The sequence below is a fragment of the Armigeres subalbatus genome, chromosome 1 (genome assembly GCF_024139115.2).
Source record: "Armigeres subalbatus isolate Guangzhou_Male chromosome 1, GZ_Asu_2, whole genome shotgun sequence".
In the NCBI taxonomy this organism is placed as follows: Eukaryota; Metazoa; Arthropoda; class Insecta; order Diptera; family Culicidae; genus Armigeres; species Armigeres subalbatus.
The window spans coordinates 19,247,426-19,375,992 of record NC_085139.1 but is presented as its reverse complement, the minus strand read 5'-3'; the positions used below and the strand labels follow the sequence as shown (position 1 = coordinate 19,375,992).

General features: G+C 41.3%; 2 protein-coding genes and 1 long non-coding RNA gene across 4 annotated transcripts; all 3 read left to right on the top strand.

The window, feature by feature from the left end:
* The first annotated feature begins 7,405 nt into the window (after window positions 1-7,405).
* Window positions 7,406-34,873, top strand: LOC134222500 (uncharacterized). Of its 2 annotated transcripts, XM_062701649.1 has the most exons (7): window positions 7,406-7,743; window positions 7,868-8,059; window positions 8,964-9,239; window positions 23,514-23,714; window positions 24,445-24,645; window positions 33,111-33,404; window positions 34,335-34,873. In XM_062701649.1, exons 1-7 carry the CDS (start codon window positions 7,651-7,653, stop codon window positions 34,398-34,400), a joined length of 1,323 nt encoding a protein of 440 aa, XP_062557633.1. In that variant the 5' UTR covers window positions 7,406-7,650; the 3' UTR covers window positions 34,401-34,873. The 2 variants fall into 2 exon arrangements, with proteins under 2 accessions (XP_062557633.1, XP_062557638.1); XM_062701654.1 differs by lacking the exon at window positions 23,514-23,714 and having other exon boundaries at window positions 7,411-7,743.
* A 19,209-nt stretch (window positions 34,874-54,082) lies between these two features.
* Window positions 54,083-54,631, top strand: LOC134208161 (uncharacterized). The gene is made up of 3 exons (XR_009978524.1): window positions 54,083-54,245; window positions 54,333-54,409; window positions 54,494-54,631. It is a non-coding gene; the product is annotated as an uncharacterized LOC134208161 (long non-coding RNA).
* A 5,782-nt stretch (window positions 54,632-60,413) lies between these two features.
* On the top strand, window positions 60,414-63,530 carry LOC134206005 (uncharacterized). Its single transcript, XM_062681696.1, has 4 exons — window positions 60,414-61,277; window positions 61,565-61,708; window positions 61,767-62,085; window positions 62,371-63,530. The coding sequence occupies exons 1-4, from the start codon at window positions 60,414-60,416 to the stop codon at window positions 63,528-63,530; spliced, it is 2,487 nt and encodes an 828-aa protein (XP_062537680.1).
* The last annotated feature ends 65,037 nt before the right edge of the window (window positions 63,531-128,567 follow it).

Here is a 128,567-nt window from a genome sequence, read left to right as displayed (position 1 = left end):
AAAACACCAAAACTGTACATTGAACATTTAACTGAGGGTAAATCCAGGTGAGGCATCACCTTTTTAAAAATCGATATTTCTTCAAAATAATCCGATAAATGAAACTCTACTTGTTGTTATTGATAGTTTAAGGAAACATAGTGTAGAAGACTTTTAAAAGACAAAAAGTCGGTTACATAAATGCTAGAAAAAAAGTCAATTTCGGGTGCGATGCCACACCACTGGGACTTGGGAGAGACGCCACACATGGGAAATGTTTGAGAAATGCGGTTAATTAATATGCTCATAGCAATGAATGAGCATTTTATATGCTTTTCGAATAAAAACAAAATATTTCAACCAAACACCAAACAAATTCATCGTTTACTGGTTAAGAGCCCGTGCGCGGCGTACGAATGGATTTTGTTCGAGTTTGTCGAATCAATATCAATACAATATCAAATCAGTTACATACCCTAAACTCCTTCTTTTCTACTTTAATATTATTCACCCCAATCTTCAAATAATTATAAAAAAACAATTTCAGCTCCTAAACACCCATTACCACTATGGAAAATCTTTTGTATAATTCCAACGCGAATCGAATTCAGATATACAATATAAGTCGCGTGACCCCTTGTTAGATCAAATACTGTTATACTATCTTCTGACGTTTCGATGTTCCGTATAAAAAATAAAAAGTGTTATAAGGGTACAACTTTTGCTACCCGAGTTACACATATGTTATGTGATGTAGTGCTATGGAAGAAGAAGCTTGCGATGCACTTACGAGATTGACTGATTCACCGAAACCAAGTGCTAAACTGTTAGCAAGTTTTTAATAGTAAATATTATCATACATAGATATTGTAACACACTAGAGTCGGTTTTTACGCGGAAGATATGAGCCGCGTAAATTAAAACAACGTAAAAAACCGCGTAAATCCCAAAGTATGTCTGAAAAATGCGGAAATCCAGAAACCCGCGTGAATGAAAAATCGCATTAAAATGATTCCTGTAAAAATGACCGCGTAACAAACGACTTCAGTGTACATCGGGTATGAAGCGTTGACTCTTCCTTGATCGAATGGTCCAAGAAAATTGAAAATCCATCGAGAAACGGCTGAGATATTAACGTTCAAAGTCTATCATATTTTCGTGACGATTTTCAATTTTTTGCAATCGTAAAGTGTACCCCAATATAGAAAAGACAGACGTAGTTCTACGTCAAAAAGAGTGGATAACGCTGAACGAAATCAATAAACCTTCCGCGGAAAAATATAAAAATTACGTTTCGTTTCGTAAAATCAATCTCGAATTGTTTTGAAGTAACGGATTTTTTTTTATATTTCGTTTCGTTTTGTTTCGCCAGGAAACATTGTTTTATCGCATACCCTTAACCTGGACCAACGTGCAGTGGCAATTTTTGATGATGCTAGCGCTGAATCAGCATGGGATGAAGGTAAAATTGCAAATTATTTCAAATGATCAGTACAAAGGATATGACAAACAAGCTGAAACTTCTGTTCTTAGATCTTAAAGTCCAGGCTGCATTTCTGTTGGTTATCGAGGAAGGACGTGATCACGTCCGTATGTCCGTTATCATATCATTATCATCGCTTAAAAGGCCGGGACGACAGTCACCACCTTCAAAGTGCTCGTTCTCAGTAAAGCGTTGACCAAATTTCATAACCCCGGACTTTTCTCAAAGGGGATTGGTAGGGCTTTCTTTTCACGTCCCGCCAGACCCCTCAACGCGTTCACGAATTTCAAAAATGTCTGTGTTTTTTTCTTTATGTTTTGCAACGATGGCCAAATTTCTTCAGTAATCAAGTACAATAAAGTTCTAAAGAAGATACATGACATATATCAAGTAGAAGTGATTTTGAACATTTCCAAGTTATCTATATTACTGTAATTACCGATATTGAAAGCCATATTCCTGATCTAAGAGTTGCGGTCATATTTTTTAAAATCTGATCACGAAATAAACCAATTTGTGCCAGACAGGAGGGAAAAATGCCACAAAAAATTAAGACATATATGTAATCAATTCTATGTGTTGAAGGTACTATTTTGGAACATTCCATTCCATCCAAAATATCCGTGAGTTCAGGTATTGAATTCTACCATAGAAGCAAAACGTAATGTGCGCATAAAAATACTCAGAGTACATTCCACTGAGTTCAAAGATGTCAAATGTCTCATGGGAAATATTTATGCGTGCCCCATTGTGACATTCTATTGTGCGCGAAATGTACTAAAGTTTGGCTCGTAAGACCTACGCAACAACAGCAAAATATTTTCAGCAGCTTTCAAAACCTTTCCCAACAGAAACTTGGATACTTGCCAAGAAATCTTATACCAATCTATCTGCAATTTCAATACACTGATGGCCTTCAAAACGTTCTTGAGTTCAGGTGGTCAGATCTGCAATCAAGTAGAAGTGCAATGGTTGTTCCAAATCAAGCTCAGGTTTCGGATGGCCTTCAGTGTATTGAAATGCAGGAAGATCTGTATACCGTTTCTTGACAGGTATCCAAAGATCTGTTGGGATGAGACTTGACTTTTTTCGGGATTTTTTACGCAGGTCGCTTTTCGCGTAACTTTTTTACGCGTATTTTGGGATTTACGCGGGTTTTTAAGACGAATTTTCACAAAAAATTGCGCGTTAGTCATTTCTTACGCGGATTTCAAGCGGTTTTCAAAAAAAAGTCTTTTTCAAAGAAAAGTGAAATGTGAATAAATGAGATGTTAGAGGTGAAAGGTGAGAATTGAGAAGTGTGAAGTGAAAAATAATATTTAAGAGATGAGAAGTGATAAGTGAGAAATGAGAAGTAATATGTGAGAAGCCAGAAGGGAGAAGTGAGGAGTGTGAAGTGAGAAGCGAGAAGGGAGAAATGAGAAGTGACAAGTGAGAGGCGAAAAAGTGAATAGTGGAAAGTTAGTAATACGATAAAGACGTGAGAAGGGAGAAGTTAAAAGCGAGAAGTGACAAGTGAGAAGCGGGAAGTGAGAAATGAAAAGCGACTAGTGAGAAATGAAATTGAGAATTGAGAAGTAAGAAATGAGAAATTAGATACGATAAATGAGATGTGAGAAGTGCCCAAGCAGCACAAATTGTCTCACTACTGAACATTTCACTGTGTTGCAACTATTCGGAAATAAACAATCTTTGCGTATGTGCCATTAAATATAACTCTCTTGCAATCTAAAAAGCGCAAGAGGTGGAGCCTAAAGTAAAGTAAGTAAAGTAAAATTCCAATAATGTTGCAAAATACTACAGCGGAAATAAAATAAAATAGAAATATAAAACTGGATTCGATTTATGGATCTTGTGATTGATAGTCCTTCACTCTACCACAGCACCATTCGACACTTCGAAGGGACTGCATGTTGACTCAGCATAAAAACCATACGATTTGAAGTTTTGTACTCGGGTTTTTTTACTTGATTGCACCATCATCGGAAAAAAAAAAGTGAGTTGTCCAAACGTTGAACGATGCTAAATTAAACATGAAGACACATTCAACTTATCTGCAACTTAATTTGAACAAACAATTCAATTTTGAAAATCGCATTGAAGTTACATGGTAAAAAATATGCAACTTAATGATTTTGTTTCGTGTTTGCAACGTGAAGTGCAGTATTCTTTGTTTGTTTGTTTCCAAATGTCAAACACGTACTGCATTGCAATTTTAATGAAACATTGATCACAATTCAAACGTTTTTGACATCTTGATGCAACTTTTTCGTGCTTTGATGTTTTTCTAATGCCTTTAATGAAACTGAATAGAAACAAGCTGCTTTTAGGAAAATGTTGCGTATGCTACTTGAGTGAGAAGTGAGAAGCGAGAAGAGAGAAGTTAGAAGTACGAAGTGAGAAATGAGAAGTGTGAAGTAGGTAGTGTTAAGTGAGAAGTGAGGAGTAAGAAGTAAATAGTGAGAAGTAAGAACTAAGAAGTGAGATACGAGAGGCGTGAAGCAAGAAAGGAGAAGTAAAAAGTGAAGAATGCAAAGTAAGATGTGCCAGTGAGAAGTGAAAAGTGCGAAGTGAGAATTAGGAAGGGAGAAATGAGAAGTGAAGTGTGAAGTAAGGAATGATATGCGAGTAGTGAGAAGTAAAAAGTGAGCAGTGGAAAGTGATTTTTGAAAAGTGAAAAATGAGAAGTGAGATGTGAGAATTCAGAAGTGAGAAGTGATATGTGAGAAGTAAGAAACAAGAAGGGCGAAGTGAAAAAATAGAAATGAGTAATAAGAAGTGAGGAGTAAGAAGTGGGAAGTGGAATGCGAGAAGTGAGAAGTAAGCATAGAGAAGTGAATTGTGAGAAGTGAGGGAAGTTCTATGTGAAAAGTGAGTCCTGAAGAATAGTTACAGAGTAGTCTTTCAAAATGCTTGAATAGGGCTCAAATTTGAAGAGAGGCACAGTTTCTTGGCGTAGCTATTTCATCCGCTCGAGCATATCGCTAGAAGATCGGCTGGAAAGCAGGATAACGCGATCAGAGATACTTACGTTTTGAGAATATCTTGTGTTATTTGAAGTACAATTTAAAGTGGACTGAGGTCCGTTGTATCGCAAATTCTGCTTGAATTTTTTATTAAATCTACTACTACGGCTGGAGATTTTTGTCGTCTTGTGGCGACCGTCCAAGGCTTCGTCGTGGTGAGAGCCACGAATCTCGTTCAAGATCATGTAGACCCGCCTCAAGTAGGTAGTTAAACGGAGTGTGTGAAGTCGTTCAAACCATCGTATCGAAGAATCTCCCATTGGTCGTCCATTGCCGAAGGTAAGGTCTCTCCCCGTCAATTTCTGTGGACCAGAGCTATCCGAGAGCGCGTGTCGTCCATTGCACGCAGTGAACCCGATCGGAACCGAAAGATAGAGGTTTCGCCGATCCCCGCTCGGTGGAACGGAAAGGTACGCGAATCCGGGTCGATTTGGGTACGTGTGCCTCTATCCGTAAGTGAGGATCGCCCCGGGGACATTATTGGCATTTTTACGCCGCCATTGCTCTCGCGGAACAAAACGGAAGCTTCCGTTCCAGCCGCCACTACCTCCGCATCTCTAGTTCGGTCATCTGTACGTTGCGCGCCAAATCGCAGCGTGGACATTCCGGTGGCAGCCATCGCATCACCGCCATCAACGAGGTTTTCTCGAGCCAGAAGCTGCCAGATTCGTCGAAGTTCGTCGGGCCCCATCGATCATCAAAAACCTGCGCAGGTACGTGTTAGAGCTTAGTTACATGGCCATGTTCGCTCTTAGTTTCAATTTCCGTTGAAAAACGTCCAGCACGAATAGACTATTCTAGAAGTAAAGTGATGGTGATTTAGCTTAATTACGTTGTCCGTCAGTTTCTTAAATAAACGACTCATTAATTTCGGGAGCCAAACACGTTATTTCTTGATTGTATAGAAACTTGTTGCGGTCCCTAAGGTCTTGCGGTGAATGAATGGGAGGAGATTTAGCGTTTGCGTTTGAGAGATTTTGCCAATTTCGCTTGATAACCGTTCTAGGGTTTTCCCTGGTTTTCCCAAACAGTCTCAAAACGTCGGGCAAATAAAACGAGACCGGTGGTCTCTCGTTGATAATGGAGCTAAAGCCGCCGGTTAATTAAACTCGGTAAACGTGAACGGTTGACGATTGTGGTTGACGAATTCGTGTACTTGGGCTCACTGGTGAACGCCGATAACGATACCAGCAGAGAAATTCGGAGGCGCATAGTGGCTGGAAATCGTACGTACTTTGGACTCCGCAAGACGCTCCGATCGAATAGAGTTCGTCGCCGTACCAAACTGACTATCTACAAAACGCTTATAAGACCGGTAGTTCTCTACGAACACGAGACCTGGACGATGCTCGTGGAGGACCAACGCGCACTGGGAGTTTTTGAAAGGAAAGTGTTGCGTACCATCTATGGTGGGGTGCAGATGGCGGACGGTACGTGGAGGAGGCGAATTAACCACGAGTTGCATCAGCTGTTGGGAGAACCATCCATCGTTCGCACCGCGAAAATCGGAAAACTGCGGTGTGCCGGGCACGTTGCCAGAATGCCGGACAGTAATCCGGTGAAAATGGTTCTCGAGAACGATCCCACGGGAACAAGAAGGCGAGGTGCACAGCGGGCTAGGTAGATCGATCAGGTGGAGGACGATTTGCGGACCCTCCGCAGACTGCGTGGTTGGCGAAGTGTAGCCATGGACCGAGCTGAATGGAGAAGTCTTTTATGTGCAGCACAGGCCACTCCGGCCTTAGTCTGATAATAAATAAATAAAAAAATAAACGTGAACGGTTATAAAGTGAGATGTGGAAAGTGAGAGCCGAGAAATGAGAAGCGACAAGTGAGAAGTGAAATTTAGAAACGAGACGTGAGAAGTTAGATACGAGAAGAGGAATGTAAGATGTGAGAAGTGAGAAACGAGAAGTGATATGTGAGAGTGGAAAAGTGAAAAGCGACAAATGAGAAGTCAGATTGAAGGTGAGAAATTCAATACGAGAAGTGTGATGTAAGATGTTGGAAGTGAGAAGTAAGAAGCAAAAAGTGAATAATGAGAAGTGAGGTGTGAGCTGTGAGAAATGAGATGTGAGAAGTGAGGTGTAAGAAATAAAAACCAATTTATTAGACGTGAAAAGTGAGAAGCCACATGACAAGAGTTAGCGAGTTAGGGAGAAACGAGGAGTGTGAAGTGAGAAGTGAGAAGTGAAAAGTAAGAAGGGAGAAGTGCGGTCTGCTCGCTATACATGTAATACTCAAATTACCACCACGTCACTTCAATTACTGCATTCAAGGAGCCATCGAAGGGATTCAAAAATCACACAAGAGTCTCGGTTTTCCTTCGACTACCACCTTCCACGACGACGATTTCCTTCCAACTTCGCAGAAGATTTCCTTCCAACTTTCCGAGGCAGTAGCTTTCGGCTTGTGTTTATGTCTCATGTTCTTATAGTTTGCCATTTTTACAACACCATTATTGGGAAGCTATCAAAATGATATAACCACGATTCGCAAATCACCCAAAGCAATCGAACGATCACGGATGAATCAGCAGAAACGAAGCAACGTATGAAGCTGCATGTTATCGACCTCCAAACCCAGTGAACCCTCTACGCCTCAGTCCACGCTGCGAGTTATCTCTACCTGCAATGGAAAGCCGCACCACACCAACATCATACCGATTGGCGCCTCCACATGACGGACTGACGCATGGTTAACTCCAAACAACCGCCGACGAAGAGCTCAGAAAGTGTAAACAAAAACAAAACGCGTAAAAACCGAACATAATTCCATTAACCAAAAACCGTGACGTCACGGATGACGATCATCACCAGTTCCACTTTGGGGTACCGATCGCACGCGGCGCAGGTTAATCACTTCGGAAAGCTTCCCCGATCCGACTCGGATCGGAGCGCGAGGAAGTCAGCCCTACTAGTCGCTTCATCGTCCGCAAAGCTGCAGTCTCGCACCGTCGGTCATACTAATCGCAGGTCGAAACTTGCACTCAGTGTTGCTCTCGTAAGGGAAATCAATCGATCGAGTTTAGGAGTTTTAAGTGGAGTGAACGCGTACCTGAAGTGTTTCGGCGGCTTCGGAGAAACCTGTTGCACTAAAAACGGAGTGCAGCGCCAAGGAAAGGTCGAAAGTTGTTGAATTGCAACTCTTACGTATTTGGAAATGAAGCGGTTGATCTTGCTTCTGGCAGTGGCAGCGCTGGTCGGTTACGGCCATGCCCAGGGCAATCGAAAGTGCGCAGCGAATGGCGAATATGTAATTTAATGTTTTCTGTTTTGGCTTGACTGTTGGCACCTTATGGGGTGGTTCTGCACCGCCGGAGCTTGTAGCATTGAGAAGTGAAACCTTTCTATTATTATTATTTATGTACACCTTGCAGTGTTTGACCCATTCCGAGTGCTGTTCTGGTAGCTGTTTGAGTTTTTCCTACAAATGCGTCCCAGTGCCGCCGAGCGCCAGCGTCGGATCCACGTTCGTCCCAGTTCCCATTGAGACGGATAACCGATTCGGTGGATCGGTCGATAGTGGAACCAGCATTACGCAGAAAACTTGTGCCAAAAATGGTGAATATGTAAGTTTCTTCGGGTTTATGGGGGAGTTATCCAACCGCTTTGCACCGTCTGCTTTGTGAGTGATCTACGGAAGGGGAACAGGCCGGTGTTGAATCATTTCATTTGAACGCAGTCGACCGAACGCCGGCCGTGTCGAGCGGGATAACAACCGTACCTGGTTGGTGATGATCCATATCCACTTTGTGCGATCGATCGTTTGTTTTGACAAACAAACATCCATTCAGGCAGTGGGTTTTATTGAATGGAAGTACATGTGTCCAAAATATGTGTACCTGTGTATCCGATGTAGATCGCTTTCAAGGCTGTAGCTGCGTTTTGTTGTTCGCACGGTTCAGTGAGTAGTTGAAGAGTTTGTAATGTGTTCTACCTGTGAGGCAGTTTTCGTTGGTTAGCATAAGATTCTTTCTCCTAATCGATTTCAATAAGTGTACATTTTAATTAACAATCTAGTCACACCAAAGACGTTCATTTAGAGTTTCGTTTCACTTTGAATCCATGCTCTTTTATGTTGGATCTAGAACCCTCCAATTGTTAAAACAAACAATTATTTTGCAGTAGAATGTGCAATTAGTGATAAACGATTTTTACTAGCCGTTTTAGATTCACCCTAGGCTCAAAATGTATTTCAAAACAGAATAAGGTCGATCACATGATTTATTTCCATCAATATTTGCCAGAGCGTTGTAGCTTAAGCAAGGTAATATTTTCCTGCCGATTGAAATTGAGAGCATTTAATGCATAATGGGAATAAGAACAAATATTTATTGCGGTCAAGACGATAACCTCGCTTCGTTTGTTTGGAATTCTTATCACCGGCCCTTCCGAATGCCGGCTCAAAATTCAATTATCACCGCTTTGACGAACTCTCCCCGTTTCTCTCCACTCAATCTCCACCCCCTGAAGTGTCTCACCCATGCCGAATGTTGTTCGGGAAGTTGTTTGAGCTTCTCGTACAAGTGCGTTCCGACCCAACCGGGAACGTCCAGCGTCCAACAGCAGCCAAAGCCCCAGCCCCAGCAACCGGTGCGGCCGCAAACGCAATCCCCGCCAGGTACTACCAGTTCCGTAGACTCGAGCATCGATTTGGGCAACCGCGTCGGCGAAGGTGACCAAGGTACGACGGCGGTCACGGCTGGGACCACCGCCGGGCCGGCTAAATGTGCCGCTGTCGGAGAATATGTAAGTTGGCGGGTAACTTTTCTTTTCGGGTAGATTAGTGCATGCCGCGTGTCTTCTGCGTAGTGTAAATAGCTCTGATAGTGTGTCTTTCCTGTTTCCAAATACCAAAGTAGTGGTTGTGTAAATAGAAACTTTATCAACGGCTTTTGACCTATTTTTGCTGCAGGGGATTTATTCGATTGAACGTTTTCGATAATGGCAGTAAAACAAACACAACTGTGGCCTGTCCGCTCTCTGTATTCTGTTGTTGTGCTTACTATTTAGCTTCTACTAGAGTCTTTTCTCTAAAAATATATTAAGGTTTGTTTTTCTATGATACTAATTAATACGTAAGTTAATCCTAATATTATATTATTTGATATTACATGATATCATACATTTTCCATACATGTACATGATGCTTTTTTATTCGTTGTCATTAGATAGGAATTTTCACATTAATAAAATTAAAAAAAATGGGGATCAGTAATAGTTAGAGAATGTAAAAATGTAAAGTTTTAATTTTAACCATCGCCATGGAACGAGAATCATGTTTTCTGGTATCATGCGTCTCCATCGCAATTTTTTTCATAGAAAATACACTCATCGAAAATCATAAATCGAAACATACCCAAAATATTAAATGCATTTGACTTTTTTAATTTAAAGAGATCGCACTGTTCTTTGTACACAGAAGAATGAGTTGTTGTTCTCTGCGCAAACTTTCCACAAAAAGTTGAAAAATAAACAGTTTTTGAAATACGATTCCCTGCGCCGCAATCCAATACATGTTCAATTCATTGTATAGACGTATACGGTAGACAACCGGTTGAAGTATGCACAGGACAATGGGCTTTGCAGGAGAGGAATAACATAGAAGAATAAGTTGCCGGAATTCAAGACCGTGTGTGACCGAAGGATGTCAGTACCGCCATCATCCGCTGCTGCATTCTAATCGTCCCAGTGTTAGCGAACGTTCCAATTAGGGTTTGTCATCCATTCACAACCATATACATCGGCAGTATAAGCAATCTCTACTGTTTCTCATTATTCCTGTTATCATATCAGGTCCGCGAGCAACGGTTGAAACGTATGCCTTCCTGGATGACGGTTCAGATCTATCACTGGGAAAAGATGGTTGGAACAAACCGCTCTGCTCAAAGTGGACAGGGAACGTCACTAGAGTTGAACCTGAATCGAGACAAGTACGAATCATGATAAAGGGACCTGTCAGTAGGCAACAGTTCTCACTCAAGGACATTCGCACAGTGAAGGAACTCACGCCTCGAATTGTCCCAACGGTATCGGTCGGACGGTCTTTGATAGACGTTAACAACGCAAACCTCACAGTCCCGCTGCAAGTAAGAGAGGGTAGAAAAGACGATCCTATCGCAGTGAAAACCAGACTTGGATGGTGCATCTTAGTAGCACACGCAACATCTTCCTAAAAGCACCTTGTTTTTATTCAGTTTCATTAAAGGCATTGGAAAAACATCAAACCACGAAAAAGTTGCATCAAGATGTCAAAAACGTTCGAATTGAGATCAATGTTTTATTAAATTTGCAATGCAGTACGTGTTTGACATTTGAAAAAAAAAACAAACAAAGAATACTGCACTTTATGTTGCAAACACGAAACAAAATCATTAAGTTGCATATTTTTTACCATGAAACTTCGATGCGTCTTTCAAAATTTAATTGTTTGTTTAAATTAAGTTGCATAAAAGTTGAATGTGTCTTCATGTTTAATTTTGCATCGTTCAACGCTTCGACAACTCACATTTTTTCCTGTGATGGTGCAATCAAGTAACAGGAAACTCGAGTACAAAACTTCATAATCGTATGGTTTTTATTGTGAGTCAACATGCAGAATCTTCGAAGTGTTGAATGGTGTTGTGGTAGAGTGAAGGACTATCAATCACAAGATCCATAAATCGACTCCAGTTTTATATTTTTATTTTATTTTTTTCCGCTGAAGAATTTTGCAACATTATTGCAATTCTACTGCAATCGAAGGATGTTTCCGTAGGCTCCACCTCTTGCGCTTTTTAGATTTCAAGAGAGTTATAGGGTAAAGTGCCCAATAGTGGACCCCCAACCAATAGTGGACCCTCCAGCCATTTTTTCATTATTACAGCACAATGTAAACATTTTGCTATGAAATTCCATCGGGAGAACCTACCTTACAGTCCTATGATTTTATTACATGCATTGGAAATACCATGGAAAGTAAAATTAGATGATTTTTTACAATTCTATAAATAATAAACACAAGAGTGTCCACTATAGGAATATGTTGGGGGGTCCATAATAAGGAAGAAGAACGTCCCGAAACGGGACATGAAAATCAAATGAAGTGTCGACAATAGGGAAGCAATTTCCTATTATGGACCCCCAGGGAGTCTACTATAGGGCGAATTCAGTTAGACTTTAAAATGTTAATTTCAACGAATAACGTCGTGTATTTGGGCGTTTTATGTATGTATCGTGAAGAGGAGATGCAGAGCTTGTTGTTAGATATCAAGCAGAATAAATATGTTGAAAATTTATACTCCTTATGACAGGAAGAGCAAAATTCCGCTACTAGGGGGTCCACTATTGGGCATTTTACCCTATTTGATAGCACATACGCAAAGATTGTTTCTTTCCGAATAGTTGCAACCAGTACTGGAAAAGGTCGTGATCATCATAAGACAGAGAGCAAAGTGCCTTTCTCTATTTCAGGCGACCAAATGAAAGAATCGTGGGTTCTTTGTTCAATTTCGCATGAAAGGCAGTCATGAAAGAATGTTGTGCTTTATTTTAAAATTAATATTTCTAAATTATTTAAATAGATATATGCGAAGAATAGTGATTAGCCGATAAATTAATCATATTCCTTCAATTCACCAGGTTGAAAGTGGTAATAAACACAAAAATAAGCAGATATTGCACATTTTCATGCACTGTCACGGAACAAATATTTTTTGAGATTTTTGTAGCATGCCATTCATCCAACGCGTTTCTACAGGTAATGAAAGGGGCAGATATGTAAACATCGCGTGACATCTCTCATTGAAAATGAGAAATTCCAGTACTGGTTGCAACACAGTGAAATGTTCAGTAGTGAAACAATTTGTGCTGCTTGGGTTTGGCTGCTGCGGGATGAAAGCTACTTATACGTTGAATTAACATGCCTGTGAATGTTCCAGTGACCGCGAGCTGCATAATGCATTGAAAGAGTATTTCACAATAGAGGATAAGGGAGTGAAGCCATTGGTACAGCTAGATTCCGTGGAAGACAAACGCGCCAAGATCATAATGAGGCAGATGACTATTCGGGTTGGCGAGCGGTTTGAAACGGGGCTTCTGTGGAAATACGATCAAGTTGAGCTTCCTGACAGTTATAACATGGCAGTCCCATGATCCTCAGTTGGCTACGAATCTGAGCAAGCAAATAGACGAGAACCGTCAAAAGAGCTATGCAGATCGAGCGACACCGGAAGAATTGGAACGGGCAGACCCAAAACGGGTGTGGTACCTACCATTGGGAGCAGTAATAAACCTAAGAAAACCAGGCAATTTTAGGCTTATATGGGACGCAGCTGCTGGGGTAGATGGCATTTCCATCAATTCCATGCTACCCAAAGTTCCCGATCAGCTAACGTCTCTTCCTGCAGTTGTGTCGCGTTTCAGCGAATATCAAGGAAATGTTCCATCAACTGCTGATTCGCCATTCCCAACGCTTCCTATACCGAAGTAATCCATCAAAGCCCTTCGACATCTACCTTATGAACGTAGCAACCTTCGGGTCCACATGTTCTCCGGCTCCGGCACAGTATGTTAAAAACAAGAATGCCGAAGAATTCTCTGTTCTATTCGGTCTGCTTCCAAAGATCAGACACTTGCGTATCCCACGATGCTATTTTAAGAAAGCGACTGCTCAGACTTACGAGCAACTTCAACTTCACATTTTTGTTGACGCTAATGAGTCCGCTTTCTCTGCCGTTGCGTACTTCAGAATCATTAACACAGATGGCGACGAAGAATGCTCAATCGTTGCTGCAAAAACGAAGGTGGCTCCGTTGAAGCCCCTTTCCATTCCCCGATTGGAATTACAAGCAGCTGTTTTGGGCAGCCGTTTGCTGTCATTCGTGCAGGAGAGTCATAGTGTTAAAGTAAAGCAACGGTTTTTGTGGAATGACTCCGCAGCAGTATTGGCCTGGTTACGGGCCGATCAACGTCGGTATAAACAGTACATAGCGTGTCGCATTGGCGAGCTATTATCAACGACGGATGTAGCAGAATGACGATGGGTACACAGTAGACTGGTCCAGGAAACAAAATGTTGTCGAATTCTACGGGGCACCCCCCAGGATTGTGCTTTTGTGTGAGAAAACCAATCTCTGAAAATTTCAGCTCAATCGCTTGTTCGATAAGCTGGCGCAATTGATTTGAAGTTTTCAGAGGTTGGAATTCGACAACTTTTTTTTCTACCCATACAAGGCTGGGCCACTCTAGTACCCAGCAAAATCAATCCTGCAGACGCTGCTACGAAGTGGAGTACAAATCCGTGCCCAAGTGTTAACGATGAGTGGTTCAAAGATCCAAAATTCCTGCGCCTCCCTGAGAACATTTGGCCGCAACAAGTAAAATGCTCAGCTCAACCTGAGGAAGAGCTTCGGTTAAGCTTCGTGATCCAAGGAGGCACAATTTTGCTGCAATCATTTTTGTCTGACTTGTGCTGCTCGATACGAAAAAAAAACTTTGCACTCTTTTTTCTCAAAGCTAAGTTTTTGTCCCTTACACCTCTTTCCGTTTGACCCCCTCAAATTAGAATAGGTGTGTTTCATTTTGAATTTCTCACTTTTCACTGCGAAAAGTGAGAAGTTCGAAATGAGAAATGAGAAATGGGAAGTGAGAAGCAGGACGTCTCACGCTGCTCACTCCACATTTCTTACTTCTTCTGTCTGGGAGAAGTAAGAAGTGTGAAGTGAGAAATGAGAAATGAGGAGTGTGTTACACCCTCCGGGTTCAAGAAAACGATCTCAAGTGGGTAGGTGAACGAACTCAAAATCTAGTTTTCTCCCACAACAACAAACCTCTTCCTGCTCTCTACCTCTATAGGCAAGCGGACAATTGGTAAGGAACGGTAATATGATCTATGCAAGACGATGACGAAACAGGGACTTCAATACAAAGACTTCGTTACAGCAATGATATTCAATCTTTCACAATTATACAATCATACACAAATTTCATATGCGATGGAGAAAAAAACATCTTCCTTCATTCCTTTTTGCTCTTGTTGTGGCCGTCCCGCACAAAACGAAACGCGTTCGCCGCATCCTAGGTCGATCGCGTTCGCATCATCCACCCTTTTAGGCCCGTCGGAATTACCCACGGCAACATTCCCCCACCCGTAAACCCTGTGGCGGCTCTCAGCTGCGCATGGTTTACTCATAACTAATCACGCTAGCCTTCGGCTCGTCGTAGCTCCGCTACATACTGATGTGCTACTGGACATCCATCAACCAAATGCCATCATCATTCTCCCACTGCTTTGTCAGGCACCTTCCTTGTACAGGCTGAAGGCCCTGTCGCATGATGCATTGAACTTTCTGCGACTCCGCCGCGATCTTCTGCTCTTCGAGCTCTCCATTTCAATACGACTCCGCCGCAATCTTTTGCTCTCCGAGCAGTCTCACCTTTGCTACGCTCTTACTGCTTCGGATGGGGGCCATGTACCGTCCATCCTAGTTGACATCGAACCGCTGCGGGTTCTCCAGGTTCTCCTATTCTGGACTCGAGCGGAGCGATCAGGTGTAAATTATCGATTCCTATTAACAACAGCGGTGCTGCTTTTCTGTAGCTAAGAATTTCCACCTCCTCCAAGTGAGGGAAATCTGAATAATTTTTTGCATGTACCTGTTGGGAAGGGAGATACAACTTCTTCACTGTTCGAGCATCTACAAGGTCTACAAGAACCTTGGCTGCAAACCTGGATCTTGATGACTTTCGACTGTCTTTCGTTTTGATGTACTCCGTTCGTCCAGCACATTTGCAGTGGTTGAATTGGTCCATCAGCCTTCAATATTTTGGCCAGCTTGTAATGTTTAAGCGTCACAGCCGAACCTTCATCAATCATAGCTAGAGTTTGCACCCGTATGCTTCCATTTGTCAATGTTACCGGTACCATCCTAAACAGAACTGTCGAATTCAGCCGCCGATGACTATTGCATTGAACTTCCAATGGGGTATTATCATGCATAGCTCCACTATGCAATAGAGATTTGTGAAACTCCGGACACCCTTCTACCAAGCAGCGCTACCTTATTCGACAAGGCAGATCTCCATGGTCGTACATGCAGCACGGACACAAATTCAACCGCTCCACAGTTTTCCACAAATCTTCTACACCTTGCTTCAAGAAAACTTGGCAGTGTCGTCCAAAGTGACCTACGTTTTGGCACATAGAACATTTGACTTCACGGTATTGCGGTTGGTTTGAGGGCTCTGAATTCATCACAACTCTTGGACTATGCTTGTCACTTGGCGACCCTCCGTTCGTTGCTTGAACGAATACTTTCGTTCACGGTTGCTCTCGTTTCTTGCTCTTCTCGTTTGCTTCCACCTTCTCGAAGGTTGCTTCCAGAGCCTTTTAGACGAGACTTTCCATAAAAGCTCCGAATGTTTCCAAATCGACCGACCGGGCGCGTCGCTTGTATTCTACCTACTCCATAGCATAGTACGAAGGCAGCTTCTGAACTAAATTCTGCATCAGAATCGGGTTCTTCAGATGGTCAGTCAGTCCTGCTGCTTTAAGGTGTTGCGTAAACTCTTCTACTGCGCTTCCGAACTCTATTACAGACTCCAAGCTCTCCGCGTTGGGTCCTTCTAATTCTTGGATCCGGTTTGCCAGCCTTGTCGACAAGATTTCTGGATTCCCGAATCTCCTCCGCAACTTCTCAACTATCAGCGGAACGTTCTCTGGCAATAGAAGACGATTTCGAACCGTATCCAAAGCTCTGCCGGTCAAAGCCTCTTGCAGTCGCACCAAATTCTCAGCATTGGTGAAGCCACATGACTTGTTCGCCTGCTCGTACGCGCTGATGAAAATTGGCCACTCCTCGGCGGCACCGTTGAATTTGGGCAAATTTCTCGGAAACACCTGCCTCGAACCAATCTGTAGACGCGATGGTCCTGTCTCCGCCGCTTTCCCTTTTGTAGAGACTCTATCCGGAGCGACATCGAACTCATCATCCGAAGAAGGAGCAACAACTTCCCTTTCGAACGATGGCCGGGGAAGTGTGACCTCGGGTATTCCAGCATAACATCTGTCCGTACCCCGCTTTACCTCTGCATTGCGTGGATTCGATGGCTTCACGTTGCTCTGAAGCTTTCTCGGAAACAGATCTTCCAGTTCACCTTCTGCCACATCAGCCTTCACGCCATCCCCTAATTCCGGAAAATCGTCAGCATCGAGCACGAAATCCCCATCGCCCCCGTCCAGATCGATGATTATCTTCAGAGCTGATCTTCTCTCTAACATCTTCTTCCGGCGGGCTATTCTCTTCCGCTCTAACTACAAGATCCTTCGCTGATTCTCCTCTTCAAGTTCCTCCAGTCGGTTCCACTCTTCGAGTTCTCTGAGTTCTCTCAAAGCGCGGGTCCGCGTCGACTCCGCCGACGGAACACTAACACCTTTCTTTAAGCACCCACGAACGCGACTGGTATTCTTGACCGGAACAGACTCGGCACGTTTCACGCGGTTACAATACCGACCGATCATGTCCGACAACGCATGCAACAAATCATAGTGATCTTCCTTCGCGACGACTTTGCCATAGCTTACGTGCTTCTTGCCTATCTCTGCCTGTCCCTGATCTCCTACTTCTGTCGAATCTTCAACGTCATCGACGTCTTCTACATCATTGTCCTGCGCTAGTTCCCTCCCTCGTCATATGTCCTTTAGTCAACTTCATCTTTCCCGACTTACCAATCTCCGTCTTATTACCTTCATACCGGCCAGAATGTTTGAAAACCACTGGAGAGATGGCTGTGCTGCCTGGGGCACCCAACGAGGCTCAGATGGATCGATCTTCTCCCAGACAGACCATCTCGGCGACGCTTTCATCGACGCCTACGCACTCAAAGTGGTACCATTCTCATTACTTCTCACACTGGACGCTAGTATCGAAATCCTCTCTTTCATCACAGCACGGGTATTTGTAGGACATAATAGTAGATTTTGAGCTATGTTACACCCTCCGGGTGCAAGAAAACGATCTCAAGTGGGTAGGTGAACGAACTCAAAATCTAGTTTTCTCCCACAACAACAAACCTCTTCCTGCTCTCTACCTCTATAGGCAAGCGGACGATTGGTAAGGAACGGTAATATGATCTATGCAAGACGATGACGAAACAGGGACTTCAATACAAAGACTTCGTTACAGCAATGATATTCAATCTTTCACAATTATACAATCATACACAAATTTCATATGCGATGGAGAAAAAAACATCTTCCTTCATTCCTTTTTGCTCTTGTTGTGGCCGTCCCGCACTGTATGTGCTGCGGCGACGCTAAACGACAACAAAACGAAACGCGTTCGCCGCATCCTAGGCCTAGGTCGGTCGCGTTCGCATCATCCACCCTTTCAGGCCCGTCGGAATTATCCACGGCAACAGAGTGATAAGTGAATAGTGGGACGTCTTATTTTAAACTCCTCACTTCTCAATTATTATTATTCACCAAACGACATTTTTTGGCCACATGACCCGTTAAATTAACAATATTTTCGAACGTAAGATCCTTGGCCTATAGGCCGAACGGCTATTAGGTGGTATGATCATAAGGCTGAACGGCCATTAGGTCGAATGCGAAGTGGGTATATCCCGTTAGGCATAAGTACGTTAGGCATAATGGACGTTAGGCATAAAATGACCCGAAGAACAGCCTATGACATTAAGAAGGCAGAATAATGCCAAACGTTCATTATGCCTAACGTACATTATGCCTAACGTCCTTATGCCTAACGTATGTATGCCTAACGTCGCGGACCCATACGAAGTGAAAGGTGGGGAATGAGAAGTGAGAAGACAGTTCTTCCTTTTTATTCTTTCTTACTTCTTTTGTCTTTCTTCCTTCCTTCTTCAATTTTTTTTCATTTTTCTCCCTTTCTCCTTCCCGACTTTTGATCTATTACCGTTTAACTCCACTTTAATAAACCATCGTTGAAAACTGGGATGCACGACCGCCCAAAGTCTCTTGGAAGCCTCGGACCCTGCCTTCACAGTCGAGCCATGCAAGTCAACGATCTACAGCCGCCCCGGGCCTGGGTTTGGGTGCGGTGAAGAGGTCTTCCAAAATCCAAATTCGGGCAAGTACATTCTTTTCTCGAACTTTTCGTGTCTTGAAACATCACATCACTCTTCTTTACACAACGGAGCGGTAAAGTTTCTCGACAGCTATAGCTCAGCAGCACTAGTTCAAGTTAATTCCATCGCCAACGAGAATAATCGTTGTCTTGACCTCTGTTTCATTAGCGATCAAAGCACAGCTATATCTTCATCGATTGCACCTGCGCCACTAGTCAAGTGCCACACATCACCCGTCGCTGCACATCATGGTAAACCGCGATTTGAAGCATGATTTCAACGACTCTCATGAATCCATATCCTACAAATTTTGGCAAAGCCAACCATCGTAATATCGCTGAGCTACTGTTTTCTATCGATTGGCATAACATTCTGGATCTAGAAGATGTGAATATCGCAGCGCAAACATTTTCCAACGTCTTTGCGTATGTCATTGATTACCACGTGCCGAAGAAAGTCTGTCGTAAGGTAGTCAGTCCTTCGTGGTACTCGAGCTCGAGCGACGTTTGAAAAGTACTAAAAGAGCTGCTTTGAGACAGTTCACCAAGCATCGTTCGGTCTCATTTCGGAACCATTTTGTTAGGCTCAACTATGAGTACAAGCGAGCCAGTAAGGAATGTTACTTTCAACATCAGCTTAATATCCAACGCATCCTCAAGTCGCATCCTAAACGCTTCTGGCAATATGTCAACGAGCAACGCAAGGAATCTGGATATAACCGATAGCATGGTCCAACGTGCACAGACGGATGTGATCTACACGAGCCTGGGCGCTGCATTCGATAAAGTGAACCACTTTATTTGCTGTCTAAGATGGTTTCGTTCATACCTCACACACCGTATGACTGTGGTTGTAATCGGAGATTGCCAGGCACCCAGTTTTATTTCAACATCAGGGTAGCCACTTGGGTCCGTTCCTGTTTCTACTGTCCTTCTGTCTTATTCTTTCTGTCTTCAACTTTCTTCCTTCTTTATTCATCCTTTTTTTTCTTTTCCTTATTTCTGATTTATCCTTCTTTCTTCCTTTTCCATTCTACTTTCTTCTTTTATCCTTCTTTCTTCTTTTTTATTTCCTCTTCCTTCTATCTTCTTCCTTCTTCCTTCTTCTTTTTTCTTCATTATTCTTTCTTCCTTCCTTCTTACTCCTTCTTCCTTCACCCTACTTCCTTCTTCTTTCCTTCTTCATCCTTATTCCTTCATCCTTCATCCTTGTTCCTTTTTCCTTCTTCCTCCCTCCTCCCTCTTTCTTCCTTCTTCCTTTTTCCTTCTTTCTTTTTCCTTCTTCCTTCTGCCTTCTTCCTTCTTCTTTTTTCCTCCTTCTTCCTTCCTTCTTCCTTCTTCCTTTTTCCTTCTTCCTTCTTCCTTCTTCTTTCTTCCTTCTTCCTTTTTCCTTCTTTCTTCTTTCTTCTTCCTTCTTCCTTTTTCCTACTTCCTACTTTTGTCTTAATTCTTCTTTCTTTCTTCTTCTTCCTTCCTTCATCCTTCTTCCTTTTTCCTTCTTCTTATTTCCTTCCTCCTTTTTTCTTTCTCCTTCCTTCTTCTTTCTTCCTTGTTCCTTCTTTCTTCTCCTTTCTCCTATCTTCCATCACTTTCCTTTTTTATCCATCTTCCTTCTCCCTTGTCTCTTTCTCTTCCTTCTTCTTTTTTCCTTCATCCTTCTTCTTCTTTTTTTCCTTCTTCTTTCTTCCTCTTTTCTTCTTCTTTTTTCCTTCTGCCTTTTAGCTTTTCATTCTTCCTTGTTCCCTTTTCCTTCTTTTTTCTTTCTACATTCTTCCTCCCTCGCTTTTCCTTCTTCCTTCTACCTTTCTCCTTCTTTCTTTTTTTATCTACTTTTTTCCTTCTTCTTTCTTCCTTTTCCCTTTTTGCTTCACTCATCTTTCTTTTCACTTTTAACTTGTCACTTTTCATGTCTCACTTCCCCCTTCCTCACTTTTCTCTTCTTATATATCACTTCTCATCTCTCGTTTCTTACTTCGCACTTCTCATTACTTACTTGTCATGCTTCATTTATCTTTTCTTATTTCTTATATCTCACTTCTCAACTCTCACTTATCACTTTTCACTTTCCATTTCAAACCCATTCCTAACTTACTTCACTACTTACTTCTCACATTTACTTCTCATTTTTCCCTGTTTTATTTCACTTCTCACTCTTCACTTGCCACTCCTCACTTCTCACTACTAACAACTCATTTCTCACTTATCAATCCCACTTCTCTATTTTCACTACATGCCACTTCTGAAGTCTCGCTTCTTACTTGTTATTCGGCCCAACGACCCAATAACCCTGCAGAGATTGAATCCAAAAAAAATTGAAAAAATCTCGCACTTTTCATTTATTTATACATATACGATATGTAGCATACCGCGAGAGACTTTTTTCGCAAGCTGTCATGATAAAGAACTGATTCGGGAGGCTATACCTCATGATAAACTTCTTTGAAAAAGCTCCAAATGCGGGGAGCACTCTTTCTGATGATGCATTTCAACTTGTTTTACACAAGTGTGCGGCTCCAACACAAAATGAGCGAGAATGAGCGATTCTGTTTTTTTTTTGCACTTGTATACAAGTTTGATAAATTTGTTATCATGGCTTGTTATGATTCGGAACAGTTTTTGCCTTTCTTTTATCGTTGTTTGTTATCTATTGAGAGCGATTTCTGCAAACCCTGCCAAAAACTAATCCTTTGGACCTAATCAGATTTTGGACTTTGGATTTTGGACTTTGAACTTTTTAAGCAAAATCAAGTGTAAACAAGTTTTTTGAAAATAGTTTTTACGTGTCGTCTATTTTAGTTGAATTTAATATTTGTAGTTTTTGACGTTTTTTTTTTCTTTTTAAGTGAAATAATGTTCAAATTCAAATTAAATTCGATTCGTGTCAACGAGAAAGCAATTCGTCGACATGGTTTGTGTCTCGACTAAATGTTGTGTTGTTTGAGTACTATGACGACATCCAATTCAATATGGCAACGATACTTTGTAATGTTCTATGTAATAAAGTTAGCTCGATGTTTCCGAAGGCGCGAACTCTATGTCGCCATTTGAAATTTAAATTGGCGCAATTGCTAAATAATGGGTTAATTGTTGTAGAAGGTTTCTTGTTCAAGAACAAACTCAAACTCGGTCATTTCGCTTCCATAACGGCTGGCAGTTAAAAGTTTTGCGAGTTTAAGAGTTTTATTTAGAGAATTTGAGTAAAGTTTAGTTCGTCGAGGTAATTAAAGTGATTGGATTGATTTTGTACGTGATTGTAGTTAGTTTTTTCGTTCGTTCTGTAGATTTTATTCTGTTGTCGGTGTAGCCGACAGTATAGTATAGTGTACCAAAAAAGGTAATTTTTTGTCGAACTACTCGTTGTATGTTTAAATGTTAATTTATGTTTCGCGTTGGATTTCCAGCGCGTGGCGCTTTTTTTGGTAACGGCTGGAATTTCGGAGTCGACCCGGAGTCGACGAAAAGGGTTTACGGCATTTCCGCCGTTTTATCGTTTGGAGGAGTTTTCTGTGGAGTCCGTGCGCTCGTCAAGGCCCGCCCTTCGGGGTAGCGAAACAGAGTGTGGTGAAGTTTCGTCAAAAAGAGAAGCGAAAAATGAACCGTCGATCGCCAATCAATCGACGGTGGTCCAAAACGTTACGAGCCCTACTTGGCTCGAACCATTAACGAGGCAACGGTTGACGACGTCAAAAGAAATATTCAGGAGGTGGCCAAATTGGAGCAGCACTTGGTGCAAAACAATATTTCAAGTTTCAGCCAGCGACCGTTCGAGTGACCCCTGAGGAGAGAAGTCGAGTGTTAGTCGGGCAAAAGAACTCCACCGGTGGTCTTCCGGATCCCGGAAGTGGCGCTTAAGCCACCGGTTAATCATAAACCTCGAGCTGAAGCTACGAACGGTTACAATACCAAACTACCATTTTGGTCATGCGACATTTTCCGCCAAATGACTTCTTCAGCAAATGATCAATTCGGCCGAACGCCATTGTCGGCCGCATGTCAATTTCGGTTTAATGACTCAGACTGAAAAAGCCAACATCCGAGTATTTTTATCAGTGCAAAGAGAAGCCATCCTCGTTTAGATCACATGACAGCATTTGAGTCGCAACAGCGCAACAGATCCTAACAATGAAACTAAATAAATCTTTGGACTCATTGAATTGCAAATTTAATCGGAAAGCATTGCCGGTATTCGATATTATGCAGGTTTTTTTATTGCGATCAGTTTGCATGCGATTTATCAGTCCAAACAAAAGCCCGTCACTCAAAACCTCCGTGCAGTAAGCCCAACGGTGACGTCTGGGAAAAGTTGTATCCATGCGTTTCCGGCTTCACGTATGTATGGCAGCAAAAATGTGCAGTCTTTGCGTGAGCGCCGGTTAACAAAAGCAACTTTGACCATGCGTGCGTATTCAAGCGCATTGATGACACGCTACGGTCTGGAGTCTTCCAGCTGGTGGAATACGACAAAGGAATGATCTGATCTGATTCTACAACACTATGCTGCTATGCTACAGGTTTAACGAGGTACTAAAGGCAAAATTACCCAAATGTCATACACCTTTGTGTACTCTCTGCCCTCTAGACTTTGGAAAGACAGCCTTCCAACTTCTTCCAATATTTGTTTTAGTGTTCGTATTTGTTGATTCAATGTTAAGAAGACCAATGGCGACGCAGTCTAGGGATTATTTTGCTTTGTACTATATGGTAAAGCGATTCGAGTAATAACAATTTTATAATCTTCTTGAGTTCTGGGACGAGCTGTCAGACATACTTACGACTCTAATTAATTACAAGTAGTTTTATTTCTAAACCTTATCCCGAATAATTATTACCCATCTTTTACTTCTAATATCATGTGAAAAAGCAAAACAAGAACCTAATCAAACGAGCTACCCACAAAAAAAAATCACAACAACAAAAAACCTCCCTCGTCCAACAGTGCCTCACCTCGTGGGAATGCTGCTCTCGATCGTGTCTCAGCTACTCGTACAAATGTGTGAACAACTACCCACTGCAAACATCCGGTGGTCTGCTGCCGGCCCCACCTGCTCCCGTGTTCACCGCTGGACTGGCGAACCGTTTCGACGGCTCCAGCGACACATCCCCGCCGCCGAAGAAATGTGCCGCCGTTGGCGAATACGTAATTAACTTAATAAGGCATCCGTTTCATTAGGAAGACGAATTCGATGTGCGCACGTCAAACTATTTTTTATTCACATGAGCAAAATGTATACGCTTCGTAATGAAGCTAAAAAAAATCGTTGTATTCAAATGAACGTAAAATTCCCATGAACATATTTAGAGCGACATGACCACATTTATAAAACTATATTATGATTGCTTTGAAGAGTTATGAATTTGACCCTTTTTGGATATTTCATTGGAATATTAAAATTTGAATATTGGAATTTTAAGATGTAAATTAAAACAAAACATTTCATTTTAAAATTATTAGAGAAGCACTTGAACACGTTTATTTCTATTATAAGCAGAAGGTTCTCTAAGATTAAATTAGGAACCACGTGTCTGGAAAGGAAAATATTATTAACAACAGTTTCTTTTTTGATAAAAAATAAATAAACGTGCTCAAGACGTCTGCCACTTCATTCATTGGAATTTTATGATTTTTCGTCCATTCCTGCATGGAAACTAATTTTGGGATAAAATCATCATTATTTCGTATTGTTTTATTTGCTGCACCTCCATTCTCATCCAATCTCGTTAGAACTTCCAGTCACGACCGGCCAGCCAGCGGTTGGCCTTTAGACGCGCTAATAACTCATTAACATTTCGCTCTGCCTCTTTGTGCGCTTGTTTTCGTTTCATGTAATCGGTGCATCCACGCCACCCTCCCCCCACACACACGCCAGTGTCTGACTGCGGCCGACTGTTGCTCCCGGAGCTGTCTCAGCTTCTCGTACAAGTGCGTCCAGAACTACGACCTGGGCACGCAGCAGCTGCTGCCGTCGGGAATCCCAGTGCAGCTACCGTCGTCCTCGATCAACGCCATTGAGACGGCCAACCGTTTCGGAGGCGGAGGTGAGCGACAATGTCGCGCTAATGGACACGCCGTAAGTTTGCTTTTAGATAAGAATTGAAATTAGTTGTTTGGATGTTGTTTGATTGACGCAGTGAAGATGGATTCTGGGAATCGATTATTGCGGGTTTATGGTTACCGGTAATGTATGTAGCGCCGAAGTGTTGTACGGGGCCAAGCAAAGTATATTAAGTTTCAATGTCAAACATCGATTTCGAAACGTTAGCCAAAGAGTTCAGTACACCAAGACTACATTGTCACAAATGTGAAGCCAATTTTTCAAATGCTGTACATCCAGGTTTTTTTTACACGGTTTGGATTTGGTCGTTTAAGACCTTCAGGGTCGATTAAGCAATGAGTTAACCCCATGAAAAAATTCACAAAAAATCAAAGAAAATTCAGGAGGTATTTAAAAAGCTGCGAAAGTTTAGGTTAACCGAGAAATTAATGAATTCCAACCGCGTAAAAACCGCGTGGGGCCCTCTTTAGGTGCCCGCCAGAGTAAACGCGACGAGCGATGCGACGCGACGCGACTCACGTAAAAGAATAACAATCATTATCAACAGGCTGTCAAATTGCACTGTCGCGTCGCGTCGCATCGCACGTCGCGTTTACTCTGGCTTCACCCTTAGCCGTGCGGTAAGACGCGCGGCTACAAAGCAAGACCATGCTGAGGGTGGCTGGGTTCGATTCCCGGTGTCGGTCTAGGCAATTTTCGGATTGGAAATTGTCTCGACTTCCCTGGGCATAAAAGTATCATCGTGTTAGCCTCATGATATACGAATGCAAAAATGGTAACCTGGCTTAGAAACCACGCCGTTAATAACTGTGGAAGTGCTTAATGAACTCTAAGCTGCGAGGCGGCTCTGTCCCAGTGTGGGGATGTAATGCCAATAAGAAGAAGAAGAAGAAGAACCGCGTAAAAAAATCTGGGTGTATAAAGGTACACATTTCAACAAAGAAGAAACCGGTAACAACAGGAACCATTTTTTTGTCTTTTCGTATTCAAAAACCCGACGAAGTATTGCAATCAATCATGCAAACGATTCCAAATACCGCATGTATGTTTGTACAAGCGATTCGCCGAATTATGATGCACTGCTGGGTTCATTATCAGATAAATTATCAGATTAGAAAATAATCTGGAACAGGCGAAACCGTTGATACTTCATTGTGATTTAAATGTTGCTTCAGAACTTATCAGACCTTGCACACATTTGCCTTCTGGCGTCCTCCATTTACAGTGCAGTAGCCTGAGGTAGTTATTGAAATCAAATTCAATATCGACCTATTTCTCAAGTTGTGAAGCATCGTGATGAAGTTGGCGAGCATTTTAAATTTTGAAATGCAGAGAATGCTGAATAAATAAATAAATAAATTGTATGCGAAAATTGGAAGAAATTAATGGATAAAAACTCCGAAGAAATTATTCAAGATTTTGGTTGAACGTTTGTAAGAATTCAGGGAAGAACTCTTGAAGGAACTTTCCGAGGAATTCTAGGGAAACTTCCCTAGAATTCCTGGAGGACCATCCTGAAAAAATCCTGGAGGAACTCCCGGATAACTTTAGGTGCAATTCCTGGAGGAACTTCCGGAGGAATTCCTGGAGGAACTTCCGGAGGAACTTCCGGAGGAATTCACGGAGGAGCTACCGGTGGAATTCCTGGAGGAACTTCGAGAGAAATTCCTGAAGGAACTACTGGTGAAATTCCTGAAGAAACTTCCAGAGGAGTTTCTGGAGGAACTTCCGAAAGAACTTCCGGAGGAGTTCCAAAAGCATCGCTTACTGACGATGATGCTAATAGATCTCACATAAGCTGTGTACATGTTCGTTGGTCGCTAGAAGCGATTTTCTAACATCGCTGTTCAAGGGCAAATTTGAATATAGTTTTCGTTTTATACATCTCCTCATTTCCATATTATATTATGTATGCGGTTTTGTTAGTCTTCTATTTATATTTAGGAATCGTTCAAAAATGGCATCGTTGCCTTGGCGAAAGGGGGTGGGGGTGTCGTTGGTTGAATAATCTTAAATGTATTTAACGTCATATTTAAGTCGGCCTTGAGAATTATTGGCTTAATTTTCAAAATGTTCGTGTACATTTCACTCCGAAATCGAACCTTTTATAGAAGTCTTGGAGATCCATGATGTTATATACCAACCCGAGCAGTTAGTCATAACAATTATATCAATATGTGTTACAAATAACAATACTTGAAATAATTTTGTTATAAATTCTTTGTCAAAAATGAATGAAAGAAAATTTCACGATCGTCATAACTTGATTATAACATAATGTATTATGCTTATTTTACAGAAAAACAAAATTGCCAACATTTTTGGTAGATAGGAATTGGAAAAAAAACGAAGTTACCACCTTCAGTATATCTTGATTTAATCGAGAAATTAATGGATGAAAACTCCGAAGAAATTATTCAAGATTTTGGTTGAACGTTTGTAAGAATTCAGGGAAGAACTCTTGAAGGAACTTTCCGAGGAATTCTAGGGAAACTTCCCTAGAATTCCTGAAGGACCATCCTGAAAAAATCCTGGAGGAACTCCCGGATAACTCTAGGTGGAATTCCTGAAGGAACTTCCGGAGGAATTCCTGGAGGAACTTCCGGAGGAATTCCTGGAGGAACTTCCGGAGGAATTCACGGAGGAGCTACCGGTGGAATTCCTGGAGGAACTTCGAGAGAAATTCCTGGAGGAACTACCAGAGGAATTCCTGAAGGAACTACTGGTGAAATTCCTGAAGAAACTTCCAGAGGAGTTTCTGGAGGAACTTCCGAAAGAACTTCCGGAGGAGTTCCTGGAGGAACTTCCGGAGGAGTTCCTGGAGGAACTTCCGGAGGAGTTCCTGGAGGAACTTCCGGAGGAGTTCCTGGAGGAACTCCCGGAGGAGTTCCTGGAGGAACTCCCGGAGGAGTTCCTGGAGGAACTCCCGGAGGAGTTCCTGGAGGAACTCCCGGAGGAGTTCCTGGAGGAACTCCCGGAGGAGTTCCTGGAGGAACTTCCGGAGGAGTTCCTGGAGGAACTTCCGGAGGAGTTCCTGGAGGAACTTCCGGAGGAGTTCCTGGAGGAACTTCCGGAGAAGTTCCTGGAGGAACTTCCGGAGGAGTTCCTGGAGGAACTTCCGGAGGAGTTCCTGGAGGAACTTCCGGAGGAGTTCCTGGAGGAACTTCCGGAGGAGTTCCTGGGGGAACTTCCGGAGGAGTTCCTGGAGGAACTTCCGGAGGAGTTCCTGGAGGAACTTCCGGAGGAGTTCCTGGAGGAACTTCCGGAGGAGTTCCTGGAGGAACTTCCGGAGGAGTTCCTGGAGGAACTTCCGGAGGAGTTCCTGGAGGAACTTCCGGAGGAGTTCCTGGAGGAACTTCCTGAGGAGTTCCTGGAAGAACTTCCGGAGGAGTTCCTGGAGGAACTTCCGGAGGAGTTCCTGGAGGAACTTCCGGAGGAGTTCCTGGAGGAACTTCCGGAGGAGTTCCTGGAGGAACTTCCGGAGGAGTTCCTGGAGGAACTTCCGGAGGAGTTCCTGGAGGAACTTCCGGAGGAGTTCCTGGAGGAACTTCCGGAGGAGTTCCTGGAGGAACTTCCGGAGGAGTTCCTGGAGGAACTTCCGGAGTAGTTCCTGGAGGAACTTCCGGAGGAGTTCCTGGAGGAACTTCCGGAGGAGTTCCTGGAGGATCTTCCGGAGGAGTTTCTGAAGGAACTTCCGGAGGAGTTTCTGGAGGAACTTCCGGAGGAATTCCTGGAGGAACTTCCGGGGGAATTCCTGGAGGAACTTCCGGAGGAATTCCTGGAGGAATTTCCGGAGGAACTTCCGGAGGAATTCCTGGAGGAACTTCCGGAGGAATTCCTGGAGGAACTTCCGGAGGAATTCCTGGAGGAACTTCCGGAGGAATTCCTGGAGGAACTTCCGGAGGAATTCCTGGAGGAACTTCCGGAGGAATTCCTGGAGGAACTTCCGGAGGAATTCCTGGAGGAACTTCCGGAGGAATTCCTGGAGGAACTTGCGGAGGAATTCCTGGAGGAACTTCCGGAGGAATTCCTGGAGGAAATTCTGGAGGAATTCGTGGAGGAACTCCGGGGAAAATCCTGGAGAAATTTCCGGAGGAATTCCTGGAAAAACTTCCGGAGGAATTCCTGGAGAAACTTCAGGAGGAATTCCTGGAGAAACTTCAGGAGGAATTCCTGGAGGAACTTCTGGAGGAATCCTTGGAGCAACTTACGGAGGTATTCGAGGAAGAACTTCCGGGGGAATTCCTGGAGAAACTTTAGGAGGAATTCCTGGAGAAACTTCAGGAGGAATTCCTGCAGGAACTTCCGGAGGAATTCCTGGAGGAACTTCCGGAGGAATTCCTGGAGGAACTTCCGGAGGAATTCCTGGAGGAACTTCCGGAGGAATTCCTGGAGGAACTTCCGGAGGAATTCCTGGAGGAACTTCCGGAGGAATTCCTGGAGGAACTTCCGGAGGAATTCCTGGAGGAACTTCCGGAGGAATTCCTGGAGGAACTTCCGGAGGAATTCCTGGAGGAACTTCCGGAGGAATTCCTGGAGGAACTTCCGGAGGAATTCCTGGAGGAACTTCCGGAGGAATTCCTGGAGGAACTTCCGGAGGAATTCCTGGAGGAACTTCCGGAGGAATTCCTGGAGGAACTTCCGGAGGAATTCCTGGAGGAACTTCCGGAGGAATTCCTGGAGGAACTTCCGGAGGAATTCCTGGAGGAACTTCCGGAGGAATTCCTGGAGGAACTTCCGGAGGAATTCCTGGAGGAACTTCCGGGGGAATTCCTGGAGGAACTTCCGGAGGAATTCCTGGAGGAACTTCCGGAGGAACTTCCGGAGGAACTTCCGGAGGAACTTCCGGAGGAACTTCCGGAGGAACTTTCGGAGGAACTTCCGGAGGAACTTCCGGAGGAATTCCTGGAGGAACTTCCGGGGGAATTCCTGGAGGAACTTCCGGAGGAACTTCCGGAGGAACTTCCGGAGGAACTTTCGGAGGAACTTCCGGAGGAACTTCCGGAGGAACTTCCGGAGGAACTTACGGAGGAACTTCCGGAGGAACTTCCGGAGGAACTTCCGGAGGAACTTCCGGAGGAACTTCCGGAGGAACTTCCGGAGGAACTTCCGGAGGAACTTCCGGAGGAACTTCCGGGGGAATTCCTGGAGGAACTTCCGGAGGAATTCCTGGAGGAACTTCCGGAGGAATTCCTGGAGGAACTTCCGGAGGAATTCCTGGAGGAACTTCCGGAGGAATTCCTGGAGGAACTTCCGGAGGAATTCCTGGAGGAACTTCCGGAGGAATTCCTGGAGGAACTTCGGAGGAATTCCTGGAGGAACTTCCGGAGGAATTCCTGGAGGAGGAACTTCGGAGGAATTCCTGGAGGAACTTCCGGAGGAATTCCTGGAGGAACTTCCGGAGGAATTCCTGGAGGAACTTCGGAGGAATTCCTGGAGGAACTTCCGGAGGAATTCCTGGAGGAACTTCCGGAGGAATTCCTGGAGGAACTTCGGAGGAATTCCTGAGGAACTTCGGAGGAACTTCCGGAGGAATTCCTGGAGGAACTTCCGGAGGAATTCCTGGAGGAACTTCCGGAGGAATTCCTGGAGGAACTTCGGAGAAATTCCTGGAGGAACTTCCGGAGGAAGTCCTGGAGGAACTTCCGGAGGAATTCCTGGAGGAACTTCCGGAGGAATTCCTGGAGGAACTTCCGGAGGAATTCCTGGAGGAACTTCCGGAGGAATTCCTGGAGGAACTTCCGGAGGAATTCCTGGAGGAACTTCCGGAGGAATTCCTGGAGGAACTTCCGGAGGAATTCCTGGAGGATCTTCCGGAGGAATTCCTGGAGGAACTTCCGGAGGAATTCCTGGAGGAACTTCCGGAGGAATTCCTGGAGGAACTTCCGGAGGAATTCCTGGAGGAACTTCCGGAAGATTTCCAGGAGGAACTTCCGGAGGAATTCCTGGAGGAACTTCCGGAGGAATTCCTGGAGGAACTTCTGGAGGAATTCCTGGAGGAACTTCCGGAGGAATTCCTGGAGGAACTTCCGGAACTTCCAGAGGAATTCCTGGAGGAACTTCCGGAGGAATTCCTGGAGGAACTTCCGGAGGAATTCCTGGAGGAACTTCCGGAGGAATTCCTGGAGGAACTTCCGGAGGAATTCCTGGAGGAACTTCCGGAGGAATTCCTGGAGGAACTTCCGGAGGAATTCCTGGAGGAACTTCCGGAGGAATTCCTGGAGGAACTTCCGGAGGAATTCCTGGAGGAACTTCCGGAGCAATTCCTGGAGGAACTTCCGGAGGAATTCCTGGAGGAACTTCCGGAGGAATTCCTGGAGGAACTTCCGGAGGAATTCCTGGAGGAACATCCGGAGGAATTCCTGGAGGAACATCCGGAGGAATTCCTGGAGGAACATCCGGAGGAATTCCTGGAGAAACTTCCGGAGGAATTCCTGGAGAAACTTCCGGAGGAATTCCTGGAGGAACTTCCGGAGGAATTCCTGGAGGAACTTACGGAGGAATTCCTGGAGGAACTTCCGGAGGAATTCCTGGAGGAACTACCGGAGGAGTTCCTGGAGGAACCTCCGGAGGAACTACCGGACGAATTTCTGCAAGAAATTCCGAGACAAATTAGGAAAATATCTAATTCATAAAATTGACTGACCCACGCCGCCGTGCCGCCGTCGCTGAGCACCAAGGCGTGACGCCGCTGGTTGGAAGTGATTTATCACGCCGCTGCCGATAAAATTTCAATCGGCGCTCAGGTCTACTTTGTACAGTTAGAATTGAAACGTGAGATATGAGAAGTGAGAAGAAATAAACGACACGTCTCACTTCTCAAATCTTACTCATAATTTCTCACTACTTATTTCTCATATCTCATTTCGCACTTCTTCGTTTTTGCAGTGGGAAGTGAAAAGAGATAAATAAGACGTCTCATCACTCACTCCTCATCACAACTGTGAAATGTTAATGACGAGTTAGTTAGTAATGAGAGGCTTCACTATCTCTTCGTTTCATAATTTTCACATTTTACAGTGGTTCTTTTTACCAAAACGACCATTAAGTCCAAACGGCATTTTCGTGTGAATGTTCTGTTCGGCCACATGACCTATTCGGTTAAATGACCATTCCAAATAACATATTCGGCCAAATGACTTACTCAGCCACATGACCTATTCGGCCAAATGAAATATTCGGTCACATGACCTATTCGGCCAAACGACTTTCGGCTTAATGGTCTGTTCGGCCAAGTAGAATACTCGGCCAAACATCCTGCCGGATCGGGAGCGAACACCATATTTGCAGGGTTGCTGTCCGGAATTCTTGCAACATACCCTGGACGCTGTGTTTGCCATAAACCTGGGCGAGCTTGTTGTTGTTGAGACCCTTGACCAACTTGAGACCAACTCCTTCAATTTCCGGAGGACCATTCTGCCAAAATTTTGGTGGACCATGGTGCACAATTTTGCTCCTCGCTGTCCCTCGCTGGCACTCGTAAGATGATCAGCTGCTCCTAACATGGATAAGAGTCACTCGGTCAAATTTGTAACCCTGAAAAGGAGCAATCATCCACCCCTTCCCCCCTTCATTGACAGCATACGATCTTAGATCCCGCCGAATTTCCCTAGGAATAGGAGTTGCTGAGTATTACCCTCTTACTTACCCCATCGCGAAATGGGGTGTCTTTTATTCCTTCAGGTACGAGTACCAATGGTACGCATTACCGGAAGAGCATGTGTGGACCAAATGATGCTCCATATTGCCATCCCGGGCAGAAATCATGAACAGAATAACAAAACATGATATGGACTTGATTGATATAAGAGATAAAAGAACAGGCAACAATATCAAAAATTTGCACTGAAATATCATTTCAATATCAAGATATGCTATGGATAAGAACAAACTAATGGCACTTGATATTGATCACTTATTACAAATAACATATCTTGATATCCTTATGATATTTTAGTGCAAAATATTGATATTGTCGTCTGATCTTTTATCTCTTATATCAATCATGTCCATATCTCATTTTGCTATCTTATCAACATTTCATATTATTGAGCTATTTGCGTCTACTCGGGATGAAGTAGGTCTACGAATTCCAAGTGTCCCTAAAATTCTGTCAGACGCACAGCACTGGAAATCCAAAATCAATTTACAGGATTTCCAGACTTCAATTTGTTCCTGAACCATTGTAATCAGATTCCTTTAATGTTATGTCTATGACCATTGACCCTCAATTTCTCGAAAGTGGTCGAAAACATTGCTGAGATCTTAATTGTTGAATTCTCGGCAAATCAAAAACTTTTATAACTCAATTGTGCACGCTCCTCTCCCGTAATTTATGCTTATTCCCTGAATGACTAATTTGAATTTGATTCACTGTGTCTCATCCAAACTTGTTCCTCTTGTTTTTGGGAAATTCCCTTCTAACCACATAACTTTTTTCTCTGTTGCACATCGCATCTTTTTCCCTCCACTCGATCTAGTGTTTCTACGGCCAGGAGTGCTGCTCGGGAGCTTGCTTTAAATCGTTCTGCGCCACCCAAATCAACCTGGGAATTTCCGAGTCGGCTCTAACGCGCCCATCCATCGCCAATGGGCCATACGTGCAGGTCAACAGCTTGGACGAGCTGATAACTCGCTTCGGAGGCGGTGGCGCTGCGGGCAGCAGCACCGGTGGATCCCCTGCCCGAGACTCCAGTCCCAGTGCTTCGCTGAAGCGGGCGAACATCGGAACGCTGAGTAACGCCGAGAAGAACTGTGCCATCGTTGGCGAAGGGGTGAGTAGGAAAGGAGGGGCACGGGAGCGTGGGGTATGAAATTAAATGAGGAAAAGAAGTGAAACATACGCAGCCATGAATCCTTTCGCAAATCCTGGCACAGTCATTTGTATTCCCAGTTTCCAACTGGTTCTACTTCATAGTTAAGCCATCTACATAAGAGAAAAGTTATCGCAAAATGTGGGAAATGGCTTTCAAATGTATTCAATTACGCAGCTGTTTGAAGTTCATTATATGTGATAAATTGCTAAAAAGTTTGTTTTTTTTTTCAACCGGTTCATGATATTAGGTTTGGAGAGGGCTGCAACTGAGTTCGAGTTAAACATTGAACCAATTAAATTGAGTTTTTTTTAGATTTTTTTTTGGATTGGCTCGATCTATATATTTATTGCTGATAACAGCTTTAAGCGGATTTCGTAAGAGTCAAATCTATTTCATGCGTTCCTTACTCTACCTCGTTAAGAAAATTTTACATCCTCCGTTCAACGTACAAGACTAACGCAATCCCGGGTATTTACATTTAGATCTCAATGTGATTTACAATCGAAACCGACGTCTTCCAATAATAAATGAATATTTGATTAACTCCCACGACGACGGCTGCTGCCCGTCATACCGCATATCATCCGAAGCAAACATTTATCGACCTGTCACCGCGTACATCATCGCAAATCTTAATCCTCCGGCATCTTTCGTGACCTCGCCATTCAATAGGCCGCGGTTGCCTCTGGTAGAAAGACGACACCGCAACGATTTCCATTCCCCATCTCATAACTAACAGCGACCCGACCCGACCTTAGAAAATCGCGGCAGTTCAAGTACCTACCGACTGACATCCCCCGCACTGCCAATGTTCAATCGCCACGCTCCCTGGCGTCGATGGTGTCGTATTGCTAAAGTTTTCCGCTTTTCTTCTCCCACCCTCCACAGTGCTCCCGACAGGAGGATTGCTGCTCCATGAGGTGCCATTCATATCGGCGCAAGTGTGTCACGTAGAGGACGGAGCAACGGAGCGACGATCAGCCGAAGATGCGGGGAGCTGTGCCAGATATGATGTATGCTGGGAGCAATGTCTCCCACAGGAAAGAGCTTGTAATCTTTATTTTTTTTATCGATGACGGGGAAAAGTGGCACACGGCTGGATTACAACGGACTGGATTGTAAAACGTGAACTGCGGAAATCGGCTGCACCGGCGGATCGTGAGGAACAGATTTGCCGGTGTGTTGTTTTTATTGTTGAAGTCGATTCTTTTATTAGACAGCCCCAGGTGCCACCTTCCTCCATCCAGTTTTGCTTTTATTTCATATTTTATTCCCTTCAATCAACATTTTATTGATCATATATATGTTTTGCTGTGATGCAACACGATCCCAGATAGCGGATGTGTCGAAAAGCAATAAGAGTGAGTGAGTATGAGCGAGAGAGTGAGGATGTAACTTAGAGGAAATAAATCATAAATGAAACAAAACTCTGTGTTTGTTATGGCGGTTAGAAGAGATGTTCACTAGTTTAACCCTTTCGTCACGAAAAAAAAAACATTATCTTTGAGAATTTGTTTTTCATGGAACACAAGAAATCTTAATGATGACCAAATCCCTATGCTGTTGCGTGTTTGCCAGAATTGTTCGGCTTTTTTGGGTACTTTGTATTAAGTTTCGCTTAATACTTTTCAACAATACGTTCTATACAATACTCGAACATAAAAAAAAATTCTTTGGATGTTAGCAAACAAACAGCGATTTTAACTGTACGGGGAATTTTATTTTGAATGCATAACTGTAACATGCATTTCAGCAGTAATCGATAGATTCATGTTCATAAATTGTGAATGCAAAACCTAAAAGTATCATAAAAATATAAAGATAATTATTTTGCAATTTCCCGTAGAATGCTTGAAGTGGTTTCGAGATGCGCTTTGCGATTATCCAAACCACAATCAATTTTCCAGCGGTCTTCGAGGCGCGCTTTATGATTTTCAAAATCAAAATCCATCTTCCAGCGGTCTTCGAGAAGCGCTTTTTGATTTTCCAAACCACAATACGCTGGAAGATTTCCCAAACGCGCTTTGTGATTTTCAAACCTCAATCCATTTTCCTGCGGTCGTCCAGACACGCATTGTAATTTTTAAAACAAAATCCATTTCCCAGCAGTTGTCCAGATGCGTTTTGTGATTTTCCAAATCAAAATCCATTTTCCAGCGGTCTTCGAGACGCGTTTTGTGATTTTCCAAATCAAAATCCGATTTCCAGCGGTCTTCAAGACGCGCTTTGTGATTTTCCAAATCGCAATCCCTTTTCCAGTGGTCGTCCAGACCCGCTTTGTGATTTTCCAAATCACTATATTCAGACGCGATTTGTGATTTTCCAAACCACAATCCATTTTCAAGCGGTCGTCCAGACGCGCTTTAAAAAAATTTCCAGCGGTCTTCGAGACGCGCTTTGTGATTTTCCAAATCGCAATCCCTTTCCCAGCAGTCGTCCAGACGCGTTTTGTGATTTTCCAGATCAAAATCCATATTCCAGCAGTCATCCAGACGTGCTTTGTGATTTTCCAAACCACAATCCATTTTCCAGCGGTAGTCCAGACGCGCTTTGTGATTTTCTAAATCAAAATCCATTTTCCAGCGGTCGTCCAGACGCGCTTTGTGATTTTTCAAATCAAAATTAATTTTCCAGCGGTCTTCCAGACGCGCTTTGTGATTTTCCAAACCACAATCAATTTTCCAGCGGTCTTCCAGACGCGCATTGTGATTTTCAAAACCATTCTACTTTCCAGCGGTCGTCCAGACGCGCTTTATGATTTTCCAATCCCCAACCAAATTTCCAGCGGTCTTCCAGACGCGCTTTGTGATCTTTCAAATCAAAATCCATTGTCCTGCGTTCTTCGAGACGCGCTTTGTGATTTTCTAAATTAAAATCTATTTTCCAGCGGTCGTCCAGACGCGTTTTGTACTTTTTCAAATCAAAATCAATTTTCTAGCGGTCTCCCAGACGCGCTTTGTGATTTTCCAAACCACAATCCATTTTCCAGCGGTAGTCCAGACGCGCTTTGAAATTTTCCATTTTCCAGCGGTTTCGAGATACGCTTTGTGATTATCCAAATTAAAATCCATTTTCCAGCGGTCGTCCAGACGAGCTTTTTGATTTTCCTAACCCCAACCAATTTTCCAGCGGTTCTCCAGACGCGATTGGTGATTTTTCAAACCACAGTCCATTTTCCAGCGGTCTTCCAGACGCGCTTTGTGATTTACCAAGCCCCAATCAATTTTCCAGCGGTCTTACAGACACGCTTTGTGATTTTCCAAATTAAAATACATTTTCCAGCGGTCTTCCAGACGCGCTTTGTGATTTTCCAAATCAAAATCCATTTTCTAGCGGTCTTCGAGACGCGCTTTGTGATTGTCCAAATCACAATCCATTTTCCAGCGGTCTTCCAGACGCGCTTTGTGATTTTCCAAATCAAAATCCTTTTTCCAGCGGTCTTCGAGACGCGCTTTTTGATTTACCAAGCCCCAATCAATTTTCCAGCGGTCTTCCAGACGCGCTTTGAGATTTTCCAAATTTAAATCCATTTTCCAGTGGTTGTCCAGACGCGATTTGTGATTTTCCAAATCAAAATCACTTTTCCAGCGGTCTTCGAGAAGCGCGTTGTGATTTTCCAAACCATTCATCCATTTTCCAGCGGTCGTCCGGACGAGCTTTATGATTTTCCAATTCCCAACCAAATTTCCAGCGGTCTTCCAGACGCGCTTTGTGATTTTCCAAATCAAATCCATTTTCCAGCGGTCTTCGAGACGCGCTTTGTGATTGTCCAAATCACAATCCATTTTCCAGCGGTCTTCCAGACGCGCATTGTGATTTTCCAAATCAAAATCCATTTTCTAGCGGTCTTCCAGACGCGCATTGTGATTTTCCAAATCAAAATCCATTTTCTAGCGGTCTTCGAGACAAGCTTTGTGATTTTCCAAACCATTCTACTTTCCAGCGGTCGTCCAGACGTGCTTTATGATTTTCCAATCCCCAACCAAATTTCCAGCGGTCTTCCAGTCGCGCTTTGTGATTTTCCAAATCAAAATCCTTTTTCCAGCGGTCTTCGAGACGCGCTTTGCAATTTTTCAAATCAAAATCCATTTTCCAGCGATCTTCCAGACGCGCTTTGTGATTTTCCAAATCAAAATCCATTTTCCTGCGGTCTTCCAGACGCGCTTTGTGATTTTCCAAATCAAAATCCATTTTTCCAGCGGTCGTCTAGACGCGCTTTGTGATTTCCCAATCCCCAACCAATTTTCCAGCGGTCTTCCAGACGCGCTTTGTGATTTTCCAAATCAAAGTCCATTTTTCCAGCGATCTTCCAGACGCGTTTTTCGAGACGCGCTTTGTGATTTTCAAGCCCCAACCAAATTTCCAGCGGTCTTCCAGACGCACTTTGTGATTTTCCCAATCAAAATCCATTTTCCAACGGTCGTCTAGACGCGCTTTGTGATTTTCCAAGCCTCAACCAATTTTCCAGCAGTTTTCGAGACGCGCTTTGTGATTTTCCAAATCAAAATCCATTTTTCCAGCGGTCTTCCAGACGCGGTTTTCGAGACGCGCTTTGTGACTTTCAAGCCCCAACCAAATTTCCAGCGGTCTTCCAGACGCGCTTTGTGATTTTCCAAATCAAAATCCATTTCCCAAAGGTCGTCTAGACGCGCTTTGTGATTTTCCAAGCCTCAACCAATTTTCCAGCGGTCGTCTAGACGCGCTTTGTGATTTTCCAAATCAAAATCCATTTTTCCAGCGGTCTTCCAGACGCGGTTTTCGAGACGCGCTTTGTGATTTTCAAGCCCCAACCAAATTTCCAGCGGTCTTCCAGACGCGCTTTGTGATTTTCCAAATCAAAATCCATTTTCCAGCGGTCGTCCAGACGCGCTTTGTGATTTTCCAAGCCCCAACCAATTTTCCAGCGGTCGTCCAGACGCGCTTTGTGATTTTCCAAATCAAAATCCATTTTCCAGCGGTTTTCGAGACGCGCTTTGCAATTTTCCAGATCCAAATCCATTTTCCTGCGGTCGTTCAGACGCGCTTTGTGATTTTCCAAATCAAAATCCATTTTCCAGCGGTCTTCCAGACGCGCTTTGTGATTTTCCAAATCAAAATCCATTTTCCAGCGGTCGTCCAGACGCGCTTTGTGATTTTCCAAATCAAAATCCATTTTCCAGCGGTCGTCCAGACGCGCTTTGTGATTTTCCAAGCCCCAACCAATTTTCCAGCGGTCTTCCAGACGCGCTTTGTGATTTTCCAGACCCCAATCCATTTTCCAACGGTGGTCTAGACGCGCTTTGTGATTTTCCAAGCCCCAACCAATTTCCCAGCGGTTTTCGAGACGCGCTTTGTGATTTTCCAAATCATAATCCATTTTCCAGCGGTCGTCCAGACGCGCTTTGTGATTTTCAAAATCAAAATCGATTTTCCAGCGGTCGTCCAGACGCGCTTTGTGATTTTCCAAGCCCCAACCAATTTTCCAGCGGTTTTCCAGACGCGCTTTGTGATTTTCCAAACCCCGATCCATTTTCCAGCGGTCGTCTAGACGCGCTTTGTGATTTTCAAGCCCCAACCAATTTTCCAGCGGTCTTCCAGACGCGCTTTGTGATTTTCCAAATCATAATCCATTTTCCAGCGGTCGTCCAGACGCGCTTTGTGATTTTCCAAACCCCGATCCATTTTCCAGCGGTCGTCTAGACGCGCTTTGTGTTTTCCAAGCCCCAACCAATTTTCCAGCGGTCTTCCAGACGTGCTTTGTGATTTTCCAAATCATAATCCATTTTCCAGCGGTCGTCCAGACGCGCTTTGTGATTTTCCAAGCCCCAACCAATTTTCCAGCGGTCTTCCAGACGCGCTTTGTGATTTTCCAAATCAAAATCGATTTTCCAGCGGTCGTCCAGACGCGCTTTGTGATTTTCCAAGCCCCAACCAATTTTCCTGCGGTCTTCCAGTCGCGCTTTGTGATTTTCCAGACCCCAATCCATTTTCCAACGGTGGTCTAGACACGCTTTGTGATTTTCCAAGCCCCAACCAATTTCCCAGCGGTTTTCGAGACGAGCTTTGTGATTTTCCAAACCCCGATCCATTTTCCAGCGGTCGTCTAGACGCGCTTTGTGATTTTCAAGCCCCAACCAATTTTCCAGCGGTCTTCCAGACGCGCTTTGTGATTTTCCAAATCATAATCCATTTTCCAGCGGTCGTCCAGACGCGCTTTGTGATTTTCCAAGCCCCAACCAATTTTCCAGCGGTTTTCGAGACGCGCTTTGTGATTTTCCAAACCCCGATCCATTTTCCAGCGGTCGTCCAGACGCGCTTTGTGATTTTCCAAGCCCCAACCAATTTTCCAGCGGTTTTCCAGACGCGCTTTGTGATTTTCCAAACCCCAATCCATTTTCCAGCGGTCGTCTAGACGCGCTTTGTGATTTTCCAAACCCCAACCAATTTTCCAGCGGTCTTCCAGACGCGCTTTGTGATTTTCCAAATCAAAATCCATTTTCCAGCGGTCGTCCAGACGCGCTTTGTGATTTTCCAAGCCCCAACCAATTTTCCAGCGGTCTTCCAGACGCGCTTTGTGATTTTCCAAATCAAAATCCATTTTCCTGCGCTCTTCAAAACGCGCTTTGTGATTTTCCAAGCCCCAACCAATTTTCCAGCGGTCTTCCAGACGCGCTTTGTGATTTTCCAGACCCCAATCCATTTTCCAACGGTGGTCTAGACACGCTTTGTGATTTTCCAAGCCCCAACCAATTTCCCAGCGGTTTTCGAGACGCGCTTTGTGATTTTCCAAACCCCGATCCATTTTCCAGCGGTCGTCTAGACGCGCTTTGTGATTTTCAAGCCCCAACCAATTTTCCAGCGGTCTTCCAGACGTGCTTTGTGATTTTCCAAATCATAATCCATTTTCCAGCGGTCGTCCAGACGCGCTTTGTGATTTTCCAAGCCCCAACCAATTTTCCAGAGGTCTTCCAGACGCGCTTTGTGATTTTCCAAATCAAAATCGATTTTCCTGCGGTGGTGCAGACGCGCTTTGTGATTTTCCAAGACTCAACCAATTTTCCAGCGGTCTTCCAGACGCGCTTTGTGATTTTCCAAATCAAAATCCATTTTCCAGCGGTCTTCCAGGCGTGCTTTGTGATTTTCCAAACCCCAATCCATTCTCCAACGGTCGTCTAGACGCGCTTTTTGATTTTCCAATCCCCAACCAAATTTTCAGCGGTCTTCGAGACGCGCTTTGCGATTTTCCAAATCAAAATCCGTTTTCCAGCGGTCTTCCAGACGCGCTTTGTGATTTTCCAAATCAAAATCCATTTTCCAGCGGTCTTCCAGACGCGCTTTGTGATTTTCCAAATCAAAATCCATTTCCAGCGGTAGTCCAGAAGCGCTTTAAGGCGCCTTTTTCAAATTTCTCGAAATTCCGCGATTGATATTAGCGAAACCGTCAGTCAAGAAAAGCCGCACCATAACAACAACCAACCTACACAACGACAGGCCCCATCACTCGATCGAGGAATAACTTCCCAGCCGTTTTCCAGCGGTCTTCCAGACGCGTTTTGTGATTTTCCATCAGACCCAAGCCGGCCATAAAAAACGTCACCCACGTCCTCACGGAATGGATTTCTTCAGCGAGGAGTTGGAGATGCCGGAGACAAATCCTAATCAAGGTTCCCCCAACATCGCATAGAATACAATGACGACCAAGGCACGAACACGGATAATGAGCTAGATCGGTTCGGAAGTAGGGAAAGTGTAGTACCTCTTCCGACGCAAGTACGGCAGATTGAGGGAATCATCTGGCACGTCTTACTCCAACCCGTTGATGACGAAGTTACTCCTAATTATAAATTCTTCATTAGTTCCAAAGACCAAAGAAGGACTTCCAATAATCCTTCCGGAATTTCCCTTAGAACTTTCTTCAGAAGTTCCTCCAGCATATTTCTTTTGGAAAACTTTTGGGAATTTTCTATGCATTGAATTGAATTGAATTATCTTTATTTACGAGATAATTTTATATGGGTTTTCTATAATTTTCAAAGGATTTCCCGTAGAAACTTTCGAAGAATCTTCTGGAGAAATTTACAAAGGCTTTTCCGAAGTTATTTTTGGAGGAATTTCCAATGGAATTACTGGCGGATTTTTTGAAAAGTATTAAAAACCCTTGAAGGAGCTCTCGAAAGTATTTCTAGTGGCATTTACAAATGAATTTTTGAATGATTTTCCGAAGGAGAACCCGAATTTGTGAGAGAAATTTCTGAAAGGAATTTCCTAAAGAGTTTTTAAAAGAATTTCTAAAAGATCTCCCGAATGAATCCCTGATGGGATTTTCGACCTTCCCGGGTGAGATGAGATATCCAAAAATAATGCCTAAGTGGAAAATAGAGTAAGTCGATTTTGGAAGGCTCGATGAGGCCGAAACGATCCTCACGAGCAAATTCGGGAAACTACATTTTCTTCCAGGGTCAATTCAGAAACTCCTCCGTTCTGCAATCCAGTAGCGCAAACCTGTTTGTTCTCCAAATAAATTACATGTTGACAGTTCATTCGTGAGAAATAATTTATCAATATTTAAAAATATGGGAATCCAACTTATCTAGATTTTGGATGAAATATCGGAAATGGAGCTGCGTGCGGACTTTTTTTTACTGAATTTTTGATAACAAAGTGCTGAACACATACAAAAACAAACGTGAACTACTCAAACTAAATTAGCTACAATGAAACTTTACTATATTTGCGTGTTGGTACGTATCAAACTTAAGGGAATGTGTACAATAGTCTAGTTTTAATTATTTTCATTACTTGTTAGTCACCACTCTGTACAACCCATCTGCCCTCAAAGGGTTACGCTGGAGGGACGACGGCTGGGTGGAGGCAGACCACTCGAACGGGATCAAAGATTGAGTCTCTTATCTGGATGATGTGCAGTGTGCACCGACCGGTGCTGCACACAGCACCCATGGGATTCAGCCTCTCTATTTGATGATGGAATATTAATATGTGAATCCGGTCCTGCCTCGGTCCGACCTGGGCTGAGGTTTGGCCATGCCAAGCATCCAGCCTTTCCAGTGTGCACTGATGTGTAGGTTCAATTAGCTCGATGGATGCACAATATTTATTCGAGCCGGGATATTGCTGTTTGCTGGGCAGGCTCCACGGTGTTTGGCGGTAGATTTTTATGATAGTTGGAGCGCTCGTTCGTGCGATTCCGCATGTAAAGCATAATCCGTTTTTATTCACGTTCAAATAAATAGTCAATATGGTTGATTAATTTTTACCGTATGTAATGCGATGTATTGTAGGAGGATCATTTTTGTTTTGTCTATTTCTACAAAAAATCACGCAGAAAAGTATTTAATTCCATTTTTTTCAGTAATCAAATCTCCGCAGATCCACTTCATTGATTGTACATTAAAATTATTCAAAATTTACTTCATTCCATTATCGATAATATAGTTAATGGATTGGATACGTATCGGATTTCGATTGATTTGGATTGGATTTGGAATTGGATTCGGATCAGCTCGGATTACGACGGAAAAGGGGTTCCAAGTTCTTGGCTGTAATCAAAATTAATCGACTGAATTTTTTCACACAAATTACACATTCGTGAACTTGATGATGCGGTTCTCCACATGTGAAGGGAACATCTGTTCAGACCATTTCGGATTGCATCATCGTAGTTTGGTCGTTGGTATGCTTCTGTCGGACAAAAGCATCAACATGTCAACATTCCAAGCACCGGCAGTCCCTTCTTCAAAGCTTATTGCCAGATGCCTTCATTAGAAACAGGCTTTCACACCTAGACAACCGTTCCAAAACCATGTAAGGCTCATGTTGAATGGCATTTTTCCATGACTATAGTATGAAACAGACAAAGCTGGTCTGAGATAACCCAAAATAGGATAACGCGATACATGGTCGGACTCAACAGTGACAAGTGTCCATGTGTAGGTATTTCCATGGCGCTCATCAGCAGCCTATCCTTAGACTTATCCGTCTATTGCATCTTCTGTTTCCAACCCAGCATTAGTGCAGGCAGTGGTTCACTAACCGCCAGGTGGTACTATCCGAGCTTGATTCATAAATTGTAATCCAGTCTCTCTTAGAAAAGTTCCACCGTGCAGTAGTCGGGTTCCATGCTGCGATGAAAACATCCGGCAAACTATCCCTGCACTACCACGGTCTCTACCCCGCCATCTGCTGCGATACCGTGCGTTCCATTTTCCCCATGCATAGTCTTCGCTCAATCCCGTTTCGCTTCCTGATCTTTTTCGCACACAAAACTGTCAAGCCGGGAAATGACTAAACGTGTCCCACTTTCGGATTCAGTTCCATTTGGGCTCGGTCCGGAGCGTTGGCGTAGCTGGAGATGGGTTGAGGGTCAGATTTCTTTTTTAATATTATGGAACACTGAACAAATCTTTTTTTTAACAAATCAAATTTGAAGCATTTTAAGCATTTAAAGCAGTTAAAACTATGATAGGTTGAAAGGTAGATAACTAATATGGCTGATAGGAATTCATTATCATTGGTAATAGTAAATTTAATGTGAAATTTTTGCTGTTTGGCAAAAGTGTTCCATAATTGTGGGGGGAGTGTATCTTACAATTACTTACTCCCAATACTGCATTATCCGTTATCTGCTACCACCGACGTCGCGGCGACTAGTTGTCATTGTCACTGTCGCGGCGATGAAATCTCTTTGGTCTGGGGGAGCGTTTAAGGTAATGACTGCCGCCACGAACCACCGCAAACCAGTAATGAAGTTGCTTGATTTATAAAAATATGAATTTTAGATCTAAAATTCAGTCGACTTAAGACCCCCCTGGCACGCAGCCGCTCAAGGCTTTGATGCGAGGTCTCCATGGTATAGCTGAGAAGGAACTCTCGGAGAAGTTGGAGAGTAGCTGACTCAAGCCAATCGCAATGCACAAAATCAGTCATCACAACAAGACGAAACAATTTTTGAGAGCTCTCCTACACTACTGAATCTGGCGAAGAACGTTGCTTCACATTTGTTGTTATTTACCTTTAGCTTCAATTTTTTTTAAACAATTGTTGGAATGCTGGATAGCTTTGAGGTTAGAGGTCTCCTCGACAGGGTCATTAATAGGATAGCTTTACAGATACGTATTTCGACCTCCATAGTAAGGCCGTATCCTTTGTCTCATACTTAACTCGATTTGGTGGGGTGTTGGCGGTGTCAGGCCATTTGGCCGAATGCCGTTAGGCCGAAGGCCATTTGGCCGAAAGTCATTAGACCGAATGGTCACTAGCCCGAATGGCCATTAGGCCGAATTACCAAAAAGTAGCAAAAATTGAAAAGTTCTTTCTTCACCTAACCCCTTCTTCCTTCTCCATTCTTGCTTCTTCCTTCTTCTATCTGTCTGTCTTTTTTATTCTTCTTCCTTTTTTTCGCTCTTCTTTCTCCTTCTTATTTCCTTCTTCTATGTTACTTATTTCTTCTCACTTCTTCCTTCTTCTATCTGCATTATTCTTCCTTCATTCTTCTTTTTTATTTGTTCTTCCTTCTTCCTTATTCCTCTTCCTTCTTCCTATTCCTACTTTCTTCTTTTCCCCACCCTTCTACTTTCTTCTTCTTGTTTCCTTCTTCTTTCTCCCTTCTTACTTCTACTTTTATTTATCTTTCTTTTTCTTCCTTTCTTGTTGGTTCTTTTGATCTTGTTGTTTATTCCTTTCTCTTCTTCCTTCTCAATTATTCCTTCTTTCTTCCTCCTTATTTCTTCTTCATTTTCTTTCTTCGCTTTTTTCTCTCTTCTACCTTCTTCTTTCTTTCTTATTCTTCATTTCTTCTTTCTTCTTCCTTCTTCTTTCTTCCTCCTTCCCTCAGCCTTCTTCCTTCCATCTTCTTTCTTCTTCCTTTTTCTTTCTGTCTTCTTCCTTATTCTTTATTCCTTCCTCCTTCTTTTTTCCTTCTTCTTTCTTCCTTCATCTTTATCCTTTCTTGCTTCTATCTGCCTCCTTATTACTTCTTCCTACTTCCTTCTTTCTTCTTCCTTCTTCTTTGTTCTTTCTTCCTTCTTCTTTCTTCCTTCTTCTTTCTTCTTTCTTCCTTCTTACTTCTTCCTCCTTCCTTCTTCCTTCTTCTTTCTTCCTTCTTCCTTCATCCTTCTTCTTTATCGTTCTTCCTTCTTCCTTTTAGATTCTTCCCTTCTCTTTCTACCTTCTTTCTTCTTCCTTCTTCTTTCTTCCGTTTTCTTCCTTCTTTCTTCCTTCCTTTCTTCTTATTCTTTCTTTCTTCTTCCTTCTTCTGTTTTACTTCTTCCTCACTTCGCACAATTCACTTCTCACTCCACTGTTCTCATTTGGCCTAATGGCCATTCGGCCTAATGACCCAGCATCGGTTTGGATTTGGATTGAATTTGGATGGGATTTGGATTTGGATTGGTTTTGGATCGGATTTGGATTGAATTGGATTTGGATTGGATTTGGATTGGATTTGGATTGGATTTGGATTGGATTTGGATTGGATTTGGATTGGATTTGGATTGGATTTGGATTTGGATGGGATTTGGATTTGGATTGGTTTTGGATCGGATTTGGATTGGATTTGGATTGGATTTGGATTGGATTTGGATTGGATTTGGATTGGATTTGGATTGGATTGGATTTGGATTGGATTTGGATTGGATTGGATTGGATTGGATTTGGATTGGATTGGTTTGGATTGGTTGGATTGATTGATTTGGATTGGTTTGGATTGGTTTGGATTGGTTTGGATTGGATTTGATTGGTTTGGATTGGTTTGGATTGGATTTGGTTGGTTTGGATTGGTTTGGATTGGTTTGGATTGATTTGGATTGGATTTGGATTGGTTTGGATTGATTTGGATTGGTTTGGATTGGTTTGATTGGTTTGGATTGGTTTGGATTGGTTTGGATTGGTTTGGATTGGTTTGATTGGTTTGGATTGGTTTGGATTGGATTTGGATTGGTTTGATTGGATTTGGATTGGTTTGGATTGGTTTTGGATTGGATTTGGATTGGTTTGGATTGGATTTGGACTGGATTTGGATTGGATTTGGATTGGATTATTGGATTTTATTTGGATTGGTCTTAAATTGGATTGGATTCGGATTGGTTTGGTTGGATTTGGATTGGTTTGGATTGGTTTGGATTGGTTTGGATTGGTTTGGATTGGATTTGATTGGTTTGGATTGGATTTGATTGGATTTGATTGGTTTGGATTGGTTTGGATTGGTTTGGATTGGTTTGGATTGGTTTGGATTGGTTTGGATTGGTTTGGATTGGATTTGATTGGTTTGGATTGGTTTGGATTGGTTTGGATTGGTTTGGATTGGTTTGGATTGGTTTGGATTGGTTTGGATTGGATTTGGATTGGTTTGGATTGGTTTGGATTGGATTTGGTTGGTTTGGATTGGATTTGGATTGGTTTGGATTGGTTTGGATTGGATTTGGTTTGATTTGGATTGGTTTGGTTGGATTTGGATTGGTTTGGATTGGATTTGGATTGGTTTGATTGGATTTGGATTGGTTTGGATTGGATTTGGATTGGTTTGGATTGGTTTGGATTGGATTTGGATTGGTTTGGATTGGATTGGATTGGATTTGGATTGGATTTGGATTGATTTGGTTGATTTGGATTGGATTTGGATTGGTTTGGATTGGTTTGGATTGGTTTGGATTGGTTTGGATTGGATTTGGATTGGTTTGGATTGGATTTGGATTGGTTTGATTGGTTTGGATTGGATTTGGATTGGTTTGGATTGGTTTGGATTGGATTTGGATTGGTTTGGATTGGATTTGATTGATTTGGATTGGTTTGGATTGGTTTGGATTGGTTTGGATTGGATTTGGATTGGTTTGGATTGGTTTGGATTGGTTTGGATTGGTTTGGATTTGATTTGGATTGATTTGGTTGGATTTGGATTGGTTTGGATTGATTTGATTTGATTTGGATTGGTTGGATTGATTTGGATTGGTTTGGATTGGTTTGGATTGGATTTGGATTGGATTTGGATTGATTTGGATTGGATTTGATTGATTTGGATTGGTTTGGATTGGATTTGATTGGTTTGGATTGGATTTGATTGGTTTGGTTGGTTTGGATTGGATTTGGATTGGTTTGGATTGGATTTGGATTGATTTGGATTGGTTTGATTGGTTTGGATTGATTTGGATTGGTTTGGATTGGTTTGGATTGGTTTGATTGGATTTGGATTGGATTTGGATTGATTTGATTGGATTTGGATTGGTTTGGATTGGTTTGGATTGGATTTGGATTGGTTTGGATTGGTTTGGATTGGTTTGGATTGGTTTGGATTGGATTTGGATTGGTTTGGATTGGATTTGATTGGATTTGATTGGTTTGGATTGGTTTGGATTGGTTTGGATTGGTTTGATTGGTTTGGATTGGTTTGGATTGGTTTGGTTGATTTGGATTGGTTTGGATTGGATTTGGATTGGTTTGGATTGGTTTGGATTGGTTTGATTGGTTTGGATTGGTTTGATTGGTTTGGATTGGTTTGGATTGATTTGGATTGGTTTGGATTGATTTGGATTGATTTGGATTGGTTTGGATTGGTTTGGATTGGATTTGGATTGGTTTGGATTGGATTTGGATTGATTTGGATTGATTTGATTGGATTTGATTGGATTTGGATTGGATTTGGATTGGTTTGGATTGGTTTGGATTGGTTTGGATTGATTTGGATTGATTTGGATTGGTTTGGATTGGATTTGGATTGATTTGGATTGGTTTGATTGGATTTGGATTGGTTTGGATTGGTTTGGATTGATTTGATTGATTTGGATTGGATTTGGATTGATTTGGATTGATTTGATTGATTTGGATTGGATTTGGATTGGTTTGGATTGGTTTGATTGGTTTGGATTGGATTTGATTGATTTGGATTGATTTGGATTGATTTGGATTGATTTGGATTGATTTGATTGGATTTGGATTGGATTTGGATTGGATTTGGATTGGATTTGGATTGGATTTGGATTGGATTTGGATTGGATTTGGATTGGATTTGGATTGGATTTGGATTGGATTTGGATTGGATTTGGATTGGATTTGGATTGGATTCAGATTGGATTTGAATTGGATTTGGATTGAATTTAGATTGGATTTGGATTAGATTTTTATTTGGATTAGATTTTTATTTGGATTGGATTTGGATTGGATTTGGATTGGATTTGGATTGGATTTAAATTGGATTTAAATTGGATGTGGATTGGATTTGAAGTGAGAATGAAGAATGTGAGAATGAAGTGAGAAGTGAGATTCAGTTTGCTGAGTTTTGTTGCGACGCTTTTTTCGACGGATTTCTCGATCTTTACTCGGCTGAGTAGATTCATTATGAGACCCAGCGAATATTACGCTAAACCAGTTGGAAGTGTGAGAATTGTTGCTTTGTTCGTCCCGGGACCTGGGATATGAGACGGTGGCTGAGTGCTGTTGTCAACGGCTAAGGTTTTGCGTCTGTTCAGTTGAGTCCAAGTGGTGTGCAGGGGCATTCAAAAAGGCAGCTCTACTGTCATCAGCTTTATTCTAACCAAATAAACTTCTTTATCTTATTTCGTCTTCTCTGTTTTATTATTCCGTGTATCATGTAGCTCTAGCCATCCACAAGAAGCTTCCTGACGAACCACAACTCGAGCATGACGCTACGCAATACCGCGATTGACGTCAAATACCTGGATGAGCAGCTAAAATGCCACAAAACTAAATCCCAACCCAGTCCATCCTGATATTACGCAATCTAAGATTGAGTATCTTGGTCTACATCCCTTTTCTTTCACTAAATGTTAATGATAATGATATACTCCGTTAAGTGTTATACAAGCCTGAGTTGCCGCTAGCCGCAAGTCAGACTTATCTATATATGGACGCTTTATCCAGATAAGTCTGACTTGCGGTTAGCGGCAGTGAGCCTGTCTTAGATAAACGCAAAAGTCTTATTGTGTTTAATAATTGTTGATCGATTTCGGAATGGTATACAGAAGTGTCTATTTTTTAATGAATTTTGTCACCATTGCCAGCTGATCTTTCATTATCTTAAACCTTGGACCTTGGACCAAAGTGGAACTAGATGCGGATAACGATGTCTTCTTGCTGATTACCGGGATGAGGCATAGACGGCAGACGAATACTGAGCTTGTAACCCCAACCATGAATTCAGGACAAAATTGACTTTGAAATTCAATGAAACTAAAATCTTTTTTAACGAAATTTCATCAAAATACGCAACATTCTCGTTAGGGATCCCCTGTAGAGCAGACTCCATCTACGCCCATGGTGCAAAAACTGTTTCACTATGAGTTTTTCCTGCATTCGAGCGAGCGATGAGAGGGTGTAGTGGGTGGCCACCGACCGAGAAAGCTCATCCACTTGAATTCATCATTTAAAAGCCAATATTTAAATTTCCCGGCCCTAAGAGCGAAAAAGAGAGCGATACAGAGTGGAACAGAAAATGGTCCCTGTCACCCGGTATCAAGTTGCTGAATGTGGCCGATGGATGCGTTCACGTAGTTGGTCAGATTTGCGGTCAAAGCAGGGATTGAAGGCGAGTAGGTAATGTCGTCCGGTGGGGGAGTCCCGCTCGCCGGTATCACATCGGACGACACCGTTTGCACTCTATGGCGTACCGGTGCGGTAGGGTGGGCAAGGACGAAAACATTTGAAACTCTATTTGGGTCCGGAGGCCAGACCGACATCACGTGTAATATAGTCAGGCGGATCATGAATGGAAGCAGGTCGGTCGATGCTGGTGGCGACGGGCGGCGGCGGGCGCAATGGTGGTTGAAAGTAAAGAGCACTTGAACTCAAATGGTTTCTAAATGACTTTTTCATTCTATTTACAAGCGCATAAAAAATGTATAGAAAACGAAGAAGCAGCAAAGGCACACAAAGAAGTCGTCTCCGTTTCGGACCCGGTGCTCCGGCTTGGGATGAATAAGATGATGAGACCGGGGAGGGAACATCTTCTGCCTTTTGGTCCTGTCCACAGACAACACCGTATGGTGATAAGATGAGCGTAACGTTCTTTTTTTTTTCAAGCCCTGGACGAAATTGTTTGGGTGGAACTTGAGATAAGAAGGAAGTATATTCGGAAGGTTGCTGACAGGGGCCCACAAGTGTGTGCACACAAACGTGAATTTCGCAGGATATTATCCTTAATAAAGGCGAGGAATAGGATGAAAAAGCTATCAGGAACAAACGCGGCAACCGAAATTGAAAAGAAAATCCGCGAAAAATACGCAATCAATATTGATCGAATAAGAACAACACTGCCTGTTCCGGAAATAGGAAACGATAATCGCCGGGAATAGACTGCTGGGACAAACGAGCTTCAATTTCATTAGAATTTGTATTATGCGAGGATGAATTATAACTGCGGCGAAGGAAATCGGTTTTAATTTCAACTTGTTAGAGCTGAGTTTTACGCAGCGAATGTTATCAATGTCAACAACAATGTCTTCCTTTGTAAACGTCAGCACAAACTCAACTCGCAACAACCGATTGTCTCAAACTGCAGCGAAATAGGACAATGATTGTTTGCCACGCATTTAAAGAAGTAGCCGGTTTTCGTGATGTTTTCGGTTAAAATTTTATTAGTTGTTAATATTTGAACACTAAAATAGCCATCTGCTGACTTGAGTTCAGTTTTGCTTTTTAAAACATGAAAATATGTAATCGCAGTTTCAAAGTTTCACAACATATACCTCATGAACTTTGTTGCACATAGTATTGAACACAATATTCTTTATCTTACTCAGAGTTTACGAAAGAGTTGATCGCTTTTTTTGGAGTTTTTTTTTTGCAGTTTTCAGCGACAATTACACTCTTTGATTCAACGATCGTGTACATGAGCATGATTGACCAGTCGTGATTGCCTCTCCATTATTTCCGGACCAGCTGTAACTACTCAGAAAGCCAACCGATGATATTTGAGTACAGTTAACATCCTCAGTATGTAAATACTGGTAGTCCGATATAGTAACCCTATAACCAGAGACCGGCGGAGTTAAAAACTGTCGACATGGCAACGTATGAAAATGCATGAAATCGTGAAAATGATACTGGCAGCACTTAACTTTTTGCTTGCTTCTTATGGATGCAAAATGTAAACAAGTCGAAATGGAACCGCTTTTGACGGTTCGATTGGAAACAAGATAACGTCTTCGCCGATCTCTTATTCTAGTATTTCTAGTCCGATATTCTATGCAAGACAATACTGGCGCCAGCTGCGTCCGAATGCAAGTCAATTGGAAGGAAAGAAGGGCCATTTAGCCGAAAACCATTCTGCCGAAGGCCACTAGGCCGAAAGATGTTTGGCCAAATATACCATTTGGCCGAACAGACCATTAGACGGAAAGTCATTTAGTCGAAAGGGTCATACAACCGAATTAGTCATTTGGCCAAATAGGTCATTTGCTTAGTTTGCCACTTCTCACCACTGTCTCACTTGTCCCACTACACACTTCTCACTTCCAATTCCTCACTTCTCACTGCCCTCTGTGAAAAATGAGTAGTGCGAAGTGAGAAATGAGACGTCTCACTTCGCACTACTCACTTTTCACGGTTAGAAGAGAAAAGTGAGAAAAGAGGAGTAAGAAGTGAAAATAAGGTAAGCGACAAAAATATAGAAAAGTGAGAACGATTTGGATGAAACAAGGTATACATTACTGGCAATACTGTTTACTTCGATGACATTTACTTCCAGGGTGCAGCAGCCGTAAAAAGTGTAGACAACAACCTTCCGTGCACCATGTTTACGGTACTCGTCACTGAGTGGCGATACCGGTGTTTCTATCTGTGTTGTTAATCCTGCTACTCTATGTTTTGAGATTTTCACAATTTTCATCATGAGCTCATGAAAGAATGGTACATTGTTGGAAATCGATAAAATGTAAGGGACAATCAGGTATTTCGCAAATTTATGGAAAATGAAGGTGTTTTAGAAGAAAGTAGTGATAAGGAATAAAGTATGAGGTAAAAAGATTATCTCCTGCACTTAGTTTGCACTGATTAGTAGTCTAATAGTGATGAAATTTCGATTTTACTACCATTGAAAAAACGCATTAATCTTGCAGTAATCGTTTTGACTGGTACCTTATTACTGTTACCTTATTACGAGAAACTGAAGACGACCTTACAGTTGAAGTCGGAATACAAGTAAAGTAATACGAGGTGATAGAATTAAATGGAATTGTACTAAAATCGTCTTATGACAGTAATTTATTATATTGAAGCTCGTTTCTATCTTCTGTATCTCCTAATCATTTGTTTAGCCGCACCCAAAATTTTCTATGTAGTTTGAAAAACAAGTTAATGTTACAACAAGTTAGGTTACTAACTAAGGTTACAAGTTAGGTAACTTTTGCTGATTTGGGATACAAATTATTCATTCTCTTCTATTCATTGCCCAAGATCTATATACATAAAAATGAATTTCTGTCTGTCTGTACCTTATAGACTCGGAAACTACTGAACCGATTGGCGTGAAAATTTGCATGCAGAGGTTTTTGGGCCCAGGGAAATGAAACACTAATTTCTTCATAACTCGTGAATTAATCAGAGAATAAATCAATTTTAGGTGGAACGAAGTTCGTCCGTTCTGCTAGTATTAAATAAAACATCAAATGATCATATAATTCGCGTCTTTACGTATGTATAGGTTGAAAATGACATTTGATTGACTATTTCCAGTTTGACTGTTTTCCAATACCGCAAATGGACGTATGTAAAGAGCTGAGCAAAATAGATACGTTTGCGTACGAATTGACATGAAAAAAAAACTGTCAAAACGTACGCAAACGTATCTATTCTGTTCAGCTCTTGTGTGATATGAATGTCCGTTTCATAAAAATATATTAGTTGTACTAAAGACACGTCAACAAATCACCCCACTTCAAAACGACGCTCAGTTAATTTGTTGAAAGCAATTTGCTGGATTAATTTTCATTTCTTCGACAAATCGAGACTGATTTTCGATTTGGGCGTAACTTATTTTGTAAACAAACATTGGAAGGCAAATTCCTCCAAAACAAGCATTTCCCGGGAAGGCCACGATATGTATCCGATAGAATGAGTTTTCCTCTATCAGGTGAGGGAATTAGTTTTGGAGAAAAGCACTTACATTCTTCGGAATCTATGAAACAATGTTTGCTTGCAAAATAAGTTACGCCCAAATCGCAAATTGGTCCTGAAATATGTTAGTTATTATCTCCGTCGGGCTTTTAGAGTATTCTTCCTTGTTATAATTACAAGTAAAATTTAGAGTATCATCCCGCATAATGAATAACATTATCCATTGAGGTTTATATGATACATGTGAATTAAGTAATATTGTTACAATCCATGTAATCACCGATTTATATTTTGACTTTATAATTTTGTTGAATTGCTATTATAAACAACGGTATATTCAAGTTTCAATGTGTGGTCAACATACAACAGACTGTTACTGTTTAATATTTTGAAGTTCAAAATAGGTTTAACTCAACAAGAAAACGTTAATAAATAGAATCAGTACTGTTACGGGGATGGTCTTGACTTGCAATAGTGCCTTTTTATAATTGTGTATCATTCATGGCAAATATAAACTCATCGCATATCACACATACTTCACCATATTATAACGTTTCAAGATAAAATTAAGATATGTGCTCCAGTTCTGGAACAAATGTTAGTGTCGTAAAATTGCAGGATGCATTTTACCATACGAGAAGCAAACATATCAGCCATCGCAAAAATAAACATGTTTTCTTTTTGAGTGAAACAGTTTCATTTCATCGGCGAGGAAGGCCTAGTTTTATATTGTGTTTAAGGGTGAGTTATCCATAAATATCTAATTAAATATAGCCCAATTGATTGATTACGTAATTAATAATAAAAATTCTGTTATATTATTTGCAGGTCAGGTGGCAGGAAACAAAAATGATTTTTTTCGTTTTCCGAAGGTCGGCAATGCTACGGACTTATATTGCGCACTGGTAAGTACTTTTTAAATAGTGATTAAACCCTTGACTTCTATTATAAACACGATATTAAAGTTTTCTCTCGCACGTTCGTTGCAGACTTCATCGAATTCCCTGCAGGAAAAAAACTGTACCAGCCAGGTTAAATGATCCGATGAACGAAAACGCTATGCTGGAGTGATGTATCAGCTGAAATTATTCTTTTAATATTAGAAACTAAACATGTTTAAATATAAATAACGCTGAAATTTAAAAAAAATCACGATGTTTATTTGTTTTCCCTCCTGATAATAGAGGTAATAAACTATAGAGGGAGATTGTCGCTGTCGTCACTGGCGAAACATCTTTTGCTGGCAAGGATAGGGCACTAAATGTCAACAAAGGAAAAAACAGAACGTTTTGACAGATAGGTACCCAACATGTTTGGGAACCGCAGCGACAGTCGTCCTCTACACTGAGCTAAAACCTAATCTTAAATACGACTGAATCATCATTCCCGCAAGTATTTAACCCTATCCTTCCATTTTCAAATAATGAATTCTTCATCTGCAGAATCCACCTTCTTCGAAAGATAATCTTTTCAACACCGGCTGATTCTCATCCCAAAATCGAATGATTGTTGTTTTGATTCCGCCCCTTAACACAGATCATTCGATTTTGGAATGAACAAAAGTTGCACCAGATACACCTCGAGAGCACGGCTCATTGGATGGAAAATCAACATTTAAATTTCGAAGTCAAACGGAAGAAATACTCTAACTGGCGTTGGTTTTTTGATCGATTTTAAGGAAAACTGTAAGTATTCTTGTTTTCGATGCATTTTTTATCAAAAGAGTAAAATCCTCTTAATCTGTTTTTTTTCAGAAATAATACAATAGCAATCACGCATAAAATAATAAATTTCTGCAACACATCCTTATAATTGGGCCGGAAACGTTCCAGGCGCTATCATACTAAGGAACCTTAGGCAGGTGTTTTAGTTTTATTGTGAGTACATATTTGTGTCCCTAAAAGCCTTTAAGAACAAATGAATTGAATTCCAAAGAAACGGTATAAACGAAACTGCATTATTTTCCCAGGCACACGACGCGTCGCAAAACGCTACTTGGTTTTGGTTACTGCAACGTAACAGTATCAGGATGGTCAGAACAAGGCTCAGAACGCTTCTAGGGATCAGTGGACAGTGTTATACCCTTGGTTATACCCCAAACGGAATGCAGCGAATCGGCGCCGGAAGCGATTGTAAAAATACTTATTTGCTATTCTATCGCCGTTTCGCTGTGTTGTTGTTTGAGGCCAACAATGTAAAAAATATGTAATAAACGCGTATAGGTACATATATTTATTTTACAATAAATTTTCTTTTAAATGTGTCACTCATCATAATGTGTTTTAATGAGATATTTATTTACAGAGAAAACTAATTTTTTCAATATTTGTTTTTCCACACGCATAAACATTCGGGATCTAATTCACATGTCAGCAGATTGTCGTAAGATTTACATTTGTGTACCGTATGATGCTAATTCTAACTGGAATGCGTATCCCCCTTTCTTCGGATGAATATCATTCAACCCATCATCATCCCGATTTTATCCGACTGAATGACTATCATCCGTTTTTCGACTACACATCGTTAAGGGGCGTGAGCAAATCAGTTTGCAGTCGCTGACGGGATGAAGTTTTGGTTCAGTGTATAGTTTATTACCTCTATTCTCCTGATCCCTCTTTTATTCGATACACCCAGAAAAAAATTAAAACATCAAAGGTTATAGTGCAGCGGATTTTACATTTATGGTCATATTATACCCGTATAGTATCCCGTATAGATTTTTGCATGAAACAAGAATTATTTAACGACCACACGACATACTGTATGTTGAAAAAAATGTACTGAAAAATGACGCTTTTTTAATGGTAATTATACTTAACCGCCCATTACCCAAATAATTATTTGGTCGATTACAGTATAACATACTGTTGAAACAGTTTATGAGACGATTAGTGTATCATTTCAACGCGCAATAATCATACTAGTTATTATAACGTTATTTATCATCCAGAATGATCTGAGTTGTCTTTCGGATATAGTTCAGAATTATGCGGGATGGTACCCCAAAATTACGATTCATATGGAATTTTTGCATGGGTAGTTCACAACGCATATTCTCGCCTACTACAGGGTGTTCAATAAGTTCGAATACAAATGTTTGATCATTGCGTTTGGAAGCCCAATGTACATATTCTGTATTAGTATTGGTCTCAGCGTTAGCGGTATATATTAAGCATATGCGGTATTTCGAAAAATTTCGTTTCAGGTTGTTCGAAACGAAATTCCGCGGAATTTCGCGGAATTTGAGCATGGCGAAATCTGATTCCTTGATTTCGTTTCGTTTCGTAAAATTACAAAAATTTCGCTAGAAAAAACTAGCTTCTAACGAAATTTAACGGAATTCCGCGCAGTTTCGAAACAAATTTAAACTTAAACCATACTTTATGTTATCGAAAATTTTGGCTGCGCCGCTGAACAAAATCGTAAAGTTGTTTTCAAAACTTTATGTTATACAATTTTTTTATTAATGCTTACTACATAACCCCATTCTTAATCGACAAATATGCATGTAGTTTTACTCTATAAAACGTCTTCAGTGTTTCCATGAATAAAATTTAAATTTTGTGATATTTTTTTACTATTTGCACAATATGAATGCGGAATCGATCGTGTTGCTGCTGGTCATGGGACGGCAGCTAGTCCGGGAGAACGCGAAGTGATAAAAATCTACCCCGCGTAGCAGAAATTTATTTAACTAGTGTGCAATCGACAGTGTTGATGCTGATCACGCCAGCTAGTGTGGGAGAACGCAAAGTGATAAAACTAATGTCTGCATCGAAGAGCACATTATTTAGTGCAGAATCGATCGTGTTGTAGAAGATTATTAAACGAAGCACATTGGTCTTGCGTTGGATTGATTTGAAACACAGTTTTCGTCTTCTTGTTTTCAAAATAACTTCGTTCACAATAAACATTTTGTCGCTTACCAAGTGTTTTCACGTGAATTACCTGTAGTAAACGAGAGGGAATCACGAGGAAAACTGAGGATTTCACTGCGAAGTAAATAAGGCGACTTGACTAGGCACGAGAGTAAATAATAAAAGGAACACAAAACAAAAAGAGAATATTCCTGAATTGCGATTTGACAGATAGAGAGTGAAATATTTCAAGTGCACACTGAAAATGAAATGCACTATAAATAAGATTAGCTAATTTTGTTAATATTGGGTACACTGTTAGCGTTGTGAAACGGAAAATAAAAGAAAAGAAAGAAAAACGATTGATGAAACGCTATGTCACGGAAGCAGAAAAACGCAAAGTTTGATAGGGAGAGCTTTTGAGATTTGCGGAAATAGATTGTGTGAAAGAGATCAAGATTCATTCAGTGATCGATTTTAACCGAGGATAGTCGTGTTTTGCCTATACGTAAAATTATTACAAAGTTTCGCGTGCGTTTCGTTGGAATACGACGACATGTTGGAATACGACATGGCACAGTCGGCAGGTAAGATAAATTAAAGAAAATATGTCTACGAGTATGATTTCTGCAAATTGATTTCTTTGAGAAAAAATGCCATCCCGCGCGAGAGGTCACGGAGTAAAATGGCTTACCATGCGATGGTGTTGATAAGAGAAAATGTTTTGCCGTGCGAGAGGTCACGGAATAAAATGGCTTACCATGCGATGGTCGTGGGTAGCGCAAATGTTTTGCCGTGCGAGAGGTCACGGAATAAAATGGCTTACCATGCGATGGTCATGGGTAGAGCAAATGTTTTGCCGTGTGAGAGGTCACGGAATAAAATGGCTTACCATGCGATGGTCATGGCTGAAATAAATGTCTTATCGCATGGTTACAAATTCAAAGAATTAAACCTATCTTCACGTAGTAAGCACTTAACTAAGGTTTATTTTTTTCTCCTTTACGAAAATATTTCAGAGGAGCCATCGGCAAAGTCGAAGAAAAGCAAGTTCAAAGAAATGGCACGTCAGCTGGCTGCCGAACAAGCTAAAAACAAGGTACTACGGAAGAAGCTCAAGAAAAGCAAGGAGAAAACTAAACTTCTTGCCCAAAAATTAGAGAAAACAACGACGGATGACAGAAGAAGTTCTTCAAATGGAAGTACAATGTTCGATTTGGATAGAGGAAATGGATTCGAAAGCACACGCAATACTGGCCCAACCATTTTCAATGAAAATCAAGAAGTGCCACTCGATAGTAACGTACAGACTGCGAGTGATACAAACTTGGGCGATTCACGTGGATCGCTTCCGAACGAAGCTCAGGATAAATCCCAGCACGATGCGCTGGATACGAGTGATTCGAATAAAAGGGAATCGTCGCGTTTCTTGTCATCTGATGACGAATCCCGGATCAGCACTGCAAGAAGAATGACTAGGCCGAACCAGGAGGACTTTCAAGTAAGCTTCATGCGGAATGTAACGAATCCGGAACAGTCCCGTTTCTTCTCTTCGATGAATCAACTTTCGGTGGCCTCCATAAATGTTCCCGAATGCAAACCAACAGATGACGGAGATATTCACCGACAGACGTTCGAACAATGGAAGGACCTGTTAGTTGACTCGGCTTTGGGACAGTTCGTCGAATGACATTTCGTCGAATGACGTTTAGTCGAATGACATTTAGTCGAAAGTACATTTGGTCGAATGGACATTTAGTCGAATGGACATTTAGTCGAATGGAAATTTAGTCAAATGGACATTTAGTCGAACGGACATTTAGTCGAAAGGACATTTAGTCGAATGAAAATTTAGTCGAATGTTGAAAGTGTGTAGTTGGTAATAGGTAATTAGTTAAATGGATAATTCGTCAATAGATTTTTGGTTGAAGTTGAATAAATAATCCACAAGATTCATGGATAAACTGATAAGAGGAATTCAGTCGACGTGAGGAAGTTCAGCGGAAGTGCGGAAGAGCGGAAGAAACGAATATGGATGTCAATGAGGATTTTTCACCTGACCTAAAGAAACTTCTGGAGTATTATAGAAATGGTGTATTATAGAAAAATTGAAAACCTACAGAAATAGCAAAATATTAGGTACTGATGGTGAAATACCCTCTATTTTTTTCGGCACATTGTCAAAAACCAATGACATCAATGTTCCTACTTCATCGTAGTCGGCTTTGGAACATTTCGTTGATTGACAGCTAGTCTAATGACATTTGGTCAAATGACATTTCGTCGAAAGGACGTTTAGTCGAAGGGACATTTGGTCGAATGAAAATGGTTTTCTTATTCTTTTCATTGAAACTCTTTCTTTCTCTCAATATTTATACAATCATTAGTTCAGAATGAAATTGTCTTATAACCATAATTCGTTTATTATTGGCCGAAAATTTAATTCCGACCTAATGGTCATATGAATTTCTGGTGAAATGGTGACTGAATTTCTTTTGACCATGTGGTATAGATTCATCGTAGTCGGTTAGAGGGGTTCGCCAATATCAATATCCAGTCGGAAATATTCTCGGGATATTCACCGTTTTCGTATTAATTATTCTTTTTATGGACCCATCATTCTTTGGACAATATTGGATAATTATGTGACTTTAAGACAACTCGAATAAATCATTTATTTTTTTATTGTAATTGGCTAAAGTTCTTTTCTTTCAAATAGCCATTCGACGGAACGTTGTTAGACTAAATTTACCAAGATTTTTAATTCGAAAACTTGTTTTCGACCAAACGTCATTCGACCAAATGTAGGAAAATTTGTCATACTAAAATCAGATTTCGACTAAATGCCAATTCGACCAAATGTCCTTTCGACCAAACGTCATTCGACCAAATGTCCTGCGTATCTAGTGGATTAAAAAAACATTTTCGACTAAATGTCATTTCGACCAAATGTCCATTCGACGTAATGTCATTTCGACCAAATGTCATTCGACTAAATGTCATTCGACGAAATGTCTTTCGACGAAATGGTATAGATTCAGTTGACTCTATGAGCCTCGCTGGAATCGACGACGAACACACAAGGTTCACAGTGTTCAAGGTGAAAGCCGGTATTAAGCTGTTGGAGATATTTAGAAACACCAAATCTAACAGTAACGATCCAGATCCACAATCAAAGCCGTTTTCTAACGCAATGCAGCGGCTTAGGTCGTACTTTGGATCGGGCTCGGATGTTATGCTGATGCGAAGAAAACTGGCTTTGATGGCCCAACGACCCGACGAAACGGACTTAGCATACATCAGCAGAGTAGGATCTACTGCACGACTTTGTGGATTCGACAATGGAAAGGAGTTTGAGGAGATAGTAGCTACCATTGCTGAACATGCTCGCCATAAGGAGGTGCGCACAACAGCACTGAAGATGTTAAGTAAAAATGGATGTTTCACTGATCTCATCGATAAGGTTAGAGAAATAGAGTCCATCAGATTGAACGAGGAATATGTCATGCGAAAACAAGGAAGGTCGGACAGCGTTTCAGTAGCTGCTATTACCACCCCGTACCACAGTCAACGTAAATACTCAGAACGATTCCAGGGACGCAACAAGCCATACCAACGATCAGTACAAAAACCCAGAGGTGGGTGGAAAGCACATCGTGGGGGACATTTCAGCAACAACGAGAAAAATCAATCAAGGGTGAGGTGCTGGAGATGTGACAGTGTGTTTCATTCATCGGATGAATGTTACACCAGAGATAAAGTTTGCAATAACTGTGGAATCAAAGGGCACATCCGACGTGCCTGTCCAGCTGGCTTCGAGGGAGGTGATATGCGACGAATGACCACTCGTGACGAGCCACATACGATCGCCATTTTAGAAAAAACGGAAGAGGACACTACTGAAATCGATAAAGTGAGTGAAATTGTTAAATCCTAATTTAAAATCGATGACATGCACTTGACATAATGTTATTTTTTTGATTTTTTAAATTAAATTTTTACTGTTGAACTTCATAAACTGAACAGTACATTTATATGTTTGAAATGTTAAACTACTGAATTCTGCAAATAATAAAAGAAAAAAAATTAAAAAAAAAAAGTTGTATCAATTTTGTACTAATACAAGAAAGCGGTAGAGTGATATGTCATCGATATATATTAAGAAAACTAAGTGCTTATCACGACGGTATATTTGAACAGGTACTACCAGGTACAGCATTAGCTGATTTCGGAAACGCTCAACTAAAACTGATCGCCAATGATGATAAAGTAATTGTAAACGACCAACCATCACTGGATAATATTCGTAGTAGCATTTCACAGAACATAAAATCCTTACATCGAGTAAGTAATTTCATAATTTGAAAGTTTTAATTTAACATTGTTGTTATTTTAACATCAGACACAAGCAGCATCAAGCGATATCGACGATGGTTATATCAACGCCAAGGTGGCGGGTATGAATTTCGTCTTCCTCATAGACTCAGGAGCTCAGGTGAATACATTCACCGAACAGATGTTCCGGAAATTGATCGCGACTCCACAATCAAGTGACGAAGTGTTTAATGTTCAAAACTCTGCTGACCACCCACTCAAAGCATACGCTACAGAGAAGTCTATCGAGGTTCTTGCTACATTTGAAGCATACCTTTCCATCACAGAAGACCGGCCAATTCTTCTAGAGAAGTTTTACGTCGTCAGGGAGAGTCGTGCGCTTCTCAGTAGGTCAACTGCTTCTAGATACAGTATTTTGATGTTAGGCTTGAAGGTACCGGTAGATTCATCTAAGGATTATTATTCAGTAGCACAGTATTCTGTAGAAATTGCTGCTATAGAAACGAAAGAGGTTTTTCCCAAGTTTAACATTCCACCAGTGAAAATATTCTACGATAAATCTAAACCACCATGCAGAACAATATTTTCAAACATACCCCTAGCAGTTAAACCTTTGGTTGAAAAAAGGCTGGAAAACTTGGTATCGGCAAATATTATCGAGCCCATTGCAGACGGTATGGATACTACATTTTGTTCATCCATGCTGGTCGTCCCGAAAGGGAAGGACGATATACGACTTGTCGTCGACCTCAGGGGACCAAATCGGTACATTTTTCGTACCCCATTTGCCATGCCTACCCTAGAAAAGATATTGGCAGAGCTGAATGGCGCAAAATGGTTTTCGACAATCCATTTGTCGAATGCATTTTTCCACATGGAACTTGATGAAGAGTCCAGGCATCTTACAAATTTTTATACGGAATTCGGGATGTTCCGTTGCGTGCGATTGCCATTCGGCCTTTGTAATGCCCCGGACCTGTTTCAAGAGGCTCTACAGCGTAAGGTGCTGGAAGGCTGCAAAGGTTGTAAGAACTATTTGGATGACGTCTTGGTTTTTGGGAATACCAAAGAAGAACACGACGAAAACTTGGCGGTTGTACTGGCACAACTAGAAAATCATAACGTTAAACTAAATAACAGTAAATGCACGTTCGGCACACAAAAGGCGGAATTCTTAGGATTCACTTTGACCCCGGATGGATGGCGAATCAATGAAGAGAAGGTCGCTGCTATTAAACATTTTCGAAGGCCATCGACATGCTCTGAAGTAAAGAGCTTCTTGGGATTGGTCACCTTCATCGACAAATTCATACCTCATCGAGCAACAAAGACCGAGTGCCTACGACGATTGGCGACTTCGGACTCCTTTTATTGGACTGATAATGAAGAATCGGAGTTCGAATACATTAAGGAGGAGGCCTTAACATCAATCAAATTGCTTGGCTACTATAACATAAACGACAGGACAGAAGTATTCGTGGATGCGTCCCCAATAGGTTTGGGAGCGGTTTTAATCCAGCTTAACGCGGAAGGAACTCCTCGAATCATCGCTTGCGCTTCCAAGGTACTGACCACAGCTGAGCAAAAATATCCACACACGCAAAAAGAAGCATTGGCGGTAGTGTGGGCAGTTGAAAAATTTTCATTCTATCTGCTGGCCAAGAGTTTTGTAGTTCGTACGGATGCAGAAGCCAATCAATTTATTTTCAACTCGAACCACAGATTAGGAAAAGAGCGGTGTCACGAGCAGAGAGTTGTGCACTGCGGCGCCAGCCGTATGACTTCACAATTGAACGTGTTCCAGGGTGCCAGAATATCGCAGATGCCTTAACAAGACTAATTCCAACTTCTCAACAAGACAAACTTTTCGACGAAGACAACGATTGTCACTATTTGTATGCATTAGACACTGGATGCATGCGATTGACTTGGAGCGATATCGAAGTTGCATCAGAAGAAGACAGTGAGCTAGCTATGGTTCGAGAAGCATTGACATAAAAAATGGCCTCCAGAGCTCCGTGGGTACGAGGCGCAAAGAAAAATTTGCATACTCTGGGGTCTCTGGTATTCAAGGACGATAGAACGGTTCTCCTGAAATCTCTTCGTATCAAGGCGTTGCAACTAGCTCATGAAGGCCATATTGGTGAAGTCGCCTCAAAACGAATAATGCGGATGTTCTTCTGGTGGCCACGGATGACTTCAGAAGTGTCACAGTTCGTGAAATGCTGTCACACATGTGCACAGTTATCAAGACGAAATCCTCCGTTGCCATTGGTTAGCAGAAACCTTCCTGATGGGCCATGGGAAATTCTACAAGTAGATTTTCTCACGGTACCCAATCATGGGTCGGGTGAATTTCTTGTTGTCATCGACACTTATTCTCGATATCTATGTGTCAATGAAATGAAGCGTTTAGATGCAGCTAGCACTAATAATGCTTTATGCGAAATATTCCAGCTATGGGGTTGTCCAATAATATTACAAAGTGACAACGGACCACCATTTCAAAGTACTGAGTGTTGAAGTTCGAAAATCCATACCGTTAAGTCCACAATCGAAAGGTTCTGTTGAAAGGCAGAACCAGGGCATAATAAAAGCCCTAGCTGCTGCTAAATTGGACGGAGAAAATTGGAGACTTGCGATGCAAAAATATGTCCACCGGCATAATACTCTTGTTCCTCATTCGAGAATTGGAGCAACTCCATTTGAGATGATGGTTGGATGGAGATATCGTGGTACCTTCCCTTGTTTGTGGACGGCCAACAGATCTGACCATAGTGAGTGGGAAGAAAGGGACGCAGAAGCTAAACTCACCAGCAAAACATATGCTGATTCCGTCCGTGGAGCTAAACCATCCAATATCCAAGTCGGCGACATGGTCCTTCTAGCCCAAACGAAGAAAAGTAAAGTTGATCCTACGTTCTCAGCGGAACGGTACGCGGTAATAGCCAGAGAAGGGGCGAAGGTTGTTGTTATGAGTAAATCTGGTATCCAGTACGCTCGAAACATTCGGGAAATTAGGAAGGCCCCAGAAAGCTACACACCTCCAGACTCAAGAATTGATTCTTCTGATGGAACAGCTGGAACAGCAGACAACGTTGATGACGCTGTAATTCCTGATGGAGTCAGCGATGGAGTAATTCTCGACAACAATCATCATGCGGCAATTTCAAGAACGCAAACGGATTCTCCATTGAGGGCTGCTCTTAATTACTCTCCAACCAGAAATCTTCGACAAAGGGACATTATCCGCCGACCGCAACGATTCGATGATAAGTTTGTATACCGAATTTTCTGGTGAATCAGCAGACTTGACTGGAAATAAAGCGATAACATTCAATAATCACAATATGAAAAAAAGAACAATGTATAGATAACTTCAGAATAAAGCATTACAAAAAATTGTTTTCAAAAACTAGCAACTTTTTTTTGATAATTCTCAAAAAATGTCAACAAAAGCGAAGGTTACTCAGATGAGGGATTTTTTTCTTCTCTTTGATGGCTGTTTTAGAATAGAGTGGAGCAGAAGGGTAATGTAGTAAACGAGAGGGAATCACGAGGAAAACTGAGGATTTCACTGCGAAGTAAATAAGGCGACTTGACTAGGCACGAGAGTAAATAATAAAAGGAACACAAAACAAAAAGAGAATATTCCTGAATTGCGATTTGACAGATAGAGAGTGAAATATTTCAAGTGCACACTGAAAATGAAATGCACTATAAATAAGATTAGCTAATTTTGTTAATATTGGGTACACTGTTAGCGTTGTGAAACGGAAAATAAAAGAAAAGAAAGAAAAACGATTGATGAAACGCTATGTCACGGAAGCAGAAAAACGCAAAGTTTGATAGGGAGAGCTTTTGAGATTTGCGGAAATAGATTGTGTGAAAGAGATCGAGATTCATTCAGTGATCGATTTTAACCGAGGATAGTCGTGTTTTGCCTATACGTAAAATTATTACAAAGTTTCGCGTGCGTTTCATTGGAATACAACGACATGTTGGAATACGACATTACCTTCTCAACTAACCAACGATACCTTTCCCGTAGCGCTCACGATGATGCAGAGCTCTTATAACAATGAGTGTTTATTCTTTGTTTATTTGTATACATTTATCTGACACTTTGGTGGTCTTAATGAACAATTAGGGCTTAATATACTAACTAACTAAAATATACAACATATGAAAATGCCCCAAAAAATTTTTTTTTGCCTAGAAAATAGTTATCGTCTTAATGAGAGTCGTTCTTGAAAGGTCCGCGTGGTTAAGGTTCAAATTACCGTCATCCAGTCATTGGCGAGAAAAACAGCCACATGCTCGTACCACTCCCCAGTAATAAAACCACCCACCGAGGAGAAAAAGCAGTCTCCAGCTGGGAGAAGTATTTTTGTTTCAAAACTACATCATCCAATAGCGAAGGCATAATTATATCCGGTGGATGCTTCATTTGGTTGTAATTCGCTTTAGTTAAAAAACAAAAACTGGCTTTTGCTATATTTTTTCCCCAGGAGGGGAAATCAACGATTTACTCTCACGCTCTCTTATATACAAAAGCGTCAATTTCCCCTCTTATGAAAAAATGTTGCAAAAGGCAGTTTTTTTGAAAACTAAAGCAAAATACAACCAAATGAAGCATCCACCGGATATAATTATGTCTTCGCTATTGGATGAAATACTTCCCCCATCCAGCTGGACACTGCTTTTTCTCCTCGGTTGGCTTTTTATTACTGGGGGTGGTACGAGCACTGTCACTGTGGCTGTCTTTCTCGTTAATGACTGGATGACGGTAATTTGAGCCTTAAGTTAAAATCAAACAGTTCAAAAACGTCATTGAAAATACTACAAATAAATCTAATGGGATCACGCTGACCATACTCAACGTTTCGCGTTTCAAGGTGGAGGAAATTCCGCTGGCGTAGAATTCTTGTTGGAGCGTAAATATTGATCTCAGTTAGAACAGATGGGGCGTCAATTTCTCCTTTTAAAATTTTCGCCACAAATACAGCTTGAGCGACGGATCGTCGTCATTCTAGGGTTTGTAGTCCAAGAAGTTGGCAACGTTCTCCATATGGATGCAGGTTTGTGGCATCATTCCACGGGAGGAAGCGAAGAACATATCGTAAGATTTTTTTCTAAACCGATTCGATCCTAGCAATCCAGTTGGCGTGGTATGGACACCAGGAAACCACACTTGACTCCAAAATGGATCGTACCAGCGAGCAATACAGTGATCGCAGGCAGAATGGATCATGGAATTCTGAAAAAAAATTGAGTATGAATCCAAGCTGTCTATTTGCTTTAGAAATTACATCAGAGTAGTGGACTCCGTTATAGGTCATAAAATGGAAACTCTGAAGCAAGTATACAATAAGAATAACTTTTTTGTATCCCAAGAATATTATTTAATTTATGAGCTGTGCATATTTGCTGTGTCTCGGCCAATCATGATTAGCAACTACGATGTGTACAGTTAATCAAGCTGATAACCTCTTCTTTGACTATTTGCACAATATGTAAGGAACATTGCAGATTTGTGGGCATTTCTAGATCTTCGCATAGAATTTGTAAAAAAAAATCCAGAACGGGTTGAAAGATCATTAAAATTGCTCAAAGTTCTTTACTTATGATTGCTTTCAGCTTATACTGACCATAACAGCTATTTTCATATGCCAAGGACACACAGACAATAGCTCAGTTTGTCGAGCTGATTGTATATAAGACTATGGGTCAGTGAAATTCAATTTGAACTACATATCTTTGTGCATTTTAGAAAAGTGCACAGGATTCTTCTAGTGAGCAATTTATGCTATATATGTAGACGAAGAATAAGAAGAAATACATTTTGGCTGATACGCCCTTTTCAAATGTTGGTCTAGAGTTCTCTATCTGCGTATACGCCTGGCAGATGTGGATACATAATAGAGTATCTAAATAAGAAAATAAATCTAAGCATTTATTTTCTAATTTTGACTAAGTCAATACTGTCAAACCACACTGACAAGACAATATGAAGTATGCTTCAGCATAATTACATAATTCTTAAGTGAAGTAAGGTTTTAAGTGCAATTTGAATCCGTATATGACAAATCCCACAATTTCCTTATTTTCATATTAGGTGTATAAAACGGATATATAATTGAACTGAAATAAAATTGATCAGATACGGGAACACACTCCACGATGAATTCCGGCACAAATGCTGGGGTATTGCCTTATCGCCAATGGTATATGCGGCGAAAATGTTGCGATTTATCACAGTTTGCCTCTTCTGTTTTTATAACACTTTTGGTCGCAAAACAGTTATTCGACTTCGAAAAAGTGAAATCAGAATTGCGTACATAATGTTAAACCAATTTAATAGCAATTCCGCGGAAAAAAGATTAAAATTTCGTTTCGTTTCAAAAAATTTCGAATTAAATGAACCTTGATTTCGTATCGTTTCGAAGTCTCGAAAGAAATCTATATTTCGTTTCGTTTCGATCCGAATCAACATAGACATTTTAAATTTCGTTTCTTTTCGTTTCGTTAGGAAAAAGTGTGTTATCGTATACCCTTAGTATATATACGCTATTGGATGTGTGTGGTGTTGACATTCTGTCACTTGTTGTTTGTTTATTACGCGCGTTGAAAATGGATTGGGGCGTCATAAACAGCAGTTTTTGAAGGTCTAAATCATTGCGGCGTACTACAAAACTGAGGTTTTGAGGACGATTGATGGCTCCAGTGGCCCGGTGCTAAAACGGAGATGAGCCCCACGTGTTCCAATAGGACGATAACCCTTTATACACGAAAATTGCGATTTTAGCCTAATATGGGGACAATTTCATCGACTTTTTGGACAAAACATTGCGACCTCCCAGCTTCCCGGATTTGAACCTTTTTAACTTTTTTGTTTGGTCTTTTATTATGTTGAAGCCAGGCTACTGTCATGCTATTGTTTAGCCCATCGCCAAATCGTAGCCAGGATGTTCCGGGCACAATTTTTTTTTCATACTACTTTTCAATGATGACAGCGGTCTATGTCTATTGATGATGATGACACCACGCTTGTCACAGGGTCGGTTGAAGCTGTACGAATACAAGGTCAGTAACATGGGCCAGTTCAAGACGTAATTCTCAAAATCTGGAACGAAATGCCCATGCAGACCGTGCGTGCCGCTTGCGATGGGTTTTAGAAACGTTTGAAGCTCGTGAAGAAGTACAAAATAGAGGTCATTCCAAAAAAAATGTTACAAACGTTCCTTATAAACAATACTTTCAATGAAATGCAACCGGAAAAAGAAATAATTTAATTTCAATTTTTTAAAAGTGTATTCGAACTTATTGAACACCCTGTATGCAGGACAACGTCTGTAGCTTTTAAACTATGAACACGATTTCGCATCAATAATAGAAATATTTGAACGAACTCACCGAATAATTCCGTGATAAATGATTTACAACTCTTGGGAGTTTTCACGAATGTCGTTTTTGTTCAGTCATCGAAGATTAACACCAGTACCGATTGAAAATCCGCCAGCTGTTTATTCTTTGCCAATTGGTTAGTGAAAAAAACTACTCAAACGGTATGGATCGGTACCCAATACGTAGGACAGCTAATTGGGAACGCATTGGATGGAAATCTATCATCTAAGGTTAGTTTTTCACTCTGCGATGCACCTTCGTGACAATGTGAAGCTATTTACGGTTTGGGCACCTAATTTTTGTATTGTCAGTTGTTGCCGGTGTTATACTTCAGAATCTTCCTCTCCAATTATTTTGAAAATGTTCACCCTGAAAAAAAAAAGAAAAAGAAAATTTGTGAGGCATTGGAAATAAACGACTTGTTATTTAGGAATACAATTGTACAATTTCTTTTGAATTCTCCCATCGGCCAAACAGCGTTTTAAAGTGTTATTTGCTCAGAAAATTTATTTAACACTTAATTTTGATGAACCTTGTTGAAAATGCCAACATTCTAGAGTCTGTTATGATGGTTTATTTGCTTATTTTGAAAAGAAAGTCAAAAAATTTTTTTTGATCGGTAATTGTACTTGTTCAACACTTTTATTATTTTATATAATTCAGAAACTTGGATAATGGTTAAATACACGATTCGTGGCGGTGATCCAGTTAGAAAACAATATTACTGGTAATCAAGGAATGTAATTGTCGCTGAAAAATGCAAGAAACAAGCGACAAAAGAGAAAAGCGATAACTCTTTGTCCTCATCTGCAGAGGATAAAGACATTGTTGCGTTCCGTTTTATTTGCAACAAACATGGAGAGGTAATTGTTGAGAATTTTTCAAACTGCGATAACTTGTATATTTCAGAAGTAAAACACAAATCATGTCAACAGATGGTTAAGTTAATGTCTAAACTATGATAACTGATACTTATTTAACCAAAAACATCATCGTAAACCGACTGCTTCTCAAAATGCACGGCAGGCGATCATTGTCCTATTCTGTTGCAGTTTGGGACAAACGCTTATTGCGAGTTGAGTTTGTCTCAACATTTACAAGAGAGGACAATGTTGTTGTCATTGGCAATGTTGTTATTTTACATTCCTACATATGTCGTTCATTAGAAAGGGCAGAGTCGGGCAAGTGTTTTAATCGGCAATGGATAGAAAAATGCATTCCCTTTCATATGATATTTTTTAAATTAAATTTTGCTCATGGCAAGTACTAATGCTATTAAAAAATACCTCCCAACGATTTTCGATTGGATATATTTAAGGTACATGATTGAAAAACATGGTACGATGAATGAAATTAGCATTTGTATCGCATTTGTTTAAAATACGAGAAAGAAAAATATTTCGGAACTGATGAAATATTATTATTGCCCTTTTGAAAGATATTGTTTTGAGAAAAATATTTGTATACACTTAGAAGAAAATGGATAGTTATGTAAATATTGTTTGAGTTACTTTTTGTTCATGAGTTTTATGGCGATCAGTAACTCAAAGACTATTGAATCCTTCCCTCCACAACCAACGTAATGGATGGAAGGCTGGGGGAGAAAAGATTAAAAGGACAGAACGATGAATGAATAAATTTTCAAAATCCTCCATTGAATCTATCTGATTGAAACAAAATGTTGAATTATAAGAATATGAATATTAATATGCTTCTGAACTAAAATTTAGAGTCTACACGTTCGAAAGCCTCCATTTTAAAGACATGGAGGCTTTTTCCGAAAAACTCGGTTGCTTCGAAAGCCTTCCAAGAGAATCGAAGGACTTCTTCCAAGAGTTTCGGAAACCTATTTAAAAGAGGTTCAGAGGCCTCGAAAGCCTTTCTTTTAAGAGGTTCGGAAAGCCTCCTTTCAAGAGGCCCGGAAGCCTCTTTTCAAGAAGCCCGGAAGCCTCCTTTCAAGAGGCCCGGAAGCCTCCTTTCAAGAGGCCCGGAAGCCTCCTTTCAAGAGGCCCGGAAGCCTCCTTTCAAGAGGCCCGGAAGCCTCCTTTCAAGAGGCCCGGAAGCCTCGTTTCAAGAGGCCCGGAAGCCTCGTTTCAAGAGGCCCGGAAGCCTCGTTTCAAGAGGCCCGGAAGCCTCCTTTCAAGAGGCCCGGAAGCCTCCTTTCAAGAGGCCCGGAAGCCTCCTTTCAAGAGGCCCGGAAGCCTCCTTTCAAGAGGCCCGAAGGCCTCCGTTGAAGAGGCCCGGAAGCCTCCTTCCAAGAGGCCCGAAGCCTCCTTTCAAGAGGCCCGGAAGCCTCCTTTCAAGAGGCCCGGAAGCCTCCTTTCAAGAGGCCCGGAAGCCTCCTTTCAAGAGGCCCGGAAGCCTCCTTTCAAGAGGCCCGGAAGCCTCCTTTCAAGAGGCCCGGAAGCCTCCTTTCAAGAGGCCCGGAAGCCTCCTTTCAAGAGGCCCGGAAGCCTCCTTTCAAGAGGCCCGGAAGCCTCCTTTCAAGAGGCCCGGAAGCCTCCTTTCAAGAGGCCAGGAAGCCTCCTTTCAAGAGGCCCGGAAGCCTCCTTTCAAGAGGCCCGGAAGCCTCCTTTCAAGAGGCCCGAAGCCTCCTTTCAAGAGGCCCGGAAGCCTCCTTCCAAGAGGCCCGGAAGCCTCCTTCCAAGAGGCCCGGAAGCCTCCTTTCAAGAGGCCCGGAAGCCTCCTTTCAAGAGGCCCGGAAGCCTCCTTTCAAGAGGCCCGGAAGCCTCCTTTCAAGAGGCCCGGAAGCCTCCTTTCAAGAGGCCCGGAAGCCTCCTTTCAAGAGGCCCGGAAGCCTCCTTTCAAGAGGCCCGGAAGCCTCCTTTCAAGAGGCCCGGAAGCCTCCTTTCAAGAGGCCCGGAAGCCTCCTTTCAAGAGGCCCGGAAGCCTCCTTTCAAGAGGCCCGGAAGGCTCCTTTCAAGAGGCCCGGAAGGCTCCTTTCAAGAGGCCCGGAAGGCTCCTTTCAAGAGGCCCGGAAGGCTCCTTTCAAGAGGCCCGGAAGGCTCCTTTCAAGAGGCCCGGAAGGCTCCTTTCAAGAGGCCGGGAAGGCTCCTTTCAAGAGGCCCGGAAGCCTCCTTTCAAGAGGCCCGGAAGCCTCCTTTCAAGAGGCCCGGAAGCCTCCTTTCAAGAGGCCCGGAAGCCTCCTTTCAAGAGGCCCGGAAGCCTCCTTTCAAGAGGCCCGGAAGCCTCCTTTCAAGAGGCCCGGAAGCCTCCTTTCAAGAGGCCCGGAGCCTCCTTTCAAGAGGCCCGGAAGCCTCCTTTCAAGAGGCCCGGAGCCTCCTTTCAAGAGGCCCGGAAGCCTCCTTTCAAGAGGCCCGGAAGCCTCCTTTCAAGAGGCCCGGAAGCCTCCTTTCAAGAGGCCCGGAGCCTCCTTTCAAGAGGCCCGGAAGCCTCCTTTCAAGAGGCCCGGAAGCCTCCTTTCAAGAGGCCCGGAAGCCTCCTTTCAAGAGGCCCGGAAGCCTCCTTTCAAGAGGCCCGGAAGCCTCCTTTCAAGAGGCCCGGAAGCCTCCTTTCAAGAGGCCCGGAAGCCTCCTTTCAAGAGGCCCGGAAGCCTCCTTTCAAGAGGCCCGGAAGCCTCCTTTCAAGAGGCCCGGAAGCCTCCTTTCAAGAGGCCCGGAAGCCTCCTTTCAAGAGGCCTGGAAGCCTCCTTTCAAGAGGCTCGGAAGCCTCCTTTCAAGAGGCTCGGAAGCCTCCTTTCAAGAGGCTCGGAAGCCTCCTTTCAAGAGGCTCGGAAGCCTCCTTTCAAGAGGCCCGGAAGCCTCCTTTCAAGAGGCCCGGAAGCCTCCTTTCAAGAGGCTGGAAGCCTCCTTTCAAGAGGCCCGGAAGCCTCCTTTCAAGAGGCCCGGAAGCCTCCTTTCAAGAGGCCCGGAAGCCTCCTTTCAAGAGGCCCGGAAGCCTCCTTTCAAGAGGCCCGGAAGCCTCCTTTCAAGAGGCCCGGAAGCCTCCTTTCAAGAGGCCCGGAAGCCTCCTTTCAAGAGGCCCGGAAGCCTCGTTTCAAGAGGCCAAGCCCTCGTTTCAAGAGGCCCGGAAGCCCTGCTCAAGAGGCCCGGAAGCCTCCTTTCAAGAGGCCCGAAGCCTCCTTTCAAGAGGCCCGGAAGCCTCCTTTCAAGAGGCCCGAAGCCTCCTTTCAAGAGGCCCGGAAGCCTCCTTTCAAGAGGCCTGAAGCCTCCTTTCAAGAGGCCCGGAAGCCTCCTTTCAAGAGGCCCGGAAGCCTCCTTTCAAGAGGCCCGGAAGCCTCCTTTCAAGAGGCCCGGAAGCCTCCTTTCAAGAGGCCCGGAAGCCTCCTTTCAAGAGGCCTGGAAGCCTCCTTTCAAGAGGCCTGGAAGCCTCCTTTCAAGAGGCCCGGAAGCCTCCTTTCAAGAGGCCTGGAAGCCTCCTTTCAAGAGGCCCGGAAGCCTCCTTTCAAGAGGCCCGCAAGCCTCATTTCAAGAGACCCGGAAGCCTCCTTTCAAGAGGCCCGGAAGCCTCTTTTCAAGATACCATCAAAAATATTGCCCTCCGCTCGCTTTCAAATCTACTTCTATAAAAACATTCTTCATGTTTGCCGTATCCTAACGGAACTATCAATTCTATACTTTCGCCTCTAACTCTATCATGAACATGTACGTCTAAGTTTGGAAGATGATATAAGCATTTCCATATCATTGTAAATCGTTTTACTTCACGTAGAAGTGATACACTCAAATCATTAATTAGTAAATTATAGTCGTTTCATACTCTTCCGACCATCACTCATAAGTATCAACCAGAATAGTAAAAACTAGAGCACGGTGTGGTAGATCATACTCCGTGTGCAATTCAACATCGCACATATGAATCACCCATCATGTTTACATTGCTTGCACTCGCGACTCACCTCGTGATGGAGGAGGAATTGATTGACTGCGAATGTGTCTCTTGCCTGCGATGGCTGCTACGATCTGTCATGTGACTGAAGAATAGTATATTAGACTTGTTCATGTTTATAGGCCTGTTCAACGCCACACATCTCCCCTCTTCTCTATGTTATGCTGGCATCTATGTTTAAAGAAAAAATAACTTTACCGACATATTATTAAAGATGGGGTAACTTCCTCACAATGATTACAAGGCATCTTGAACCAAACGATCACTTCCGGCGCATTATTGTACAGCGAGCGTCTAATTTCGTAATCGAAAAACACTATGGATAAACCATCATTATGGTTGCCCAACCTAAATATGGAAAATCATTCTCAAGACATTCCCGTGTAGTGGTAACTCGCAATGGAAACATCATTTTTAATAACCCTCTTTTGCTTCTAGTAAAACTCATCAGTACTAATACTACCTTAACTTTCTTTGAGCACACGTCTATTTCAATATGTAACTATAAATGTCAAACAACCAACAACAGAAACTGAAAACCGAACCGGAATAGTATCGATAAACTGTTCTTAACTATAGGCGGATATCTTTTTTCAATGCAATCAATCTCCACGAGCACCTTACGAATCCACGATAAAATCTTAATTCTTGTGGGCGTTCTATCATTGTGGAGAAATAAAACTCTTGCCTGCAGAAGTTCTACTACAGAGTTCTCACCATTCCGGTCTGTAGTAATTCTATTCTTCTTGCAGGTGTCCCACCAACGCAGAGGAAGAATCTACTGAGTGCGGGCGTCCCACCATGCAGAATTGTGATCATTCCGATCCACAATAACATTATTCTTCTTGCGGGCGTCGCGTTGTGGACATGGATTTACTTAGGAATAAGCTATTATCAGTACATTCAAAGTTAATTGCCTATATGCCGGGTATTAAGCCACCCGGAGTGGAAATTAATTACTATATCTGAAATTTGATTATGCATATGTACAACATGTGATAGATTTAGTTCGGAAAAGGTATTGGAGGGTAACCGCCCCTTCGGTGGGGTTTGATCCCACGATCCCACTGGGGTCGTGGGATCAAACCCCACCGAAGGGGCGGTTACCCTTCAATACCTTTTCCGAACTAAATCTATCACATGTTGTACATATGCATAATAAAGTTTCAGACATAAGCTATTATTCCTATTATCAGGTTTATAAACATATGGTCACCTTTAATAACGTACTCAAAATCGATTAACTTTAACAAGCTGTTCCATAACAACACGGTTCGAATTTTTCAGGCAACTATGGATCCAAAGACAGCACGTGTAGCCGATTGTCACCACTAGCCCTAAATGTACGAATTTCAGATTGTGAAATTTTGATTTGATCTGGAATTATTGAAACCAGGGAGAGTGTTATTTTGATAACCGTGCTTTGTAACCGTTATCGATACGATGCCATACAATTTCAATAAACAACACATTTTCGTCTAGGATACGACGGGCCCTACGATTTTTTTTCCAAATTTCGTCCAGATATGCAGTATAGCCCCAGAATTCAGCTCCAGGTATTAGGTTTTGATGGAGAATTTTTTTGTTAATAACGGTCAGGGAAGCACCGTGACACTGTTTCAACTGCACTTTTTAAAAAACACTTCTTCAGCACACGGACGCCTGATATTAAAGAGGCCTCCATATTTTCCCGTTATTTTGCCTGTCATTTCATCCAACATGGCATTTTTTCAAGCATGATGGCAGGTTGGATATTTTATAGCACTCTCATTACAGCGCTACCAAATCCTAACGCTTCTGTGGCAACTCTGCTGTTTCTATACGAGAAACGTGAAGGTTCCGAAACAACATCATAATTACAAAACAAAAATTAACAATTTGTAACCAAACGGTTACAAAGTTGGAAGCGAGTTAGAAGACACTAATGAAGAATAGATAAAAAAAAAGAAGTAAAAAAGGAGCCTATGTTATATTCTGCAATTTTCAACCAAGTGTAGTATTAAGCCAATCGGCATTCGGCCAAACGGCATTCAGCCTTGGCCAAATGGCCAAGTAGGACACAAAGACAAATCGGTACAGCCATTCTATTGAGAAACTGATCATGGCGTACACATTGATTTGCATCTATGTATCGATCTATCTTTCTGTCAAATTATCTACTTATGTTCGTTTGGTACTGCAATAAGACATTTGAAGTGCATAATGTACTTTTATTCCCGAACAAAACCGGGTACATAATGCCAATTTAGCAATGAAAAATCCTGGCGGAATCAACTCTTCTAACCGTAACCTAGTTGAGCTCCGTGAACATTAGTTACTCAATTCCATACCCTATCAAAACTATTTAATTATTGTATTTAGAAAAATGGAACCGCTGGTAATGTTAAGTTTAATTTCCATTGGAAGAAGACACATACGACAATGCGAAACCTAGGAAGTGTAATTGCGTTCTTTTCCGCTTTTACCCTCGAAACAAATTGTGTAGCAATTTCAAGCTCAATTTGTAGCTACTAAATATTTACACATTCCATTTGCCATTTCTACAATGTGTGCTCTTCATCCATACGTGGCATGAGTGCCACTGTGACAATGTGCGTGATCCTATTCAGCATACGGGTTTGTCGTTCTCATCCAAGTGCTGAAAAAAACTCATTTCTATTCAAGTGCTAAAAAACCAAATTAACCCACCTAGGGATGGCGATGTCAGTTTTGTGCATCGAGTAAGATGGCAAGAAACAACTGTGAAGGTACCGTCACGACTAGGTGGATTAATCTGTTCTTTTATTTCGTTCAGACACCAACCATGCATGAATTGATCCTGATTGGAGTTGCTACTTTCTTGCTCACGTTCCACCGCACCGCATATCGTGCCATTTGTCCATGCTTATTCCAATTCGCATTGGTTCGAACATAGGTGCAGGTGATTTGGTAAAGACCTGGAATCGCCTCTTTTTCTGCTGCTAAAGGTGCCATCTTCCCTCCAGTTTACGATCAACGTAAACACGACATATTCTCATCGCACCGCATTAAAATGGAAACTCTTCCATCACAGGAGGACTTGTTGGGATCAGAAATGGATCCAGGTAACGACAGTTTGGCGAATTGGAAGCGAAATCAAGACGGTTGCGGCTCAACAAGCTTGAATCTGATTTATGGCCAAATTGTACCCTGTCGTCGAAGTGCGGGCAGTGCAAATGAATTTTTGTTCAGCCTCGGAGTCGAGCTGCTCTCGTCGTATCGATACGAGGCAGCCACAATCACACCATTTGAGCGAAAGGGAAAAATCGAGCATCAGGAATGTGTCGCCATAAATAACCAAAAAGATGTAAATCCTTCAGAGCACCTACATACCGCAGCGTTCATCGATAGCGTATTTGGGTAGCTATTTGTGCGCCAACATTGAATTTTATTGCAATACTGTTTGGTATGATCGTATTCATTTTTTATAGATTTACATGAAAAAGATATTTTTTTTCAAGATGGCACGAATGGCGCAAATATTGAAGTGTTGAGCTTTTGTGATCAATCTTACTTAGAAAATCTGTCAAATGACGTAAAAACGCGCAGACCCATAAGAGAATTTTGTAATGAATGGCTCCTAGCATTCAGATTCATATGACTATAAACTGTTTAAGAACATTTCTTTCCTGAAACGATTGAACTGCAGGAAGCAACAAAAAGTTAAATTCAATCGCTCGTTCCAATTGTACCAATTTCAGCTACAGCACAAATGCATCTTGCCTTTGATTGGTCGTTAGGGATTGCCCTGAAACAACGAACGCCTTGAGATGGGATATAGACAGAGGTTTATTTTTTCTGAGGTTTTGTAATGTTTGAATCTAGCTGTTGACAAATTACTTTAATGGTGGCAAACAGAAGCATCTGGTATCAATTAATTTTTAACAAACTTTAGAACATCAAAAATGAACTAAAGTATAGCCATGATGAAATACTTCTCCTTCCTGTTCATAACTTAGGACGATTAAAAAAGTATATAACAAAATATAAAAATATCATAGTTGTTCTTAATAATTGCATAAAAAAAAAGATTATAATATAGTTGGGAATAAAAACCATTTTAGGATTCCTTCCGGAATCCGGTGAGGATTCCCTTCGGAATCCGGTTAGGATTCCCTTCGGAATCCGATTAGGATTCCCTCCGGGATCCGGTTAGGATTCCCTCCGGAATCCGGTTGGGATTCCCTCCGGAATCCGGTTGGGATTCCCTCCGGAATCCGGTTGGGATTCCCTCCGGAATCCGGTTAGGATTCCCTCCGGAATCCGGTTAGGATTCCCTCCGGAATCCGGTTAGGATTCCCTCCGTAATCCGGTTGGGATTCCCTCCGGAATCCGGTTAGGATTCCCTCCGGAATCCGGTTGGGATTCCCTCCGGAATCCGGTTAGGATTCCCTCCGGAATCCGGTTAGGATTCCATCCGGAATCCGGTTAGGATTCCATCCGGAATCCGGTTAGGATTCCCTCCGGAATCCGGTTAGGATTCCCTCCGGAATCCGGTTAGGATTCCCTCCGGAATCCGGTTAGGATTCCCTCCGGAATCCGGTTAGGATTCCCTCCGGAATCCGGTTAGGATTCCCTCCGGAATCCGGTTAGGATTCCCTCCGGAATCCGGTTAGGATTCCCTCCGGAATCCGGTTAGGATTCCCTCCGGAATCCGGTTAGGATTCCCTCCGGAATCCGGTTAGGATTCCCTCCGGAATCCGGTTAGGATTCCCTCCGGAATCCGGTTAGGATTCCCTCCGGAATCCGGTTAGGATTCCCTCCGGAATCCGGTTAGGATTCCCTCCCTCCGGAATCCGGTTAGGATTCCCTCCCTCCGGAATCCGGTTAGGATTCCCTCCCTCCGGAATCCGGTTAGGATTCCCTCCCTCCGGAATCCGGTTAGGATTCCCTCCCTCCGGAATCCGGTTAGGATTCCCTCCGGAATCCGGTTAGGATTCCCTCCGGAATCCGGTTAGGATTCCCTCCGGAATCCGGTTAGGATTCCCCTCCGGAATGCGGTTAGATTCCTCCGGAATCCGGTTAGGATTCCTCCGGAATCCGGTTAGGATTCCCTCCGGAATCCGGTTAGGATTCCCTCCGGAATCCGGTTAGGATTCCCTCCGGAATCCGGTTAGGATTCCCTCCGGAATCCGGTTAGGATTCCCTCCGGAATCCGGTTAGGATTCCCTCCGGAATCCGGTTAGGATTCCCTCCGGAATCCGGTTAGGATTCCCTCCGGAATCCGGTTAGGATTCCCTCCGGAATCCGGTTAGGATTCCCTCCGGAATCCGGTTAGGATTCCCTCCGGAATCCGGTTAGGATTCCCTCCGGAATCCGGTTAGGATTCCTTCCGGAATCCGGTTAGGATTCCCTTCGGAATACGGTTAGGATACCCTCAGGAATCCGGTCAGGATTCCTCCGGAATCCGGTTAGGATTCCTCCGGAATCCGGTTAGGATTCCTCCGGAATCCGGTTAGGATTCCTCCGGAATCCGGTTAGGATTCCTCCGGAATCCGGTTAGGATTCCTCCGGAATCCGGTTAGGATTCCTCCGGAATCCGGTTAGGATTCCTCCGGAATCCGGTTAGGATTCCTCCGGAATCGGTTAGGATTCCTCCGGAATCCGGTTAGGATTCCTCCGGAATCCGGTTAGGATTCCTCCGGAATCCGGTTAGGATTCCTCCGAATCCGGTTAGGATTCCTCCGGAATCCGGTTAGATTCCTCCGGAATCCGGTTAGGATTCCTCCGGAATCCGGTTAGGATTCCTCCGGAATCCGGTTAGGATTCCTCCGAATCCGGTTAGGATCCCTCCGGAATCCGGTTAGGATATCCGCCGGAATCCGGTTAGGATTCCCTCCGGAATCCGGTTAGGATTCCCTCCGGAATCCGGTTAGGATTCCCTCCGGAATCCGGTTAGGATTCCCTCCGGAATCCGGTTAGGATTCCCTCCGGAATCCGGTTAGGATTCCCTCCGGAATCCGGTTAGGATTCCCTCCGGAATCCGGTCAGGATTCCCTCCGGAATCCGGTCAGGATTCCCTCCGGAATCCGGTCAGGATTCCCTCCGGAATCCGGTCAGGATTCCCTCCGGAATCCGGATTGTGCTTTGTGCAGGTCGGTAAGTAAAATTAAGAGTGTGTGCTCGTGTTTTCGAAAAGCACGCAGAACAGTCGCACGATCATCATGCTTTGTGCGGCCAGTTAATAAATTAATTCAAATCCTCACTTCAGCAGCAGAGACGGTGACGAAGACGATAAGTTGTGTGAACAGTGCGTTTTTGTTTTTCGGGAACTGCGTTTGTACTTGTGTACAATATTTGATGATGATGATGATGATGATGATGATACCATCTATTGTAGCAAGGCACTTGCTTATTGCACTGCTGCATCTCTGACAAACTATTTGATCCTGTTTATATTACTGTTTGCATTTCATCTAACTTCTGAATGAAAGGTCAAAAATAAGTGGGGTGTTTCCATAAGCAGAGACATTTATGCGAGATCCACGAAATGTGTAGAGAATCTCCTTTCAGAAGAAATATCGTACTAATAATAATAAAATTAAGTCCTCGTTCCCCGGCTTGACCCAATGGATGGGTGAATCCACCTTTGTAACTAACAAAATATCCTATACCAAGACAATCGTGATGCAGATGCAGAGGTATACTTGGTCTGTAGTAGCAATGAAAGTCGGACTAACATTTCTTTCCTTCCTATTCCTGTATGACATTGTACATTGAGAAAGGATATCTTATTATTTTGGTACTTTGTACAATTTCGCAAGTTCTAGTCAATCACGAAGTAGCAACTACGAATTGTACCTTCATAATGCATATGCTCAAGATATTTTGTTTAAAATAAAAGGTGCTCTAGTGGTTGATTCGAATAGTTTTAGCGGATCCACAATTGTTTTTGATGCTATTACATACAAAATGTACTTTTTCATCACTAACGCAGCACTAGGACGTACCACAAAGATAGGACGTTTTACCCTAGTTTAAAACTTATATTATTCGATTTTATAAATTCAAAATCATGTTGTGTTCCGTATTTTATGGTTGGTGCATAGATTTTCTTTCAACATTGCAGAACAGATTCCAAAAGTAGATAACTGAAAGGTAACTTAATGCTGTTGTGGACTCGGTACAATTTGTGCCGACGCTTTGATCGATGTGGGATTCTTTTCTTCCATCCCAATAGATATACCGCATCTTTAGTGCAGACCCACGAAGGGCCTGTTCTGGTACACATCTTGCCGACCATGGTTGAAGCAGCACGGAATGAAATTGTTGCTTGGAGCAGCGAAAAGAAGATAACGATTGATACCGAAGCGAAGAAATAAGTCTGCTGACTGTAGTAGCTCCCTATGGTTTATTCCCCAGAAAGAATTGAAATAAATTTTCCGTTGTCGATTGTCTGATACTTGCCGATGGCTTCGATTTGAACGGCTTTTCTTTGTTCGTAGGTGCGGGGTCGGGTTGATGGTCTTGACAGGAAGACCGTGTTCCAGATTCGACCAGACAGTCCCTTCATGCCTCGCGGAGAGACTCACTACAGATTTCTGCTGCTTTGGGCTTTAGCCATTTTATTTCGATTTGTGGATGCGGTGGCTTCATGAATGACTGACGTGGATGAAAAAATCGTAACTCAAGATTGTCAGCACAATTACTATTTGTGGTTTTACTGCCCTACGGGGCGTTTTCATGCCTTACAGGGGAATTAAAATATTCAAATGCTTGTTACATAATGCAATGCACATCAAATCTGATATCACCTACCATAGAAACAATAGTTTCTTGGATGGTACAGAATGGAATGCAGCTTCAGTTTAAAGCCAGCTCTGATTCAACAATGTCAAGTGCAGCATTCCAAGCTTATGTGGAACCGGATTGTGCCATTGTTCAGCAACGTACCGAGCGTCGTCATCATGGTGAAGCTATTTCTCGAAAGATTTGTAACTTGTCTATCCACCACACTATTCTAGTCTGCCGGGACAGATTGCTGCCCCATATTGGCCCAACAACCGACTATGAAGTCATTGGAATCTCATCCTCCTGCCGGCTTATCCAGGCTTCTTGGCTCTCACATGGCCGAAGGTGCTACAGGAAAAAGCTTTCACAACACACGTGTACACAACGGATTTATACCTTGATACCCTTTTTGTCGTGGTTGGAACAATGCCACCAAGGAGCCACACCTGTTGTTGTTGCTGGCTATTATTGGCCACATTCCGAGGAGGAACATGTGTGAGCTCTTTCCTGGGAGCATAAAGATAAAGCAAAATGGTACCGACCGGCTTACACCTGCTGCTAATTGCTGCGCCGCACTACGGATTTACAACCATCAAACAGAGAAGTGGGATCTCGGATGTGCTCAGCAGTATCATCCTTCCGACTTGAGTTAATCGTTTTGCTTGACTGCGCTTAGTGGCTCAATACGTTCCTTATCTCTTACTACCAAAGAATTACATTGGACACGTTCAGTTAGGTTGATATTGAAACAAATACACCGAGCTGAACTTTAGCTGCTAAAGGCAATTAATCTGAGCTTATTTGAGAGTTTCATAGATTTTCAATAATGAATTGATTCAATCAATGTGAATAAAAATTTGGCTTTACCCCGGTGTGGTGTACGATTTGAGGGTCTTCCGAAAATTTGAAACTTACTCTATACTAGAGCTGTGCGTCGCGGCCGCCCTTAGTCGTGCAGTAAGACGCGCGGCTACAAAGCAAGACCATGCTGAGGGTGGCTGGGTTCGATTCCCGGTGCCGGTCTAGTCAATTTTCGGATTTGAAATTGTCTCGACTTCCCTGGGTATAAAAGTATCATCGTATTAGCTTCCTGATATACGAATGCAAAAATGGTAACTTGGCTTAGAAACCTCGCAGCTAATAACTGTGGAAGTACTTAATAAACACTAAGCTGCGAGGCGGCTCTGTCCCAGTGTGGGATGTAATGCCAATAAGAAGAAGAAGAAGAAGAAGAAGCGTCGCGGCCGCCGAAAATTTTTGAGCACCGCCGCACTATGGGGAATTTTCATACAAATGGGCGACTAAAAATATTTTTTCAATGAAAACTGTTTCTATACAACATATAATTACGTGACGGACTAATGGTCTAATCCAAATTTATATATTATGTAAAGCAATATTTAAGAACCTTTTTTAACCCTTTAAGAGGCCCTTTTTAGTCGTGCACAAGACGCACGGCTACAAAGCAAGACCATGCTGAAGGTGGCTGAGTTCGATTCCCGGTGCCGGTCTAGGCAATTTTCGGATTTGAAATTGTCTCGACTTCCCTGGGTGTTGGAGATCAGTAAGCTATGAGGGCGTCTGGACGAAAATTTTCATTACCTTAACAACCATTGTGTAGAGCAGATCAATAAATAATTAGTTAAATTTTCACACCGTATAAAAGTCGGGTTTCAGTTAAAAAAAAAAAGAAAAGAAGAATTTTCAGTGTCCCTGTTCAAGCTCGGAGCCATCCTGAGTGCCCGACCGACTGAAGTAACATTGGCCCTTCTCCCCCGGCAGGTTAGTGTCCCTGTTCAAGCTCGGAGCCATCCTGAGTGCCCGACCGACTGAAGTAACATTGGCCCTTCTCCCCCGGCAGGTTTGGTGTCCCTGTTCAAGCTCGGAGCCATCCTGAGTGCCCGACCGACTGAAGTAACATTGGCCCAAGATGAATACACCACTAGGTGTTCCAATCTGCCAAATTCACGATTCAGCCATCTTGGATTTTAGTATGGGAGAGCCAGCCGGTTTGTTTATGTTTTGCACCGAAAATGAATTTTTCACCCCCGCCTTCTTCTCGTCCATAAATTGGGCAGATTGAAACACCTAGCTGTGTATTCATCTTGCATTGGCCCTTCTCCCCCGGCAGGTTAGTGTCCCTGTTCAAGCTCGGAGCCATCCTGAGTGCCCGACCGACTGAAGTAACATTGGCCCTTCTCCCCCGGCAGTGTCCCTGTTCAAGCTCGGAGCCATCCTGAGTGCCCGACCGACTGAAGTAACATTGGCCCTTCTCCCCCGGCAGGTTTGGTGTCCCTGTTCAAGCTCGGAGCCATCCTGAGTGCCCGACCGACTGAAGTAACATTGGCCCTTCTCCCCCGGCAGGTTAGTGTCCCTGTTCAAGCTCGGAGCCATCCTGAGTGCCCGACCGACTGAAGTAACACTGGGCATAAAAGTATCATCGTGTTAGCCTCATGATATACGAATGCAAAAATGGTAACCTGGCTTAGAAACCTTGCAGTTAATAACTGTGGAAGTGCTTAATGAACACTAAGCCAATAAGAAGTAGAAGAAGAAGAAAGGCCATCGTTGTTCAATTTTTTTTATTGTTTCCATACATAAAATAGCCAATCACCATATGTCTAGTAATAATGCTGTTTTTACTTCCTTCTAAGAAACAAGGTTCCAAGACCGTCCTGCCAAAGCGCGGGAAAAATAGAAGGAAGCTGGAGACTTCAGATGTTCCTTCTAACTCTAACATTGGAAATAATTCTTCTCCTATCGAACTGAGCAATCAGTTCGATTTGATTCATGACGAAATTGAGCAAATCGAATGTACATCTAGCCCAGGTGATGCGATACATGCCGGTCTAATTAGCGTTTTGTAGATTGTCAGTTTGGTACGGCGGCGAACTCAATTCGATCGGAGCGTCTTGCGGAGTCCAAAGTATGTACGATTTCCAGCCACTATGCGTCTCCGAATTTCTCTGCTGGTGCCATTTTCAGCAGTCACCCAGTGAGCCCAAGTACACAAATTCTTCTACCACCTCGATTTCGTCACCACCGATGCAAACTCGCGGTGGGTGGCTCACATTGCCTTCCCTTGAACCTCTTCCTATCATGTATTTCGTCTTCGACGTGTTAATGACTAGTCTGATCCGTTTGGCTTCCCTCTTCAGTCTGATGTAGGCTTCCTCCATCTTCTGCCATCTTCTGCCATAATATCGACGACAGTTACGTGCCATAATATCTATGTCGTCGGCGAAGCCAAATAGCTAGACGGACTTATTGAAAATTGTACCACTCGTGCTAATCCCTGCTCTTCGTATTACCTCTTCCAAAGCAATGTCGAATAGCAGACACGAAAGACCATCACCTTGCCGTAACTCTCTGCGGGTTTCGAAGGGACTCGAGAATGGCCCTGAAACTCGAACTACGCACATCACCCGATCCATCGTCGATTTGATCAACCGTGCAGTTTATCCGGAAATCCGTGTTCGTGCATTAGCTGCCATAGCTGATCCTGATCGATTGTATCATATGCGGCTTTGAAGTCGATGAATAGATAGTTCGAGTCTTGGAATGTGCAGATTTTCATTATTTTTTGTGTGCCTTTATTACAAAGATTTGCAGACTAAGAAGTTATAATTAATCGGTGGAATATAATATAGTACTAAGCTTGTCTCATGACAAATGAAAAAATCTTAAAGTATCAATGCCAAAGAATAGCGCAAAGACATGCAACATTACAGACAGACTTAATTCTTCGAACTTAATCGTTTGTTATTCTAACACTTTTGGTCTACGAGCCCTCCTATCCTTTATCCTCCTGTTTTTTTGAGTACGAGAGAGAAGTTTTCGTAAGTAATTCCACAGATAAAAGTGTTATGTAATTCTAAATGTATAATGTTCCTGTAAATGTTCCTTGAATTTATCCATTTTTAGTTTTGAAATGTATTTGTTTTTGTTATTTTTCTTAGAGATGAATCTCTATAATTTAATTGATAAATTTCATATGCGATTCTAGCTCTATCGTAAAAGTCAACATTTTACCTACATAAAATTTTCGCGCCAATCAGAAAATTGATGTTTTTGCCTTTCTCGTACAACAAAGTTGTACCAGAAAGGCTTTCATTTCACTCCCAAAACGTACTTTTTATAGAGCGCTTGTAGACCCATAGTATTATATACCATTCGATTCAGCTCGACAAACTGAGCAAATGTCTGTCTGTCCGTGTGTGTGTCCGTGTGTGTGTGTGTGCGTATGTGTGTGCACATTGAAACATTAGCCAATTTTTCTAGTACTAAACCTGAATCGATTTTGCTACAACAAGTTGCATTCGATGGGGAATGTTTTCTTCTTGTTCACTATTGAGTTTCATAATGATGGCACTTCTCAAAAAATAGTAAATATTCAAAGAGTTATGAGACATCATTATTTCGTAACAAATAAGCTATCGATTTTCTAGGTTATGTTCTCCCAAGACACAATTTATTCGAAACCGGCACACTGACAGCATAGAATACACAGCTTACACGGAAGAAAAAACTTCACAAAGAAACATAGAAACCCATTAATGAGTTAAAAAGTACCTATTTTAAGATTTCATGTATACACTGAAAATTCTCGTTTATTTTTCAAAATGATCTAAGAAACATATTTTCATGAATGAATTTTAATATTGCGATCAACAGACCAATATGATAGCTTTTGATTGCAGTACACAAATTAATTCATGAATAAAAGGTGACATATGTTCTTTTTAAAAGTTAAGCGTCATTTCTGCCATTTCTTTCCCCTATGGGCCGATGTGAGCAGTGAGAAGTGAAAAGTGAGACGTGAGAAGTGCGAAGTGAGGAGTGAAAAGTAAGAAGTAAGAAATGAAAAATGAGAAATGAAAAATCACCAGATGATCCGAAATGAAAACAAGTATGTTTTTCCAAATTTAATCTAGACTATCCTTTGAAAAGAGCTGAAATTTTTTTGCTAATATTTTCAAATGGAAATAGAAAAACGACGCATCCCACAAAAAAGTGTTGTATGGGTGACCATCGCAAAATCAGTCAAACTTTCTAGTGAAAATATCGGAAACAATCAAAATTGAGCTCTACACTGAAAAAAAATCAGTTTGAAAATTTTAAAGTCGATTTGCGAAAAAACGCCCTTTTTTATTTAAATGAAATTTTGTCTCAAGATAGGTGATTATGTTCCCTACCAACCGTCCATACATCGCAAGCTGGGCACTCTTAAGGAAAAAAAGTTTTTCTAACAAAAACTTTTTCTTGTCGGAATTATTTTCAGTGTATTTTCATCTGAAATTAAACTAATGAAAGCCATCGTTATAGAACCCCAAGCAAATCTATTTTTATGATACATTGTCTAATTTAGTCACTAAATATAGTTTGTTTTTAAATTAAGAATAATATTAAGAAGGGGTTTATATCTTCAACATAATATTATATTCCATTATTAGCTTCTTTAGTTGCGACCAGTTACGACCAAAACATTGTACTCTGCCTGACTGTACAGGAATACTTAATATGAGTATATTATGTATACGTACACTCAGAAATATATTTATACTAAATAGTTTAAAAGTCATTCTAAACGACTATTCGCCTGGTTGACCCCAAGCTCGTATTCAAACCTACAATACTGTCATAGTATAAATTTAAGAAAAACGTTCTTTAGTATAAATACGCTCTATTAATGTTTAGTTTACTTTCGATTTGTCTATAGTTTCTAGGTTATGTTCGTTTTTCTTTATTTTTTCTTATTGGAAAAGTTAAAATGCAAGGATAGTTTGTACACAGAGAAAGTAATTATTATTTTATTAAAATCATGCAATAAAATACACAAATGTTCGCACAAATGAGACTTGTAAATGAGAGAATTGCTCGGGAAGCCCACCGGAGCTAAGAAGTCGGAACCTATTCGATTAACTGGGGTGGATGGGTACCGCTGGTCTTGATCCTGTGCTGAGCTGTCCTCCAACAGAACTTCGAGTAGCAGCGATTGATGACTATTGTAGACCTCGGCCAAAGCATCCGGCTCGTAATCAATTGTCGCTCGTTATATCTTTGTCATCGATCATGCGCTTCTCTAGGGTATAATAATCGAATCCAGTTGTACGATCCTTTTTCGGATAATCGACCGAAACCGCTAATAAATTCCGGAAGGGAGAAATTGCACTGTTGCATGGATATTAAAATATGTGCCATTCGCGATAGCGGCCGTGTCCATAAACAGAAGTGCCTGTTTGCCCAGAAAAACTATCATGGATCGAGCTTTGTATGCGGTGTGGGTCCGTTTATCTAGGAGAAAGAGCTCGGTGAACAGCTACCTGGTGCTAGCCGGGAGGATATAGATTTTGATTTTGCGCCTGAATCTGAAAATATTTTTCAATTTAGTTTGTTTGTAGTGCATTTGGATCAAACTATCGATGATAGTCTAGGAGTGAACTTTGAATAATACTACTTACAATTCCACCGGCACCGCTGTCTCGAAGCCTTCCAAGCGTACTCAAATTTTGCTGCTGCGCAATTTCTCCCCCTGTGTTGGGACGATGTCGGAGATTGCAGCTCCTGGAGCTGGAGTGGCTGGCAGTGCCATTATCTTCTAGTTAAGATGCTTTTCTCCCAATGGTAATGGCCGCAAACCTACACCTTTCTCACAAAAATCTGTAATTTCTTCGCAACAACGCTACGACTCAACTGGGTGAATCAAGTAAATGGAAGAGAATATGAAATTTCGCAGAAGACAAAATTTTATCTAAAATACTGTTGCGTTAATCTGACTTAGTATAAAAAATAATGTGCGAAAGTATACTTTTTAAACTATGCAATGTATAAACGTAAAATATGATTAAAAAGTTTAATTTCAAATCCATTACGGATTTATTTCATTTCTGAGTGTATGTTAAATCCACCCCTTAAAGACACTGAAAAAATCAATTCCGTCAAGAAAAAGTTTTTGTTAGAAAAATTTTTTTCCCCTCAAAGTGCCCAGCTTGCGATGTATGGACGGTTGGTAGGGAACATAATCACCTATCTTGAGACAAAATTTCGTCCAAATCGAAAAGGGCGTTTTTTGCAAATCGACTTTTAATTTTTAAATCGATTTTTTAGTGTAGGGTTCAATTTTGAGTTTTCAAAAGATTTATTAGAAAGTTTGACTGATTTTGCGATAGTCACCCATACAACACTTTTTTGTAGGAAGGGTCGTTTTTCGATTATATCCATTTGAAAAAATCAGTAAAAACAAGTTTGACCCTTTTCAAAAGATAGTCTGAATCAAATTTGAATAAACTAAGTATGCACTTTTCTTTTAACTGCACTTCTTAAATATTGGCCAATAAATTTACAAAAAGTCAACTTAAACAATCAGAACACTTGCAAGTTCCCAAAAATTCTATTTTGGCTTTACGCATTTTATTACATTTCCTGCATAACTTTTCAAAAGGACCCAAGTACATTTTTTCATGAATTCTCGCTTAACTTTTCAAAAGGACGTAAGTAACATTTTTTTCATGAATTAATTTGAATACTGCAATCAATATTGTGATTCTCGAGATATTATAGCATTTTGCTCATTCACCTCTGCCTCGCTTAGTTGTGCGCCGCTAAGGTATTGTGTCATATTATGGTACTTTACTCAATTTAAGTGTAGAATATTACATCACAAATTAAACATAATTGCACTACTAATATCCACTTAAACAATATCCCGAACGCAACACAGGCGAAAGAAAAGCAAAAACTACTAAACCTCGAACAATTTCACTTAAAAATATCTTTTCGTAAAGGGACGACAATATGCTACATACCTTACAAGCGAATGTGGAAAAGCTTACCGAAAGCTCACATCTATTTGACATTGGTTTATTTACTTTTTGCATGGCGCACAACTCGGCGCATGGGACCCGGCGCGTAACTGGTGAGCCAGCATGCTAATTTTAGAAAAGAATCGCAATAGGTTTCATGTTGTTCTGTTGATTGCAGTACTCAAATTAATTCATGAAAAAAATGTTACTTAGGTCCTTTTGATAAATTATGCGAGATCTATAGTACAGCAGAAAGTTCATTGCTGATAAACGTTCATTTCGAACAATACACCGCAGATTGCTGGTTAATTTTTTTTTGACATGTACTCTGTCTCGCTCAAACCAACAGCGAATAATCTAGCGACTACTTTAACGAACTATTTAAGGAACAGCTACTTTAACCGACCGTGTCCATTTAGCAAGTACGGTGTTGAACATAATCTGGAGATTAAAATAACACTTAATAAAGTTTAAAAAAAACTTAGCAAGTAACCGCACAATATTGAGTAAAACAAATTAAGGGTGTAGCATTTCTGCATGCGGTGAATGAATTTCGCACCGTGTATATAACTGACAGCATGAATGTTTGTGTTGCTTCTTTCGTGCTTTATTGATGATGCTAATCTCTCAAGCAAAGTTTTCCAAAGCTTCAAATGTGGAACACGAAAACTAATGGACGAACACACACGCGCTAGAGACCCGAAGCCGATGACTTCAGCCGCTCGCCTCAACACAGCTGTAAAAGTTTCGTCGTTGGAAATAAAAATCGCATTACCTACGTACATGCTTTCTCGTGCGCTCGTTACGTTTGCTGCCATTTTGTTTCATGCTTTGGAAGGAAAGAAGAGGCGTGTCATTAAGGCTAACTGCTTTTTGGTTTGGGTGGTTTGGTTGGTTTGGGTGGAATGATGGTGTAGTTTGGGCATATGGGTGATTTGAACATAACGTTCGTTTTCATTCACCTCCTTATTTCCATATTATGCGGCTTTTTTTTTCATTTATATTTATGTGAATTGTTGGTTTCATTTTCACAAATGTACTTGTACAATTATTACACAAAGGGATGCAAAATCAATGTATGACATACAACTATGTAGTATTATTGAACTTTAATATTACATTGGTGAAAAAACACTACGTGGGAATCAGGAAAGTTGGAAACATATCGAATTTTAATCCATATGTATTTTTCAAAACGCGCCGTTGCGCTAATCATTGTATTTACTATCGCTAATCATTGTACTACCGCACGATCGCATATTTGTAACATATGCATTTTTTCCTTTCTCGTACAACAAAGTTGTACCGGAAGGCTAAAAGGCTATATGATTGCTAAAAAAAACTTGATAGAAGGCCCGGAGACCCATAGTGTTATATACTGATCGACTCAGCTCGACAAACTGAGGTGACGTCTGTTTTTTTGTGCATGTGTGTATGTGTACAAATTTTGTAGGCACACTTTTTAGAACTTAGAATTATCCGATTTACTCGCAACAAGTTGCATTCGACGGGGAATTGTTTGCTATTGGAAATGGGCCCGATCATTGCTTTTCGGAATTATTGAAAAATCACTGTTTTCCCCAAAGGTCCCCCTTGAAAATTCAAAGAACAATTTTTTTTGAATGGTGGCAAGGCAAAAATATTAAAAATGATCGAAAAATGTGATCTATTCCCCCAAAGAGCTTTTTTGACCTTTCTAATGTGATTTTTTCAATATATTTTATAATGCACGAGAAAGGCATCATCACTGCTAGGTGGATTAATCTGGGTTTTTTTTTATAGCTTTAGCCAAATTTTAAATATTGAATTAAAGACGAATGATTTTCAACATGGTTAACCTCAGCGGTCTTGATCAGTTTAATGGCATGCGTATGCTTATCTTATTGCCTGACAATATCTTGAATATATCGGGCACTAATAGTTTGACTGTGACCGACAGTGACAGCTGGCACAAAATGCTTACACTGCTATTAACACAGGTCTGGACACGGAGGTAATCAAAACACGAAACTCGAAAATATGGTGGTCAGAAGCTCCTCTTTAGTACAGGTTCCCCGGGGACTAGAGTGGTCAATTTGGATGAATCAACCGCTTTTGTTTGGTACCTAAAGATCGAAAATCGGTTGAAATTTGAGTTTTTGTGATCGTGATAAAATCTTGGGTCCAAATGGACCCCAATGCACAATGTGTAACTTTTTTCTAATGCATTAGGAAGGTTAAACAGTCTTGTTTTTTTACTTGGTATAATCAATAAATGCTTTGCAAACACTTAATTAATTAATGGCAATGGAAGTGATTGGCATTAAAGATCTGGAAAATGTATACTGATACTTTGCCGAAAAATAAGTTTATCAAAGGAGTCATACAATGCACTTATTTACGTCATTTGTGGCGCACTTCTTTTCTAGATTACAAAGCGAAAAATTTTCCTCGAAAAATGTATCAGGCTTACTACTAGCAGCTACTACGCGTCAACATCAAAAACTAATACAAAAAGAAAATGAATCAAATCAACAAAACTGTGCGCAGCCCAGTACCTAATCAGCTATTGAAAGGTGATACGGGCGATGCAATCGATGCGTCACATACCCACGATACGGACGAGCGCCGCACGGAACACGGAATTGCAACAAACGCAAAACAAACCAACTGAGCTGCACCTCGGTGATATGGACGAAAGCACAGATGCCATATTACGATAACACTGACCTACTTAACAATAACGAAGAATCTGATTGCTTACTAAGAATCGATGTGGGTAGAGGTGAAATGGATAGGAATGCGGCTCCATTATGGCTGCCGCATACAATAATTATTCAGAGATTTCAAAAAACGAAAAAAAAAAGATTACATGGATTAACTACATAGGTATTTCAAATACTTTAACGAATGATACCGTTGATATTGGTATCGTTATTTTTAACAACAGGTCGTCATTTATTGAACGAAATGAACCGGCCTAGGGCCGAAAATCTTATACATAAAGATAACTCAATTCAATTTAATAATTTATATATAATTTATATTAAGAAAATTATTTTGAGCTCTTTAGTGGAATGTCTTTACTTGTCATAATACGAGTTTGTACAAACCCATTTAATTCCACCACTTAATTGTACCTTGACAGATACGTATTTCGACCTCAACAGTTAGGCCGTCTTCAGTGTCTCGTACGACAAATCGAGTCAAGTAATGAAAAAAAACGTCCTGGTATTTAGAAATGAGTGTGAAAAGTTTCTCCTTCTCTTCTTTATTAAGATGATCAATACGAAGTTGATTTCTCAGTTTCGGATTAATTGGAGCAGGATCAAAAATTGATTGGTTTTTAGAGTCTGGGCTAACCGTTTCCTGTTGTGAAAACTCTTCAAAGTTATTTATCTCTGAGGGTATTATTGTATTCGGGTGAAGACTTACGGGAAAATTACAACAATCTTTCAAAAGGGCGTTGGCTTTGTGTTCTTTCGTGGTGTAGATACCAGGAATGATCATTATATCAGGTGTCAGTGGAACTGGGTGTTCGATGTAGAAACTGGGTGTTCGATGTACTGTGATAATTCCAAAGTATTTGTGGTAGTGACAATTTCTGCCTGTAAAATGCTAAGGGTCTCGTAGCCTATAAGTCCATCGAAAAATTGATGAAACTTAAAGAGGTTAAAAGTTATAGGGGTTTTATCTCTAAATATGATTAAATCAGTGCTTTTGTCGATATTAAATTTTCTTTTAATGTTGTTCACACTGCTGGCTCTGCTAGGATTAACAGTTTCTGGTGGTATTCTTGCGGGATCTATATAATTCTTATTGACTCCGGTATCAATAAGAAGTCTCAAGGGTTCTACATTTGTGTTAGCTGTGACATAGGGAAGAAAGTTAAATCTATTTTCGAATAACAATTTGTCGGACGTTATTCGTCGAAATTCTGATTCAACTCGGGCCGAACATGTGAATCGTCCTTTGTGGAAGAAGTATTTTCTGGGAAAGTATATTGTGGTTGGTAATCGCAACTTTCTTCAAAGTAGATATCTGGTGCTTGTGTTTCAGGTGATGTAATATACCCGTACGCTTCGTCATTTACCTCTTCAATCTGATCCTGGAAATTGACTTGAGAGGTAGGTGCAAAGAGCCGACTTGAAAGATCTCCATCCTGAGCGTTGCCCGGCTATCGCTTTAACCTGTTGCCAGGTTAGATTTCGGTCGACTTCTTTTATTTCTTTATTGAGGCTTCGCTGCCATGAGCCTCTGCTGCGATGTCCCGCTGGGTTCCAGTCTAATGCTTGTTTACAGATTTCGTTTCCGCCCCTACGTAGAGTGTGGCCGACTCAGCCCCACTTCCGATCCCGAATTTCTTTTGCTATCGGCCTCTGGTGACAACGACGATGGAGCTCGTTGTTTGAGATCCAGTTGTGAGACCACCAGGCCCGAATTATATACCGCAGGCACCTGCAGCCGTTGAGTGTTCTCCACTGATACACACCATGTTTCACTAGCGTGTAACAGCACAGATTTCACGTTAGAGTTGAAAATTCGTATTTTGGTGCGTTCACTTATCTGCCTGTTTTTCCAGATATTTCTTAAACTCGCAAAAGCAGCCCTTGCTTTCTTGATCCGTGCGCCTATGTCGATCTTGGTACCGCTGTCTGACGCCATTTGGCTACCAAGATATTGGAAGCTTTCAACATTCTCCACTGATTGCCCGGCTACTGTGAAACTGGAAGAAGTCACCATGTTTACATCCAACGATTTGGTTTTATTTACGTTGATGACTAAACTGTCGGCTTGTTGTTGTTGCCAAAAACTTTAATGTTACTAAATTACTACTAGTAGTCACAGCTGTCATTTATTGAGTGTTATTTATCTGTTACATTCTGTACTCATATATAACACAAGAGATAAATATCAGAAGGTGTCCCTATCCATATGCCGAGAAATGTGTATAAGTGAATTAGAAAAAGAAGATGAAATATTATTATGCTATATTACACATATTCTTTTGTACATTCCGCCACTAGGCTTTTGTATGCTTCAAAAAAGAAAAAGTTTTTGTCCTAATTTATTTCAATAATCTGAATAATTATAGGGATCTCCAGTAATCATGCGAACAAAGGCGTAGGATTGTCAATCTGAGAATTGTGAATTTGATCCTTGGTCCAGTCTAGGATGTTTTTGGTTTGGAAACATAATAATAATGTATCATAATGGCATAATGTATCTATTGTACTTGCCGCACAAGATACACATTGATGCAATGCAATGACGGGCTTAGAAGCTTTCAATTAATAACTGAGGAAATACTATAAGAATACTGTTGAAATCCAGATCAAATTCCAATTGGAATGTAGAGCCGTTGAAGAAGAATAACAACTATTATATGTACTTTATTAAAAATTTGACACACCAGCTATAGAGTACATATCGGCCGTAAGTGTTACAATAATGATAGAGAAATAATGTGATTAAATGAACCGTCCCCTGAAAAAGAGGCACATGAATAATTTTTGTCAGCTTTGATATTTTACATTATCGGATTTGAGATATATTTCCACCTCAGATTTGTCAGTACAGAAATAATAAAATAATTTGTTTTTGATGATTTCGGTGATTCCACCAAGAACGCAAAATTTAGTATTTCTTCAGCATCCCCACCGCACCGGGAAGACAAGTCGCCACCGACGTACCGCCATTCATTAATGCATTCCCTATCCTTGAATCTTGTAACTTTTAAATTTTATTTGTACATCCTTTTATTTTATTTCTACATCCTTTTTTTTATTTGTACAGCCTTATTAAATCATTTCTAATAACTGCAAAATTTTCAACTGCGTACCTTTCATACCATCAACTAAAAATATAAAAAATCTTGCATGATACCCCACAATGCAGAACCCTCCCCCTCTTAAATGACATTGGCAATAATTGATATAACAAATTGTTTAAATTCATTTCTATCAATATACGCTATGTTTAAATGTTCAAATGCGATACTAATTAGTCTCAAAAGTGTTTATTGTTTGCCTATAATGAACTATCTGAAAAACGCTGCGCTTTAAGGTTCCACCAGACGTTGCCGTTGGTGTGGCAGCGTAAACGGAACATTCATTGCATGCAGCAACCCACCGTGTGCTTGTGGAACCTTTGTAATGCGAACCTTTATAATAATACATAGGAGAAAGGTTCGGCACTTCATCTCATAGCTCCCATTTCCATCCCATCTATAGCTTATAGAATGATCCTCATTTAAAGAGTTCCGTGTAGATTATTTTCAATGTTTTAACCATAGTTTGGAAACAGCTTTGAATCCAGCCAGTGAGAATGTATTTTCTCAAACATACTGCAAGTGTTCAACCTTGCTTTTGCCGTTCTATATTACATATTACATGTGCAACTCAAAAATGCATTTGGTCACCCTAGACATGAAGGCTGTTAAGCCAATATGGCTTTATATTTATGAATAAAATTTCAAAATTGGATGCGTCCATATTGTGGTTTGCTAGTGGCGCTTGAAAAATACAATACTAGAATGTTCAAGTTTACCATAAATTTGAAACCGCAAGAAAAATTATGTTATTTAATACAAAACGAAAACTATGAACATGCATATTTATTTGAAGCTATTATCATAAGTAATCAAAAGCAAAATTCAATTCAAAATTCAAAAAATCAAATTCAAAATGTCTCGGACTTTCACTCACTCCGGAATGAACATAAGATGTCTTGGAGTCCTGCTTTGCATTTTCAAAGTGTACTCTTCTATTGAATACACAGACGTAGTCCTACTCCAATATGCCTCATAGTCCAGAATAAACACGAAAATGCCTCGAAAGTCTGCTTCGCATTCACAAAATGTACTCTACATAATACACAGACGTAATCTTACGTCAACATGCCTCGGATTTCTACTAGCTCCGGAATCAACAACAAATGCCTCGGACTCCATCACATTCGCAAAGTATACTAGAATACACAGCTGTAGTCTTACGTCTACGTAATGAACACAAAATGTCTTGGAATCCTGCTTTGCATTTGCAAAGTGTTCTCTTCTATTGAATACACAGACGCAATCCTACGTCAACGTGCCTCGGAGCTCTATTCGCTCCGGAATAAACACGAAAATGCTTCAAAGGTTTGCTCGCATTCACAACGTTTACTCTACATAATACACAGACGTAGTTCGACTTTAAAATGTCTCGGAGTTTTACTCTCTCCGGAATGAACACAAAATGCCTTGGAATCCTGCTTCGCATTCGCAAAGTGTACTCTTCTATTGAATTCACAGACATAGCCCTACTTCAACATGCTTCGGAGTGTTACTCGCTCCGGAATAAACACGAAAATGCCACGAAAGTCTGCTTCGCATTCACAAAATATACTCTAAATAATACACAGACGTAATCTTACGTCAACATGCCTCGGATTTCTACTCGCTCCGGAATAAACAAAAAAAAATGCCTCGGAGACCTGCTCGCTCCGGAATAAATAAAAAAAATGCCTCGGAGACCTACTCGCTCCGGAACAAATAAAAAAATGCCTCGGAGACCTGCTCGCTCCGGAATAAACAAAAAAAATCCTCGGAGACCTGCTCGCTCCGGAATGAACAAAAAAAAATCCTCGGAGACCTGCTCGCTCCGATATCTTTTATTCCATCCTCGGGAGACCTGCTCGCTCCGGGATTATGTTTTATTAAACACTCGAAGACCTGCTCGCTTCGGTATTTTTTTCTCTGATTTCGGAGACCTGCTCGCTCCGAAATGCAGTACTTTTTTAGCATAAATCCACAACATAAAATGTGAGCATACCTACCATTTAGTAACTAGCACACTAATGGATGTGGCAAGCACCATTTTCATGTGCTAGTTACAAAACCAAACACTATTTCTACCGACTGCGACATGTCGTATTCCAGCCGAAAACGGCTGAATGGAATCCGCCATTGAAGAGCGGTGCGACTGTTCGTTTGTAAATTCGACAACAAACTGCCGGTGCAATCTTCGTCGTTGCTATTCAACCCGATGGCGTTACCAACACCATCTCACACTGCGGCGCAGCAACGAACCGTTGCATCATGGCGTCATACGACAATTTTTATTTACTCGTATTCAAATGGAGAGTGAAGTTTCATGAGGGCAATGTTTACATTTTTTTCACGATAGAGATCAGTATTTGTGCATATGCAACATTGAGAGTTCGAATCGAGTCTAATGTGAAACTTGCCACATTGTACGGTAAATTGGGGGCACGCGAAATATGTGATTTCACGAAATTGGTACAGCAGCCGTTCGATAACTGCAAAATGTTTACTTATCAGTTACCGAATGCCGTTCGATAACTGCAACGCATTCTAGACGTCAAACGGTTGTCAATCGACGTCAGATGCGATAAAAGTGCACCTAAATGTGCAGCGCAATGCAGCTGTCATTGAGTTTGACATCAGTTTGAAGTTTAGTGGTCCGATAACTGCAAAATTGTTGCAATTATCGAATTGCAGTTAAAAAGCATTGCAGTTAAATGACTTGCAGTTATCGAACGTCTACTGTATATTTGATTGATTATATTTGATGTGCAATCCGCAATAGCAGAATCAATTCATAGTCTAGAATCACTTATACAATCTAAAATCTTTAGCCGCTACTCTGAATACTACAACATTGTTTCCCGTGTTTCGGTAAACATTTTACTGCTGGTTTATTTACACTTCGACAAATGAACCTATGCATGAATACTTGTGTTGCTTGGGCGTTATAGCTTCGAGCGCTTGAGCCTTCTGTGAGGGTGAGATAGACCTGTGCAGGAGTTCATCAAATTCACTCACTCGATGGATTTTGACATTTGAGCGGGTCGTCTTCTCGAACAAAAGTTCATTTTGCGTTCATTATGCGACCCGCTCAAACGTCATAATTTCTTGGGGGAGTTCATTTTGCGTTAGTCTATATATTAGAAAATGGGTAATCCACTTCCAGCGTGTATTGATGACAGATATACAAATAATACAAATATCATTCGTATAACGGTTCGGTTGCCAACATTGACTAGTGAATAGCAGGCCATGACTTTGCACTTCAGCAATCACACCTCACAAAAACGGTTAAGTCGCTCGACGGAACTGGGCCACACACCTTCAAATAAACGCTAATTGGAAAAAAAAATGGGACAGGATTCCCCGTCGAACGTCGTTGCAAGCAAATCAATAAACGATTTGTTAAAAAAAAAAGTGTGGATATAATAACTACCCTAGCAACCAAAAGTTCGTCATTGCATAGTAAAATCCTGTAAAATCCCTCTAGCAATTACAAAGTAGAATAAAAGCTTCTTAATAGCGTCATAAAACTTCGAACATAAAAGTTCCAAACAAGTTCACTGCGAACCTTTTAAGCGAATTCTATGTTTCCAAAAGCTCAACTAAAATTCTCATGCAAAACTTAATAATAGAATTATACAGTCATTTCATCAAAGTTTATTCAAAAGCTTAGGCTAAAATTGATTCTTAATATGATATTTATTTAACACATTCATAAAAAAATAGGATTGAAGTGGGATTCGAACCCGCTACTTTGCATTAGAGTCGCAATTGCTAACCACTACACTGTCGAGGTGTTATGATCTGTAGATGAATTGACTACAGTTTAAATTTCATCATGTTGGCATAGAAGATTGTTTACACTTAATCAGTAACTGACATTACTCACCACCATCAGGAGGAGGAGAAGAGTAAGAAAGAGACAAACATCTGTTAACAAATAAATAAAAATTAACTTTTGACAATTCCCCTTTCAACACTCAGATAAAAATATACTTTTAATAACCACCCAGAAAATAATTTTTCACAAGTTCTTTTAGAAGCTTTTAGAATGCTGCTAAGAATGCTATATAGCCACGTCAGTCAAGCTGGTTAAGCAAAAAACGTACTTTTAAAGGAACGTTTGGTTACTCGGGTAGACATACCCAAAGAACAAAAATATGAAATTAACTTATTATTTCAATCAATTATGTCCAAATAATTATGAAAACTGCATAAAAACGTTAGGGGACAACTAAAACGATATTGAATGATTTGTCAATAAAATAAGGGTACCCATATCCGAACCAATAAAGGTGCCCATAGCCGAATTTCGCAGCCTTTTCAAAAAATGAAGAAAACAAATTTCGCGCTCAAATTTTAATAGCAATCGTCATTGAGCCTCAAAACAGATTAAATTTTCCGTATAGATATGCATTAGAACTTACTTTTTGAATTAAATCACTTCCATTTATGACACTTTGAAAAAGGTCAAAAAACTTTCGTGTTGTGGTTTTTGTAAGTTATGTTCCTAGTTCAAAGTAGAGATCCCTATCTGGTTTGATATTGAGCTCAAAAAAATCATGTTACAATAGCAAACTAATAACGGTTGTCAGAATGACAGCATCTGTTATCAGTCAAAAGATACGTAGGTGTGCCCATAACCGAACGGTGCCCAAAACCGAACCTCCTCCCCTCTCGGGACTGACACTTGTATACCACCGTACTGTGGTGGTGGGATTCCGTAGTCAACATTGAAAATTCCGCATTGACAGCCATAACACGGAAGCTTGAAAGTACCCATTAAAGGGGTTTCATTTACCCATTTTTCAATCTAGTACTGAATTGTCAAAAAATGGGTGTTTTTTTAATAACATAAAAGGAGTTTAATTACCCCATTTTTAAATAACTTGTCCAGTAACAATAATGGGTAAACAGTACTCTTACGTGTTCATCGAAACGCGGCCATTTTTTCTTAATATTGTGTTTGTGTTTTATGCCGGTCATGAAAAAAACTTATTTTATTAACAAATTTAGTATGTTCGTGCCATAGAAAATGTCCAAAAAGTCCCGAAGGTAAGTTCTTATGATACTCGCTATAAAATTAATTCAAGAAATCACAAGATGAGTTGGTAATGGTATCGGTTTTCTTTGTTGCAGACAATCTATTTTGAGCTCCGGCTTTTGCATCATTATGAAATGGTGCTGCCTTGGATTCACCGATAAATATTTGATTCGGAACGTTTAACATTGTTCAACCCAAGTTCAACCATTCGCAGTCGAATGCAAAAGGATTTTGGATGTTTTTGAAGTGTCCCCGGATGAAGTACAGAAGGATGTCCTTATCCGTAGCAATGAGAAAGCATCTACAGTAGCCACGCTCTAGTGGCAGAGAAACCCGTTTCAAATAGCATTTAAGATCTGAAATAAATGTAGAATATGTTGTTTTTCTGAATAGTCTTTAGTTGTTTGAATAGTTTAAATCCATCTCGAATTCCATAAGAAATCCAAAGAACAAAAAATTTTTAAGCCACGAGTTATTTTTACCCATTTTACCGCAAAGGATGAGGGGTTAAATTTACCCATTTTGTGAAGTTTCCTTCAAGTACTCATTAATGAGTAAAAGCGATTTACTCATTAAATGAGTTATGCCGCTTTTCTTCATAATGGGTACGAAAGTACCCATTAATGGGTACTTGAAATCTTCCGTGAAGAATAATCGCGGGATGGAAAGAGATGATGACAGTGGTCACAGTGACAGTTTCATAAACGGCAATCAGAAGAAAGAAGACGTCATGTATATTACGAAAACACAACCAAAACATCAGACCCGTGCCTCCCCTAGTATAAATTTTCTGCTCTTTCTGCAGGCTTTATCTATACATATACAGGGGTTAGACAAAAAGGTTGAGATAGGTAAAATTATGTCGAAATTCATATCATCATAACTTTGCGTACAATAATCCGATTTTGATAAAATCAGGATCATCAGAACCGGACGCTTTTCTAGTATACTGTCCCCCTGCAAAACCTAAGATTGGTCCATGGCCACCGTAGATGTTCCGGGTTTTTCGAAGGTATGTTCTAAATGCATTTTTTCCACTGCTTGTCATTTTATGTGACGTTTACTTACATCATATTTTATGCTTTCTCCAAAAACTAAAACTAATATGCCGGCCAATGGTGGCTGTAGATCGAGAATCCATCGAAACTACTCAGAGATATGGCCATTTCCGTAAAAACGGTTCCGGGAACATGATGAAATGATAACAGATCGGAATAATGCAAATATGGGTATTCATGTTCATGGCTTTGCGAGACGATGATTACAGAAACATTTCCAGAATGATAATGTCCACTGCCACCCTTATAGCAGGTTCCAAGGGCCTTCAAGGAGGGGCCGGTTTTGGCACCGTGTGGAACTATGCATATATGGGTGTCAAAATTCATATTTTCCCAAGACGATGAATATAGGATCTTTATTAAAGATACATTATGGTGACTGTTAGACTCTCTGGCCAATTTGTAACAGGTTCCGGGTGTTCTGCGAAAGTGACATTTGTTCAGGATGTATGGCCAATCCCGTACCGATTTTACGAAAATGGCCATATCTTTGCGTATACCAAACGAATTTTCGATCTGCAGCCAGCATTGGTCAGCTTATTAGTTCTAGTTTCCAGGGAGAGTATAAAACATGATGTCAGTAAACGTCAGATAAAACGACAAGCAGAAGAAAAAATGCATTTTTAACATATCTTCGGAAAACCCGGAACATCTCCGGTGGCCAAGGACCAATCTGAGGTTTTGTATAGGGACAGTATACTAGAAGAGTTTCCGCGTCCGGAAGTCCCGGTTTCATCGAAATCGGACCATTCTACGCAAAGTTATGCTAGTTTGAACCTCGACAAAATTTTGCCTATCTTAACCTTTTTGTCTAACCCCTGTAGCATCCCTAGTGCAGGAACAATGTTTTCTTTTCTTTTTTCCATTAAAGCCATGTGGGTGAATACAAACGGATCTACATGTTTCCACCTTTAGTCATCGTTAGAGGGCAACCGTTGAATTTTACCTTCGTTATAAGTTATCTATTGACAATGTTATCAGAACTGAAAATGTTTAAAAGTGCATTTCTGACCATTCGAGTATCCTTATCGTTAATATTACCGATAAAAGAGGCGAACCCGCATTTAAAAGAGATTTATGGAAGAATGAAAATATTGTCTGCAGACAATAGAGTGTTCTTAAGGTGACATAGTAAGCAAGAACAATCATCAAATCGTCATCATTTTCGTCATTGAATGCTTAATTTTTTTTCTAAAACAAATATGATTTTGAAAAATTATCACCGGCACGTGCTTACTCGCAATCTACATGCTGATACATTTACAGTTAACAACTGATAACCGAAATACACCACTCCAAAATTATGAGGTGACAATGCAACAAAGAGACAAAAAATAGGAAAAATAACGCGATGTGTAGTGCTTTTCCGAGGAAATCGGACAAATGGGTGCAACGCTGCAATCAATCCAATCTTCAGATAACGATAATGCATTTAAAGTAATAACTGACTTTCCAACTGACTGGCCTTTGGTGTTAGCAACAGGTGTAGCCTATAGGGTAAATCACTACTTGGGCCTATGGACCCGATTCCCGGCTCCCTGCACAGAAAACTAATGATTCATACTGTTTGGAAGCCGTAGGTTTATTAATATATGAACATATATTAAAAAATCCGCATATTTCTATCATTCACCTGTCAAACCCACTAACACAAATTTTCCTTCTCGAGACATCTATGACGATAATATGGGTTCCCTGCATCTTCACTAGAAGATGCTGAACTAACATTCCTTCCCTTCCTACCGTGATTGTAAGGACCTGGCCAGATATACAACTGCTACTGTATAGGAAAAGGTACTAATCCTAAGTACCTATTTGCGACAATTTACAGTAGATTGCTAAATTGAGCATTGTCTAGCCACACACGATGTGTACAATCACATATGCTATGCGAAATCAGCTCAAATTTTCGGAGGACACTTAGAACTTGAGTCAGAATCAGATGAGCGTTGTGGAGCAAAATCGATTTTTTTAACCACCCTAGGGTAACGGTACCAATAGTGGAGGTATTAGTAGATCCACAATAGAAAATATGTTTTAAAAATTGATAATTATGGGAAAATGGTAGTTTTAATATCTTAGCCAATAGATGAACTAATATATTTGCTAACAAAAATAAGATTGATGTCATTTAACATCAACAACGACCAAATATTGCTTGCACCACTAATGGGTACACTGTTCCTTTAGTGGCGGTAAAAATTAATTTTGGTTCCCATAGTGGTGCTATCCATTGATTTCTTATGGGACTCGGGTAGAGGCCAGGGTAGAAGTGAATAACAAAAAAATAACATAATATTAACAAATTTTGCTGTTATATCAGATTTAGTTATTCTTATGTTATTCATAAATAACATAAAATAGCATCCCAACAGCAAGTTTTGTTATAATAGTAAAATTTGTAATTTATATGTTATTGTAAGAAAGGGTAGAACAACAAATGAAGAACACATTTTGCAATCATAGCTAAGTTTGCTATTCATTTATCATTCGCATTTTCAACATATCAATAATAACTGATTTTGATATTTTCTTTCCTTCAAATATTTTGCTATTGGTTTGTTATTATAATAGCAAAATGAGTTATTTATGAGTTATTTGCTAGAGCTGCTGTTGTTATTTTTGCTATTTTAGCAACTATATCAAACAAACTAATATCAAATTTTGCTATTCAGTTATTCATATATTAATAGTAAAATTTGATATTATTTTGCTGTTTTCTTCTACCCGGGTGGTTGGTACTGTTGGTACAGTTGCACCACTATAGGTGCAAGGGAGTCAATTTATTATGGAAAATCATTGTTTTCAACAGTTTTTCAAGCGAAATTTTAGGATAAGTTGCATTTAACAGGATATTTAAAGCACGACGCATCAACTGAAGCCATCGTAAATGGTATATCAATGATAAATCTCATTTAAACCTCTCCACTATTGGTGCTACCTCCACCCTACTGCTAGTGCTACGGTTATCCTACTGCTTAATTATCAATCAAAATGTATGAGCTGACGGTTGATTTGGGCATCGTCAAATCCGGGTCGATAATTCCGCGAACACCTACACGGTTAGATTACTTCACCCATTAATGTACTCTCTTATTATTGATATTAACCCCACCGTGAAAAATTCACATTTTAATGGGTAGAGGCACTTTTAAAAGAAAATGGGTGAATTTTCCACGGTGGCAATAATATCAACAATAACAGAGTACCCATTAAAGGGTAAAGTAATCTAATCGTGTAAGTGAATTTTTTTTACACCGCAGGGAAGATAATCTCGATATAACAACTGAAATAAACCCGTTTTTTTCAATAACGATAAGGTGAATGCAGTGGGGTAGCCCGAAAATTGGTCAGGGGGGGAGAGGAGGGGGGGGGTGTTTTATGATTATTTGGAGGAGCAATTTCAGTGTTACTAGTTAATCTCTTAGTTTTCGACTAAAAATGATCTATGTATGTACTCTAAGCGCACAGCCGATTTTTTTTTAATTTGAGAGGGTTCGAACAAAATATTTCTACTAAACATGGGGGAAGGGGTATGTACGACCAACCCCCCCCCCTTCGTGGCTACGCCACTGGGTGATTGGCATATCATTCACAAACTCCGCTCACACCTCTGCAAGGCTATTCCATTGTTATCTACACATTTATTTGGGTGCATTATTCGCACATTTTGTCAGTACATCGTGTGCACTAAGTGAGTGAAGTTTGAAAATTAATATATTGAGTTAAAAAATTTCAAGAAATTCACCTGAAGTAAATCGTAAGTAAATATTCAAGATGGAGATTTTACAGCTAGGGGAGAATGTTCCTGTGGTAACCAAACTAAAATTTGAAACCAGCCGAAACAACGAATTGAATCGACCGAACTAAAAACTATGCTGAGTGGAAACCACTCAGCACACGTGCGTCTATCGTCGCCAAGATCTGTCGCAAGAAGAACGATGAAAGCTTTCTCGCACGCTCTCGTCGGCCTCCTTCGTTTTCGTAGAAGCTTTCAGCAAAACGAACAAACGGTTCAAGCTGTCACTTTTCACAAAATTTGATAAAACTGTTTGATCGACTACAGTTAAAACAAAATATATTTATTATTATCAAAACTGTACCAAATATAAGAGAACGATAAGAAATTCAAATTACTGTTCTAATTTTTTTTTACAATCTAAACCACATCCACCACATTCGCTTTCTTCTGTACTCTCATGCAAATGTTGAAACACAAAGTTTAACTTTCATGATTGAACCAAATCAAATCCAATCCACATTCAATTCAAATAAATTCCAAATCCATCTAAATCTTATTCAAATCCAAGCCAAATCCCATCAAAATGCAATCCACTTGCAATCCAAATCCTTTCAAAAAATTAATCAAATCCAATCTGACTCAAATCTATTTCCATACAAATCTAGTCCAAATACAATCCAAATCCATTCAAAAATCAATCCAAATCCAATCCTTATCGAATTTAAATCCGACCAATTCAGTCCAAATCCAATCTAATTTAAATTAAATTCAATCCAAATCCAGTCCAAAACCCAATCCAAATCCAAATCAAATCCAATCCAACTCAAATCTAATCTAAATATATTCCAAAAACAAATCCAAATTTAGCCCATTGCCAAATACAACTCAATTCAAATCCACTGCAAATCAATCCAACTCGAATATCTTCCAAAAACAAATCCAAATGTAATCCATTTCAAATCCAATCCAGTCCAAAAAACAATCCAGATCCAATTCAAAATCAATCCAAACTCATTCGAAAACCCAATCCGAATTCAATCCAAATTTTATACGAATCCAACCCAAATCGAATACGAATCCAAATTCAGTCAAAATTTATTTCAAAAACCAATCCAAACCATATATGAAATCTATCCAAATCCAATACGACTCCAAATTCAGTCCAAATCTAATTCATATTTAATCTAAATCCATATACAATACAAATCCAATCAAATCCATATTCAGTTCTAAAACCAATCCAAATCCAATCCAATCTGAATTCGAATTCAATCCAAATCCAATCCAATCTGAATTCGAGTCCAATCCAATATATGAGCTCAAACATATTCAAACATCAGATACCTGGCGCTTTGAAAATAACCCTGCAAATCTGTCGCCTCGATGTATGTACGTATAAGAAAGTTCATTGATTTGCCTATAACTTCACTCGGTATTATTCCCCGGAAAACTGTCACTTCAACAATGAATTCTAACCATCCGTAAACAGAAATTGAAACCTGTCGCTTCAATCGAACAACTAAATTTCTTCAGAGACCTGCCGCTCCGAAAATCATCCTCAGAGACCTGTCGCTCCGGCATAAACCAAAAAACATCATGTGGAGCCATCGCTCCCATCGAACAAAAATGTTGCCTCAGAGACCTGTCGCTCTAATCGAACAACTAATTTTTTTTCAGAGACCTGCCGCTCCGAAATTCATCCTCGGAGACCTGTCGCTCCGGCATAAAACAAAAAACATCATGAAGAGCCATCGCTCCCATCGAACAAAAATGTTGCCTCAGAGACCTGTCGCTCTGGCACTAACCATCGGAGACCTGTCGCTCCGGTATTATTTCTAGAGTCCTGTCGCTCTATGATAAATTTAAAAAAACACATCACGGAGACCTGTCGCTCCGGAATAAGAATTTCAGTTTTCTGTAACTTTAATTCATACTTACCAACTGCGCCATGTGGTAACCAAACTAAAATTTGAAACCAGCCGAAACAACGAATTGAATCGGCCGAACTAAAAACTATGCTGAGTGGAAACCACTCAGCACACGTGCGTCTATCGTCGCCAAGATCTGTCGCAAGAAGAACGATGAAAGCTTTCTCGCACGCTCTCGTCGGCCTCCTTCGTTTTCGTAGAAGCTTTCGGCAAAACGAACAAACGGTTCAAGCTGTCACTTTTCACAAAATTCGATAAAACTGTTTGATCGACTACAGTTAAAACAAAATATATTTATTATTATCAAAACTGTACCAAATATAAGAGAACGATAAGAAATTCAAATTACTGTTCTAATTTTTTTTTACAATCTAAATCACATCCACCACAGTTCCCAAACCGACCCCTTAAATGGAAGAGGCCATGAAATTGCGTAAAATGATTTTTTTGGCTAAGTTTCGTAGTCCATATTGTAGCGAGGACATTATTCTATATTTTGAGGCTTCATTGTGGGTGCAGTTGTGGAAAGTTAGGAGATACAGAGGGTGAAGTGAAAGTATACGTTTTCGGCATTCTAAAAAATGGTGGTTCGAAACCGACCTCCCCATGGTTCGCAACCGACCCCCTCCCTGTAGTCAAAAACTGACCTATATTTCGCACACAAATAGTTTGAGTAACGACAAACGAGAATGCAGATAGATTAGCCGACAGCGCCATCTACAAGAAACACCGGAAAATCGGTACACTCCTCCCACAATTGTGGAACACTTTCGCCAAAAAGTAATAATTTCACAATCAAATTCACTATTTTCAATGGAAAATTAATTTTTATCAGCAATATTAGATATCTAACTGCTTCAAATGCTTAAAAAAGCTTTAAATTTGATTAATTCGAGAAAATTGAGTTGATCAGTGTTTTATGATTGTGATCACAACCAAATTTCCGTGTAGTATTTCCTGTAAGGTACACTGGGGGAAGTGGAAAAAGGGGGTAAGTGTAAAAATCGACTCGAAAAATTGAAATTGTACATACTTTACATAACATTAGGCAAGAATATACTTTGATGCTCACACTAATACTATGTAGAAATTTGTATAATACATACACTAACACGGTTAACGCTTGAGCTATAATTTTAGGTTTCACAAAAAGTTGATTTTTGCATTCATAAAATCAATCCTTATTTGCACCAATTGTCCCTTTTTCAAGTGAATTTATATCACAGGTGACCATTTACAATTAAACTAATCCCATTCAATTGGTAGAGGTTTGTACCAAGAAAGCAAATAATTCAAAGATTTTACACTTACCCCTGGAATGAAACACTGCGGGGGAAGTGGATAATGTTCGGATCACGCCTTTTTTTTTCCCTCCAGGGTTTATTTCAATAGTTGTAAATCTTAATATGTTTCTTCTTTGTTATCATTGTGATTCCAGTGGTGATTGGACTAATATAAATAGGAGAATGCCTGATTAATCCACCTATCGGAATTCATGCCTTTCGCATGTTTTGCATGTGAAAAAAAAAATGTATAAGAAAGTTGAAATTAGCACTGATATGTAAATATATTCTATAATTCATATTTATTTTTATTCATAACAAGTTTTGCTGTTGAATGCATTTTTTTGCGAACAAATTGGTTAGGGACAAGTGCTTAATTAAGAATAGCTGATAATTTTGTACGTGCTTTGCGCACACACATACATACGAATACGCACATACAGACATCATCTCAATGCGTTAAACTAAGTCGATTAGTTTATAAACATGTAACCCCATTTTCTCATTTATATGAGTCCAATCACAACTAGAATCGAAGGAACAGAAGAAGGAACATATTAATATTTACAGCTATCGAAATAAACCCTGGAGGGAAGAAAAAAATGCGTAGGGTGGCTGTGCCAGTAATACTAATGTATCAGTAATAGTGGAAACTCGATTTTCACTAGATGTAGTGCATTTTGATTCTTACAAATTTCTTCATAGCATAGCGCTTGCTTAAAAAAAGTGAATGTGTGAGAAAAAGTTTACAAGTTTTCCAGGAAAACATCGAAAAATATAATTTTTCCTTAACTTGTTGGCTCCCTTGCACCAATAATAGTGAGGCGTTCCTATAATAGTGAATCCAATAAGAAACCAATGGGATTCACTATTATAGGAGCAAAAGTTAGCTATTACCACTATTACTTGTCCATGTACCAGTTGATGGAGGAAGCGATTTTGAAAAGAAAACAATATTTTGATGTATCAACAATATTTTTCCTGAAAAGTAGAGAAGAACAGCTTTCTGTTAATATATTTACCTTACAGGAAATATATTCCTATCAATAGTTATGAATTCACCCTTATGTGAGTTACGATTTTCCCACCGTATACGAGTGACGGGGTACCCGGGTACCCAACCGCCTTTCAATGGGCATTTATGTGTCTGTGGGTGTTTGTATGTGTGTTTGCTGGTGTGTATCGCTGTGCCTATGTATGCGCTTGTGTGTGAATGTGGTTTCAGAGAACTGTGTGAATTCAGAGGCCACCGGGGTGTCCCCTGGAAGATCCGGAACACCCGTAAAAATGGCCAACTCTTAAATTCCATCGTAAAGCGACGGGATTTTTTTTAAACCATTTTCTGCCAAACCCTGAGCATAGAATCGATGCTTTGACCCACATACGGACCATTGTGTCCACTGGGTGGTCCTTGGAAGATCCGGAACATCCGTAAAAATGGTCAATTCGTAAATTCCATCGTACAGTGACGGGATTTTTTTTAAATTATTTTTTTCTGAACCTTGAGTATGGAATCGATGCTTCGACCTACATACGGACCATTGTGTCCACTGGGTGGTCCCCTGGAAGATGCGGAACATCCGTAAAAATGGTCAATTCGTTAATTCCATCGTGAAGCGACGGGATTTTTTGGAACCATTCTTGCCATTCGAATATTCCATTGTTAGGTGACCGGATTTTTTTATAACCATTTTCTGCCGAACCCTGAGCATGGAATCGATGCTTCGACCCACATACGGAACATTGTGTTCACTGGATTGTCCCCTAGGAGATCCGGAACATCCGTAAAAATGATCAATTCGAATATTCCATCGTTAGGCGACGGGATTTTTGAAGAACCATTTTCTGCCGAACCCTGAGCATGGAAACGATGCTATGACCTACATACGGACCATTGTGTCCACTGGGCGGTCCCTTGGATGATCCGGAACATTCGTAAAAATGATCATTTCAAATATTCCATTTCTGAAGCGGTAGGATTTTTTTAATAAGCATTTTGTGCCGAACCCGAAGTATGGAATTGATTTGACCCACATGGTTCGGTAAAAATTTGTTTGTTAAAAATGACGTCGAATTAATTCCATGCTCAGGTTTTGCAACAAATGGTTTAAAATAAAAACCTGACGCATCACGATGAAATTTACTAATTGACCATTTTTACGGGTGCTCCGGATCTTCCAGAGGACCATCCAGTGGACACAATGGTCCGTATGTAGGTCGGAGCATCAATTCTATACTCAGGGTTCAGCAAAAAATTATTCTAAAAAAATCCCGTCGCTGTACGATGGAATTTACGAATTGACTATTTTTACGGATGTTCCGGATCTTCCAGGGGACCACCCAGTGGACACAAAGGCCGGAGGTGGGTCAAAGCATCAATTCCCTACTCAGCCATTTTTACGGATGTTCCGGATATTCCAGTTGGCTCTAAAACACACACACCTCCAAAAATATGTACATGCACTTGAGCAGCCTTTGTTTCAATGACATACGCAAAGATTCATATAATCAAACACTCATATAAATATACAGGCCCTCTGTTATATGATTGGGTACTCAGGTACCCCGTCACCCGTTTAAGGGGTATAAATACCTCGTCTTAACATTCTACGAGATCAGTTCAATCAATTAGTTATTAAAACTCATATGTGAATATGTACGTTATGTGGAAGATATTGATTTGGAAAATGTATTGGAGGTAACCACTTTCCCTTCGATGGGACTCGAACCCATGACCCTACAGTACGCTAGACTGGTGCTTTAACCAACTAAGCTGCGAAGGACCTCCGTCGGCCTTCGCAACCTAGCGGCTACTGAACGAGCTCGAGATTCCCAAATTGGACGCATAGTCAAATCACTCGCAATCCATTTCTCAAACCAACACTTCCACATGTGTATTGTACACGTCCACATTAGAGGAGCGTGAGTATTTAGAATGTCTGGCGGCTATACACATTCTTCATCAGCAACGGTACTGATCAAGTGAGGTTTGTGTAAGCTATTTGCCAGTCGGTCGTCAAGCTCAGACCCGACCGCATTGCGTAGGCAAGAGCACGCAACTCAAGTTCAGTTCAATCAAAGGTAATTCTACGAGATGTCAGAAAGTTTCATAGTATTTGAACTTATCTAAAACAAGTTATTTAACTTTCAATATCAGAATGGGTACCCGGGTACCCCGTCACTCACATAAGGGTTAAACAATTTGGACCAGTCCCTAATACCACTATTACCGGTACACCGACCCTAATTAGAACATTATCCACTTCCCCCGCAGTGTTTCATACCTGGGGTAAATGTAAAATCTTTGAATTATTTGCTTTCTTGGTGCAAACCACTTCCAATTGAATGGGATTAGTTTAATTGTATTATAATGGTCACCTGTGATATAAATTCACTTGAAAAAAGAACAATTGGTGCAAATAAGAATTGATTTTATGAATGCAAAAATCAACTTTTCGCGAAACCTAAAATTACAGTTCAAGCGTTAACCGTGTTAGTGTATGTATTATACAAATTTCAACATAGTATTAGTGTGAGCATCAAAGTATATTCTTGCCTAATGTTATGTAAAGTATGTACAATTTCAATTTTTCGAGTCGATTTTTACACTTACCCCCTTTTTCCACTTCCCCCAGTGTACTTTATTCCAAACTTAGAAGAATGTGGTCTATTCATCATTGTGTACATTCGATGTGAGATATTTAAATTAAATTGCTTTTCAATTTGGTTTATTGACGGTTGGGATTAGTATACGGGCTGTTATTGCTTTTTGCATTGAAACTTTTCGTTTCGTCACTGAAATCATTGACACTTGTCTTCAGCAACTGCTTCCGCGATAGAGCATTTGCACATTTTATTCACTCATACATCTATATTACTCAGTTGGCAACCGCTTCTTGTGCGCGATAGTCGTGTTTTCGGATAGCTCGCTACGTTCTTACAGTTTAAAGCATTTTTTGTGGATCCTGTCTCAAAACATTTTTTGCATTCGTCGCAAAATGTCTTCGAACAGGCGAAACACGCTAGTCGTCGATTTCAGTGTTCTTCCAACACGCCCAACGCTGGAACAAGTGAAGGAAGTTATCGACGTCGATCTTAAGCTCAACATGGCGGATGTTAGAAATATCCAATTGCACAACTTGAGAAACTGTGTGCTCATCGAATTGAACGATGCAGGGTTGGCATTGCGGCTGCAAAAAGAGCACCATCTGCGATACACATTCCGATGCGATGGTGTAAAGTATTATATCCCTATATATGTAGATGGCCCCACTACCACCGTGAGGCTACATGACCTGCCACCATATATGTCCAATACAACCATCACCCAACACATGGAGCAGTATGGAAAAGTAATCTCCATACAAAACGAAGTTTGGAAGAATTTCTTTCCTGGGATACCGAACGGTGTTAGAGTGATACGGATGAGGATGGAAGTGCAAATACCATCGCGTATGGTGATAGACAACGAATCTACACTAGTAACAATTCGAGGCAAAAAACAAGTGACATCGAGCGGAGGAACTCTGCAAGAAAAACGAACAGCTTCTAACATCGCCGAACAACAGAGCAAAGACGTGGACGAAAACGAGTATCGCACCGATACAATTGAAGCTACCCCGCATGCGGCAGATCACAACATCAGCGACAACGATTCTAACGATGAGAACGACGACGACGACGACGACGCACACAACAACCCACAATCCGGAACCACGGCAAAGAGACGGCTGTCGACTGGAACAAGCGAATCGATCGAGGCTAGATACGAACAAGATCGGAAAAGATCGTGTGATGATGAGAGCTGCCGAGAAAAGTTGCAGAACAGTGGAGAAAATCTGTCCGATTCAGGTTCAGGATGGAAAGTGTACAACACTAGGTCGAAGAAGAAATGAAATGTTATATTGTAATGGGTAATGGGAGGGATATTTTTGGATACGGCATGAATGGACTCTAGCAGTGTGAAATGCCGCTAATAAAAACAAACAAACAAACAAACAATCTATATTACTGTCAAAATATGCATTTGACAATTAAATTTTCAACTAAAAGCTCTATTTTTTGACACCGGTGCACTCACACAACCAATCGACATCAGTTGTCAAAAAATCAAGAGTACCAACTTGACGACTATCTCCTTGTCGCCGAGTCTGGCGCTGAGTGCTCGGCGCGGAAACCCAAAGGTGGGAATAAAATTTTGGGGCTTATGCGCAATATTAATATGGGAGCATTTACTCTGAAATAGACACAATGTGAAACAATATGAAATTGTGCTGAAAACTAACAAGTCGTTTAAGAATTGCCTTAGGGGTGGTTGTGGAGGGATCATATCATACCGTCTTACCCTAACCAGATAGAAATTCTTTTTCTCCTTTTTGTCCCATGTCAGCAAATAAGGGAAGATCCATAAATAATGAAACGCAAAAAACGGTCATTTTCAACTATGTCACACTGTTTGTATTAAACATTTAAACATTTTGTATGGTATGTCACACATCAGGGGACCCCCTCCCCTCCTTTAAAGGTTACGTTACTTCCCTAATCTATCACGACATTATTTAAAAATTCGTCCACCCTCTTTTCCCCTTTCAAATCCTGCAGTAAAAAGTAGAGTGCAATAAAATAGGGGGCCGGTTTCGGACCACTGCTTGCCGGTCGGTTTCGGACCACCCCGACTTTTTTCGCAAAATGATGCGCCGTTCAACAATATTACCTCATACGACCTAACCTAAGTACGTGCAACATAGCTAAAACCGTCAAAGATTATTACAACCATAATTGCTGAAAAAATGAAGATAAAACATTGTTTTATAGCGAAATATTTATTACTGCATCTTTAAAATAGTCTATCAAACATATTTTAGTTGCATCACTCTATAGATTCATGCACTTCTTCACCTGATAAACGAACTAAGGTTGTAAACCACAAACGAAGATTGTCGCTGGAATAGGGAGGATAAAAAAATCCATACGATTTAAGAGTTCTGTAGTTCTGATTTTATCGTCAATTGACAATTCTTCAATGAAAGTGACAGCTTCGGGTTTGCGGGCCTGTCCAGTGATTGTAAACAAGTGCAGTCTCGGCAGTGTAACATGAAAAGGCCTACAACATGCTTCGGACAACAAAACAAAGGGAACCAATCCAAATCCAATCCCAATCCAATCCAAATCCAATCCAAATCCAATCCAAATCCAATCCAAATCCAATCCAAATCCAATCCAAATCCAATCCAAATCCAATCCAAATCCAATCCAAATCCAATCCAAATCCAATCCAAATCCAATCCAAATCCAATCCAAACCAAATCCAATCCCAATCCAATCCAAATCCAATCCAAATCCAATCCAAATCCAATCCAAATCCAATCCAAATCCAATCCAAACCAACCAAACCAATCCAAACCAATCCAAACCAATCCAAACCAATCCAACCAATCCAAACCAATCCAAACCAATCCAAACCAATCCAAACCAATCCAAACCAATCCAAATCCAATCCAAACCAATCCAAACCAATCCAAACCAATCCAAACCAATCCAAACCAATCCAAACCAATCCAAATCTAATCCAAACCAATCCAAACCAATCCAAACCAATCCAAACCAATCCAAACCAATCCAAACCAATCCAAACCAATCCAAACCAATCCAAACCAATCCAAACCAATCCAAACCAATCCAAACCAATCCAAATCAATCCAAACCAATCCAAACCAACCAAACCAATCCAAACCAATCCAAACCAATCCAAACCAACCAAACCAATCCAACCAATCCAAACCAATCAAACCAATCCAAACCAATCCAAACCAATCCAAACCAATCAAACCAATCCAAACCAATCCAAACCAATCCAAACCAATCCAAATCAATCCAACCAATCCAAATCCAATCAAATCAATCCAAACCAATCCAAATCAATCCAAACCAATCCAAACCAATCCAACCAATCCATCCAATCCAAATCCAATCCAAATCCAATCCAAATCCAATCCAAATCCAATCCAAATCCAATCCAAATCCAATCCAAATCCAATCCAAATCCAATCCGAATCCAATCCAAATCCAATCCACATCGAATCTTAAGGTCTGGAGGAAGGGTTTTCCGTTAAGAAAGCACGTGGTAGCACTCTCTGAGAGAGAAAATTGCCCAATTCAGTCCGCCAGAATGACGCTGTCAGTGTCGCCAAAATTATTTCTTCATTATGCAGTTTACAATTGCTTGAGAATTTGCCGTAAACGGAGAACAAAAGGAATTGGCAACAATGGGGAAGAAATTTATCCCTTATGCGGCCGACGGGGTACTCGTGTTCCTTTTTCAAATTCAAGTGGTGATATTTCAATTAATTTTCATAGCTGAAAGCTGAAACTCGGTGACATCTAAGAACTCCATAAAATGTAGCATCTGTGAGAAAATCACGTTGATACAGTGAGGAGGGACGTGGGGAGGGGCACCTGATTTTTTTTACCACGTGGATGGCCGACAGGGTACCCGTGTTCCCATAAATTGATATTTTCATAACTTTTACAATTTTCAACCGATTTAGATGATTTTGACAGTTTTGGAAACAGAAACTCATATACTTTTTGCCCATTGTCAAGGTTTACAGCTTTTGTCCATGGTTATACAAGAAATCTTTGAAGTAAGGCTTAAGAGTCTACACACGTAACCGAAGGACTATCAACCAGTTTCAAATATATTACATGCTCTTTGCGCTTCTTAGAATAGTCGGTGTTCACAGTATATATTCTGGGTCTCTAAAAACCCCTGGAGTAAGGCCTAGGTCATCCAAAAAATCCCTGGAATAAGATCTTATGGTCTGCTAACGTAACCAAAGGTCTATCGTGTAAATTCAAAAACGGTACATGCTCTTTATGGTGCTTAGCATATAATGCTTTCACAGTATATGTTCCGGGTCATCCAATGACCTTTTCTTAAAACATGTTTGCATTCCAAGTAGTTCTTGTTGCTGTCATTGATTCCAGGTAGTCTACGAACTCCATAGAGTCAAGATCTGTGGATCAACCTCAGTAACGGAGGCAGTTATTGAAGAATAAACAAGTTGTGTGACCCCTTCTTGGTATTTGTTTGTATTCCAAGTAATTATTGTTGTTGTCATTGGTTCCAGGTAGTCTACAAACTCCATAAATTCAAGGTCTGTGGATCAACCTCCGTAATGGAGGCAGTTAATGAAGAATAAACAAGTTGTGTGACCCCTTCTTGATATATATCTGTTTTTCATGTAGTTTTTGTTGTTGTCGTGAGTTCCAGGTAGTCTACGAACTCCATACAGTCAAGGTCTTCGGAACAATCTCCGTAATGGAGGCGTTTATCGAAGAATAAACCAGTTGCGTGACCTCTTCTTGGTATATGTTTGTATTTCATGTAGTTCTTGTTATTGTCATGAGTTCCAGGTAGTCTACAAACTCCATACAGTCAAGATCTTCGGATCAATCTCCGTAATGGAGGCAGTTATCGAAGAATAAACAAGTTGCCTGACCCCTTCTTGGTATATGTGTGTATTCCAAGTGGTTCTTGTTGTTGTCGAGGACTCCAGGTAGTCTACGAACTCCATAGAGTCAAGGTCTGGGATCGACCTCGATAACGGAGGCAGCGTTTGAAGAATAAACAAGTTTTGTGACCCCTTCTTGATATATGTTTGTATTTCAAGTAGTTCTTGTTGTTGTCGTTGGCTCCAGGTAGTCTACGAACTCCATAGATTCAAGGTCGCTGGATCAACCTCCGTAATGGAAGCAGTTATTGAAGAATAAACAAGTTGTGTGACCCCTTCTTGGTATACGTTTGTATTTCATGTAGTTCTTGTTGTTGTCGTGAGTTCCAGGTAGTCTACGAACTCCATACAGTCAAGGTCTTCGGAACAATCTCCGTAATGGAGGCGTTTATCGAAGAATAAACAAGTTGCGTGACCCCTTCTTGGCATATGTGTGTATTCCAAGTAGTTCTTGTTGTTGTCGAGGACTCCAGTTAGTCTACGAACTCCATAGAGTCAAGGTATGGGATTCGACCATGGTAACGGATGCAGTTATTGAAGAATAAACAAGTCGTGTGACGCTTTCATGGTATTTCTTTGTATTCTAAGTAGTTCTTGTTGTCATTGGTTACAGGGAGTCTAAGAACTCCATAGAGTCGAGGGCTGTGGATCAATCTTCGTAATGGAGGCAGTTATTGAAGAATAAACAAGTTTTGTGACCCCTTTTTGGTATATGTTTGTATTTCAAGTAGTTCTTGTTGTCGTGGGCTCCACGTAGTCTACGAACTCCATAGATTCAAGGTCTGTCAACCACCGTAACAGAGGCAATTATTGAATAATAAACAAGTTGTCTGACCCCTTCTTGGTATATGTGTGTATTCCAAGTAGTTCTTGTAGTTGTCCTGAGTCCCAGGTAGTTTACGAACTCCATACAGTCAACATCTTCGGATTCATCTCCGTAATGGAGGCAGTTATCGAAGAATAAACAAGTAGCGTGACCCTTTTTGGTATATGTTTGTATTCCAAGTAGCTCTTGTTGTTGTCGTGGGCTCCAGGTAGTCTACGAACTCCATAGAGTCAAGGTCGGTGGATCAACCTCCGTAACGGATGCAATTATTTAAGAATAACTGGGAAGGACGGAAGGTAGATGTTTTGCTAGGCATTTAACTTTGAATGTACTGAACTCGAAAGGCGATCTCTTTCGCTTATGTGGTCGGGTTGGTATCTGACGACCAACTGGCACAATCTCACACAACCCTACTTCATCGAGCACCGTTGGTGATGAAGCAAGTGTGTAGGGGCCAGATAATATTGAATACTCATCCTACTTGGTTGGCATTGTACAAAAACATATATGAGAGAGTTAGTACTGACAATGTATTGCGAGAGTTCGGCTACATGCCCGGTGCTGTGAATTTGGTTTCATCAGTACCCGCTAAGCTGCGGAGGACGACGGAGGTCCTTCGTAGCTTAGTAGGGAAAACACCTGTCTAGTGTACTGGTTTCGTGTTATCAAACCCCACCGAAGTTCTTTAGATCAATCTTCGTAATGGAGGCAGTTATCGAAGAATAAACAAGTTTTGTGATCCCATCTTGGTATATGTTTGTATTTTAAGTAGTTAATTGCATTGTCGTGGGCTCCGTAATGAAGGCAAGGCAAAATACGTGAATGGAATCCGTATTTTTTTGTCGAAATTGGGTCGAAAACGTGATAAAATCGGGTTAGGCAAAATCAGGGGTAGACAAAATCTGGGAGTGACAAAATCGGGTCAACCTCATCTGAGTGAATGTACGCAATCCTAGTACAGTAGCCGTTCGATAACTGCAAAATGTTTACTTTTCAGTTATCGAATGCCGTTCGATAACTGCAACGCACTCTAGACGTCAAACGGTTGTCAATCGACGTCAGATGCAATAAAAGTGCATCTAAATATGCAGCGCAATGCAGCTGTCATTGAGTCTGACATCGGTTTGAAGTTTAGCGGTCCGATAACTGTAAAACTGTTGCAACTATCGAATTGCAGTTAAAAAGCATTGCAGTTAAATGACTTGCAGTTATCGAACGTCTGCTATAGTTTTTGTTTTTGCCATGGTACTAGGTAGTCTGTGAACTCCATATAGGAATGATCTACAGATCAACCCACGAACGGAAGGTTATTTGTATATGTTTGCATTTCAAGTAGTTTAAGTTGTTGTCATTAGCTCTGGGCAGTTATTGAAGAATAAACAAGATGTGAAGATCCTGAGGCCTATTCTAGCATTTTCTTGGAACATCATAAACATATGCAATGGACGTATTCTATTCTATGTACCACAAAGGGCATGTACCACTTTTGAAACAAGCCAAAAGATCTCTGGGTACCCAAGCAGATTTAAAGGCCTTTTCCACGGTTTTCTTGGATGACCATGAACATATGCAATAAAGGCGTTCTATTCTATGTACCACAAAGGACATGTACCAGTTTTGAAACAATCTAAAAGATCTTTGGTTACGCGTGTAGATCTTAAGGCCTTTTCCAGGATTTTCTTGGATGACCATCAACATATGCAATGAAAGCGCTCTTTTCTATGTACCACAAAGGGCATGTACCACTTTTGAAACAATCTAAAAGATCTCTGGTTACGCGTGTAGACCTGAAGGCCTTTTCCAGGGTTTTCTTGGATGACCATGAACATATGCAATGAATGCGCCAGACGACTTATCCGAGAGATTTCTTCGATAGCGCAGAGCATATGTAGTGATCACATTTGATTTCAAGATGCGCAAAGAGCATGTACCACTTTTGAGACAAGTCCATAGACCCATGGATACGAGTGTAGACCTTAAGGACTTACTCCAGAGATTTCTTGGATGACTCGGAACATATACTGTGAACGCATTCTATGCTAAGTACCACAAAGAGCATGTACCGTATTTGAATATGCATAATAGGCCTTTGGTTACGCGAGTAGATCTTTAGGCTTTACTCCAGAGATTTCTCGGATGACTAAGACCTCATTTCAGGGATTTTTGCATTACAAGAAGCATATACTGTGAACACGTTCAATTCTAAGAAGCGCAAAGAGCTTGTAGCATATTTGAAACTGGTTGAATGGCCTTTGGTTACGCGTGTAGACTCTTAAGCCTTACTTCAAAGATTTCTTGTATAACCATGGGCATAAGCTGTAAACCTTGACAATGGGCAAAAAGCATATGAGTTTCTGTTTCCAAAACTATCAAAATTATCCAAATTGGTTGAAAATTGTTGAAGTTATGATAATATCAATTTATGGGAACACGGGTACCCTGTCGGCCATCCACGTGTGTTTTTTTTGTTGACCGCATAAGGGTTATCACTCATGCAGTGGTTCGGCGAGAGAACAGCAGCAGCGCCGACCAATCACGCAATGAGGAAATCAAAATAAATAAACTCCAGCTGGTTTAAGAAAATGAAAACATGAGACGTTTCAAGAACAACATTAGAAAATATCGTGGGAGGATTTCTGTACAAGGTTTCCACACAAGCTTTGAAAAGTATTTGGGTGATAAAAGTGGTGCTGGTGTAAGTAAGACAAATAAGATAAATAAGACAAATAAGACAAATATGACGAATAAGACAAATAAGACAAATAAGGCAAATAAGACAAATAAGACAAATAAGACAAATAAGATAGATAAGACTAAGAAGAATAATAAAGTAAGTTCTTCCGGGAATTCCTCCGGAAGTTCCTCCGGGAATTCCTCCGGAAGTTCCTCCGGGAATTCCTCCGGAAGTTCCTCCGGGAATTCCTCCGGAAGTTCCTCCGGGAATTCCTCCGGAAGTTCCTCCGGGAATTCCTCCGGAAGTTCCTCCGGGAATTCCTCCGGAAGTTCCTCCGGGAGGTCCTTCGGAAGTTCCTCCGGAAGTTCCTCCGGGAATTCCTCCGGAAGTTCCTCCGGAAGTTCCTCTGGGAATTCCTCCGGAAGTTCCTCTGGGAATTCCTCCGGAAGTTCCTCCGGGAATTCCTCCGGAAGTTCCTCCGGAAGTTCCTCCGGGAATTCCTCCGGAAGTTCCTCCGGGAATTCCTCCGGGAATTCCTCCGGAAGTTCCTCCGGGAATTCCTCCGGAAGTTCCTCCGGGAATTCCTCCGGAAGTTCCTCCAGGAATTCCTCCGGAAGTTCCTCCGGGAATTCCTCCGGAAGTTCCTCCGGGAATTCCTCCGGAAGTTCCTCCGGGAATTCCTCCGGAAGTTCCTCCGGAAGTTCCTCCGGGAATTCCTCCGGAAGTTCCTCCGGGAATTCCTCCGGAAGTTCCTCCGGGAATTCCTCCGGAAGTTCCTCCGGGAATTCCTCCGGAAGTTCCTCCGGGAATTCCTCCGGAAGTTCCTCCGGGAATTCCTCCGGAAGTTCCTCCGGGAATTCCTCCGGAAGTTCCTCCGGGAATTCCTCCGGAAGTTCCTCCGGGAATTCCTCCGGAAGTTCCTCCGGGAATTCCTCCGGAAGTTCCTCCGGGAATTCCTCCGGAAGTTCCTCCGGAATTCCTCCGGAAGTTCCTCCGGGAATTCCTCCAGAATTCCTCCGGAAATTCTTCCGAAAGTTCCGCCAGGAATTCCTCCGGAAGTTCCTCCGGGAATTCCTCCGGAAGTTCCTCCGGAAGTTCCTCCGGGAATTCCTCTGGAAGTTCCTCCGGGAATTCCTCTGGAAGTTCCTCCGAGATTCCTCCGGAAGTTCCTCCGGGAATTCCTCCGAAAGTTCCTCCGGGAATTCCTCCGGAAGTTCCTCCGGGAATTCCTCCGGAAGTTCCTCCGGGAATTCCTCCGGAAGTTCCTCCCTGAAGGCCCCAGGCTTCGACAGCATCCTGAATCTCGAGCTCAAACACATGAGTGCTCCGTTCTTTGAGCACCTCTCACTGATCTTTAATCAGTGTCTCCGGCTCAGCTACTTCCCATTATCCTGTCCTGCTTTTCAATCTGTTCACCTCCGACATGCCAGAACCTCCAGAAGGCGGCATTCTGTCTCTGTTCGCAGATGACACATCCATCGTCTACAACGGTAGAGTGATCAGAGCGCTAGTGGCAAAACTCCAACGAGGCCTGGATGCCCTGACAGAGTACCTCACCAGCTGCAAGATCTGTATCAACGCGGCGAAGACTCAGGTCATCATTTTCCCCCACTCCAAATCCCCTAAACTTGTTCCGCCTGGGGACTGTAAAATCATCCTCAATGGCACGACTGTGGAATGGGCCAATTAGGCCGACTACCTTGGCTTGACCCTCGACAGCAAGCTTATTTTCAGGCAACAGGTTGACAAAACGGTGACAAAGTGTAACGTCTTGTTGAAACTACTGTACCTTTTGATCAACCGCCGGTCGTCACTGTCCCTGAAAAATAAGCTTGCTGTCTACAAGCAAATCATCCTCCCTGTGATCGAATATGGCATGCCGGTCTGGGCGAGCTGCGCTAAAACCCACCACCTCAAACTTCAACGGGACCAAAACAAATTCCTGAGGATGATCCTCAACACCCCTCCCAGGACAAGAACATCCGAGGTCCACCGTCTGGCCGGAATAAAAACCTTACATGAACGCTTTGGTGAGTGTAAAGAAAAGTTTAGGGTCCGTTGCTTGCACTCGGACCAAGAAGCGCTTAGGGCGCTAGTTCCAGTCTAGGTTATCAAATTTTTATTGTAAATATTTGTGTACATAGTAGTTAGGTTATCAAATTTTAAAAAACACACTAGCGCCTCCTGAAGGCCGTCATGATACAATATATTTTAAAAATTAAGTCAAACATAATAATAATAATAATGACAATAACAATAATTGAAATTGAAGTTGGAGGGCCAAGCCGGCCGATCAATGTACATGTTAAAAATAATTGTAGAATTGTAATTGTTTTTAATGAAGAAAATTTTACTACTACCATACACTTTCCTAGCACAGACATCAATTTCTTATACCACTTGATAATCTTTATCTTCAAGTTCCAATCAGTGCGTTGGAAAGAGTCCCTATAATTCGATAAAAAAGCGAACATTTTGAGAAAGTGTAGAAAGAGGAAGTGTGTAAGTGGAAAGTGTAAGAGAAAGCGCGATATCACAACACATTGCTGAGTAAGAAAGAGTTAATACTGAGATTTTCGAAATAGTGAAATATCAATGTTAATAAAGAGACACAAACTATGATGACAAATACCATCCATTTCTTATAGCTACGTAGTTCTACGTCACCTTTTCGTACAACCCATTTTGGGCTGCACCTTTGAGTTTTTCTTTACATTTTATAGCATGAGAAAGGCACCATCAGCACTATTGGTTTCAATGTGTTAGTAAAATCTCAAATTCTCAAATCTCTCGGGCGATTCAAATCATGCGTCAGTCAAATCCCATCAGAATCATGGCCCAGAATATCACTCATGATTCGAATCGCGATTTGCATCATTGAATGATGTTTACGTTTTTATTGTTGACTGCATTGAATTTACTTTTTCGCTTAAAATAATGGCTTTTAAACCCATATGTAAAGAAACATACGCCTGGATTGCGTTTAAACGCTTTTTAGACCGAAATCATTTTTCACTGACTATGAGAAATATTATAGAGTTTTCTTTCCATTAAATTCATAAGGAATCTGTATAATGCTGTCGTCGTCGATGAAAATACTTACCCTCAAATAGTCAATATGGATCGCATGAAGTGCAACAACAATTTTCGGATTTTGTAATGACGGAGCCGTCGTCGTCGGTGAAACAAACTGCTGCGCTTTCTAGGTCGATGGGTTGAAATTCGTTGGAAGATATACCGGCCAACGTCCGCAAATGCTTAATAATATCTATAGGGATTGTGTGAGGTTACTAAAAGTAGGTTGAATAAGCTTGACTTGCAGGCCAACACGCGTCCACAAGATTTGTCTGACTATGGGTGCCACAGTTTGATAAGGGCGTAATATTTTGTTATTAACGATACAAAAATAATGCTATTATTGGAAATTGTATCATATTCCAATACGTAGGCATATATTTAAACAATTTATTGAAGTTAGTCATGTAATAAAAATAAGTTTCAGTCCAAGATTGTCGACAATATTTTCTACTGTATTACGGAGAACTGGAAATGGATCAGGTCAGGCACAATATATGGAATCTGTAGGGTTGGAAAAGACGCGGTGGAGTATTTCTGGTGTATTCAAAGATCGAATGATGGAGTTGCTGAGAAAAGTGGTTACTCTAAATACATTTTTCGAACTAAATCTTTCACATACTGTGCATTTGCACACCGAGTTTCCAAACCCTAGCCTCTAGCAATTCCTTCGGAAACCTTTGAAAGTTTATTTTTTCGGGTGTCCCTCCCCTTCAAGCATGAAGTGCCTCAAAAATATCCATCTCTAATTCCTGCATGATGTGCTTGTAATGGTAAGTTTCTCAAAGAATATTTCGGAAGTTTCTTAAAAAAAATTTTTCGTTCCCCAATTTTTTTTTTAATTGAATAAGAATTTTGTCACATTTAAATTGTAGTAATTGACCTGGTACATATGTTTTATCATTATTACTGACTTATTGGCATTTATTGGTTAGTACAATATTAACTGTTCAAAGTAGGAAGGAGCAAAGCATGGAGAAATAGAATAGATAGATATCGCAAACAAGCGACAAGTGTGAAGCAATCAGAATTTGAATCTTTTTTAGCAGCTTATCGTAAGAAATCGTACGATTGACCCTCTGCTAAAAACAATGATTCGAATTCTGATCGCTCAACACTTGTCACTTGATAGTGATATCTATCTATTCTTATGCATAATTAAGGTCTGAGGGAAGCTCTCTCGCGGTAGAGCGCTATTTTAGTACTAAAATGTTTATAACTCGGAATTGGGAACGAATTTCGCTTATCCCAATTGACAATCTCTTTGAAATTTATCAAAGAATGTTCCTACAAAATTTCATGGACCTACTATTTCCCAAATTTGAATTAAGCTCTAAATACTCAAGGAGCTAGACTTTACTAAGGTGGCGCAGATCAGCGCAGCGTGCCACTAGTTTTCTCTTTCACTCTCCCACTGATCTTATGCAACGCAAATAGTGACGTCACTATTTGCGTTGCATAAAGCTGAGAGAATGAAAGAAAACTAATAACTGCAACGCTGATCTACCTACCTAATAAAATCTAACTCGATATATACTGAACTATTGTAGAACTGAAATTTTCGCTTCTCAGTACCTCTCTCCGATGATTTGAGGCACAAAGGAACCGAATTTCGCAAAACCCAACTGACAAAAGTTTTGAATTTTTCCAACGATCATTTTGATGTAATAAATGTATATGTCACCGCAATAAACTTTGCAGGAAGCTCTTTTTACTTCAACCAAGTTTTTTAAATTCCATACAAAAGTAACCATTTCGGGAGAGCAGCCAACAGCATATTTTCTTGTGGCGCACGGCAGGAAAGGAGTGATGAGAGCGATAGGAAGTCCGTCAACTTTGTAACTAGCTTGACACTAGATAAAAGCGTATTCCTATTTGTGAACACGAGGATACCAAATATATGAATTGAAATCAAATATAGGAATGAGATGAGATAAACAATTGAAAATAAATAAGACAAATAAGACAAATCGAACAAATAAGCCAAATTAAACAAATAAGATAAATAAGACAAATAGGACAAATAAGACAAATTCCTTCGGAAGTTCCTCCAGGAGTTCCTTCGGAAGTTCCTCCAGGAATTCCTTCGGAAGTTCCTCCAGGAATTCCTTCGGAAGTTCCTCCAGGAATTCCTTCGGAAGTTCTTTCAGGAATTCCTTCGGAAGTTCATTCAGGAGTCCCTTCGGAAGTTCATTCAGGAATCCCTTCGGAATTTCCTTCGGGAATTCCATCGGAAGTTCCTCAGGAATTCCTTTGGAAGATCCTCAGAATTCCTTCGGAAGTTCCTCCAGGAATTCCCGGAGGAACTTCAGAGAATTTCGGAGAATTGTCTTATTTATTCAACTATTCATTCTGGATTCAATGAGCTGAACTTTACTAAGGTTGGCGCAGATCAGCGCTGCGTGCTACTTTCTATTCTCCTGCTGTTGTATAATGGTGACATAATGAAACTATTTGCAGCGATTGCATAATTTGAAGTGGAAATTTTCAAAGAAATATCATATCAAGTGACAAGTGTTGAGCGATCAGGAAATCATTGTTTGAAAATTAGTGAATTTCCACTCAAAAATTGTGTATTCTTTTTTTTTTGTTGACAACAATTGTAGGCAAATAATCCCGACAGACTGAATGACCCGGCATTGATGAATCACAGGAAGAATGTTGAAATTATTTGGACAGCAAGGTGATTCCAAACCTGGGCGAACGTGAAGTTCTGGCTGAAATAACGAGGGACCAGATACTGCCCTGGGGGACGCCTGCGACGATGTTGTGCGCATTGGAACTCGCTCCGCTGATTGAGACCCGGAATGTCCTTGCTGACAAGTAATTGTTGATGATGCCGACAGGTAATTGTTCCGTCTGAGGACGTTGGTAACTCGGGTCACCGACCGCGCCGGAAACCAAACTGTTCCTCGAGCAAGATGTTGAGATTTTCGGCAGACTCAAGTAACCGATGATGAATAGCTTTTTCGAATAGCTTGGATAACCCTGAGAGAAGGCTGATGGGTCGATAACTTTTGGGAGAGGAAGGATCCTTCCCAGGCTTCCGGATGGGGATGACTTTCGCTGACTTCCAGGATGATGGGAAGTAGCTGAACCGGAGACACTGATTAAAGATCAGTGAGAGGTGCTCAAAGAACGGAGCACTCATGTGTTTGAGCTCGAGATTCAGGATGCTGTCGAAGCCTGGAGCCTTCATGTTCTTCGACGATTTGATATAGGCCGTCAATTCGCCAGCTGAGATCTCCAACTCCTCCGAGAAGTCGTTGGGAATCAAATGGATGTTGTTAGCATGCTCGTTGACGGCTGCTTCGTGTGGACTGACGATGTTCTGCCCAAGATTGTGTGAGCTGACGAAGTGACGACCTATTTCAGCGACCTTCTCTGCAGGAGTTATCAAGCGATCCTTAGAGCCATTATTGTCTAGCGGGATCAAAGAATGGACCGAGGCTTGGTTTTGGTCATTTCCAGACCGGCTTAGCATAATCTGGGAGAGTGCGGATCTTATTCGAGAAGTCGTTATTTTTGAGGTCCACCATTCTGGCCTTGATAATTTTTGTGATTCGATTGCAGCGTGCCTTAAGCTCAGGCAGTCCTGTACGCTGGAACTGCCTGCGAGTGACATTCCGCAATCGAATCAAATCTTTGGTGAGTGTATCGATGTTTAAGGAGTTGCTTACCTGCTGAGCCTTCGGGACATGCTGCTCCCGGGCCACCGAGATTGCCTCTTCGATGGCGCACAGCTGGCGGTCGATACTTTCTGGCGTCTCCGGACGCACCTCGTAATCGACGAAGTTGTCGACGCACTGCTGGAACCGCTGCCAGTTCACTCGATGGTAGTTTCGGCTTGTTATCTCGTGCCGATTTACTGAAGATCCAACCTCAGCCACCACCGGATAGTGGTCCGAACTCAGTTCTTGGTAGACGACCGACTGGGAAACGTGATCGTACATGTTCGTGATGTAGATGTCGAGCGATGACCCACGATTGGTACTTTGTGTTCAGGTCTCCGGCGATGATGAACTGCCCCTGCCGCCGAGTGAGCTTGACTATGTCCCTTCGTAGCTCAGCCGACGAGCCATCGTCGACTTTGGCTTCCCGGGCAGAAGCCATGAACAGCATAACAAAACATGATATGGAGTTGATTGATATAAGAGATAAAAGAACAGGCAACAATATCAAAAATTTGCTCCGAAATATCATTTAAATATCAAAATATGCTATGGATAAGAACAAGCCAATAGCACTTGATATTGATCACTTCTTACAAATAACATAACATGATTTTCTCATGATATTTTAGTGCAAAATATTGATATTGTCGCCTGATCTTTTATCTCTTATATCAATCATGTCCATATCTCATTTTGCTATCTTATCAAGATATGATATTAATGAGCTATTTTCCTCTGCTCGGGTTGTGTGGGACAGTAAGCCACGATGAGAGTGACGACTCCGACTGAAGTGGTGACTTCCACTCCAACGGCTTCGATGAGTTTGAACTTGAAGTCCGGCAGCAGGCGGCAGGCGATGGTGCTTCGCAAGGCGATTGCCACTCCTCCCCCTCTGGAGCTTGTTCGATCGAACCTCACCAACCTAAAACCCGGAATTGTTGCACTTACCTCGGGCTTCAGGTGGGTTTCTGTGATGAAAGCCGCGTCAATCGCCTTCTCCTGAAGGAAATTGCTGAGCTCGATGATTTTGCTCTTTAGTGAGCAAGCGTTCCAATTGACCAGACCCACTCTAGCAGCCATTTTCAATGACGAACATGCCCAGGGTGAAGATCTGGTCGAAGCGAGTTTTGCAACCGCGTAGTCGCGTTGCCAGTTGGGTGAAAATCAGAATTAGTTGCTCCGATGTGTAGAGCGGTGGGTCGCCCTCGGCCGGAAGGGGCTCATTATCCTGACGACGGAATCCAGGGGGAGGAAGCGGGGGCCAATCGCTGGTGGATGGTGTTGGGGCTTGAACTGATGCTGCAGCAGCCGCCAGCCGTTTGTGTGGCTGCAAAGGTGGAAGAATTGGTATCGCTCGCCGGGAAGCCGGGATGGCCGGAAAGTTCACCTCGTTGAGAGCAGGAACTCGGTTCTTTTTCGGCAGGGACTTGGTGGAGGCCTTCTTCCTGATTTCCAAA

Coding starts and splice junctions, on each gene's coding strand:
- LOC134222500 (XM_062701649.1), top strand. CDS start 7,651: ATGAAGCGGTTGATCTTGCTTCTGGCAGTGGCAGCGCTGGTCGGTTAC. Junction 8,060..8,963: donor GTGCCAAAAATGGTGAATAT/GTAAGTTTCTTC, acceptor CACCCCCTGAAG/TGTCTCACCCATGCCGAATG. Junction 23,715..24,444: donor GTGCCGCCGTTGGCGAATAC/GTAATTAACTTA, acceptor CACACACGCCAG/TGTCTGACTGCGGCCGACTG.
- LOC134206005 (XM_062681696.1), top strand. CDS start 60,414: ATGAGCCTCGCTGGAATCGACGACGAACACACAAGGTTCACAGTGTTC. Junction 61,278..61,564: donor ACACTACTGAAATCGATAAA/GTGAGTGAAATT, acceptor ATATTTGAACAG/GTACTACCAGGTACAGCATT. Junction 61,709..61,766: donor ACATAAAATCCTTACATCGA/GTAAGTAATTTC, acceptor TTTTAACATCAG/ACACAAGCAGCATCAAGCGA.